General features: G+C 48.4%; 3 protein-coding genes across 9 annotated transcripts; all 3 read right to left on the bottom strand.

Moving 5' to 3' along the window:
• Positions 1-29,425: 29,425 nt before the first annotated feature.
• On the bottom strand, positions 29,426-58,692 carry CACTIN (cactin, spliceosome C complex subunit). The gene is made up of 10 exons (XM_060232704.1): positions 58,490-58,692; positions 53,788-54,271; positions 51,973-52,068; positions 47,869-48,014; positions 46,412-46,574; positions 42,131-42,245; positions 39,216-39,408; positions 35,299-35,430; positions 33,202-33,473; positions 29,426-30,354 (listed from the first exon to the last, which is right to left on the bottom strand). Exons 1-10 carry the CDS (start codon positions 58,618-58,620, stop codon positions 29,864-29,866), a joined length of 2,223 nt encoding a protein of 740 aa, XP_060088687.1. The 5' UTR covers positions 58,621-58,692; the 3' UTR covers positions 29,426-29,863.
• A 5,252-nt stretch (positions 58,693-63,944) lies between these two features.
• On the bottom strand, positions 63,945-72,474 carry NDUFA13 (NADH:ubiquinone oxidoreductase subunit A13). The gene is made up of 5 exons (XM_060232703.1): positions 72,255-72,474; positions 68,487-68,565; positions 67,046-67,117; positions 65,874-65,943; positions 63,945-64,154 (listed from the first exon to the last, which is right to left on the bottom strand). The coding sequence occupies exons 1-5, from the start codon at positions 72,352-72,354 to the stop codon at positions 64,035-64,037; spliced, it is 441 nt and encodes a 146-aa protein (XP_060088686.1). The 5' UTR covers positions 72,355-72,474; the 3' UTR covers positions 63,945-64,034.
• A 10,622-nt stretch (positions 72,475-83,096) lies between these two features.
• On the bottom strand, positions 83,097-139,637 carry GATAD2A (GATA zinc finger domain containing 2A). Of its 7 annotated transcripts, none has more exons than XM_060232698.1 (11): positions 139,575-139,637; positions 128,498-128,775; positions 110,116-110,245; positions 108,197-108,328; positions 104,992-105,084; positions 103,482-103,613; positions 98,263-98,451; positions 97,129-97,414; positions 95,116-95,408; positions 90,116-90,299; positions 83,097-85,234 (listed from the first exon to the last, which is right to left on the bottom strand). In XM_060232698.1, the coding sequence occupies exons 2-11, from the start codon at positions 128,764-128,766 to the stop codon at positions 85,101-85,103; spliced, it is 1,842 nt and encodes a 613-aa protein (XP_060088681.1). In that variant the 5' UTR covers positions 128,767-128,775; positions 139,575-139,637; the 3' UTR covers positions 83,097-85,100. The 7 variants fall into 7 exon arrangements, with proteins under 7 accessions (XP_060088681.1, XP_060088682.1, XP_060088678.1 ...); XM_060232699.1 differs by lacking the exon at positions 139,575-139,637 and adding an exon at positions 132,623-132,718; XM_060232695.1 differs by lacking the exon at positions 139,575-139,637 and adding an exon at positions 129,412-129,535.
• Positions 139,638-141,999: the final 2,362 nt, after the last annotated feature.

Raw genomic sequence — 141,999 nt, 5'->3', positions numbered from 1 at the left:
CCAGCTCCTTCAACCTTTCCTCATAGGACTTGGTCTCCAGACCCCTCACCATCTTTGTCACCCTCCTCTGGACCTGTTCCAGCTTCTCTATATCCTTCTTAAAACGTGGTACCCAAAACTGAACACAATACTCCAGGAGAGGTCTTACCAGAGCAGAGTAAAGCAATACCATCACATCACGGGATCTGGACACTATACTTCTGTTGATACAGCCCAAAATTCCATTTGCCTTTTTAGCCACCGCATCACACTGTTGACTCATGTTCAGCATATGAGCCACTAAGACCCCCAGATCCTTTTCGCACATACTACTGCTAAGACAAGTCCCCCCATCCTATAGCCATGCATTAGATTTTTCCTACCTGTCAAGCATGGCTAATTCTGATCAATAACTGATGGGTTTCTGGCCTGACATAAGCAGGCCTGGGTAAGATCATACAGAACCAAATGCTGCTAGTTTATTATCCTGTTAGTTTATTATCCTTTCCTGGCCCCTCTTTGTTTTATGACTGTTAATTACAGGGACCAAGCAATCAGCACCTTCCCATGAATCCTCCCGCGGGAGGAAGCGCCATCTAGGCAATGCAAGGCCGAGTACCTGATAACTCCCTGGGAATGTATGTAGTTTTGATACTTTATGTGTGAATGCTCCCTTGTTTCCCCTCCCCGTAGGAATCCCTTTGAAGTGTATCTTAAAACTTGTGTATCAATGTATTGGTTTCATTCTTCTCAAGCCAAGGCTTGAGCCAAAGTAGCGGTCTATCAATAAACGTAGTCTTTGTATCAACTTCGACTCGTCATTGAATCCGACATTTTGAGAAGAATCCTTTTTGAAGCTTAACCACCCTGGCTACTTTGTAACCGAATGGCTGAAAAGATTCCAGGAGGTGGTGAGCTTCCCGATCTTGAAGACGGGGTGCCCGTACCGTGGCATGTGCTGGACGCCCGGAGAGCAGCAGGCTCACCTCCCCAGATCCAGCAGCTCCTGGTCACACCCTGGCAGTGGCAACTGCGGACCTCCACCACCACGATGGACGAGACACCGGTGCGGAGAGAAGCCATCCTAACCCGACACATGCGCCGGGTAAAGATAGCCAACGCAGGGGCCAGCAACCCGGGACCGATGGAGCCGGAGGAGATTGATACCATCGTGGTCGTTCCTCTACCAGACGGGGATCCCGATCTGGGGGAGAGGGATCCTGAGGCCCCGGCCCCGAAGGAGGAGGATGAGGTGGCCCGCGAGTTCCGTGCGATGGTCCGCAAAGAGGTGGAGGCCGTGGCCAAGGGATTGAGGGACGAGATGCAGGCGATGACCAGTCTTAATCTGGTCCCGAAGTGAAAGATAATGATCTTTTACCTTAACGACATTTATTATTAATTACACCGTCCACTCTGTCTTCAGATGTTATTATAGTCCATAGAAAGCTGGAACCTTGATGAGTTTATGTCACATCAATGACTCCGGAGATTCTTTGTAGACGATGGAATGCAAACTCTCATTGGGGATCCTTCAAAGCCGAAAAAAAAAAAACCCTCCTGGGATCTCATCAGCCAAAGTAAGTCCCCTCGCATTGCTATGCATGTCTTAGACAGATTCCTTGCTGGAAAATGTAGGCAGCAGGCATTCTCTCTCTCTCTCTCTCTCTCTCGGCTTGACTTCGCGAACGAAGATTTAAGAAAGGTGCAGTAGTCCACGTCTGTTGCAGGTTCGCTGGTGGCTGACAAGACCAATGCGGGACAGGCAGGGAAAAGTCCGGCCACAGTGGCTGCAGGGAAAAGTCTGATTTGGGGTTGGTGCTGTAGCAGGCATTAAGGTGCCTATTATGCCCAAAACAAAGATCACAGTCTGCTCCTCTTAAGAGAAACAGGTCAGCTCATCATGCTCCAACTCCAAAAGCCATCTGACATTCATATCTTGTGACTCTCAAACATCTGATGTTTATTCTATGTGGTTCTTATGTGAATTAAGTCTGGCCACCCCTGCTCAAAACTTTCTGCATGGTTAGCTGTGCTCCGAGCAAACCAGCAGTGCACCTCCCAAACCAGCATTGAACCCACATCCTGAATTTCATTCTTGCAAACCTCAGCTGGGGAGCTTTCCTGTCCTTCCCTGAAAGAACACACTTCCTCTCCCCCTCCCACCTTCTCATTTTGATGCTGAACATCTGCCTGAGTGGAAAGTTCTGTGGAGGATTTGAAAGTTCATGTGTTGTTGGGTAGCATTTTGGTTGCTCTGAGTAAAAGGTTATTTGATGATTGTTTCTTTGGGGAATTTTTCTGTGACCCCACAGGTCTACCTACAGTCTTTGCTGGAACACTTAACTTTCCGGAGTTCTGGCCCAACAGCATGTGGGTCAGTTTTCATTCCACCTAAGGCAGATGCACCAATATGTTTTCTTATTTGTTGAGGATAAGGGTTGCCAATCCCCAGGTGGGTAGCAGGGGAGCCCCTAAGGGTTCTGTGACTAAACCAGCCTCCAATATGCTCAACAAATTTTCATTAAAGTTTATAACAGAAACATAAACAAACACTTAGAGCAATAAATTGTACATAAGATGAAATCATACAATATGCATGGTCCTTAGAAAGGACAAAATAGGTGAAGTACAACAATATGCACAGTCTTTCTTGGGACCAGTACTCCTTCAAATGGTTACAACCAAGAACTGGCAAGATAAAGTCTTCTTCACGAATCGCTGGAGCACCACAGTATAAACATCACTTACATTGCATTTGAAGGATTGAGTTCCATTGTCAATTTTGTAAAAAAATTTTTTGCATTAAACCTGTGGAAGCTTCTGAGAAACGGAGGCAGAGAGGCGCCGCCTTCGTAGCTGTCTGCTACTGTTGGCTTTTTTTCTACAGCAGTTTGATTCGTGAAGAAGACTCTATCTTGCCAGTTCTTGGTTGTAACCATTTGAAGGAGTACTGGTCCCAAGAAAGACTGTGCATATTGTTGTACTTCACCTATTTTGTCCTTTCTAAGGACCATGCATATTGTATGATTTCATCTTATGTACAATTTATTGCTCTAAGTGTTTGTTTATGTTTCTGTTATAAACTTTAATGAAAATTTGTTGAGCATATTGGAGGCTGGTTTAGTCACAGAACCCTTAGGGGCTCCCCTGCTAGTCATTTATCTGTGATTCTCTATTGTTATTGGGTTGCTTAATCCCCAGGTGGGGGCAGGGGATCCCCCAGTTTGGAGGCCCTCCCCCCACTTCAGGGTCATCAGAAAGTGGGGGAGGGTGATGTCTGCTGGACACTCCATTATTTATTTATTTATTTAGTGGACTTATATCCCGCCCTTCCCACCGAAGTGTCTCATTATTCCCAATGGAGATCAATTTCCCTAGGGCAGGGGTGTCAAACATGCGGCCCAGGGGCCAAATCAGGCCCCTGAAGGGCTCCTATCAGGCCCCCAAGCAACTGACTGTCATCTGCTTCCTTCTCCCTCTCCCTTGCTTCCTTCTGCATCACAGCTTGCTTCGCAAGGCTTGCTCAAAATCACACAGGAGTCACAGAGCAAAACCTCTTTTTTCCCATTACCTGAGACTCCTTCCCTTGGGGAGGAAGAGATGGGGAGGCAGAGCTTGCTTTGCCAGGCTCTCTCAATCACACAGCACAGCTACTGAGCCAAGCCACTCTTCCTTCTATTGGCAGTGGCTCCTTCCCCACCTGCTTCCCTGGGGAAGGAAGGAAAGAGCCAGAGCTTCCTTTGCCGAGTTCCCCAGATTCCATGGGACAAATACAAAGAAAGCACCTTTATTTATTTTGTATTTATATTTATTTATTTTTCGTATTTATATCCCACCCTCCCCGCCGAAGCAGGCTCACCAACAAGTGCTAATGTTTTAAATGTGTGTTATATTAAGGTTTTTTTTGTAAAAAAAAAATCTTTAATTGTGTTTGTGTCCTTTATATAGTTTATACCTCTGCTACGTAATCTAAAATAGGAACACACACGGCCCATCCCAACAAGGTCTCATTTATGTCAGATCTGGCCCTCAAAACAAATGAGTTTGACACCCTTCCCTAGGGTATAATAGAGAATTAATCCACTGGTATCTGGGGCTTGGGGGGCTGTGTTTTGAGATAGAGGCACCAAATTTTTAGCATAGCATCCAGTGACACTCCCCAAAATACCCCCCAAATTTCAAAGAGATTGGACCAGGGGGTCCAATTCTATGAGCCCCAAAAGAAGGTGCCCCTATCCTTCATTATTTATTTTCAATGGAGGGAAGGCCTCTCAAAAGGTGTACGGTCTCTTTAAATATGATAGTCAGAACTCCCTCTGGAGTTCAATTCTGCTTGTCACAACCTTGCTCCTCGCTCCATCCCAATGTCTCCTGGCTCCACCCCCAGTGTCCCCAGATCTTTCTTTAATTGGACCTGGCAACGCTACTTTGCTGAGGCATTAACTCTCTAGATTTCTGGCCCGACAGCATGCGGGTCAGTTTTTATTCCACCTAAGGCAAACCACCCCGTAAAAACTCTGCTGTGAAAACGTTGTGAAAGCAACGTCACCTCAGAGTTGGAAATGACTGGTGCTTGCACAGACTACCTCCCCCCCCCCTTTTTTTAAGGCAGATGCGCCAATATGTTTTCTTCTTTGTTGAGGATGTTTTTTATTTATTTTTTTATTTTCCTATTTCTTTTCAGGCATGTTTGCAGTGTTTGAACATTATTGGCCTAAAGCAGCTCCGCCCCCCTCCGGGAATGTGGTGCCGAGGGTGCCAGGGTGTCTGCCAACACCTTTTCTGGTGCCCACCATTTGTTTTTAGGAAATGGGCAGAGCCAGCTAGGGCTTTTGCCCAGCAAAGCTTTTGATGAACTACTGGAGATTTGATTATCTGTGCAGATTCCCCCCTCCCCCACCAACAGTGCCGGATTAAACCCTGTGAGGCCCCTAGGCAGTTGAAATCTCATGGGCCGCCTTGCAAATTATTTCTGAGTCAGAGTGCCCACCTTGCCACCCACAGCCCCCACTGCAGCCTGCAGGCATCTTCTTCAAAGTCCCTTTGACAAAGCTGCAGGGGAGAGGCAAATTTGGCGACGAGGCCACCAGCAGCCACACCAGGCAAGTCGGGCAAAGAGCGGCTCAGTTGCTGGCTGTGCCTGCAGGGGGGAAACCTGCGGGGAAAGCTGGCCTGGAGCCCCTAAAGGCAGGGGGGTCCATAGGCCAGTGCCTACTTGCCTAATTGTTAATCCAGCCCTGCCCCCCAACCCAGTATTGCTTTGGCAGCAGCTGCCCCACAGCACAAAGACCTGGAGAGCCAGTTTGGTGTAGTGGTTAAGTGTGCGGACTCTTATCTGGGAGAACCGGGTTTGATTCCCCACTCCTCCACTTGCACCTGCTAGCATGGCCTTGGGTCAGCCATAGCTCTGGCAGAGGTTGTCCTTGAAAGGGCAGCTGCTGTGAGAGCCCTCTCAGCCCCACCCACCTCACAGGGTGTTTGTTGTGGGGGAGGAAGGTAAAGGAGATTGTGAGCTGCTCTGAGACTCTTCGGAGTAGAGGGCGGAATATAAATCCAATATCTTCTTCTTCTTCTTCTTCTGCTCTGTTTTACTGAAGTTCCTTCCTTCCTTATAAGGTATTGTGGAGGCATTCAAAATGACTGACAATACCTTATATCACCAAACTGCAATACAGATTCTGTTGCCAGCCTCCAGGTGGCACCTGGAGATCTCCCACTATTACCTTCAGTCACACAGAGCAGCTCCTCATGCTACAGTGGCAGCTGCTGCCAATGCAACACTTTTAAAAGTCTGCTCAGCCAATCGAATCTCCAATAGTCAGTCAGAAACCTTGCTGGGGAAAAGCCCTGCCTGGTCCATCAACTTCCTACAAATAATCGGTGGGCACCAGAAAAGGTGTCAGCTGGCACCTTGGTGCCCATAGTAACCTACGGGCACAATGTTGGGGACCAGTGCTCCTTCTAAGCTGAGTTCGTGTGAGCTAGCTCACAGTTTTTTAGGCTCTGTCTCATACATGTTTGTTTTAGCTCAGGAAAAATGGCCTCAGACCACACCACTTTATGCAGTCGCTCACAGCTTTAATAAAAGCCCCGTGGCGCAGAGTGTTAAAGCTGCAGTCCTAAGCTCTGCTTACAGCCTGAGTTTGATCTCCGTTGGAAGCTGGGTTTTCAGGTAACCAGCTCGAGGTTGACTCAGCCTTCCATCCTTCCGAGGTCGGTAAAAGGAGGACCCAGCTTGCTGGGGGGAAAGTGTAGATGACTGGGGAAGACAATGGCAACCCCCCCACCCCCGTAAAAAGTCTTCCGTGAAAACGTTGTGAAAGCAACTTCACCCCAGAGTCGGAAACGACTGGTGCTTGCACTGGGGACCTTTTCTTTCCTTTCCTTTCACAGCTTTAATGCCAGTAGCTCACAAAGTTGAATTTTTGCTCACAAGACTCTACAGCCTAGAGGGAGTATTGCTGAGGGATAATTGGTCTCTTGCACTCTGGAGATAAATTGTAATTCTGAGAGATTTCCAGGCACCATTTGGAAGTTGGCGACCCTACAATGTGCCCAGGAAACAAGATGATGGCAGCCCCACAGGGTACCAAGCTAAGAGGCTGCTAAGTTAATTGGGCGCTCATCCAGGCCTTCAAGTCTTCACTTTCCCTGCCCTGGGGGCCACTTTGTCAACTCAAAGGCACATTTGAAGTGAGTAGAAGCCGGCTAGACTTAAGGGAACTCATTTGGAAGTGCTGCTACCTCCTTAATCCCTCTCCCCTGCTGGGAATGGCTAGGAAACTTGATTCCAGAAACTCCATTATTTAATTCCGCATGGTTCCATCTCTTAAGGAGCCAACATGTTGTTGATTGCCTCTTTGGCGTGATCACCTCGCTTTCCAGCCTCACGCAAAGAAGCTGGCAGAGCCGTCCATGCTAGCAAGGGCAGTGCTGTTGCCGGGGCTGTTGCCCAGGTTCTCAGCAGGGAATTCAGCTGCTGAAGAATCCTCAGGTCCTTCTAACTAGTGGTGCGGTGGCTCAAGAACGAAGATCTGGGAAATCCAGGTTCAAATTCTCCACTTATGCCGTGGAAGTTCACTGGGTGACCTTGGACCAGTCACACTGTCCAGCCTAACCTACCTCATAGGATGGTTGTGTCAAGCGTGCTTATTTCTGTGACATAATGGGTTCTTAGACACAGAGCAGATCTCCCGCTCTTTACTGCTCCCCCTTTCTTTATGACCATGGGGCAAGTAATAAATCCATCTGGCCCAAGGATGTTTATGCTACAGCCTGGCTGGTACCACTTTCAAGTCGCCTCTTCCACAGGTTCACACAGACAGTCCTTATCTTCTGCTAGAGAAGTGTGAGAATGGGAGATGTTTTTAGTAGCCTAAATTCCTTAGTAAGAAAAGAGATAGTGTTTAGCAACCTTTGAACCCGTGACTCAAGTATGCATCTGTACTGTAACCTTTGAAGATATCCTATATAGCAACTGTGTAACTCTGTATACCCCATTACTCCCAAGGCTTGTGTCCTCGGTACAGCTTGTGAGTCTCTTTAATAAAACAGCTTTGATTTAAGACAAAAGACTGCTTATTGAGAAATATCGACGCTCGACAGGTTGTGAAGATAAAGTGGAGGAGAGGACAATGATGTAAGCTGCTTTGGATTCCCATTGGCAAGAAAGGCGGGATAGAAGTCTAGTAAATAAACAAACTTCCTTTTTAAAAAAATAAAAAGGCAAGTTGCTAGTTCTCATGACTGCAATGAAGGTCCATCAAGGACCCTAAGTAAGAGCTCTCCTATACTGATGCTGGAGTCTTGTAAGGGGAACATCAGACATGTTATTTGGCCCTGAAAAATAACCTTTCCACAAGGCAGGAACCCATTTGCATATTAGGCCACACTCCTGATGTCACCATTGTTTCACGCAGGACTTTTTGTAGAAAAATTAGGCCACACCCCCTGAAACCAAGCCATTACTCCCAAGGCTTGTGTCCTCGGTACAGCTTTAATAAAACAGCTTTGATTTAAAACAAAAAACTTCTTATTGAGAAATATCGACGCTTGACATTTTGGGAGTAATCTTACTTGGGGATATAACCGAACTGGAAACGTTTTACCCAAATGGCGGAGAGAGCTCCATAGAATGGAGAAGCCCCCGAAAACCCAGAACGACCATTTGGCGTGGAACAAAGACCCAACACAGCCCCAAGACAACCTCCGTGGCACATACTTGACACCAGGAGGCCGGCAGGGCGAGGGTCTCCGCTGCACATACAGCAACTGTTCATAACCCTGACGGATTGGGACCGTAGGAGGTCCACTAGCTTAATGAACGAAGCACCCGCTCGGAGAGAGGTGATCTTGGCATTGCCCCCCCTTACGCTCAAGGATGGGAGACGACAGCGACCAGGGCGCCTCGGAAGCGAGCGGGGGAGATGGTCGGGAAGAACAATGCCCTGATCCGCTCCCAGATGAGGAGAAGGAGGAAGAAGAGCAGAACCCTGACCAACCCTCCAAACGATGCGGTTTGAAATGGCAGAGATGGCCAAGGGGCTAAGAGAAGAAATGCGAGCCAACAATGCATTCATGGCCCAAGAGGTGAGGAAGTATCTTGACCAAGTACTGCAGCCACCGGCACCAAGAGGGGGGCAACCACCACAACTCACCCCCCCACTGCCGCCCCAGCTGCCCCAACAACCTCAGCTGCTGTTGCAGCCACTGCCGCGGGATTACGGGCGAGGCCGGGAGCTGGATGCCACCTTCGATGGAGATCCAGAAGAAATTGAGTATTTTTCAATACAAGCCAACAGCTTTATGTTCTACTGGGGGCACACATTCCCAGATGAAATGAGCAGAGTGGACTACTTGGGCTCGAAAACTGAAGGGGGTTGCCAAGAGATGGTACGTAAGCCTGTATGAGACTAGGAGCTCCGAACTAGACACGGTAGTGGCATTCCTACGAGCCCTACTGATGCAGTATGAAGACCCGTTGCAAGAGACATGAGCTCTGACCACCCCGAGGGACCTACAACGGGCCCAAAGCCGTATGAGAGTACGCCGCCGAGTTCTGAGCTAGTGCGAACAAAGTATAAGGGTGGAACGAGCAAATGAAGATTGAGCAGATCCAGAGGGGCCTGAATGCCAGCGTACTGGATTGAGCACTCCAACAGGCTTGCCCTACCACGCTGGTAGGGTGGGTGCAACTGGCGGGTGAGGTGGAAACCAATATGAAGAGAGTGGCTCTTCAGCACTCTCTTCATATTGGTAAGGGGGGACGTGAGTCTTGGCCAGGGACGAAAGCAGAAGAGCGGAAAGCAAGCCAGTCTGGGGGAGCAACTAAACCAGCCACCCCTAGATGCTGCTTTCGGTGCAGTGACCCAAACCATATGGTGGCCAACTGCCCCGAACGGCCTCGAGGCCCCCCCTCACTCAGAAGACCAGCGCACCCAAGGCAAAAAACGTGGAGGGGAGAGTGAAAGACACAGCCAAAGGCAGCTCAGCGTCTGCAACCCCACGGGAGGAGGAAATCATCATTGCTGATGAGCTGGGAGAAGATGCCTGGGAAGACGAGCCGGCGGGAAACGAGGGCGACCTGCACTGAGAGGCGTCAAGCAGCAGGTCGTGGAGTTAACGGCACCGCTGAGGGTGAGAATTATGGGAACCTTGTTTTTCATGCCACTGACTTTATTAAACTCTACCCTCAAACGTTTTATACATGCCCAGGCACTACTAGATTCTGAGTGCACCGGAGACATAATCACACCCAAATTAGTGGAAGCCCTCGGACTCTCTACGAGTCCTCTCTCTCACCCTATACAATTTGAGCAAATGGATGGGACAGTGATGAAGGGGGAACCGTGTACAGAGCAAACGCAAGGGGTACCAATGGGGATAGAGGACCACTGGGATACAGAAATTTTTGTTGTAGCCCCCTCTTCATCATTTGACATTGTCCTGGGAGTTGGATGGTTGGCCATACATGAACCCAACATAAAATGGGGGGACCAAATCATAGACTTTAGAGATGGGAGATGTGAGTCTCACCAATGGAATGAGGAGTGGGGTCCGGAACCACCCCCACTAAATGAAAAACTATGCCTCACTATAGAAGAGGTGAAATCGATCTCACATGAGTACAGGGATTTAAAACAAGTGTTTAGTGAAGAAGAAGCGAATGAGCTTCCACCCCACCGAGATAAGGACTCTGCTATAGAATTGATTCCAGGGCAAAGCCTCCCTCTTGTGAAACTACTCCACGGGATGGGCTGAAAAAGCGGAACTCCGCAAGTTCCACCAAAATACAAGTGGATTGGGAACCCCTGAGGACATGTAGACAGCTCCAATCATTCCTTGGATTTGCAAATTTTTATCGTAATTTTATACAGGGATTTGCACACACCATGCTCCCCTTGACAGACCTTCTTAAAACAAGGGGGAAGGGTCCAGAGACCAAAAGGCCAGGAGCAAAATTAAATTGGACAGAGAACTGTCAGGAAGCTTTTAATAAATTGAATAGATTGCTCACCAGTGAACCCATTTTAATTCACCCCAATGAATTAAAACCTTTTGTGGTTCAATGTGACGCCAATGATGTCGCTGTGGGGGCCATTCTCATGCAACCAGATGAGGGAGGGGTCCTTAAAACCATGCACTTACATCTCTAAGAAATTCTCTCCAGATCAGAGGAATTGGTCAGTGTGGGACAAAGAAGCATTTGTTGTAATGTTTGCCCTGAAAACATGGCACTCTTGGCTAGAAGGAGCGAGGGTTCCTTTTGAAATATGGACAGATCATAAAAATCTGGAAGCTCTGATGGGCCACAGAAAATTGACTGAGAAACAGATCCAGTGGGCAGGATTCTTTGCAAAATTTGATTTTAAACTGAAACATATCCCGGGATCTAAGAATTTTCTAGCCGATGCATTATCCAGATTCCCTCAGCATAACAGCCAAAGGGAGGAAGTGATAGACTCACTCATCTCTCCCAGCCAGTTAGGGGGAGTGGTAACTACCCGCTACCAAGCAAAGTGCGAAAAACTGGAAGAGAAGTGTGGGAGAGAAAGACTAATTGCTGAAGTGGAAAAGGAAGCAGATGCAATACCCGAAGGGGTAAAGAAAGGAGAGGGGGGTTTCTGGTACAAAGACAGTAAGCTCTACATGCCCGAGAGCCTCCAAAAAGAGGTGCTCCAAATGTGTCATGACAGCAAGCTATTGGGGCACTTTGGGTATGTAAAAATCCTGCATCTAGTGAATAGACAATGTTGGTGGCCTTTTATGAAAAAAGACATTTCCAATTATGTGGCTTCTTGTCCAATATGCTTGATGGCTAAGAGAAGTGGGGGGGGGGGGGGAAGCCCCCAGGATTATTACAGCCACTGGAAATGGCTACCAGACCGTGGTCGATAGTATCATTGGATTTCATTGTGGAACTTCCCCCTTCTCAGGGAAAGACCGTAATTCTTGTAGTAGTGGACACTTTTTCTAAACAAGCCCACTTCATTCCTTGCTCTCAAATACCCATGGCCTAAAGACTAGCGCAACTATTATTCCAACACGTGGTGAAACTACACTCATTCCCGAATAAGCTAATTAGTGACAGAGGTGTCCAGTTCGTTGCCAACATCTGGTGGGAGTTTTGTAAACTAACTGGGATTGAGCAGGGCTTGAGTTCTGCATACCATTCCCAAACGGACAGCCAGACGGAACAGGTAAATGTGCTGCTGGAGCAATACTTAAGATGCTTTGTGAACTATCAGCAATCCAACTGGGCAGAATTGCTCCCATTTGCCGAATATGGATATAATAATAGCATACACAGCTCCACCAAGTCCTCCCCATTTTTGGTAGTGAATGGGTATGAAGGGAAACCTTTTCCGCTTCTCCCGGGGGGAATGATGCCTGCAATACCTTCAACTTTTTAGCAATGGTGGGAAAAGTTGGGGAAGGCTTGGAACAACATCCAGGAAAATCTGAAATTGGCTAAAAAGAACTGTAAAAAACATTACGATAAGCACGATTCTCCTGCTTGGGATCTTAAAGTGGGAGATACAGTGTTCCTCTCTACCAAGAACTTGCCTTTACCACAAACTTCTAAAAAACTGGCATACAAGTTTTTGGGACCATTCCGTATTAAATGAGTAATCAATAAAGTGACTGTAGAACTTGAATTACCCAAACTGTTTAGTAAGATACATCCAATCTTTCATTGCAGTTTACTTTGGAGGGATCCTGGAGCCACGTCTTGGCATCCCCGACCCCAAGCTCCCGAACCTATACCAGTGGGAGATCAGAATCACCATGAAAGAGATCTCAGATGCAAAACTGAAGCGGGGTGTATTGTATTTTCTAATTAGATGGAAACATTTCTCAACAGCACACGATGAGTGGGTAATTAGCTCCAATGTGAGAGTGCCAGCGCTGATTGAACAATTCTATGCTAAATATCCTTCAAAACTCCAGAGAGGGGCTTAGGGGGGACAGTATGTCAAGTGTGCTTATTTCTGTGACATAATGGGTTCTTAGACACAGAGCAGATCTCCTGCTCTTTACTGCTCCCCCTTTCTTTACGACCATGAGGCAAGTAATAATCCATCTGGCCCAAGGATGTTTATGCTACAGCCTGGCTGGTACCACTTTCAAGTCGCCTCTCCCACAGGTTCACACAGACAGTCCTTATCTTCTGCTAGAGAAGTGTGAGAATGGGAGATTTTTTAGTAGCCTAAATTCCTTAGTAAGAAAAGAGATAGTGTTTAGCAACCTTTGAACCCGTGACTCAAGTATGTATCTGTAATGTAACCTTTGAAGATATCTTATCTGGGAGAACCGGGTTTGATTCCCTACTCCTCCACTTGCACCTGCTGGAATGGCCTTGGGTCAGCCATAGCTCTGGCAGAAGTTGTCCTTGAAAGGGCAGCTGCTGTGAGAGCCCTCTCCAGCCCCACCCACCTCACAGGGTGTCTGTTGTGGGGGAGGAAGGTAAAGGAGATTGTGAGCCGCTCTGAGACTCTTCGGAGTGGAGGGCGGGATATAAATCCAATATCTTCTTCATCTTCATCCTATATAGCAACTGTGTAACTGTATACCCCATTACTTCCAAGGCTTGTGTCCTTGGTACAGCTTGTGAGTTTCTTTAATAAAACAGCTTTGATTTAAAACCAAAGACTGCTTATTGAGAAATATCAACGCTTGACAGGTTGTGAAGATAAAGTGGAGGAGAGGACATTGATGTAAGCTGCTTTGGATTCCCATTGGCAAGAAAGGCGGGATAGAAGTCTAGTAAATAAACAAACTTCCTTTTTAAAAAAATAAAAAGGCAAGTTGCTAGTTCTCATGACTGCAATGAAGGTCCATCAAGGACCCTAAGTAAGAGCTCTCCTATACTGATGCTGGAGTCTTGTAAGGGGAACATCAGACATGTTATTTGGCCCTGAAAAATAACCTTTCCACAAGGCAGGAACCCATTTGCATATTAGGCCACACTCCTGATGTCACCATTGTTTCACGCAGGACTTTTTGTAGAAAAATTAGGCCACACCCCCTGAAACCAAGCCATTACTCCCAAGGCTTGTGTCCTCGGTACAGCTTTAATAAAACAGCTTTGATTTAAAACAAAAAACTTCTTATTGAGAAATATCGACGCTTGACATTTTGGGAGTAATCTTACTTGGGGATATAACCGAACTGGAAACGTTTTACCCAAATGGCGGAGAGAGCTCCATAGAATGGAGAAGCCCCCGAAAACCCAGAACGACCATTTGGCGTGGAACAAAGACCCAACACAGCCCCAAGACAACCTCCGTGGCACATACTTGACACCAGGAGGCCGGCAGGGCGAGGGTCTCCGCTGCACATACAGCAACTGTTCATAACCCTGACGGATTGGGACCGTAGGAGGTCCACTAGCTTAATGAACGAAGCACCCGCTCGGAGAGAGGTGATCTTGGCATTGCCCCCCCTTACGCTCAAGGATGGGAGACGACAGCGACCAGGGCGCCTCGGAAGCGAGCGGGGGAGATGGTCGGGAAGAACAATGCCCTGATCCGCTCCCAGATGAGGAGAAGGAGGAAGAAGAGCAGAACCCTGACCAACCCTCCAAACGATGCGGTTTGAAATGGCAGAGATGGCCAAGGGGCTAAGAGAAGAAATGCGAGCCAACAATGCATTCATGGCCCAAGAGGTGAGGAAGTATCTTGACCAAGTACTGCAGCCACCGGCACCAAGAGGGGGGCAACCACCACAACTCACCCCCCCACTGCCGCCCCAGCTGCCCCAACAACCTCAGCTGCTGTTGCAGCCACTGCCGCGGGATTACGGGCGAGGCCGGGAGCTGGATGCCACCTTCGATGGAGATCCAGAAGAAATTGAGTATTTTTCAATACAAGCCAACAGCTTTATGTTCTACTGGGGGCACACATTCCCAGATGAAATGAGCAGAGTGGACTACTTGGGCTCGAAAACTGAAGGGGGTTGCCAAGAGATGGTACGTAAGCCTGTATGAGACTAGGAGCTCCGAACTAGACACGGTAGTGGCATTCCTACGAGCCCTACTGATGCAGTATGAAGACCCGTTGCAAGAGACATGAGCTCTGACCACCCCGAGGGACCTACAACGGGCCCAAAGCCGTATGAGAGTACGCCGCCGAGTTCTGAGCTAGTGCGAACAAAGTATAAGGGTGGAACGAGCAAATGAAGATTGAGCAGATCCAGAGGGGCCTGAATGCCAGCGTACTGGATTGAGCACTCCAACAGGCTTGCCCTACCACGCTGGTAGGGTGGGTGCAACTGGCGGGTGAGGTGGAAACCAATATGAAGAGAGTGGCTCTTCAGCACTCTCTTCATATTGGTAAGGGGGGACGTGAGTCTTGGCCAGGGACGAAAGCAGAAGAGCGGAAAGCAAGCCAGTCTGGGGGAGCAACTAAACCAGCCACCCCTAGATGCTGCTTTCGGTGCAGTGACCCAAACCATATGGTGGCCAACTGCCCCGAACGGCCTCGAGGCCCCCCCTCACTCAGAAGACCAGCGCACCCAAGGCAAAAAACGTGGAGGGGAGAGTGAAAGACACAGCCAAAGGCAGCTCAGCGTCTGCAACCCCACGGGAGGAGGAAATCATCATTGCTGATGAGCTGGGAGAAGATGCCTGGGAAGACGAGCCGGCGGGAAACGAGGGCGACCTGCACTGAGAGGCGTCAAGCAGCAGGTCGTGGAGTTAACGGCACCGCTGAGGGTGAGAATTATGGGAACCTTGTTTTTCATGCCACTGACTTTATTAAACTCTACCCTCAAACGTTTTATACATGCCCAGGCACTACTAGATTCTGAGTGCACCGGAGACATAATCACACCCAAATTAGTGGAAGCCCTCGGACTCTCTACGAGTCCTCTCTCTCACCCTATACAATTTGAGCAAATGGATGGGACAGTGATGAAGGGGGAACCGTGTACAGAGCAAACGCAAGGGGTACCAATGGGGATAGAGGACCACTGGGATACAGAAATTTTTGTTGTAGCCCCCTCTTCATCATTTGACATTGTCCTGGGAGTTGGATGGTTGGCCATACATGAACCCAACATAAAATGGGGGGACCAAATCATAGACTTTAGAGATGGGAGATGTGAGTCTCACCAATGGAATGAGGAGTGGGGTCCGGAACCACCCCCACTAAATGAAAAACTATGCCTCACTATAGAAGAGGTGAAATCGATCTCACATGAGTACAGGGATTTAAAACAAGTGTTTAGTGAAGAAGAAGCGAATGAGCTTCCACCCCACCGAGATAAGGACTCTGCTATAGAATTGATTCCAGGGCAAAGCCTCCCTCTTGTGAAACTACTCCACGGGATGGGCTGAAAAAGCGGAACTCCGCAAGTTCCACCAAAATACAAGTGGATTGGGAACCCCTGAGGACATGTAGACAGCTCCAATCATTCCTTGGATTTGCAAATTTTTATCGTAATTTTATACAGGGATTTGCACACACCATGCTCCCCTTGACAGACCTTCTTAAAACAAGGGGGAAGGGTCCAGAGACCAAAAGGCCAGGAGCAAAATTAAATTGGACAGAGAACTGTCAGGAAGCTTTTAATAAATTGAATAGATTGCTCACCAGTGAACCCATTTTAATTCACCCCAATGAATTAAAACCTTTTGTGGTTCAATGTGACGCCAATGATGTCGCTGTGGGGGCCATTCTCATGCAACCAGATGAGGGAGGGGTCCTTAAAACCATGCACTTACATCTCTAAGAAATTCTCTCCAGATCAGAGGAATTGGTCAGTGTGGGACAAAGAAGCATTTGTTGTAATGTTTGCCCTGAAAACATGGCACTCTTGGCTAGAAGGAGCGAGGGTTCCTTTTGAAATATGGACAGATCATAAAAATCTGGAAGCTCTGATGGGCCACAGAAAATTGACTGAGAAACAGATCCAGTGGGCAGGATTCTTTGCAAAATTTGATTTTAAACTGAAACATATCCCGGGATCTAAGAATTTTCTAGCCGATGCATTATCCAGATTCCCTCAGCATAACAGCCAAAGGGAGGAAGTGATAGACTCACTCATCTCTCCCAGCCAGTTAGGGGGAGTGGTAACTACCCGCTACCAAGCAAAGTGCGAAAAACTGGAAGAGAAGTGTGGGAGAGAAAGACTAATTGCTGAAGTGGAAAAGGAAGCAGATGCAATACCCGAAGGGGTAAAGAAAGGAGAGGGGGGTTTCTGGTACAAAGACAGTAAGCTCTACATGCCCGAGAGCCTCCAAAAAGAGGTGCTCCAAATGTGTCATGACAGCAAGCTATTGGGGCACTTTGGGTATGTAAAAATCCTGCATCTAGTGAATAGACAATGTTGGTGGCCTTTTATGAAAAAAGACATTTCCAATTATGTGGCTTCTTGTCCAATATGCTTGATGGCTAAGAGAAGTGGGGGGGGGGGGGAAGCCCCCAGGATTATTACAGCCACTGGAAATGGCTACCAGACCGTGGTCGATAGTATCATTGGATTTCATTGTGGAACTTCCCCCTTCTCAGGGAAAGACCGTAATTCTTGTAGTAGTGGACACTTTTTCTAAACAAGCCCACTTCATTCCTTGCTCTCAAATACCCATGGCCTAAAGACTAGCGCAACTATTATTCCAACACGTGGTGAAACTACACTCATTCCGAATAAGCTAATTAGTGACAGAGGTGTCCAGTTCGTTGCCAACATCTGGTGGGAGTTTTGTAAACTAACTGGGATTGAGCAGGGCTTGAGTTCTGCATACCATTCCCAAACGGACAGCCAGACGGAACAGGTAAATGTGCTGCTGGAGCAATACTTAAGATGCTTTGTGAACTATCAGCAATCCAACTGGGCAGAATTGCTCCCATTTGCCGAATATGGATATAATAATAGCATACACAGCTCCACCAAGTCCTCCCCATTTTTGGTAGTGAATGGGTATGAAGGGAAACCTTTTCCGCTTCTCCCGGGGGGAATGATGCCTGCAATACCTTCAACTTTTTAGCAATGGTGGGAAAAGTTGGGGAAGGCTTGGAACAACATCCAGGAAAATCTGAAATTGGCTAAAAAGAACTGTAAAAAACATTACGATAAGCACGATTCTCCTGCTTGGGATCTTAAAGTGGGAGATACAGTGTTCCTCTCTACCAAGAACTTGCCTTTACCACAAACTTCTAAAAAACTGGCATACAAGTTTTTGGGACCATTCCGTATTAAATGAGTAATCAATAAAGTGACTGTAGAACTTGAATTACCCAAACTGTTTAGTAAGATACATCCAATCTTTCATTGCAGTTTACTTTGGAGGGATCCTGGAGCCACGTCTTGGCATCCCCGACCCCAAGCTCCCGAACCTATACCAGTGGGAGATCAGAATCACCATGAAAGAGATCTCAGATGCAAAACTGAAGCGGGGTGTATTGTATTTTCTAATTAGATGGAAACATTTCTCAACAGCACACGATGAGTGGGTAATTAGCTCCAATGTGAGAGTGCCAGCGCTGATTGAACAATTCTATGCTAAATATCCTTCAAAACTCCAGAGAGGGGCTTAGGGGGGACAGTATGTCAAGTGTGCTTATTTCTGTGACATAATGGGTTCTTAGACACAGAGCAGATCTCCTGCTCTTTACTGCTCCCCCTTTCTTTACGACCATGAGGCAAGTAATAATCCATCTGGCCCAAGGATGTTTATGCTACAGCCTGGCTGGTACCACTTTCAAGTCGCCTCTCCCACAGGTTCACACAGACAGTCCTTATCTTCTGCTAGAGAAGTGTGAGAATGGGAGATTTTTTAGTAGCCTAAATTCCTTAGTAAGAAAAGAGATAGTGTTTAGCAACCTTTGAACCCGTGACTCAAGTATGTATCTGTAATGTAACCTTTGAAGATATCTTATCTGGGAGAACCGGGTTTGATTCCCTACTCCTCCACTTGCACCTGCTGGAATGGCCTTGGGTCAGCCATAGCTCTGGCAGAAGTTGTCCTTGAAAGGGCAGCTGCTGTGAGAGCCCTCTCCAGCCCCACCCACCTCACAGGGTGTCTGTTGTGGGGGAGGAAGGTAAAGGAGATTGTGAGCCGCTCTGAGACTCTTCGGAGTGGAGGGCGGGATATAAATCCAATATCTTCTTCATCTTCATCCTATATAGCAACTGTGTAACTGTATACCCCATTACTTCCAAGGCTTGTGTCCTTGGTACAGCTTGTGAGTTTCTTTAATAAAACAGCTTTGATTTAAAACCAAAGACTGCTTATTGAGAAATATCAACGCTTGACAGGTTGTGAAGATAAAGTGGAGGAGAGGACATTGATGTAAGCTGCTTTGGATTCCCATTGGCAAGAAAGGCGGGATAGAAGTCTAGTAAATAAACAAACTTCCTTTTTAAAAAAATAAAAAGGCAAGTTGCTAGTTCTCATGACTGCAATGAAGGTCCATCAAGGACCCTAAGTAAGAGCTCTCCTATACTGATGCTGGAGTCTTGTAAGGGGAACATCAGACATGTTATTTGGCCCTGAAAAATAACCTTTCCACAAGGCAGGAACCCATTTGCATATTAGGCCACACTCCTGATGTCACCATTGTTTCACGCAGGACTTTTTGTAGAAAAATTAGGCCACACCCCCTGAAACCAAGCCATTACTCCCAAGGCTTGTGTCCTCGGTACAGCTTTAATAAAACAGCTTTGATTTAAAACAAAAAACTTCTTATTGAGAAATATCGACGCTTGACATTTTGGGAGTAATCTTACTTGGGGATATAACCGAACTGGAAACGTTTTACCCAAATGGCGGAGAGAGCTCCATAGAATGGAGAAGCCCCCGAAAACCCAGAACGACCATTTGGCGTGGAACAAAGACCCAACACAGCCCCAAGACAACCTCCGTGGCACATACTTGACACCAGGAGGCCGGCAGGGCGAGGGTCTCCGCTGCACATACAGCAACTGTTCATAACCCTGACGGATTGGGACCGTAGGAGGTCCACTAGCTTAATGAACGAAGCACCCGCTCGGAGAGAGGTGATCTTGGCATTGCCCCCCCTTACGCTCAAGGATGGGAGACGACAGCGACCAGGGCGCCTCGGAAGCGAGCGGGGGAGATGGTCGGGAAGAACAATGCCCTGATCCGCTCCCAGATGAGGAGAAGGAGGAAGAAGAGCAGAACCCTGACCAACCCTCCAAACGATGCGGTTTGAAATGGCAGAGATGGCCAAGGGGCTAAGAGAAGAAATGCGAGCCAACAATGCATTCATGGCCCAAGAGGTGAGGAAGTATCTTGACCAAGTACTGCAGCCACCGGCACCAAGAGGGGGGCAACCACCACAACTCACCCCCCCACTGCCGCCCCAGCTGCCCCAACAACCTCAGCTGCTGTTGCAGCCACTGCCGCGGGATTACGGGCGAGGCCGGGAGCTGGATGCCACCTTCGATGGAGATCCAGAAGAAATTGAGTATTTTTCAATACAAGCCAACAGCTTTATGTTCTACTGGGGGCACACATTCCCAGATGAAATGAGCAGAGTGGACTACTTGGGCTCGAAAACTGAAGGGGGTTGCCAAGAGATGGTACGTAAGCCTGTATGAGACTAGGAGCTCCGAACTAGACACGGTAGTGGCATTCCTACGAGCCCTACTGATGCAGTATGAAGACCCGTTGCAAGAGACATGAGCTCTGACCACCCCGAGGGACCTACAACGGGCCCAAAGCCGTATGAGAGTACGCCGCCGAGTTCTGAGCTAGTGCGAACAAAGTATAAGGGTGGAACGAGCAAATGAAGATTGAGCAGATCCAGAGGGGCCTGAATGCCAGCGTACTGGATTGAGCACTCCAACAGGCTTGCCCTACCACGCTGGTAGGGTGGGTGCAACTGGCGGGTGAGGTGGAAACCAATATGAAGAGAGTGGCTCTTCAGCACTCTCTTCATATTGGTAAGGGGGGACGTGAGTCTTGGCCAGGGACGAAAGCAGAAGAGCGGAAAGCAAGCCAGTCTGGGGGAGCAACTAAACCAGCCACCCCTAGATGCTGCTTTCGGTGCAGTGACCCAAACCATATGGTGGCCAACTGCCCCGAACGGCCTCGAGGCCCCCCCTCACTCAGAAGACCAGCGCACCCAAGGCAAAAAACGTGGAGGGGAGAGTGAAAGACACAGCCAAAGGCAGCTCAGCGTCTGCAACCCCACGGGAGGAGGAAATCATCATTGCTGATGAGCTGGGAGAAGATGCCTGGGAAGACGAGCCGGCGGGAAACGAGGGCGACCTGCACTGAGAGGCGTCAAGCAGCAGGTCGTGGAGTTAACGGCACCGCTGAGGGTGAGAATTATGGGAACCTTGTTTTTCATGCCACTGACTTTATTAAACTCTACCCTCAAACGTTTTATACATGCCCAGGCACTACTAGATTCTGAGTGCACCGGAGACATAATCACACCCAAATTAGTGGAAGCCCTCGGACTCTCTACGAGTCCTCTCTCTCACCCTATACAATTTGAGCAAATGGATGGGACAGTGATGAAGGGGGAACCGTGTACAGAGCAAACGCAAGGGGTACCAATGGGGATAGAGGACCACTGGGATACAGAAATTTTTGTTGTAGCCCCCTCTTCATCATTTGACATTGTCCTGGGAGTTGGATGGTTGGCCATACATGAACCCAACATAAAATGGGGGGACCAAATCATAGACTTTAGAGATGGGAGATGTGAGTCTCACCAATGGAATGAGGAGTGGGGTCCGGAACCACCCCCACTAAATGAAAAACTATGCCTCACTATAGAAGAGGTGAAATCGATCTCACATGAGTACAGGGATTTAAAACAAGTGTTTAGTGAAGAAGAAGCGAATGAGCTTCCACCCCACCGAGATAAGGACTCTGCTATAGAATTGATTCCAGGGCAAAGCCTCCCTCTTGTGAAACTACTCCACGGGATGGGCTGAAAAAGCGGAACTCCGCAAGTTCCACCAAAATACAAGTGGATTGGGAACCCCTGAGGACATGTAGACAGCTCCAATCATTCCTTGGATTTGCAAATTTTTATCGTAATTTTATACAGGGATTTGCACACACCATGCTCCCCTTGACAGACCTTCTTAAAACAAGGGGGAAGGGTCCAGAGACCAAAAGGCCAGGAGCAAAATTAAATTGGACAGAGAACTGTCAGGAAGCTTTTAATAAATTGAATAGATTGCTCACCAGTGAACCCATTTTAATTCACCCCAATGAATTAAAACCTTTTGTGGTTCAATGTGACGCCAATGATGTCGCTGTGGGGGCCATTCTCATGCAACCAGATGAGGGAGGGGTCCTTAAAACCATGCACTTACATCTCTAAGAAATTCTCTCCAGATCAGAGGAATTGGTCAGTGTGGGACAAAGAAGCATTTGTTGTAATGTTTGCCCTGAAAACATGGCACTCTTGGCTAGAAGGAGCGAGGGTTCCTTTTGAAATATGGACAGATCATAAAAATCTGGAAGCTCTGATGGGCCACAGAAAATTGACTGAGAAACAGATCCAGTGGGCAGGATTCTTTGCAAAATTTGATTTTAAACTGAAACATATCCCGGGATCTAAGAATTTTCTAGCCGATGCATTATCCAGATTCCCTCAGCATAACAGCCAAAGGGAGGAAGTGATAGACTCACTCATCTCTCCCAGCCAGTTAGGGGGAGTGGTAACTACCCGCTACCAAGCAAAGTGCGAAAAACTGGAAGAGAAGTGTGGGAGAGAAAGACTAATTGCTGAAGTGGAAAAGGAAGCAGATGCAATACCCGAAGGGGTAAAGAAAGGAGAGGGGGGTTTCTGGTACAAAGACAGTAAGCTCTACATGCCCGAGAGCCTCCAAAAAGAGGTGCTCCAAATGTGTCATGACAGCAAGCTATTGGGGCACTTTGGGTATGTAAAAATCCTGCATCTAGTGAATAGACAATGTTGGTGGCCTTTTATGAAAAAAGACATTTCCAATTATGTGGCTTCTTGTCCAATATGCTTGATGGCTAAGAGAAGTGGGGGGGGGGGGGGGAAGCCCCCAGGATTATTACAGCCACTGGAAATGGCTACCAGACCGTGGTCGATAGTATCATTGGATTTCATTGTGGAACTTCCCCCTTCTCAGGGAAAGACCGTAATTCTTGTAGTAGTGGACACTTTTTCTAAACAAGCCCACTTCATTCCTTGCTCTCAAATACCCATGGCCTAAAGACTAGCGCAACTATTATTCCAACACGTGGTGAAACTACACTCATTCCCGAATAAGCTAATTAGTGACAGAGGTGTCCAGTTCGTTGCCAACATCTGGTGGGAGTTTTGTAAACTAACTGGGATTGAGCAGGGCTTGAGTTCTGCATACCATTCCCAAACGGACAGCCAGACGGAACAGGTAAATGTGCTGCTGGAGCAATACTTAAGATGCTTTGTGAACTATCAGCAATCCAACTGGGCAGAATTGCTCCCATTTGCCGAATATGGATATAATAATAGCATACACAGCTCCACCAAGTCCTCCCCATTTTTGGTAGTGAATGGGTATGAAGGGAAACCTTTTCCGCTTCTCCCGGGGGGAATGATGCCTGCAATACCTTCAACTTTTTAGCAATGGTGGGAAAAGTTGGGGAAGGCTTGGAACAACATCCAGGAAAATCTGAAATTGGCTAAAAAGAACTGTAAAAAAATTACGATAAGCACGATTCTCCTGCTTGGGATTTTAAAGTGGGAGATACAGTGTTCCTCTCTACCAAGAACTTGCCTTTACCACAAACTTCTAAAAAACTGGCATACAAGTTTTTGGGACCATTCCGTATTAAATGAGTAATCAATAAAGTGACTGTAGAACTTGAATTACCCAAACTGTTTAGTAAGATACATCCAATCTTTCATTGCAGTTTACTTTGGAGGGATCCTGGAGCCACGTCTTGGCATCCCTGACCCCAAGCTCCCGAACCTATACCAGTGGGAGATCAGAATCACCATGAAAGAGATCTCAGATGCAAAACTGAAGCGGGGTGTATTGTATTTTCTAATTAGATGGAAACATTTCTCAACAGCACACGATGAGTGGGTAATTAGCTCCAATGTGAGAGTGCCAGCGCTGATTGAACAATTCTATGCTAAATATCCTTCAAAACTCCAGAGAGGGGCTTAGGGGGGACAGTATGTCAAGTGTGCTTATTTCTGTGACATAATGGGTTCTTAGACACAGAGCAGATCTCCTGCTCTTTACTGCTCCCCCTTTCTTTACGACCATGAGGCAAGTAATAATCCATCTGGCCCAAGGATGTTTATGCTACAGCCTGGCTGGTACCACTTTCAAGTCGCCTCTCCCACAGGTTCACACAGACAGTCCTTATCTTCTGCTAGAGAAGTGTGAGAATGGGAGATTTTTTAGTAGCCTAAATTCCTTAGTAAGAAAAGAGATAGTGTTTAGCAACCTTTGAACCCGTGACTCAAGTATGTATCTGTAATGTAACCTTTGAAGATATCTTATCTGGGAGAACCGGGTTTGATTCCCTACTCCTCCACTTGCACCTGCTGGAATGGCCTTGGGTCAGCCATAGCTCTGGCAGAAGTTGTCCTTGAAAGGGCAGCTGCTGTGAGAGCCCTCTCCAGCCCCACCCACCTCACAGGGTGTCTGTTGTGGGGGAGGAAGGTAAAGGAGATTGTGAGCCGCTCTGAGACTCTTCGGAGTGGAGGGCGGGATATAAATCCAATATCTTCTTCATCTTCATCCTATATAGCAACTGTGTAACTGTATACCCCATTACTTCCAAGGCTTGTGTCCTTGGTACAGCTTGTGAGTTTCTTTAATAAAACAGCTTTGATTTAAAACCAAAGACTGCTTATTGAGAAATATCAACGCTTGACAGGTTGTGAAGATAAAGTGGAGGAGAGGACATTGATGTAAGCTGCTTTGGATTCCCATTGGCAAGAAAGGCGGGATAGAAGTCTAGTAAATAAACAAACTTCCTTTTTAAAAAAATAAAAAGGCAAGTTGCTAGTTCTCATGACTGCAATGAAGGTCCATCAAGGACACTAAGTAAGAGCTCTCCTATACTGATGCTGGAGTCTTGTAAGGGGAACATCAGACAAGTTATTTGGCCCTGAAAAATAACCTTTCCACAAGGCAGGAACCCATTTGCATATTAGGCCACACTCCTGATGTCACCATTGTTTCATGCAGGACATTTTGTAGAAAAATTAGGCCACACGTCCTGAAACCAAGCCAGCCAGAACTGCATTCCTGCTCAAATAAAAGCCCTGCCTGTTCCCCAGTCCATATTGGGTCTCTACCTGGCTGGTTATAATTCCAGGAATACTCCAGCCACCACCTGAAGACTTGCAGCAGAGAGAACCACAGGAAGGCCAGGAGGAAACAGAAGTTAGACCAAGCCCACATTCCTAATAAAGAAATATACTTATTCTTGTTTCATTGATTAGTAATTCCACAACGATTCATTCAAAGGGTAAGTATAAATCATTTCTAGTGCAATTGGTTCCAATGCAATGTGGTACAATAACCCGGTTCAATAAAAGTGTTTGTGCAACGTCTCTGTTATCTTCAATAGTGTCTCAAACAACCTCCAATTCAGGATTCCATATTTGGCACCGTTCATTGAAGATAACAGAGGCATTGCTCAAGCACTTTATTGAACCGGGTTGTTGCACCACATTGCACTGGAATCAGTTGTATGAAAATGATTTATACTTACCTTGGAATGAATGGTTGTGGAATTACTAATCACCGAAATAAGAATTATTAGTAATTTGGCCACGGTCTATTTCTGTTTTCTACCACCTGGAGACTGGCAACTCTGTACAGAAGCACAGCAGGAGGAAGAGAAACACACACACACACAAAGCATTCAGAATACAGCCAAACTTTCCCACAAGCAACAGATAACAGAAACTTCAGCTAAACCTTTGTTTGAGATGCTGATAGCATCCAGGCAGGATTGTATGCATATGTCTGCAATTCCGGCTGGGGGGAGGGAGGAGAGTACAGCCAGGAAGAATTCTGGAGCCAGAATGTTTTTTTTGTGAAAATGGAAGAGCGAGTGAACTCACAGCTTTTATGACAGCACAAAACCAGTGCTAAAAAAGTTAGGGCAGAAGCCAACGGAAAATAGCCCAGTCCAGAACTCCCAGTTCCAGAGCTGGACAGTTTGGGAAGCACACAAGTGGAAGCCTTTTCCTGTTGCTCTTCTCAGGTATATTTCCTCTGCACATGGAGGTTCTACCTAAGCGGGTGAACTTCCTGCCCTTTAGCTGTTTCTCTCATCAGAGTTCTGTTGGATCAGACCCAAGGCCTACTTGCTGTAGCAGCCTGTCTCTGGAAAGCCCACAAGCAAGGGCAAAGAGGCCATCGATTACCCCAGTTGTTGCCTCTCAGAAACTAGATACTGCCTCTGAACACGGGGCGGTGGAAAGTGCTGTTGAAATCCCAACCTGCTTATGGCAACTCTATTGTGTTTTCAAGGCAAAACATTCAGAAATGGTTTGCCATTGCCCTGACTATGTGTAGTGACCCTGGACTTCCTGTCGTTTGCCATCCAAGTAACAAGCGGGTATAAATCATTTGTGGTGCAACTGATTCCAATGCAATGTGGTGCAATAACCCAGTTCAATAAAGCGCTTGTGCAATATCTTCAATGACGTCTCAAACCACCTTCAATTCAAGCTTCCATAATTGGCAGCGGGAGCCACATGCGGCTCTTTCACACATATTGTGTGGCTCTCCAAGCCCCCACCTCCCCCATCAGCTGGTTCAGAGAAGGCGTTTCTCTCTTCAAATCACTTCTCCAAGTCAAGTCAGGGGATGGCTTGGAGAATACATTTAAAGTTGCTTTATTTCCACCTCTCCCTCCCCCTTCTGTCCCCACATCTATTTGCATTCCTTCCTTCCTCCCTCCCTCCCTGTCCTGTGGCTCTCCAACATCTGATGTTTATTCTACGTGGTTCTTGCATTAAGCAAGCTTGGCCACCCCTCTGGGCCATGCAGCTTCCATTTAACCTTCCTGGCTACTAGATGTCAACAGACTGGTCTTTCATTAATTTTAGTCCTCTTTTAGAGCTACTGTCCATCAACACCTACTGTGGCAGTGAGTTTTACAAATGAGTTACATGACTTCTTTCTCTCCGCCACCCTTTTGACTTCATCGGGTGACTCCACGATTTAGCTGTTGGGAGATAAGGCAAATGTTCTCGCCATACCAGGCATAATTGCATTGGTCAGGAGAGATAAGGCTGCCGTTTCATTGGGAGACAGAAAACAGGCCTGAAGACAAAGGATGGGAATAGCCCTGCAATCCATCCTGCCTGAAGTGGGAATAAAATTCCTTGGAAGTCTCTAACCTTGGAGCAGGGCTAATGCAATCGACAAAAGTCTCCTGCTTAGCAGCCTGAATTTTTCCTCCAGGTCCACACTACATTTCCCCCACATTGTTGGTGCCAACCTATATGCGGGTTCACAACCCATCTATGTGCCTAAAGATGATGATGATGTTGGATTTATATCCCAACCTCCATTCTGAATCTCAGAGTCTCTGAGCAGTTCACAATCTCCTTTACCTCCCCCCCGCCCCCCATCACAACAGACACCCTGTGAGGAAGGTGGGGCTGAGAGAGCTTTCACAGAAGCTGCCTTTTCAAGAACAGCTCTGTGAGAGCTATGGCTGACCCAAGGCCATTCCAGCAGCTGCAAGTGGAGGAGTGGGGAATCAAACCGGGTTCTTCCAGATAAGAGTCCGCACACTTAACCGCTACACCAGCTACCATAAGCCCTCCTCTCTCCCTGCCGATAGTTCCTTGATGCAAAAGGATCCCCACTCACCAACTGTGGAAGTGGACCCCTCTGAGGGAACGCTCCCCATTTCTTCAGCACAGCGCCCTGTTTCCCCTTGACCCTCATGCTCCCTGACCACAGCGGGGCTGCCATTCTTGGAGTGGGACTCATTTAACAAGTCCCCGAGAGTCTTCTCCATGGGCCTAACTGACCGTCTCTGCTTCTCCAGGTCAGCCATCTCAAGGCTGTGAACGTGTTCCCTGAGAACCAGGAGTTCCTTGCATTCTGTCCAGCTGGCAGATATTATGTTACATCCCCCTCCACTTGCTGGCATTCTGCCTTCATGATTGCTCTTTTTTGGTGTGCTCTGATCTCACAATATGCCTCGTACCTCTGCATTCAGAGCTCCTTCTTTGTAACCCCTCTTCCACAAGGCTGTGGCCCAGTCCATATTGGGCTCCTACCTGGCTGGTTCTAGGAGATCTCCATCTACCACTTGGAGACAGAGCCAGTTTGGTGTAATGGTTAAGTGTGTGGACTCTTATATGGGAGAACCAGGTTTAATTCCCCGCTCCTCTGCGTGCACCCGCTGGAGTGACCTTGGGTCAGTCATAACTCTCTCATTGCTGTTCCTCTTAAGAGCAGTTTCTGTCAGAGCTCTTTCAGTCCCACCTATCTCACAGGGTGTCTGTTGTGGGGAGGGGAAGGGAGAGGAGTAGTGAAGGGTGCGCTATAAATCCGGTCTCTTCTTCTTCTTTTAAAATCCCGTTTTAAATAAATTACCTATTTATGTAGCTCTGTTTGAGGAAAGCTTGCTTACCCTTTTTAGAGATTTAGAGGGTTGCAAAGTCAGACTAGATGACGCAACTGAACAACAACATTCTCCTGGCTCCTCACCCTGCTGCTAAACTTGCATATGCTAAACTTGCCTGTTTATTCCCCCGTTCCACACACTTCGTCACTGGAGCTAGGCCTGCTATCTCACAGAGTTCCCACAAGATAGAGATCTGAGTCCTTACATCTCAGTCAGAAGGCAGGGGTTTCCAATTTCCAGGTGTTTTTTTTTGGTTATACAAGATTCCTTTCCATGTTTCTTTCTGTTGCTTACACAGTCTCCAGGTGGTGGATGGAGATCTCCTGGAACCAATCAGGCAGAAGCCCAATATAGACTGGGCCACAGTCATGTGAAAGGAGGGTTACAAAGAAGGAGCTTTGGCTGCAAAGGTACAAGGCACATTGTGAGATCAGAGCCCTGATCTGAGCTAGATCAGAACACAGGAGAAATGATGAAGGGCAGTCTGTTGGTGCATTCACACTGCACTAAAGAAAGTGTTTAACATCTGGATTTTTACTGTGTAAGAATAGCAAAAATCGGGATGTAAAACACATTATTTAGTGAAGTGTGAACACACCATATGTCTGGTTATGCAAGAGAGTAAGGGGGGATAATCCAAATCACAAGGATTTACAAGTAATCCACGTACTGAAAAGGGATTGATTGTTGACAAATTATTGACTAATTGAAGAAACGTCTACCCTGCCTGTCTGCACAAGCCAACTTCTGCCAAAGCAGTCTACAGCATTTAAAGCCAGGGTTTAAAAAAAAAAAAAAAATTAAAAAGCAGGTTTAAAAACTGCACAATGCACACCACACACAAAACACACCTTACAGAATCCATCAATTCATGGATTTTGTTTACAGAGCAATTTCATGAGAACACAACGGAACGGGGAGCTGCTGTTGCTGGACTGGATGGACCACTGGCCTGATCCGGCAGAGTTCTACTTATGTTCTTATCAGGGAAGGCCTTGGCCTCTCTGCCCTGTTGGCCCTCCAGAGGAACTGGTCGGCCACTGTGTGAGACAGGATGCTGGACAAGGGTAGCCAATGCCAGCCTCCAGGTGGGGCCCGGAGATCTCCTGCTTTTACAACTGATCTCCAGCTGACAGAGACCAATTCCCTTGGAGAAAATGGCTGCTCTGAAAGGTGGAGTCTATGGCATTGTACCATGCTGAAGTCCCTCCCCTCCCAAAACCCCACCCTTTCCTAGCTCCACCACCAAAGTCTCCACATATTTTCCAACCCAGAGCTGGCAACCCTAAATAGTTCAAACCACAGGGCTCTTCATATGTTCTTAGCCCCAGATTTTGCCAATATCAGCCTTCTCTAACGGCAACAGAGAAACCAAACAACATCGATAAACTGCTTTTATTTCAACTAGATGATGTCTCGAAGAACAGTCCACCCCATTAACACAAACTTGGGAAATCTTACAAACCCCTTTTTAAAAAAAATCGAGATCTGGCGCCACCAAGAGAGCTGACAAAAGAGGAACAGCCCCAAAGGAGGAGAATCTAGGCGAGGGAGGAGCACCCTCTAGTGTCCACGGAAGGCATGGCATCCCCACCGAGGCTGAACGGTTCATCAAGGCGCAGCCTTTACAGGCGAGCTGCCCAGTAGATGTGGGGACAGCAGAAAAGCAATGCGTTCCCATTGCCTCCTGCATCCCGTTGGCATTCTCAGTGGCCCTCACTTCGCTTCGATTCCACGCATCCCTCAACTGGTATCGGCGCCACCTTGCCGACGGGGCATCGCCCACTCAGGAAAGAAGGAATGTCACGACTCCCCTCTTCACCGCCGGTACCGGTAACGCTTGAAGTGGAACCACAGCTGGAAGATGCCGTTGGCGAACTGGCAGCGGAAGCCGTGGCGGTGGGAATACTCCCACTCCCGGTTGACGATCTTGAAAGCGATGTCCTCGTAGGGGGGGCCGGCGTGGAAGCGCAGGGTGGCAAAGTCCTTGTTGTCTGGGCAGGCCTCCAGGAAGTACTCGGGGGTGGAGCGCTTGTCAATGAGGTCCGGGTAGAAGATGTTGAACTTGTAGCCCTGCACGATCTTGGGCGGGGGGTTGTCGAAGTCGTAGTGGGTTTGGTTGTACTTGTTCCACTCGAAACCCGTGTGGACTCGGTTGAAGAAGCGGGGCTTGCGGGGGCGGTACTTGTCGGCCCACAGGTAGGCCTTCCCCGTCAGCGGCATCTCCACGCTGAACTGCGCCTCGTCTGCCCCCATCCCCTCCTTGGCCCGGCGGAAGAAGATGTCCTCTGCACTCTCGCTCGCATCGCCTGGAGGGGAGAGGACAAAGAGATCAGAGTACAGAAGAGTTAGGCTGGATCGGACCAGTCCGGTGGAATGGTTAAGTGTGCGGAATTCTAATCTGGGAGAACCGGGTTTGATTCCCAGCTCCTCCAGCTAGGTGACCTTGGGTCAGTCACAATTCTCTCTCCCAGCTGTTCTCTCAAAAGCAGTTCTTGAACGCACTCTCTCAACCTGATCTACCTCATAGGGTGTCTGTTGTGGGGACTGAAAGGAAAGGAGATTGTAAGCCACTCTGAGACTCCAAGTGAAGGGTGGGGTATAAATCCAATCTCTTCTTCTTCCATCTAGTCCAGCCTCCTGTCTCACACAGAGGCCAACCAGTTCCTCTGGAGGGCCAGCAACAGGGCAGAGAGGCCGAGGCCTTCATAAGAACATCAGAAGAGCCCTGCTGGATCAAATCAGGGGTCCATCTAGTCCAGCATCCTGTCTTGCACAGAGCCGAGTGCAGCTTCTTACAAATCCTAAAAAGGTAAAGGTAGTTCCCTGTGCAAGCACCAGTTGTTTCCGACTCTGGGGTGACATCGAATCACGATGTTTTTACAGCAGGCTTTTTATGGGGTGGGTTGCCATTGCCTTCCCCAGTCATCTACACCTTACCCCCAGCAATCTGGGCACTCCTTTTACCAACCTCAGAAGGATGGACGACTGAGTCAACCTTGAGCCGGCTTCCGCCAGGATCGAACTCAGGTCGTGAGCAGAAAGCTTGGACTGCAGTAATGCAGCTTTACCACTCTGCGCCACGGGGCTCCTACACATCCTAGCTTCTGTTTATGTTTTAAACCCCCAATTTTTAGCCCCCATGGCTGCAACAGAAAGAGATTTGAGAGGCAAAGCCAGTGGGAGCAGTGTATTTCCCCATCTTCCAGCAAGCTCAGTGTGGTGTGTGCAGCCCTCCCTTCCTTTACAACCATCCTGCAAAGCAGGTTTGGCTGAGATGGAGTGAAGGGTTTGATGTCACTCAAGCACGTTCCATACAGACAAAAGGCAGCATGGTATCGCCTGATTTCACCAGAGTTTGAAATCTGGGAGAGCCGGTTTGTCTGCAGTGTCTATGTGGCATCCCCCTTTTCCATGATCAGCAAACATAAGGATCTCTGCCAGGTGACTGCGGGGAACGAAAAAGGAAGATGGGGGGGGGGGACTTTGCCTGTTTCTATGAAGGTGACTGACAAGCAGGTTTGGTACCAGACTGGGACACATTCCCATGACAAAACAGGGAATCTGTTCCTGCTCCTCCTTTCTTGGTCCAGTCTGGCTCCCTCCTTAGCCACAGGTCACTAAACTGCTTCCCATGCCAATACAAGAAGGCCTCCTTGATTTGACAAGATTTAGGCGGTGCCCGGTGTTATCCTGAAAGCGTAAGCGCCCCCAGTTTGGGTGGAAGACCACCTCTGCCGTAATTCCCACCCCCCACGCCCAATTTCCAGCCACAGACTGACTGTCCCAAGTTCAGAGAGGAGATGGAGAGATTGCTCAAGGATACAGGGATGGAACTGTGGCATCAAGGATGTCTAACAGAGCCATTTATCCACAGCTGGGAGTCCACTGCCCCCAGAGGCTGGAACAGAATATTGTGTTCTGAGTCGGCTGATGACTTCCCAGCCAGCCTGAAGATTGTTTAGTAAGACAGTTGGGGGGGGGGGGGGGAGGTGAGCATTACCAGACAGCTGAAATGAAGAAGATGAGGCTGACATGGGGTGACTGCAGAAAGTGGTGATTAAAACGTGGAATTCACTGCCACAGGAGGTGGTGGCAGCTACAGGCATAGACAGCTTCAAGAGGGGATTGGATAAACATATGAGCAGAGGCCCATCAGTGGCTATTAGCCATAGTGTATTGTTGGAACTCTCTGTCTGGGGCAGTGAGGGTCTATATTCTTGGTGCTTGGGGGGGCACAGTGGGAGGGCTTCTAGTGTCCTGGCCCCACTGGTGGACCTCCTGATGGCACCTAGTTTTTTTGGCCACTGTGTGACACAGCGTGTTGGACTGGATGGGCCATTGGCCTGATCCAACATGGCTTCTCTGATGTTCTTATGTGACACAGAGTGTTGGACTGGGTGCGCCATTGGCCTGATCCAACAGGGTTTCTCTTATGTTCTTCTATGACACAGAGTGTTGGACTGGGTGGGCCATTGGCCTGATCCAACAGGGTTTCTCTTATGTTCTTCTATGACACAGAGTGTTGGACTGGGTGGGCCATTGGCCTGATCCAACAGGGCTTCTCTTATGTTCTTCTGTAACACAGAGTGTTGGACTCGATGGGCCATTGGCCTGATCCAACGTGGCTTCTCTTATGTTCTTCTGTGACACAGAGTGTTGGACTGGGTGGGCCACTGGCCTGATCCAACAGGGCTTCTCTTATGTGGTGACAGCTTCAAGAGGGGACTGGATAAACGTATGGAGCGGAGGTCCATCCATGACTACAAGGTCTAAGATGGAACACTCTGTCTGGGGCAGTGATGTTCTGTATGCTTGGTGCTTGGGGGAACATCAGTAGGGAGGCAACAGTGGGTGGGTTTTGGGAGTTCTGGCCCCATTGGTGGACCGCCTGATGGCACCTGGGTCTGAGCCACTGTGTGACACGGAGTGTCACACCAGGTGAGCCCCTGGCCTGATCCAACACAGCTTGTCTTATTTTCTCAAATTCAATGAAGCCCATTTAACTGGGTAGATCGTACATTCCATTCCTGTTGTATTTGAGACCGTGAGCTCCTTGGGGCAGGGACTCGCCCTTGGGTCACTGCACTGCAAATGTGTCACCAAGATCAGAGTCCTCCCCCAACCTCGGATGAAGCTATGCAGCGGCCCCCTACCTGTGACCTGCAGCTGCTGGCGGGAAAGCAGGAGGCGCTGGAGGTCCTCGTCGGCTTCCACCACGTGGGCATCGAAGGGCAGCTCGTGGGACGTCAGCAGCCGGGGGCTGTACTTGCCGGAGTCATAGTCGTCCAAGCTCTGCTGGATGAGGTCTTCCTCAATCAGGACGGCCTCCCCTTCCCCCTCTGCTTTGGTTTCCCCCTCAGCCTCGCCTCCGGTCTCGGCAGAGGAGGAGCCAGCCTGCGGTGGAGCACTCTCCTCTGCCTCCAGCCTGCAACAACAACAATTCAGAATAACTATCACATGGCCTCGTGTGTAGCATAGCCAGGAGATCCTAAGAGTGTCTGGCAAACAAAAGTTCTAGCTCTTTTAGAGTTATGCACCACTAGGTGGTGAGCTAGACTTGTTTTTGGGGCAAGAGACATTTCAGAGGTGGTTTGCAGTTGCCTGCCTCTACGTCATACCCCTGGTTTCCCTTCCATGTACTGGCCAACCCTGTTTAGCGTCTGAAATCTGGCTGACCTGCAAAAAAAGGAGAGGCAGATGCTGTAGCCTCTAAAGGACCCTGAATTAGTATCGTTTCTCCCCACCCTCCCCTGCTTCCCATGACCCCAGGGTGGAAGAAATCATTCCCCCTTCCTCAAATTTATCCTCACACCAACCCTGGAAGGCAGGCCCATCCAGGGAGAGATGGCAATCAGCCACAGCTCTGTGGCCAATCAGAGGACTTGAACCTGTGACTTCTCGGTATAACGGGAGGGACCGTGGCTCAGTGGCAGAGCATATCTATCTATCTATCTATCTATCTATCTATCTATCTATCTATCTATCTATCTATCTATCTATCTATCTATCTATCTATCTATCTATCTATCTATCTATCTATCTATCTATCTATCTATCTATCTATCTGCAATGCTGTCACCAGGAATATAATTCCAAACACTTCGTTTAATGTTCCCAACTGAATTGTGCCTGAGCTCTATGCAGGGGTATCGAACTAATTTGCTACGAGGGCCGGAACTGACATAAATGAGACCGTGCTGCGCCGGGCCGTGTGCGTCATCAGATGTAATGCCAGGTAGCAGAGATATAAACTTTATAAAGGACAAAGACAAACACAAAGATTTTTTTAAAGAATTTAAAATAAAACATGTTTAAAACATTAGCCCTTGTCGGTCTTAAAGGTGCTCTCTTTGCATCTCTCCCCATGCAATCCAGGCTCATTCAGTTGCACAGCAGAGCTACTGAGTCAAGCCTCTCTACCTTCTTTTGGCCGGGGCTCCTCCCCCTCCTGGTCCCAGGAAGGAAGGAAGGAAGGAAGGAAGGAAGGAAGGAAGGAAGGAAGGAAGGAAGGAAGGAAGGAAGGATCGATCCAGGGCTTCCTTTGCCCAGTTCCCTAGATCCCATGGGAGAGATACAAAGAAAGCACCTTTAAGACCAGAGAGTGCTAATGTTTTAAACATGTTCTAAGGTGTTTTTTTTTTTAAAATCTTTGTTGTTTCCTTTATAAAGTTTACATCTCTGCTACCTAATCTTCAATAGGTTCACACATGGCCTGCCCCAACAATGTCAGATCTGGCCATCATAGCAAATGAGTTTGACACCCCTGCTCTAAAGCATTCTACTTTTCTTCCTTGGAATCTTAATGCCTTTCACAGCACTATATGGGATTCTAATCAGAAGACTGCTTCTCAGACTCTGTAGACTGCTGACTGACCGCAACTGACTATTAACTGCTGTCCCTCTGCTGAGAGTTCACTGCTTTCTCTCTATCCACACAAAAGTCTTAGCTCCACCCACACCTTCTCAGTCACCAACCAATCACCTCACTCACTCATTCCCCCCCCCCTTTCTCTACTGCAACTTACCAACAATTAAAGGAACACACATGTATAAATCCAAATCATTACGCGTACTATTAGGCTTGAATATAATCTTGAACCCTGACAATTTAAGGTTGGCTCTGCCTGCTGCAGCAGCCATTTTTACGACAGTGCCCCACGACCCTCTGGATTCCAAAGGTGTCTGCAGGCTCAGAAAGGTTGGGGACACCCCTCCCCCGCACGCTCTAACCACTGCCCTGCACTCCCTACCTGCTGCCGCTGGCAACCGGAGAGGATGGCTCCTTTTTGATGATGGGGAAGAGGGGTTCGCTCTCCACCCCTTGCTCCTGTTTCAGCTTGTACAGCTTCTGGCGCAGGACGTCCTGGTGTCGCTCCCTCAGCCTGTGTCCCGTGGGAGAGAAAGGGGAGTGCGTTGGGACAGGCTGCCACAGCGGTGCTCCTGCAGCCGAGCTCTTCAACAGGGTCAGGCCTCCTCACGTGAACTGCTCTACCCAATCACCGCTAAGCTGGCTGCCACCTCTGAGGACAAGGGCTGGGGGGGGGGGGGGCCAAGCTCAAAGGCCCACCACTTTTTGGGCCCCTCCCAATTAAACCACTTGTTTATTTTTAGAGTGTGACAGGGTACCAGTGAGCTGATCTCAGAACATAAGAGCAGCCCTGCTGGATCAGACCAGTGGTCCAGCTAGTCCTGCATCCTGTCTCACATGGTGGCCAACCAGTTCCTCTGGAGGGCCAACAGGAGGGTATATAAGAGACTGAGGCCTTCCCCTAGTGTTGCCTCCTGGCTCTGGGATTCGGCGGATCTGTGCCTCTGAATGTGGAGATTCCCCTCAGTCACCACAGCTAATAGCCATTAATAGACTATGCTCAGGAGAAGAGCGACAAGGATGATCAGGGGCCTGGAGACCAAGCTGAAGGACTTGGAGATGTTCAGTCTGGAGAAAAGCAGGGAGGGCGACATGATGGCTCTCTCTAAGGATTTGAAGAGCTGTCACTCAGAGGACAGCAGGGAGCTGTTCCTGTGGGCAGCAGAGGAGAGGACTCACAATAATAGGTTTAAATTAAGGGCAAGAAGGTACCAGCTGGATAGAAGGAAAACCTTTTACGGTAGGAGTTGTTCAGCAGTGGAATCAGCTCCCGAGGGAGGTGGGGAGTCTCGAAGCAGCGGCTGGACAAACACTGGCCAGGGCTGCTCTTGCATTCGGCTGGGGGTGGGACTAGATGGCCTGCATGGCTCCTTCCAACTCTATTGTAAGAAAAGACTGGATTTATAGCTTACCCTTCACTTGGGAGTCTCAGAGCGGCTTACTATCTCCTTTCCTTTCCTCTCACACAACAGACACCCTGTGAGGGGGGTGGGCTGAGAGAGCTCTGAGAAAACTGCTCTTGAAAGGACAGCTCAGAGAGAGCTTGTGACTGGCCCAAGGTTACCCAGCTGGCTGCACGTGGAGGAGGAGTGGGGAATCAAACCTGGTTCTCCCAGATTAGAGTCTGTGCTCTTAACTACTACACCTAACTGGCTCAAGTTTACACTGTCTCCGGAGGAGTCTCCGTTCAGGGCACATCCTAATGGGATTTTGCCACAGAAAGTGGTGGCGGCCAGTGTTCCCTCTAAGCTGAGTTAGTGTGAGCTAGCTCACAGATTTTTTAGCCTCCGGCTCCCACATTTTTCTCAGCTCAGGAAAAAATGGCCCCAGAGCACACTAATTGATGCACAAGCTCACAACTTTAATGCCAGCAGCTCACAACTTTAATCCCAAGAGCTCACAATGCAGAATTTTTGCTCACAAGGATCTGCAGCTTAGAGGGAACACTGGTGGCGACTACAAGCAGTGACGGTTTCAAGAGGGGACTGGATGAACTGATGGAGGAGCAGAGGCCCATCCGCAGCTCTTAGCCACGAGGTATAGAGGGAACTCTCTGTCTGGGGCAGTGATGCTCTGCCAGTTTGGTGTAGTGGTTAAGTGTGCGGACTCTTATCTGGGAGAACCGGGTTTGATTCCCAACTCCTCCACTTGCACCTGCCAGCATGGCCTTGGGTCAGCCATAGCTCTGGCAGAGGTTGTCCTTGAAAGGGCAGCTGCTGTGAGAGCCCTCTCCAGCCCCACCCACCTCACAGGGTGTCTGTTGTGAGGGAGGAAGGTAAAGGAGATTGTGAGCCGCTCTGAGACTCTTCGGAGTGGAGGGCAGGATATAAATCCAATATCTTCATCTTCTTCTGTATTCTTGGTGCTTTGGGGAGGGGGGGGCAACAGTGGGAGGGCTTCTGGAGTTCTGGCCTCACTGGGTTTCAGAAGCTGGAAAAAGACCTAAACGGAAACACAGGAAACCAAAGCTATTCTGTAATGACAATCACTGCATGAATAACAATAGCTACAATTCAATAAATTACTTTTAAACCAACAATGACTATATATATTTGTCAATATGTTACTATTATTATACATGATATTATTATTATACTATTTCATTTCATTTCATTTTATTTGATTTATATCCCGCCCTACCCCACCGAAGCGGGCTCAGAGCGGCTTACAACACAGAGATTCTAACAATAAAATTCAAATTTTAAAAACAATTTATATAATTAAGAGATTAAAACATTAAAATACATTAAAAATTACTACCCCAGTCAGCATATACAACATGCACAAGTTATCTTTCAAGATTCAAAAATCCTCAAAAAACTCCACATTCCTTCCATTTGTCAATTTTATAAAAATATTCTCAATATTGGCCCCAGAAATATTGTCCATTCTGTGGAATAAATTGCCCTGACAGATCACCGGTCAGTTCTCCATTTTGGATGTCTCCTTTGTCTAGGGTTCAATTTTGATATTATCTCAAGATTAATAAGAAAATCCACATAGGATGCTTATGTGGAATGGAAACCCTACTGCTTTTTACTGGTCTCAACAAATTACCTGCAGGTGTATTGTTCAGACCAGTAAAAAGCAGTAGGGTTTTCATTCCATTGAGGGTGGTAAAGACCAGCTTAACAGAGGAAGAGCAATGGTGCTCCATGTAATGCAAAGTGGGTTTGTGAATAATTGAAGTGAGTGTATGTTTTTATGCGGATGCGTATTTTACATTTCCGTTCTGTGGTTTTTGTAATATTTTGTAATAGACAGCATAGTCATTAACAATAGAATTTCTAGTTATACTCCACACTGATGGCAAGGAACAGCACCACAGGCAACCGATGTGGATTTTCTTATTAATCTTGAGGAGATAATATAAAAATTGGTCCCGACACAAAGGAGACATCCAAAATGGAGAACTGACCGGCAATCGGTTGGGGCAATTTACACCACAGAATGGACAATATTTCTGGTGCCAATATAGAGAATATTTTTTTTAAATTGTCAAACGGAAGGACTGTGTGGAGTTTTTGAGGATTTTTGAATCTTGTAAGAAACCTTGTATATGTTGACTGGGGTAGCATAATAATAATAATAACATCATGTATAACAACAATATACGGACAAACAAATACATTTAGTCACTGTTGGCTTAAAAGTAATTTATTGAATTGCAGTTATTGCTGTCCACATGGTGATTGTCATTACAGCTCACTGGGTTTCAGCCTGATGGCCCCTGGGTTTAGCCACCCTGTGACCCAGAGTGTTGGACTGGATGGGCCACTGGCCTGATCCAATATGGCTTCTCTTATGTTCTTCTGTCTGGGGCAGTGAAGCTCTGTATTCTTGGTGCTTGGGGAGCAACAGTGAGAGGGCTCCTAGAGTTATGGCCTCACTGGTGGACCTCCTGATGGCCCTTGGGTTTCAACCACTGTGTTGGATTGGATGGGCCATTGGCCTGATCCAGCATGGCTTCTCTTATGTTCTTATGTCTGGGGCAGTGAAGCTCTGTATTCTTGGTGCTTGGGGAGCAAGAGTGAGAAGGCTTCTAGAGTTATGGCCTCACTGGTAGACCTCCTGATGGCCCTTGGGTTTCAACCACTGTGTGACACTGTGTTGGATTGGATGGGCCATTGGCCTGATCCAACATGGCTTCTCTTATGACTGCAGCATCCTGGCAGCAGGACCTCTTGGATGTGAGGTGGGCCAGTACTCACCTCCTGCACGAAACAGGCCTGCTCGATTTCAGGGAAGGATGCTCCTCTTTGGTTACCCGAGGAACCCCCGTTAGGGTCACCCACTCACCTGGCCCGAGCCATGTAGGCTTTAAGCTGCTGCAGAAGGCTCTCCCAATAGCCGATGTCGAGGTTCGGCCCCCCGGCGCGGATCTTGCCCTCGATCCCTTGGTAGATCACCTGCAGCTGGTTGTAGGTCTTCCCCTTGAAAACCGACTGCACGTCCGAACTGACTGAAGCATTCACCCCTTCACGACGCTCACCTGTGGGACGCGGACCAAGAGGTAAGGATGCACAGAAGAAACCATAACGGCCTCTTCCTACAAGTTGATCTTAAACTAGCAACCATGAGGCCAGAGAATAAGACTAAGGCCATACCAAGGAGATAAAAAATAAAGCCAAGCTTGCCCTGACCTGGATAGCCCAGGCAAGCCCGATCTCATCAGAGAGACCTTCTTGGAATACCAGCAGTTGGGAGAACAGGGGCAGGCTTTATTCAGCCTTCTCTCTGAATATCCTCCGGGCCCCCACGAGGGGTCAGTCACCAGAGGTTACTGTGACTTTCACACGCACACATAAAATACACTACTACCACAACTACACAACAACAACAACGTCAAGGCCAATGGTGCAAAATCGGGTTAAAAATATATTTTGTGACTTAGTTAAATTAAAAAAAAAACCCCTCCCTATGTGTTTTGCCAATAGGCTTCATCAGGGGAACCTGTCCATCTTAAAGTCTTCTATTCTTTTTGAAGAATTACTGCAAGACGAACAGATTCCCCGGATGAAGCCGGTTGGTAAAACCTGTAGGGATTAAAAAAACAACAACTGAGTAACAAAATGCATTTTTAACCCAATTTTGCACCAGCGGCCTTGGATTTTAAAAAAAAATCTCCTGCAACTGGTGCGGCTCTTTATCTCCTTGTGAAGCCCAAGCTAGGCCTGCAGCATGAGCTCAACCGCCCATCCCCCCTCCCTCAGGTACAGACGGTAATGAGGGCTGAGCAACATCAGCCTTTGCGACTGGCAGGCAGGAAAAAAGCCATTGGACTGACCAAGCCTGGAAAGGGGAGAGGATAGGGTGGAAGTTCAGCAGCAGGGCATTTCCCGTCTAGCCAGAAGGCCCCTGGTTCGCTCCCTTGCATGCCCAGTGAAAGGATTTCAGGAAGCAGGCTTGGGGGAAAGACCTGTCTCCAATGTTCCCTCTAAGCTGTGGAGTCTTGTGAGCAAAAATTCTACTTTGTGAGCTACTGGAATTCAAGTTGTGAACAAGTGATCTGGCTACTGCATACATTAGTTTGCTCTGGGGCCATCCTTCCTGCTCTAAGACAAAAATGTGTGAGCTGGAGGCTAAAAAACCGAGCTAGCTCACACTAACTCAGCTTAGAGGAAATACTGCCTGTCTCTGAGTCCTCCGGAGAGACAGTGCCGAGCTCAACAGATCGATGGTCTGATTCTCCGTGAGGATACTTTTTATGTTTCAAGGGGACGGAGGAACGACGCAAGGCCACAATCCACTCCCAACTTCTTATCCAGGGTCAAGTCATCAGTCACTTTACGTCCACCTCTGGCCCACCCACATAAAGCTGCTGCAGACTGAACCAGACCATTAGTCCACTGAGGTCAGTATTGTCTACTCAGACTGGCAGCAGCTCTCAGGGGTCACCATCACTCTCCAGTTCTGACAAGTTTATTATTATTATTATTTATTACATTTGATGACTCGCCCTATCCCGGCTAGCGCCAGGCTCAAGGCAATGTACAACATTAAAAAATACATATATAAAAAATCAGTTACATTAAAAAATTACAAACCCTTATTACCTTTTGCTGTTTTCCCACCCAACGTATACGATCCAGAACTGTTGTTCTTTCAATTTCTTAATTTCACTATCTTGCCACTGGATTCTAACTTCATACTATTTTGCTTGCTTAACCACTACTCACAAGCTATATGCAACACTGCACACTGTACCCCATTTCATTGTCTGATGAAGTGTGCTTTTAGCACATGAGAGCTTACATTCTCAGTAAAACTTCACTGGTCTTAAAGAAGAACCGTAGATTTATACCCCATCCTTCTCTCTGAATCAGAGTCTCAAAAATGGCTTACAATCTCCTTTTCCTTCCTCCCCCACAACAGACACCCTGTGAGGTAGGTGGGGCTGAGAGAGCTCTCCCAGAAGCTGCCCATTCAAGGACAGAGTCTCGCTCACAATCTCCTTTCTCTTCCTCCCCCACAACAGACAACCTGTGAGGCGGGTGGGGCTGAAAAAGCTCTCCCCTAAGCTGCTTTTCAAGGACAACTCTGCGAGAGCTATAGCTAACCCAGCAGGTGCAAGTGGAAGAGTGGAGAATCAAACCTGGTTCTCCCAGATAAGAGTCCACACACTTAACCACTACACCAAACTGGTGCTACTGGACTCCAACTTTGTTCTGTCATCTACAATCTGACCCTTATTGGAGATGCAGGGGATGGAACCTGGGACCTTCTGCATGCCAAGCAGATGCTCCACTACTCAGCCACTTCCCCAGCCCGTCACGTAGAATCATGCTGGCCAGCATGTCTCTGTTCTCTGGATGCCAGAAACCCTTCTCAGTCATTCTTCCACTTTCTGATGTTCTAGAGGAGATTCCTAGAAGACCCTAATTCAGTGACATGGGGGCCCAAATCCTTATGGGAGGTTTTAAGTCGGGAGGGGCCGTGGCTCAGTGGTAGAGCCTCTGCCTGGCATACAGAAGGTCCCAGCTTCAATCCCCAGCATCTCCAGTTAAAAGAAACAGGCAGTAGGCAATGTGAAAGACTGGGATTGTGGAGAGCTGCTGCCCATCTGAGTACACAATACTTACCTTGATGGACCAAGGGTCTGATTCGTTATAAGGCAGTTTCATCATGTGTTCAAATATGGCAATGGTGAAATGGAGTAACACTCCGAATCCACACAGCCCAACTCCTCTTAGCTCGCCAGTAACCCCACAAACCTGGCCCTTTTCCAGAAGCCTCCAGTTTCCGCAACTTGGAGATCTCATCTTCGGTTATGACAGTCATGTCCCTCCAGAAGTCCACATTCTTCCCTTGTTCCAGTTCCATGTAAACCTGAGGACAAGGAAGAGTAGGTCACACATTGTAAACGTTTGATGCTAAAAGCACTCCTGAATTGTGCTACAGGAAGAAGAAGAAGAAGATATTGGATTTATATCCCGTCCTCCACTCCAAAGAGTCTCAGAGTGGCTCACAATCTCCTTTCCCTTCCTCCCTCACAACAGACACCCTGTGAAGTGGGTGGGGCTGGAGAGGGCTCTCACAGCAGCTGCCCTTTCAAGGACAACCTCTGCCAGAGCTATGGCTGACCCAAGGCCATGCCAGCAGCTGCAAGTGGAGGAGTGGGGAATCAAACCCGGTTCTCCCAGATAAAAGTCCACACGCTTAACCACGGGGACCGAGCGAGGTGCTCCTTTCGTTGTGAGGGAGCACGATGTTAGGTGTATAATGAAGGCAGTAAATTCTAGAAAGGCTGCAGGTCCCGATAATATCCCTGGTTGTGTGGTAAAGGAATGTGCAGGGCAGTTAGCCGGGGTGTGGACTGAGATTTTCAATCATTCCTTGTCACAATCCATTGTTCCCACTTGTTTGAAGGCTTCCCTTATTGTCCCAATACCAAAGAGGACGCCAGCAAAGGTTTTAAATGACTATAGGCCAGTGGCCTTGACTTCTGTGATAATGAAGTGTTTTGAACAATTAGTTCGAAAATATATTATTTCCTGCCTTCCTGTTATTTTTGATGAATATCAGTTTGCTTACAGGAAAAATAGATCTACTGAGGATGCTGTTAATACTGTTCTTTATACTGCTTTATCGCATTTGGATAAAAAGGGGACGTATGTTAGAATGTTGTTTGCAGATTTTAGTTCTGCTTTTAATACAATATCACCCCATAGATTGTTGTTTAAGCTTAAAGATTTGAAGCTGTTGGACTCTATATGTGAGTGGATTTTGAATTTTTTGTCAGGTCGTTCACAAAGGGTTATATTTCCTCCGTGAAGATCTTAAATACTGGCACCCCTCAGGGATGTGTCTTGAGTCCACTTCTTTTCACTATTTACACGTCTGATTGTGTTTCTAGCAGTCTGAGTAACAAAATCATTAAGTATGCAGATGATACAACGTTGGTAGGGCTCATCTCTGAGGATGATGAGTCTGCGTACAGGAGGGAAGTTCAACAGCTGTCCCTTTGGTGTAAAGTAAATAATCTTATTTTAAATATTGTCCCGCCAAGCCCGGGCGAGGACTACGCAAGGGGGACCCCCCAGCGCCTGCCAGCCGCTCCCGGCCCCCGCCCCGAGAGCCTCCCACGCCTTCCCAAGCCCCCGCGGCGGCCCCCCCCCTCACCTGGGCTGACGGAGTGCCAACAGCCGCCCGAACGGCGCCTCTCAGCCGCCGCGCCCGTCTCCGGGTCCGAGGAGCCCGGCCAGAGGGAGGCGTCGAGAAGCAGGAGGGAGAGGCTGAGCCCAGCGCTGGGCGAGGAGGAGGAGAGCCGCCTGACCCGTGGTGGCGAGAGACGCCACACCCCAGCACGCTGCAGAAGTCCGAGACGCCCGAGGCACGCCCAGGCAGCCCAGCCCCGGCGCGCCTCTCCCGGGCGTCTGGGGCTTTGAAGGGGGGGAGGAGCCAGAGAGGGGCAGAACCCAGGAGGGGGGAGGACTCAGGCGGGGGGATAAAGGGAGGGAAGGAGGAGGTCGGGGAGGAAGCTGGCAAGTGCACAGTGGGGCTGCCTCCTGAGAGAGAGAAAGGAGTCTGTGCACAGCCAGAGGGGAACGGGGGGCCTGAGGTGAAGTAACCTGGCTCCCACCCCCTGTTTCTGAGACCTCCGGGGAATGCCCCAGAGTGCCCGGGAGGGGCGACGGCGGCGCCGGGAGACCGGGGGAGGTACCCAGAGCCCGACTATAAATAAGACGAAGGAAATTATAGTGGATTACAGGAAGAGTAGTTTGGACACCCAGCCCTTGTTTATTGATGGTGTTATGGTAGAACAGGTGACAGAATGGAAGTTTCTGGGAATTACCATGAAACAGGATCTAACATGGGGGGCAAATACTTTAGCTCTAGAGAAAAAGGCCCAGCAACGACTATACTACTTAAGACTCTTAAGATCACTACAACTGTCAGGGAGTCTGCTGGTTGCCTTTTATCGTAGTTCCATTGAGAGCATTTTATCTTATTGCCTCTGCGCGTGGTTTGGGAGCTGCACGGAAGCAGAGAGAAGGGTGCTCCAAAGAGTGACAAGAAGAGCACAAAAGATTTGTGGATGTTCTCTCCCCTCATTGGTGGATCTGTATAATATGGCATGTAAAAGGAAGATACAAATGATCCTAAGGGACCATACACATCTGGGCCATTTGCTTTTTGAGATCTTACCGTCAGGTAGACGATATAGAGTGTTGAAGGCTAGGACAAACAGATTTAAGGACAGTTTTTATCCAAGTGCTGTGGTTAGGTTAAATGCAGGGTTATGAAGGATTATCTGTTTTAGATGTATTTAATGGTTTAAATGGTTTAAATGGTTTTATGAATGTTTAATGGTTTTATGAATGTTTATTTAATGGTTTTAATGGTTTTATGAATGTTTATCCGTTTTAGATGTATTTAAATGGTTTTAATGGTTTAATGGTTTTAGATGTATTTAAATGGTTTATGAATATGTGTGTTTGATGTGTTGGTATGTTTGTGGAAGAGCACCTCATTTCGTTGCTCTCTTTTTGTTGAGAACAATGACAATAAATTCATCTATCTATCTATCTATCTATCACTACACCAAACAGGCAGGCTTTACAACAGGCGTGGCCAAAGTCACTTAACGCAAGAGCCAGATACTTGAGAGCCACAAGACATGAATGTTAGATGTTAGGGGGAGGGAAGGAGGGAGGGAAAGAAAGAAAGAAAGCAACTTTAACTCTAAATGCATTCTCTAAGTGGCTAGTTGGCTTGGAGAAGTGATTTAAAGAGATAAATGCCAAGAGTCACTCCATCTTTGTTCCTCTTGCCATATATGTATTCATATTGCTTATTGTTACTATTTTACAATGCTGATGCTTGTGCGTGCTATGCTAGCCGACTGCTTTGATGCATCCCCGCTGCTTATCTAGAGGGAGGGTGGCATGTCTGGGAACTCATGTGTTACTATGCAACGAAGGTGAAATGAGCTGGTGGAGATATAGCCGAAGGGGTAGATAACAGAAGCGGGTGTGATGATAGACTAGGAGGGAACCTGCGCAAAACCCCCGCTTCTGCTTGGTGCGCTTGACTTGAATCGTAACGGCCAGACCAAAGGGTTATAAGTGCAAGGAACTGGCAGGAGAGCCAGTTCTGACAATGCCTGTATCTGCCTATGATGCTGGAATAAAGATCTTGAACTATACTTGCCTTTTCCTTGCCTCTGGGTCTGACAATGAATGCCTTCTGTAAGCTGACTGGGGCAGCGGGGGCGTCGAGAGCCACACAAAAATGTGTGAAAGAGCCCCATGTGGCTTGGGAGCCACAGTTTGGCCACCCCAGCTTTACACAAGTCCAACCCACATTTCATACACAAGATCTGTATTCCACCTTTTACAAAAATCTTCCTGGTATCTTCAGTTTTCTTTGTTTTTCAATCACCCTGTACAGCCAAACCAAATACAAAATCACTTAAAAAGAGGTGGTCAAAACCCAATCAAATCAAAGAAGCAACGTTTTAAAAATCATTTACAAAACCCTGAAGCAAAAACACAAAGGGAGAGCGGCCAGCACAATCTACAATGAGCCTGGGATAAGGCAGCCAAATCAGACATGGAAAGGCAGCACAGAGGAGTATTAAGAGTTTGGATCAGGGAGACTTGGATTCGGATTCCCGTTCAGCTATAGAACTCGCCTGGTGACTGGATCCAGTTGCGTCCTTACAGCCTAGCCTACTTTGCAGGGCTGTTGTGAGGACTAATATGGAGGATGAAGGGAACCAAGCTTGGCAAGTCCAAGCAGCTTGGAGGAAGAAGAGAAAAACCGTGATGGACTAGGCGGGAGACTGACAGCTACAACGCACCACCCCCCCCCCGAGCTAATAGAATCTCCATGTTAAAGGGCAGCACAGTAGAAGCTAGTGATAAGGTGGAGGACACAGGCCTTGCTTTCGAAGAGGTTTGGCTGGGTGCTCTCCGAGAAGAGTATGCTGTAACTCTGCTCCAATGAGTGCTTCAGCAGCAGGAGCAAAACGGCCCCACCTGCCTGCTTACCTGGATGTCTTCCAACAAGTCTTCCATGTCGGAGACCGTGAGGCCATTCAGGAAGGTGTACGGCTCGTGCATCTCCACCGCCAGGTCGTCATCCTCGGCACTGATGTATTTAGCCAGGAGGTCGATGGGCTTAGCCCGGCCGTCCCGGATCCGGATTTTGGAGCTGCCGGAAAACACAGAGAGGGAAAAGGATTCACATTTACGAAGAAGGGAAGAAAATGACAGAGTCAAATGGTCCCTCTAGGTTTGCAAGAACCATTTCGCCTGTGTAAATGCTGGAACTGATTTCCTTATAATGCTATGAAGTCTTAGTTCCAGAGACATAATCATGTGATCAAAGAAGACGACATTCGAAACACACGAAGATAAGAAACCTAGGAAGCATGTTACCATGTTACCGAATCTATACATGTGGATAAGCAACAGAAAAACAACTTTTAATTCATTCTTCTAAGCCCACGTTTAATTCAAGGACTGCTGTTATTGTTGGTCAAGTATACTGCAAATCTTGCATGCTGGACCCAGAAGTAATTGCTGTTTAAACCTGGCAAACTTTGCATGTTTACCTTAGAAGTAATTGTTGTTAAAAAGTTGATTGCGGTGCTTTCCCTTTAAATGCCACGAACGTAAATACTCAATATACTGCAGAATGCAGTCAAGCACTGATAATAGTGTTTATGCAGAGTGTGTAATTCTTCTATTAAGCTGCGATATACTAGTTGTAATTATGGTTAGCACAGTATATTTTTTCTCACAGCCTCCTCACATTTTGCTCAACCTTGGCTGCTTCCCTTGTTTAGTTGCCAAGCTTTTAGGGGTTGCCAGGTCTGATCGTCCTGGTGGCAAGGAGTGGGAGGAAGCCATCCGGAAGTGTGGGAGGCAGAGCCCATCACATGCAAGTGACATCATCACACCGGGGACATGGAACGCTGGCGCTCTAGCACTTCGCCAAAATTCTATAGTTACCATAGAGTTTTTGGCCAAAATGTTAGAATGTCAATTAGCGATGTCTCTGGCATGATGACTTGACTTCCGTGTGACATCACTGGGCCGACTGTATTGATGCACAACGATTTGCACCTTTGGGGGTGGGGCTTCCCCCACCAGCCAGCCAGCAGCAGATCGAAACCCCAAAGATTGGGGATCCCCTGACCAGACTGGGTATCTGGCAATCCTAGCGCGAGTCCAGAGTGCTTCGAGATGATCGGACTGAGAACTTTATGCAAATGGCAAAGGGACCGATCTTTTTCTCCTCTGTTTTGATGGCTGCTGATAGAAGCCCACATGCGAATGTGTGCAAAGGTGAGGCGGCAGCAATAACGTTGTGGACTAGTAACTTGCTTTGAGCACACTGCCAAGCCTCCCTCTTCAAACATCCACCTTCGAGTCCCTGAAAGCCAAGACCACCTTTTGCCGCCAGCCAGGCAAAGCATCTTTCCTCTCTGCCCCTGCCTTACCGCAACTTGGCCTGCTGCAGGTGGAAGTTGTCTTCTTGCTCCTCCCACGTCTTGAAGTGCTCCGCCTCCTTCTCCCGCTGCAGCATCTCCAGTTCCTGCTCCCTCATGGCTTTCTCCCGCTCCCGCTCCAAGCGCAGCTGCTTCACCTGAGAAGAGGAGGGGGGGGCAGAGTGGCTTCAAGTCTGCAGGTTCTCACCTGACTCCACGTAACAGCCCAAGTGGTGGAGCGGTCAAGAGTGTCAGACCCATGAAGCTCCCTGGAGAATCTCATCATTCTCTTGCACCTTAGCCTACCTCACAGGGTTATTGTGGGGTCAAAATGGGAGGCAGGGAGAACCACGTAAAGTGCTCTGAGTTTTCTGGAGGAAAACTTTTTTCTAATGATGAGAAGAAGGAAGAAGAGGAAGAGATGGGATTTATACCCTGCCCTTCACTCGGAGTCTCAGAGCAGTTTACAATCTCCTTCCCCTCCCCGTAACAGACAGCCTGCAAGACGGAGTCTCAGAGCAGCCTACAATCTCCTTTATTTTCTTCCCCCACAACAGACACCCTGTGAGGTAGGTGGGGCTGAGAGAGCTCTCCCAGAAGCTGCCCTTTCAAGGACAGCTCTGCAAGAGCTATGGCTGACCCAAGGCCATTCCAGTAACTGCAAGTGGAGGAGTGGGGAATTAAACTCGGTTCTCCTCAATAAGAGTCCGCGCACTTAACCACGACACCAAACTAGAGGAACATCATGCTCAACGGGCAGTTTACTGTTCCTGCTCAGGGAACAGATAATGCACACAGTCAGAATGCTGGACTAGGGAGACTGGGGTTCAGGTCCATGAAGCTGGAAACTGGCCCAAAGGCATTCCCTCCCAACCCGACTGATGCTGACCTAAGAGCAATCTGAAGATTCCAGTTCAAAAACCTTTATTAGGCATTTATTACAAGTGACAAAAGCCAGTAAGAGGACATTAAAAAGGTAAAGGTAGTTCCCTGTGCAAGAACCAATCGTTTTTGACTCCAGGGTGGCATTGCTTTCACAACGTTTTCACGGCAGACTTTTTACGGGGTGGTTTGCCATTGCCTTTCCCAGTCATCTACACTTTCCCCCAGAAAGCTGGGTGCTCATTTTACTGACCTCGGAAGGATGGAAGGCTGAGTCGACCTGGAGCCGGCTACCTGAACCAGCTTCTGCTGGGATTGAACTCAGTATAGACTTTTTTAGAGGAGGAAAAAAAAGGAAATTCTCCATTGTTATTGGCAATCAATTCTCAGAGTCTCATGACAGCTAGGAGATATCTAGCTACTCGGTTAGTGATACGAGGGTTCCGATCAGATGAAAAGATACATAAAACTAGCTGCTCATCAGAATGGCCTTTAAATTGATGTAAAAGAGGTCTAATTGAATTCTTCAACTGAGTGTAAAAAATAGAGTGAAACAAAACATGAGATAAAGGAGCTCTTGTTCTACCCAGGCAGAGTCTCTCCTAATGTGGAGTTCTCAAAAATCTGCCATACAGAACTGCTAAAGGCAGAGCATTGAACCTGGTGAGAGTCAGTTTGGTGTAGTGGTTAAGTGTACTGACTCTTATCTGGGAGAACCGGGTTTGATTCCCCACTCCTCCACTTGCAGCTGCTGGAATGGCCTTGGGTCAACCACAGCTCTTGCAGGAGCTGTCCTTGAAAGGGCAGCTTCTGGGAGAGCTCTCAGCCTCACCTATCTCACAGGGTGTCTATTGTGGGGGAGGAAGGTAAAGGAGATTGTAAGCCACTGAAACTCTTAAGATTCGGAGTGGAGGGTGGGGTATAAATTCAATTATCTTCTTTAGCGGATTTGCAGGGATCTGAGGTGCAAGAAACAAGCTGCTGGAGTCCCACAATCAGGCACTACATCATACACAAGTGGGGAAAATGCCCTACTAGCTGATGACTACAGAGTTTCTCTCTCAGTATCCAGCAATCTCTGGCGCAACACATTTAAAGCTCGTCGTTTCTCCAGCATGAAAAGCGATTTAAGTGAGACACTGACCGAATTGGTTTTCTGTAAAACTGTGCACAGCCAATGGCTTTTAAAAGAGTCAGACAACCTAATGTGTACAAAACAGGGTATTCCGATGTGAAGTGGAGGTGCAGCCAGAACTTCAAGGTCTGAAGCCAGGCTCCTGTTTCTAAGAGACTCAATTCTTTCTTTAAACAAATGGCCATGTATTCTGCACAAGTTGCGTCACCCAAAATGCGATGCAAGAAAGAAGCCTGGATCTTCTCAACAACCTGAAGAAACGTGCCAACCCAAATTAAGGATCCTGTCCAATAGCTGAGCTATGGGTTTGGCATTTAATATGCAAATGCCTGCAGACAGGGCTTTTTTGTAGCAGGAACTCCTTTGCATTTTAGGCTACACCCCTGATGTAGCCAATCCTCCAAGAGCTTACGGTGCTATCAAAGATTTCAGGTTTTCACAGCTGGTAACATCATTAGGGTTTGTAGAATCTTTCGGGATCAAGTGCCGTGTTCTACTGGAGAAAGTTTTCCTTCCAGACGTTTCGTTCTCGGCTGCGGAGAACATCCTCAGTGGCGTTGCAGCCGGAGCAGGCGCTCTGACCTTCTTGGATGCTGTGCACTGAGTGCGGCCAGGGCTGCTGGAGAGCTGCTATTACAGTGCTCTTCTTACAGGGCCTAATGTAAACTCCAGGAGGATTGGCTACATCAGGGGCATGGGGCCTAATATGCAAAGGAGTTCTTGCTACAAAAAAAGGCCTGCCTTCAGGGACCTATCGGCCTGTTCAGGTTTTAACAGCCCTGACCAGATGGGCCAGGCTAGCCTGATCTCGTCAGATCTCAGAAGCTAAGCAGGGTCAGCCCTGGTTTGAACTCGGAACAGAAAACTACCAAGGAAGTCCAGGGCTGCTACGCAGAGGCTGGCAGTGGCAAACCACCTCTGAACATCTCTTGCCTTGAAAACCGTAGGGGGTCAACCATATGCCAGCCAAGACCTGACAGCTCTTTCCACCTTCACCGCACATTTTAATACCATGAACATGAACATATGAAGCTGCCTTATACTGAATCAGACCCCTAGTCCATCAAAGTCAGTATTGTCTTCTCAGACTGGCAGCGGCTCTCCAGGGTCTCAAGCTGAGGTTTTTCACACCTATTTGCCTGGACCCTTTTTTGGAGATGCCGGGGATTGAACCTGGGACCTTCTGCTTCCCAAGCAGATGCTCTACCACTGAGCCACTGTCCCTCACCTGACTGGAGCGGCTCTCCAGGGTCTCAAGCTGAGGTTTTTCATGCCTACTTGCCTGGACCCTTTTTTGGAGATGCCAGGGATTGAACCTGGAACCTTCTGCTTCCCAAGCAGATGCTGTACCACTGAGCCACCGTCCCTCACCTGACTGAAGCGGCTCTCCAGGGTCTCAAGCTGAGGCTTTTCACACCTATTTGCTTGGACCCTTTTTTGGAGATGCCGGGGATTGAACCTGGGACCTTCTGCTTCCCAAGCAGATGCTGTACCACTGAGCCACCATCCCTCACCTGACTGGAGTGGCTCTCCAGGGTCTCAAGCTGAGGTTTTCCACACCTATTTGCCTGGACCCTTTTTTGGAGATGCCAGAGATTGAACCTGGGACCTTCTGCTTCCCAAGCAGATGCTCTACCTCTGAGCCACCATCCCTCCCCCTACCATGGGAGAACACACCGTCCCTACCATGGAGAACACACAGCCCAGGATTTAAATGCTGAATTCCGAACTGATTCCAAACATGCCATTTTGTAAACCTGAAGCGGCCACAAACGTGCTTGGAATGCTGGCCTCAGAAGCCCTCCTCCCTAGCCTAGGAGGACAGGCAGTGGCTGAAGGACAGGCAGTGGAGGACAGTGGCAGTGGAGGACAGGCAGTGGCTGAAGTTCTTTGGGCATGAGGGAAAAGCATTCTGGTTATTTGGGTGTGAGGGAAAGGCACTCTGCGCAAGCCCAAAGATGCTCCCTTTTTCTGCATTCCACACATGGGATTGAAAATGTCCCTCAGGCTTAAGCAAATCCCTGGAAGGAAGCAGATTTCTGCTGTGTTGCATCGTATGGGGCATAACAGAGCCTCCTCCTCCTCCTTGCAGCTCCCACCTTCTGCAACTCCAGGCGGTTCTCCTCTTGAATCCGTTTGTTTCTGTCCTTCAATTCCTTCTCCTCCAGGTGGCTGATCCCCTTCTTTTCCAGAGCCTAGAAGCAACAGAAAAAAAAAATAATCACACTGAGGTCAGGAGTCGGGAAAGCCCCGTGGAAGCTGCATCACACAAAAACTGGTCTGCTTTAGCCCCAACCTGGATAGCTCAGGCAAGTCTAATCTCGTCAGATCTTGGAAGCTAAGCAGGGTTGACTCTGGCAACTGCTTGGATGGGAGACCTCCTTGGAATACCAGCAGTCGGGAGGGCAGGGGCAGGCTTTATTTGGCCACCTCTCTGAATATCCTCCATACCCCCAGTAAGGGTCAGTCACCAGAAGTCGCCATGACTTCCAGGTGCAGACACACACACACACACAAATACAAAAAGACACCCTCCCCCAGAATTGGTCTGCTTTGACTGACAGCAGAGCAGACAGAAGACTTTCCCCGACACCTCTGCCAGAGCTCTTTGAATTGGGGGCAGGTGGAAAAGAGAGAAATTGGTTTTAATGGTCTTTAAGATGTGTATATTTTTAATCTTTTAGCCACCTTAGTGGCCCTGATGAGGACTGAAATGCAGGGTATATGTTTTATAAATAAAACTTTAATTTATTTTTTAAAAATAGCAGGGAGTGAACTAGTGATCTTGAGCATGAGTTCCGCTAGAGAGCTGTGGACTCTTCTCCATAAGAAACTGCCTTCTACAGAGCTGGAGCCTCAGTCCATCCAATTCGGCATTCCCTCCTTGAAGTCTCCAAGGTCTCAGGTAAAGAATGGTCTTTCCCCCAATACAGAACTTGTAAAAGGAGATCTGTAAGTGGAGATGCCAGAGCCTGAATTTAGCTGATTCTGCACACAAAAGTGGATCTCTATGATCTAACAAAAAAAGCCAAAGAGCATAGTAATATTGACTTACTTTAAAAAAATAGAAACCTGATTTATACCTGATTTACATCTTATTACATATACTAACCCACCCTCCACTGTATTTTAATGTATTCCTTTATTTCTAATGGCAAACTAATATGATATTATAACCTCTTGAGTAACTATGCCCTCTATTTAAACCCAAAACTAACAGAGCCAGAAGGTTACCCAGATTTACGGCGCACCTGACCTACGGCGTCAGTCTGCTTTTTATCACCCTCCAATGTTTTTTCAGCCCAGCTAACAACATTAACGAACAAACAGAGGCTCCAATCGGTGATTGTTTTAATCTGCTAAAAACATTCCCATGATTCTACGTACCAACTCCCTGCCCGCTTATATTAAGAACAGCTGCTTGCCATTCCCGTTTTGTCTGATGAAGTCTGCTTAGCGCATACGAAAGCTTACATTCTGAATAAAACTCAGTTGGTCTTAAAGGTGCTCCTTGTGTACTGCTTTGATTTATACCAAGCTAGACTACTGGTCCATCCAGATCCAGGTGGGCAGCCATATTGATCTGAAGCGACAGAACAAAGCTGGAGTCTCGTAGCACCTTTAAGACCAACAAGGTTTAATTCTGGGCATAAACGTGCACGTGAAAGTTTATACCCAGAATTAAACTTTATGAGCCTTAAAGATGCCACGAGGCTTAAATTTTGTCCTATTGATTCAACTAGCTTGGCATTGTCCCTCTAGGGTCTTAACCAATCTTTCCTAGCATCTGCTATTGGATCCTTTTGGAGCCGGTGCCAGGGACTGAATCTGGGACCTCACACGTTCAAAGGATCAAGACATCAGCAATTCCCTTGAGAGGGCCTCAAAACTGCCAATTCTGGCTTGGGACTCACCTTGCTCCAGATGAAAGCGCCCAGCAAATTGTTGTCCCCAAAGGGGTTGTCCGTATTGGTGTAGCCCATATACTCCTCCCCCCAGCCCATCTTCTCTCGCTTCTTCCTTTCCTTGGCCTCCTTCTTGGCCAAGCGCCTGGCCCTCTTCTCTTCGGGAGTCTCCAAAGCCTTCATCAGTTCCTTTTGGTTCCTCTTCTCTTCCTTCAGATGCAGCTGCTCCTGGAGGCTAAGCTGCTCACCCAGGTCTTCCTGGGAGTTCTGTGAGCGTGAAGGAGAAGGTGATGACACAGAGGACACCGAAGACCTGGAATTGGAACGCTTCCTGCTTCGCTTGCCCCTCCTCTCGCTGCTGCATCTCCGGTGTCCCACAGAGGAATCCGAACTTGGGGAGCGATCCCGGGAAGAGTGTTTCTTGTGCTTCCTGCGGTGACTGTCTCCACTTTTTTCTTTCTTCTTTTTCCATTTTTCACTCTCCTCCGCTAAACTGAGAGGGGGGAAAGCGTTAAAGTCCCAGAGTTCAGCCCAAGAAAACTGTCACAATTGCACCTAAAATGACACTCAAAAACAGCAGCTTTCGAAAAGGATGATAAAACACAAATCTATAAAGTAAAGGAGTAACAAAGCCTTCACGACTTTTTGTGGCAATGAATTTCAGGCATAATCGATTTGTGGAGCCACCTGCCACAGGTTGCAATAACGGCTGCAAATTCAGATCTTGGTCAGCCTTTCTCCTCAACAGAGGCCCAAAATGGCGTATATCATCTCCCCCATTTTACAATCATAACAACCCTTTAGACTGTTTGTTTCCAAGGCAGACCGTCTAGCTATCACACCATCACAGAAACACAGAGAAGCGATCCAGCCACGTTTCTTGACCATGATGGTGTAATGGAACCTCATAGACTTCTGAATACCAGTTGATGAAAGTCAACATCAGGGCTTGGAAACTGAAGCATCAAAAGACTCCACATATACTCAACTTCAGCCTTTATTATAACTAAATATGCTTCCAGAAAACAACCCCATCTTGTAAATCAGGTGCGGGGGACTTAGGAATGCCAGCCTCTAGGTGCGACTTGGGGATCCCCCAGAGTTACGGCTATTTCCAGACTACAGAGGTCAGTTCCCCTGGAGAAATGGATGCTTTGGAAGGTGGACTCTAAGGCATTGTACCCTACTGATTTCCCTGTCCTTCCCAGCCTTCAGCTCAAAATCTCCAGGAGTTTCCCAACCTGAATCTAGCAATCCTACCTCCTCATTTCGCTCACCGTAGCCCGGGGGGGGGGGGGGAGGCAGCCTGGAAACCCCAGGGGGGCTCAAGCCACAAGAGGAGGGTTCCTGGAAAAATGTAACCCGAAGAAGAAAGAAAATCAGGAGGTGTTCTGAGCCCCTGCTGCTCAGCAATAGGTTCCAGGATCTCCCCAAAGTAACTGATTTTGTACCATTGGAACGAGGACTACTTCCCCAGCCTTCGGAAAGCTTGAACAAAGTTTCTCAGGATCCTGTGGATAAGAAGCCTGGAGCTTCTGCTTCCCAATATAGGAAGAGGAAGGTGGTGGTGATTGGAGGAGGTATATACTTGTGAGCAAATATGTGAATCGCAGCATGGCTGCTCAGTTGAGAGTCTCTGGGTAAAAATAAAAGGAGTAAGAAACAACAGTGATATTATTGTGGGGGTCTGCTATAGACCACCAAGTCAAGCAGAGGACTTGGATGAAATACTTCTACAGCAGACTGAAAAGTTCTCCAAGAGAAGGGATACAGTGATCATGGGAGATTTCAATTACCTGGACATCTGTTGGAAGTCCAACTCTGCTAAAAATGAAAAGTCAAACAGATTCCTGACTTGTCTTGCTGACAACTTCCTTTTCCAGAAAGTGAAGAAGGAAACAAGGGTATCTGCTATCTTGGATTTGATTCTCACCAACAAGGAAGAATTGATTGAAGAAGTGGAAATAGTGGGCACCCTGGGCAGTAGTAACTATGCGATTTTGGAATTTACAGTCTTAGGGAAGGGAAAAGCTATACGTAGTCAGACTTATAGGTTGGACTTCAAAAAGGCAAACTTTGATAAACTTAGAACTATGCTGGGTAAAATCCCATGGTCAGAAATACTTAGGAGGAAGGGGGTTCAGGAGGGGTGGGAGTTCCTTAAAAGCGAAATACTGAAAGTGCAATCACAGATGATTCCTATGCGAAGAAAAAATGTAAAAAGTCTAAAGAAGCCGAAGTTGCTCCATAAACAGCTCTCTAAAGACTTGAGAAATAAAAAAGACTCCTTTAGGAATTGGAAGGAGGGCCTTATAACCAAGAATGAATATAAACAAATCACCAATGCTTGTAGAGAAAAAGTTAGGAAAGCTAAAGCTCAGTATGAGCTTAGGCTGGCCAAAGATGCTAAAAACAACAAAAAAGGGTTCTTTTCTTATGTTCAGGGTAAGAAAAAGAGCAAGGACATGGTAGGCCCATTGAAAGGGCAAGAAAGTGAAATTGTAACAGGTAATGAAGAGAGGGCAGAACTGCTCAATTTCTACTTTTCCTCAGTCTTCTCTTCTGAGGAACATGGCAAAAACAGAACATATAAGGAGGGTATGAAGTTCCAACCTAGGATCAGCGTTGGGGTAGTACATAAACACCTAGTTTCTTTAAATGAAACTAAATCCTCTGGGCCAGATGAATTGCATCCAAGGGTTCTAAAAGAGCTTGCGGATGTAATTTCTGAGCCTTTGGATATTATTTTTGAGAATTCTTGGAGAACAGGAGAGGTGCTGGAAGATTGGAGACGGGCAAATGTTGTTTCCATCTTCAAGAAGGAGAAGAAGGAGAATCCAGGTAACTACCAACCCGTCAGCTTGACGTCTATACCTGGAAAAGTTTTAGAACAAATCATCAATCGGTCCTGGAACATTTAGAAAGAATAGATGTGATTACTAAGAGCCAGCATGGTTTTCTCAAGAACAAGTCATGTCAGACTAACCTGATCTCTTTTTTTGAGAAAGTAACTACCTTGCTGGATCAGGGGAATGCTGTAGACATCGTGTATCTTGATTTCAGTAAGGCTTTTGATAAGGCTCCACATACTATCCTTGTTGACAAGTTGCTAAAATGTGGTTTGGATCCTGTTACCATTAGATGGATCTGTAACTGGTTGACAGATCACATCCAAAGAGTGCTTGCGAATGGTTCCTCATCCTCTTGGAGAGGAGTGACAAGTGGAGTGCCTCAGGGATCTGTCCTGGGATTTGTTTTGTTCAACATCTTTATCAATAATTTGGATGAAGGATTAGAGGGAATGCTTATTACATTTGCAGATGATACTAAATTGGGAGGGGTTGCAAACACAGAAGAAGACAGAAACAGGATACAGGATGACCTTGACAAGCTGGAAAACTGGGCTAAAACCAATAAAATTAATTTTAATAGGGATAAATGTAAAGTTCTGCATTTATGTAGGAAAAATCTAATGCATGGTTATAGAATGAAGGAGACTTGTCTTAGCAGTAGTATGTGCGAAAAGGATCTAGGGGTCTTAGTGCATCAGACGCTGAACATGAGTAAACAGTGTGATGCGGTGGCTAAAAAGGCAAATGCAATTTTGGACTGTATCAACAGAAGTATAGTGTCCAGATCATGTGATGTGATGGTATGGCTTTACTCTGCTCTGGTAAAACCTCACCTGGAATATTGTATTCAGTTTTGGGCACCACATTTTAAGAAGGATATAGACAAGCTGGAATGGGTCCAGAGGAGGGCGACAAAGATGGTGAAGAGTATGGAGACCAAGTCCTATGAGGAAAGGCTGAAGGAACTGGGGATGTTTAGCCTGGAAGCAGATGAGAGGTGATACAATCACCATCTTCAAGTACTTGAAGGGTTGTCATATATAGGATGGTGTGGAATTGTTTTCTGTGGCCCCAGAAGGTAGCACCAGAACCAATGGGTTGAAATTAAATCAAAAGAGTTTCCGGCTCAACATTAGGAAGAACTTCCTGACTGTTAGAGCGATTCCTCAGTGGAACAGGCTTTCTTGGGAGATGGTGGGCTCTCCTTCCTTGAAGGTTTTTAAACAGAGGCTAGATGGCCGTCTGACAGCAATGAAGACCCTGTGAATTTAGGGGGAGGTATTTGTGAGTTTCCTGCATTATGCAGGGGGTTGGACTAGATCACCCTAGAGGTCCCTTCCCCTACATGAGGGACCGTACAATGTTCTGGGGATCACTACCCTCCCCCAACAACCCAGCATGGAAAACACATCGTTGAGTCTGATCCACCAATAACCCCCACTTATAACAAAGCAACTATAAAGGGAGAAACTGGGGTGGGAGGGGGTACTAGTAGATCCTCTCTATCCCAGAATATCTCTATGTCCCCCACGTAGATAGAGCCAAATGGGCAGCCGTGTTGGTCTGAAGCAGTAGAACAAAGTAGGAGTCAAGTCCCCTTTAAGACCAACAGTCTTATTCAGAATGTAAGCTTTTGTGGACTCCAAGCACATTTCATCAGACGAAAAATCAGGTACAGTGAGCAGAGCTACATACAGCTGGTAGACAATTGTTTAGAACGAAAAATAGTACAAATTTAAGATCCAATGCCAGAATAGTAAAATAAAAAATAGCACTTGACTCCTACTTTGTTCTATGACCCCAGGTCTCTATAACCCCAACTAAAGCCCCCCTCCCTTCATACCGCCGCTTCTCCGCACCTGCCTTCCCGCTCTCGCCTTCTCCTCCGTCGTCTTTCGCTGTCCTCGGATCCAGACAGTCTCCGGCTCCTGCGCCGCCGAGACCGAGACCTTGATCTGGACCAAGACCGGGACCGAGACCTGGATCCCATGGCCGCTCTAGGCCTACCGCCTTTCCCGTCGCTTCCTGTTTTCCTGTGGGGACCTTTCTTCCTCGCGTCGCGAAATACAGGTGGCTACCTTAAGGCCTGATCAACGGGACGCTTCGAATACTTGTTTGCCAGCTCTTCGAGGGGCTGGTTTTACCGCCCTTCTAAATGTCATGTTCAAAATCTGATATTTAGACTCTCGCGCTGAAGGGGGGAAATGCGAATTTTCAAGGCAGCTTATGAGGCAACTATATGGGGGCTTTCCCTCTGGAAGGCCTGTGTCGCGTAGTGACAGAAACGACAGTATGGCTCATTTTTAAAGTGCATAATGTGGATTTAGATGTCTTTATTGAACTTGCTGTACATTTTTCAGGATAGTATGTAAAAATTATGAAGATCAATGCCTTGAATCACAGTAGCATTGTGGAGCGCTATCTAAGGGAAAGCATGTGATATAAGAGATTTATAAAATTATGCGGGTGGAGGGGGGAGAGTAAAAGCTGTATCTGCACAGATCCTCAGGGATCTTCTACTTTTCTTTACAGATCAATCCCTCCCTGAGGTTACCAACTCTGTTTGGAGTTCCTAGAGATTTTGGGGGGAGTAGCCTGGGGAGTAGGGTTGCCAGGTCCAATTCAAGAAATATGTGGGGACTTTGGGGGTGGAGCCAGGAGATATTTGGGGTGGAGCCAGGTGAATGGTTGTGACAAACATGACTGAACTCCAAAGGGAGTTCTGGCCATCACATTTAAAGAGACCACACACCTTTTAAATGCCTTCCCTCCATTGAATATAATGAAGGATAGGGGCACTTTCTTTGGGAGCTCATAGAATTGGACCCCCTGGTCTATTCTTTTTGAAACTTGGGGGGCGTTTTGAGAAGAAGAACCAGATGCTATGCTGAACATTTGGTGCCTCTACCTAAAAAACCCAGCTCCCCCAGAACCTCAGATACCACGGATCAATTTTCCATTATCCCCTATGGGAATCGGTCTCCAGCAGATATTTCCCTCCCCTTCTGATGACCTTGAAGTGGTGGTGGGGGGAAGGCCTCCAAACCAGGGGATCCCCAGCCCCCAACTAGGGATTGGTAGCCCTATTCACATGGCAGTGGCATCTCCAGGGTTGGACAAGGGGATGCTGTCATGCCTAGTTGGGCCCTGAGACCCTTCCCAAATGAAGGATTGATGTCGAGGAGAAATTGTATCTGCTGCCTCTCTGCAGCCTTCTTGAGGCGGCTCTCCCAGTCAAAACAATCCAGTTTCTGTCAGTGTTAACATGAGCCCCAAAACATCATGGAGCAGAACAAAATAGTATATTTTCAAAAGCCCTCCCAGCAGATGCGGACCCACCAAAAGACTAGACCCCTCCCGTCCAGAAAAATGTTTTGTGCCAAAGGACGGATCCCCTGCTGGAAAAGCCCTGTATTTACACCACAGCCAATTTTTATGGCTTTATAAAACGATTGATACTTTTCATGTTGCTTTAGAAATGATTTTACTGTGCTCTTGGTTACTGTGTGAGAACATAACATAAGAAAAGCCCTGCTGGATCAGACCGACAGTCCATCCAGTCCAGCATCCCATCTCCCACAGTGGCCAACCAGTTTCTCTAGTAGGGTTGCCAAGTCCAATTCAACAAATATCTGGGGACTTTGGGGGTGGAGCCAGGAGACATTGGGAGTGGAACCAGCAGCAAGGTTGTGACATGCATAATTGAGCTCCAAATGGAGTGCTGGACATCACATTTAAAGAGACAGCACACCTTTTAAATGCCTTCCCTCCATTGGGCTCATAGAATTGGACCCCCTGGTCCAATCTTTTTGAAACTGGGAGGGTATTTTGGGGGAGAGGCACTAGATGCTATGCTGAAAATTTGGTGCCTCTACCTCAAAAAACAGCCCTCCACAGAGCCCCAGATACCCGCAGATCAATTCTCTATTATACCCTATGGGAATCAGTCTCCATAGGGAATGATAGGGTGCCCAGCAGACATTTCCCTTCCCCTGCTTTCTGATGACCCTGAAGCGGGGGGAGGGCCTTCAAACCGGGTGATCCCCCACCCCCACCTGTGGATTTGCAACCCTACTGGAAAGCCAGCAACAGGGCATAGAGGCCAAGGCCTTCCCCTGAGGTTGCCTCCTGGCTTAGTACTTCTGAATGTGGAGGTTCCCTTCAGTCACCATGGCGGACATCCTCCATGAATCTGTCGAATCCCACTTTGAAAGCTGTGGCCTTCCTGTGGCTATCCTCTGGCGACAAATTTTCATTTTAATCACCCTCTCTATAAAGTAGTATTTCCTTTTGTCTGTCATGAACCTACTGCCTTCATTGGACGCCCACAAGGTCTAGTCTTTGAGGAGAGGGAGAAAAACTCATCTTGGTCAGTTCTTTCCATCCCGTGCATCATTTTATAAACTATCATATCACCATTGTAAATCATCTCTTTTCTAAACTGAAAAGTCCCAGGGGATCACTCATTCTCACAGGGACCTGGGAACCCCTAGTCATACGGTCCAGTCAACATCCTAGCATGAGGCTGGCCAAACTGCGGCTCAGGAGCCACATATGGCTCTTTCATACATATTGTATGGCTCTCGAAGCCCCCACCACCCTGTCAGTTACCTTGGAGAAGGCATTTCTCGTTAAATCACTTCTCCAAGCCAAGCCAGCTGGCAGGTTGGAGAATGCATTTAAAGTTGCTTTCTTTTCACCTCTCCTTCCTTCCCCTTTCCCTCCCTGTGGCTCTCAAACATCATGTTTTGTGGCTCTCAAAACGCCTGATGTTTATTCTACGTGGCTCTTACGTTAAGCAAGTTTGGCCACCCCTGTCCCAGCTGCAGCATTCTACACCAACTGAAGTTTCTGAATGCTTCTCAAAGACAGCCTTATGCTGAACGCACTGAAGTAACAGCACCTCGATGTAATCAGGGCACGCACCGCAGTGGCCAGATCTTTCCTGCCCAGGGAAATCAGTTGAAGTTGGTTCAAGGCATTCTGGGCCACAGCTGCCAGTCACTTATCTGGCAGAAGTAGGCTTCCCAATCCCCAGGTCCCAGCGGGGGAAGCCCCGCCCCCACAGCCATTATGCACCTCCATGAACGATTCCCATAGGGAATGATGGGGAATTGATCCACGGCTTTCGGGAGCTCTGGAGGGGATGTATTTTGAGGTAGAGGCACCAAGTTTTCAGTATAGCATCTAGTGCCTCTCCCCAAAATACCCCCCAAGTTTCAAAAGGATTGGACCAGGGGGTCCAATTCTATGAGCCTCAAAAGAAGGTGCCCCTATCCTTCATTATTTCCTATGGAAGGAAGGCATTTTAAAAGGCGTGCTGTCCCTTTAAATGCGATGGCCAGAACTCCCTTGGAGTTCAATTATGCTTGTCACACCCTTGCTCCTGGCTCCGCCCCAATGTCTCCTGGCTCCACCCCCAAAGTCCCCAGATATTTCTTGAATTGGACTTGGCAACCCTAGGCAGAAGCACTGGGACATCCTCAGCGTACAGACCTGCTCCTTCCAGGGGAGTGTGACATCATCTAGAACAGGGGATGCCTTAAATCCTGGATCAGATCTACTGCTCACCAGCAGGCCTTCCATCTTATTGGTATCAAGAGACAGTTGATTAGCTCTTCACACGAAATCTGCCTCCAGGCACCAGTTCATTTTTCTATAGCCTCCCTGGAATTAGCCAGAAGCACAAGATGGAGTGGCAATCTGCATAATCCAGCCCACATCTCCTGAGGGCCTCACCCAGGTTTCACATGGATGCTAGAGCAGAAGGGATATGAAATGGGGGCTTTCAACGACAAAGAGATACAGGCCCCTCCCTTTCATAGGGGGGAATACCTCTACAGAGCTTTTTGTAGCAGGAACTCCTTTGCATATTAGGCCGCACACCCCTCATGTAGCCAATCCTCCTGGAACTTACAGTGGGTCCTGTACTAAGAGCCCTGTAAGCTCTTGGAGGATTGGCTACATCACAGGGGAGTGTGGCTTAATACACAAAGGAGTTCCTGTTACAAAAAAGCCCCTGACCAGAACTAATTAATGTCAGCACAGGGCTTTGGCTTCCAAAGGCACCCTGGAAAACCAGGAAGATAAAGGCAGTGACAGGGAAAGCTGAGGGAAATTGGAATTGCTTCAGGGGTCGAGAAGGTGTAACCGGGGCTTTTTGGGTAGCAGGCACTCCTTTGCATATTAGGCCACACACCCCGATGTAGCCAATCCTCCTGGAGCCCTGTAAGCTCTTGGAGGATTGGCTACATCAGGGATCTGTGGCCTAATATGCAAAGGAGTGCCTGCTACAAAAAAAGCCGTGCTCTTCTAAGATGGCACTCGACCTCAGGAACAGTAATCAACAATCCTGCCTCAAGTATGCTGGCTGATTAACTGAGGCACCTTTTGAACCTAATGTTCAAAATTGCCAGTAAATTCTAAGAGGTTTTTGGATACAGGATAGGCACAGTACTGGCCTGCTTGAAATCACACACTAAAGTGGCTTTGAGCTAAATTGCTGTCGAAAGAATGACTTGCTTGAAATTAAAAATGTACAATCAATTATAAAGAGTATAAGAGCACTGGCCATCTCAAGAACAGCTTGCCTTTAATATATTGTAGAGAGCTATAGGCCAGCAAACTCCAGAAGGCTGGTGCATCTCGTTAAATGAATGATTTTGGACTAGCTCAAGCTCCTATATAAAAATATATATACACTTAAGTGTCATTGAGTGAATGAGAGAGAAGATGTTGCAAAAGAACATTTACATTTGGTTGGCACTAGAGGCTGTTAACCTTGGAAGACATATAGAAAGGATTACTCCCGAGAAAGTCTATTGATCAAATGAGCCTACATCCGGGTGCTCCTAGGACTTTTTTTGTAATATGAGAATGTTAGAATTGGACCGCTGTTACACTATGAAGTATTAAAATAGGACTTTTTTTTTTGTAATATGGGAATGTTAGAGTTGGACCTGTTACAACATGAAGTAGTAAAATATATGAAGGTTTTTAAATGGTTTTATTCAGCTCTGTTGGCCAACATATCACAGTAGCTTGTTTAACTTTAATTGCTTGTCTCATTAACTGGGATCCCTTTTTTGTTTATTATACTGATTAACGGAGGAGGCACCTTTCGAACCCAGTGCTTTAAACGGAATTGTCTAATTCACCGCTTGACAAGAAATCACAGCCTAAATAAAACACACTTTTTTTGGAGTTCAGCTGGAGGAATAGGGTTGGACCATCCCTCTGAGACATCTTCCTGCTGTTCTCAGCTCCTTCTTCACCCAGGGAGAGGGTTACAGGAATGTAAGGGACACAGCGAGATTGTTTCCACCGAAATTTATTAACAAAGATTGTATTTTTGGAAGGCTGAGAGAGGGGGGGGGGTGCTGCTCTCACAGAGCCCTTCCCTGCTCATGTATAAAACTGACAACCGAATTTGGCGTTGTCCAGCTCGCTGTAGGGGCGCAAATAGTACAGCTGATCATTGGTGGGGGGTACCCAGCGCGTGGTGTTGTAGCAAGACTCACCCACCTGCAAGGGGGGAGAAAAAAGTGTTATGGCTGATGGACTGTTTCAGTTTATTTCAATTTATATCCCGCCCTTCCCACGGAAGTGGCTCAGGGCGGCTTACAACACATAAGAACTAACATAGGTTTTGGATTTAAAATACAGCAAATTACACCGTTAAAACAGTAAAATGGTAAAACATATAAAACAAGCGATGTATCAGCATACTACACTGCAATCTTCTATAGAGTTTCCAATGCCAGTTAGTTATAGGCCAGCCGGAAAAGGGCTGTCTTACAGGCCCTGCGGAACTGGCCAAGGTCCCGCAGGGCCCTCACCTCCTCCGGCAGCTGGTTCCACCAGCAAGGGGCCGTTACCGAGAAGGCCCTGTCCCTGGTGGATTTCAGACAGACCACTTTTGGCCCGGGGATATCAAGCAGATTTTGAGAGCCCGATCTCAGCACTCTCTGGGGATCACGTGGGGAGAGACGGTCCCTAAGGTAGGCAGGTCCTAGGCCATATAGGGCTTTAAAGGTAATAACCAGCACCTTCTTGGGAGCCCTAATAACAGCCGGGCAGCGGCATTCTGCACTAACTGCAACTTCTGGGTTCGGCACAGGGGCAGCCCCATGTAGAGGGCATTACAGTAATCCAACCTCGAGGTGACCGTTGCATGAATCACCGTTGCTAGATCGTCATGCTCCAGGAAAGGAGCCAACTGCCTCGCCCGCCTAAGATGGAAGAATGCGGACTTAGCAAGCAGAGGCTAACCTGACAGGTAACCGACCTGGGAAGTATCTCAGATCCCAGCTGAGGCCGCCAGGGCCTGAGGAATGCGGTTGCTGCCTTGTTTCATTTTATTCCTGCTTGAATGATAGCTGCAATGCCAGCTCTCGTCACAGGCAATAGGGGCGCAAAAGAGCAAATCAGAAGCTCCCTTCTCCAGGCCTGAAGCAATTAAATGTTCATGTTGTTTAACTGTAATTTTATCTATCTGTATAGCTAAACTTGAATTGTGTTGTTAGCCGCCCTGAGCCTGCCCCGGCGGGGAGGGCAGGATATAAATAAAATTTTGTTGTTGTTTGTTGTTGTTGCTTCCCTTGACTTGGTTACTTAAAAACATTCTTATGCAGTAAAAACAATGAGGCAAAACTTAGATTTTTGCTCCCTGTTGGTCTTGCCCTCCTCCCCTGGAGATCTCCGTCACACCATGCACAATCCCTTCTTTCTGCTACTTAAAACCTATGGAGGAAACAAGTTACTTCAGGTGAATCCAACTTGGCATGTGCCGAGGGTTTTTAAAAAGTGGGTGGGGCCAGGTGGGACTTGTCTCCAGCAGGAGTTGTGATTGGCCGGTGTGACTGGCGATCTGATTGGCTATGTACATTAAAACAACATTCTTTCGGCAGTGGCTACCCCCCCAGTGCTGGCTTTATTCTCTCTCTCTCATGTTTCTTTCCCATCTTTTCCCCAGCACTTGGGCTTTCTGCATACGTACGTGTACAGTTCCATCCCCATGGCAGCCATTTTGTGGTTGCGCCCACCCACCTTGTGTCAGAATTCCAAAAATTGCACGCAGGCTCAAAAATGTTGGGGACCCGCCCCCCGGGGCTATGTCCTGCGGAATCATCCTAGTGGGTGTGTGGCTTGCAGAGAGAAGCCGGGGAGGCGGGGCTACAGAGTAAGTGGGATGCTTTCTCGGTTCCCGCATTCTCATTTATGAAAGCATTCCAGCGTCCGCACCGTCCATCCTGGAACATCCTTCATGATCTTGGCCTCCTCTTCAAAGTTCTCCCTTAACAAGCGCAGTATCCTACACAGAAGGATGGAAAGAAGACGACGATGACAACATTGGATCTGTATCCCATCCACCACTCTGAATCTCAGAGCGGCTCACAATCTCCTTTTCCTTCCTCCCCCACAACAGACACCCTGTGAGGTGGCTGGGGCTGAGAGACCTCTTCCCGAAGCTGCCCTTTTACGGACAGCTCTGTGAGAGCTATGGCTGATCCAAGGCCATTCCAGCAGCTGCAAGTGGAGGAGCGAGGAATCAAACTCGGTTCTCCCAGATAAGAGTCTGCGCACTTAACCACTACACCAAACTGGCTCCCAGGAAGGGGTTCAGGTAAAGAAATCAAGACTCAAGAGAGAGGTCAACCACGCCAAATAGTGAACCCCCAGAGCTGTGCTCTCGACCACCTACTCCCTCCCTTCCCCTGACTACTGTGAGAGCCAGCTAGCAACTACTATTCTGAGAATGGGCATTCCTTCCCTGCCTCGCATCCCGGAGTTTTGCTGGAGGCTCCCAAAAAGCCCAGAGCTTTTTTTGTAGCAGGAACTCCTTTGCATATTAGGCCACAGACCCCTGATGTAGCCAATCCTCCAAGAGCTTACAGGGCTCTTCAAACAGGGCCTACTGTAAGCTCCAAGAGGACTGGCTACATCAGGGGGGTGTGGCCTAATCTGCAAAGGAGTTCCTGCTACAAAAAAAAAAAAAAGCCCTGCAGCTGAGAGATACCTGAGCAGTCTCAGGATTTGAGCTGCAGCATGAGAAACTACCTTGGGCCGGGGGTGGATGATTCAGAGGTGCCCTGCTTGGTAGGAGAGGAAGACCAGCCTTCTGCTGAAAGGGCGGGGGCTATAAGGAAGGGAAAGAAAGGGCCGCTTAGCAGGGGTGGAATTCTAGCAGGAGCTCCTTTGCATATTAGGCCACACACCTCTGATGTAGCCAGTCCTCCTGGAGCTTATAGTAGGCCCTGTATGAAGAGCTCTGTAAGCTCTTGGAGGATTGGCTACATCAGGGGTGTGTGGCCTAATATGCAAAGGAGCTCCTGCTAGAATTCCACCCCTGGTGCTTAGGACCATGCTGGGGAGCAGACCCCCTCCCCAGCTGGGAGCCGGTTGTCGGCACCTACCTCCGGTCGTTCTCAGCCATCAGAAGAGGCATCAGCGCGATCCGGGTTTCCAAATCCTCAATAGCCAGGCGCCTGGGGGAGGAGAGGAAATGTTTCAGACAAGGCCTGAGGTGAAACAGCATGAGATGGTGGTCCTTCAGAAAAGAAGAAGACCGTAAATTTATACCCCACCCTTCTCTCTGAGTCTCAGAGTGGTCTACAATCTCCTTTGCCTTCCTCCTCACAATAGACACCCTGTGAGGCAGGTGAGGCTCTCCCAGAAGCTGCCCTTTCAAGGACTGAGTCTCAGAACAGCCTACAATGTCCTTTGCCTTCCTCCCCCAACAACAGACACCCTGTGAGGCAGGTGGGGCTGAGAGAGCTCTCCCAGAAGCTGCCCTTTCAAGGACAGAGTCTCAGAGAGGCATACTATGTCCTTTGCCTTCCTCCCCCAACAACAGACATCCTGTGAGGCAGGTGGGGCTGAGACAGCTCTCCCAGAAGCTGCCCTTTCAAGGACAACTCTGTGAGAGCTATGGCTAACCCAAGGCCATTCCAGTAGCTGCAAGTGGGGAAGTGCGGAATCAAACCCAGTGGCACAATAGAGTCAGGTTCGCATTTGCTCTCTTCTAAAGCTCTCTGGGGCCGGACTCGGATGGCCCAGGCTAGCCCACTGTCAACAGATATTGTGTTAGGAAGGGGAAGCAAGGAAGTCTGGGGTCATGACACAGAGGCAGGCAATGACAAACTGCCTCTGTTAGTCTCTTGCCTTGAAAACCCCAGGGGTGTCATTCCTAGATATATTTTCTCCCTTCCCCGTTTTTGGTATTGTGTGTATTTGCATGTGTGTACCTGCCAGGGTCGGCCCTGCTTAGCTGCCGAGATCTAATGAGCTTGGGCTTGCCTGGGCTATCCAGTTCGGGGCCGTAGATATATTTTCTTGGTCTTCCTTGCAACAATGGGCAGGGGAGGGGCCCAGTTAATATTCCCTGCAAGCTCTTCCTTTGCCAAGCTGCAGCTCAGGACCTGTATTTTGGCTAGTGGAGATCGCCTAGAACCCCACCCCACCTGTCACTTGTACCATGGGTTGGGTTAGGGAACACACGTGCATCCTCTCTCTCTCTCTCTCGAGAGCCAGTTTGGTGTAGTGGTTAAGTGTGCAGACTCTTATCTGGGAGAGCCGGGTTTGATTCCCCACTCCTCCAATTGCACCTGCTGGCATGGCCTTGGGTCAGCCATAGCTCTGGCGGAGGTTGTCCTTGAAAGGGCAGCTGCTGTGAGAGCCCTCTCAGCCCCACCCACCTCACAGGGTGTCTGTTGTGGGGGAGGGAGATAAAGGAGATTGTGAGCCGCTCTGAGACTCTTGAGTGGAGGGCGGGATATAAATCCAATGTCGTCTTCTTCCTGTTTATAGACTAAAGGGAAAAGACAGGCTGGGGGAGACCAAACTCTCTCAACTTACTTCCTTTCTCGGTTCCATCTGACCATTTTATAATAGCCGTATATCATAATCCCAATTCCAATGGAGAACATGCTGTAGCCTAGGCAGAACAAAAGAAAAATAAAGACACAGAGAGGTTAGATTGGGTAGCAGCAGCCATTGTTTTCCTATTTATTTCTGACAGCTTTTATCAGTCCTTCCGTCCAAGGAGCTCAGGGTGGTGTACGTGTCTCCTTTCCTTCAGTTTGCTTTCACAACAACCCCGTAAAATAAGCTACACTGAGAAACTGCAACTGGCCCAAAGTTCACCAAGCAAGCTTCACATCATTGCAGGGATTCGAACCTGGGTCTCACAGATCCTTTCCCAACATTTTATTACACACTTACACTAAAATAGCAAACAGGCTCTCAGAGGTTACTAGCTGGCATGATGAAGTGTGCTATCGATAGCTGCTAGCCACAGTAACCTGGTCACGCCTCCTTTTGAGGCCTCTTAATGGCTTTATGCTTTTTGTGCTGCTCAGGATAGCCTACGCAGGCACCCCATTTTACTGAGAGAGACTGACAGGGCCAAGGTCATCTAGCTAGCTTCATGGATGAGCGGGGATTTGAATCCAAGTCCGGCTCACTCCTCACCAAAGTGCACTAGGCTCTCTTTCAACTGAGGCATGTGTAAATTATATGCACAGTCAGCATTCCTTTAGAGTCTCTGCTGACACCATGTTTGGTACTGCAAAGGATTCCGGGTGCTTGCTTCTCATTTCTGGGTGTTTGCATCTCACACACGGGCTCTTTGCTCCTCACTGGTGCAGGATATGCCCACACCTCTTCAGGTTTTTCTTGCTCATTCTCTTTTCTGTAATAAATCTGATTTTCTCTTATAATGCCCCCCGCCCGCGATTCTACTTGGCAGGTGCCTCAGTCCCCCCATCCCCTTCTAGCCCTTTTCTGCTTTTTAAATCCTCCATTGGTGCAGGAATTCTGTACAATGTTATCTTTTTTTATGATCTACAAAGGAAGGCGACCAAAAGTTTCTTCCCCCTCAGCCTATTTTTAAAATATCCCTTTCCATTTATCCACCCTCCTCCCAAATCTTTTATGTTATCTTGCTAATGTTTTCACTTATATTGAACTAGATGTCATAGAAACATAGAGCTGGAAGGGACCTCCAGGGTCATCTAGTCCAACCCCCTGCACAATGCAGGAAACTCACAAGTACCTCCCCCTCAATTCACAGGATCTTCATTGCTGTCAGATGGCCATCTAGCCTCTGTTGGAAAACCTCCATGGAAGGAGAGCCCACCACCTCCCGAAGTCCTGCCCACCTTCCTTGATTCTCTTTATTCACCTTTCTTCTTCTGCAGTTATGAAACCAACCTTGCTCTGGAACTTTCCCCATTTCTTTTAAGTAATTATATAACAAGGTGTCTCTTCACTTTACTGTCCAAATCTTCTATATTCTATATATAGTCTATAAATCTTTTATATATAATCTTCTATATTGCTATCTCTGTTTCCCTCTTCCTTTGAAAACAAACTTCCAAATATCTTTACCTATTTTCCTTCATTTCTTTGCAGACTTTTATGTCAGTTTCTCCAATTTGCCTAGAAACTGAACATCAACACTGAGTCCATCCAAACTACTGGCGTTTAAATGCCTCCATTCCCCCCCCCCCAAGTAGTTACATGAATATAATTTACAAAACACTGTGAATTTGGTTTGTTTTCAACAAATTTCTAATGTAGATTGTCTAAACTTAGGCATTCTTTTTGTCCTACAAAAGCAGCAGTCAACAACACCCATAATATTTTGCTTGTTCTCTTCCCCATAGTCTCTTCCCCAGCATCTTGGGGTTCTATTCTCTTCCCTCCCCACATAATCCCGTTTTTCGGCCTGCAAACCTCCTTTTCTGATGCTAATCAGAGGATACCTGTTTTTCTAGTCAACTGCCACCATCTGTCCCCTCAGCAGATGACTCTCCCCACAACCAAACCATTAGGTCTGGTTCCTATAGATCAGGGGTGGCCAAACTGTGGCACGGGAGTCCCATGTGGCTCCTTCACACATATTGTGTGGCTCTCGAAGCCCCAGCCAGAGAAGGCATTTGTCTCTTTAAATCACTTCTCCAAGCCAAACCAGCAAGTAAAGTTAGTTGCTTTTTTTCCACCTCCCACCTCTGATTTTCCTTCCTTCCTGTTCAGAGCCCAAAGAAGAAAAGTCTCTCACGCAGAACCAAGAGTGCTGACCAGAAAATACATAGAACTATAGCCTGTAGCATAAGGTTCTGAATATATCTGCAGCTTGACAAAGACTTCAAAAGAAACACACTTGTTAACCTAGGCAGCATGTTGCTCTGCTCTACCTGAAGAGCTGTTGCTGCCACCTTGAAGTTTTTCTGTACCTCCATGAGAGACTTTCCTTCTTTGGGCTCTGAACACCTCTACAATATTAGGGTTTGTAGAATCTTTCGGGCTCAAGTGCTGTGTTCTACTGGAGAAAGTGTTCCTTCCAGACGTTTCGTTCTCAGCTGCGGAGAACATCCTCAGTGGCGTTGCAGCCGGAGCAGGCGCTCTGACCACTGAGGATGTTCTCCGCAGCTGAGAACGAAACGTCTGGAAGGAAAACTTTCTCCAGTAGAACATGGCACTTGAGCCCGAAAGATTCTACAAACCCTAATGATGTTACCAGCCGTGAAAACCTGAAATCTTTGATAACCTCTACAATAATTTGGAAGACAATTTCACTTTATGTCTTGAGTCCATAGGACCAACCCAAGCGTTCTGGATCATTTTTGTCTTCTGTGAAGTTTGAAGGACTGAGCCTTTATTTGGAGTGTATGTGGCTGATCTTCCTCAATCTCCTTTTGTCCTCAAGTAGGAGATTGAGGAAGAATCGTACTGCTACAGCACCAACCCCAAATCAGACTTTTCCCTGCAGCCACTGTGGCCGGACCTGCCTGTCCCGCATTGGTCTTGTCAGCCACCAGCGAGCCTGCAGCAGACGTGGACTACTGCACATTTCTTAAATCTTCGTTCGCGAAGTCAAGCCGAGAGAGAGATGTGGCTGATATAACTTCTTTCCTGCAAAGTGGTTGCTAATGTGTATAAATGAAATTAATACAACAGATTTAAAAACATAATAATATTGAGACATAATGTGTGAATGTGTGTGTACCCAGCTTGCTGTGGGGAAAGTGCAGATGACTGGGGAAGGCACTGGCAAACCACCTACTAGGTGGGGAGGAGGAGGGGGAACTGTCAGAAAGGTTCGGGAGCTGCGCTCCTGTGAGCTCCTGCTGAATTCTTGGTGTATATACATGCAGTGTTTCTGTGTGTTGCTTGAACATATGAAGCTGCCTTATACTGAATCAGACCCTTGGTCCATCAAAGTCAGTATTGTCTTCTCAGACTGGCAGTGGCTCTCCAGGGTCTCAAGCGGAGGTTTTTCACACCTATTTGCCTGGACTTTTTTTGGAGATGCCAGGGATTGAACCTGGGACCTTCTGCTTCCCAAGCAGATGCTCTACCACTGAGCCACCGTCCTCCCCTTCTATCTCCACTGTAGTTTCTATGCATTGTTCACCCACTTGAGGACTGGCGACCCCAAGCAGCTCCAGCCCCGTCACCTCGGGGGCGGGGCGAGTCTCTGATTGACAGCCTCCCTCCCTCTTGGCTCCCCCCTCTCAAGACCTGGAGGCTGAGCATCTCCTTCGGGCCAGTGGGAAGATGGGAACGTTTAGCCGCTCTCTCTCCTCCCACACCCGGGGGTAGGGCCCAGCCACGCCTCACCTGACAGCCCCCGCCGGGGCATGTGCCGCTTGTAGTCGATGGGGCCGTAGCCGCCCGGAGGCGGCATGTCCTGCTTCACCTTCCCGACAGCCGACGCCATCCTTGAAGCGGGCTGGCGGCTCGGCCTCCTGGGCTTCACCGCGCCTTCCCGATGACGTCACGCACCTCCCGCACCCGTCTCACCCCTATGACGTTAACACTTACCTCAATTAAAGAACTAAAAGCGCAGTTGTTTTCCTCCAATGGTGGTGCGGAGGAGGAAGCGGCCGCGGCAGTAGCTGGTACCGTAAATATAGGAAAAGACGGAGCTCTACTTTATAAACCCCGACTTCCTTAAAAATGGTTCAGGGGTGGGCAAACTTGCTTATCGAAAGAGCCACATGGAATAAACGTCGGATGTTTAAGAGCCGCAAAACATAAACATCAGATGTCTAAGACTTAGTCACAAGGGAGGGAGGGAAAGATGAGGTGGAAAGAAAGCAACTTTAACTGCGTTCACCAAGCTGCTGGCTGGCTTGGATAAGTGATTTAAAGCAACAAACGCCTTCTCCAAGATGGCTGATAGGGCGGTAGGGGCTTCGAGAGCCACATAATAAGTGTGAAAAAGCCACATATGGCTCCTGAGCCACAATTTGGCCACCCCAGGTTCTGTGTCTGATTCTATTTGATATCGCTCCTTGAATTAAATAGTTTACCCAGTGATTCTGACTTTCCTAAAATCGTTCTGTGCTCACTTTTCCAGTGAAATTTGTTTTTCTGTAGTTTGTCACCTTGTTTGATTGTTGGCATAGTTGGAAAGGCTATATAAGCAGAGTGCATTTTCCTGTAATATAAAGGATTTTTTTCCCAAAAAACCCAACAAACTTCATAGCGCATTGTGCATTTCTCCCTAAATATGGGCTTTGAAAGATTGTGACAGCAAAGTGCTGAGCATGTGCAGAGCGCCTATCTCTTTAAAATATTCCCAGTTTTGACTTTTGAAGTACCTGCAAACTAAAGTCTCCTTTCCAAGGGAGCATAGAGTTTCCACCTTCCACTGGAAGATTTTCTTGAATACCTTTAATCCAAAATGCATCTTATAGACAGCAGCAAAAATAAAAAATAATTTTTTGTGTGCGCCAATACTTTTTCTAGCCCCCTTTTCCAGCAGCAGGCCAGAAGGATGAAATTATGGCTGAAAGTACTTAAGACGCAATCCTAAAACGTTTGATCTATATTCTACTTCACTTCAACGTGTTCTGCATTGTATTTTTTGTGCTGGGGAGTCAAACTGAAAAGAAAATCTGTGTTACAACAGGCACCCATTGCTACAGAACTTGCAAGAAGAGAGGATGCCAGCTGGAATCAGCCTTATGGTTGCCAAGTCCAATTCAAGAAATATCTGGGGACTTTGGGGGTGAAGCCAGGAGACTTCGGGGGTGGAACCAGAAGCAAGGTTGTGATAAGCAGAACTGAACTCCAAAGGGCGTTCTGGCACATGTAAAGAGACAGCACACCACAGGAAATAATGAAGGATGGGGCGCTCTCTTTTGAGGTTCATAGAATTGAACCCCCTGGTCCAATCCTTTTGAAATATGGAGGGTGTTTTGAGGAGAGGAATTGGGTGCTCTGCTGCAAAAGTGGTGCCTCTACCTCAAAAAGTAGTCCCCCCCCCCCAGAGCTCCAGATACCAGTCAATCAATTTTCCATTGTACCCTATGGGAATCAGTCTCCAGCAGACATCCCGCCCCCATCCCACCGCTTTCTGATGACCCTGAAGCAGGTGAAAGGCCTCCAAACTGAGCGATCCCCAACTCCCACCTGGGGACTGGCAAACCTAATCAGCCTGCTGGGAACTTGGAGCCACCCAAAATCTTCAGAGGGGAGAGACATTTTAATCAATCGATTTGCTTCACGTGAAGAAGCTGCTTGACCCCAAGAGCTCAGGACAGGCCGAGGAAACCATTTTTATTTTATTCCCTGTGCAGCTGAGGTTTCCCTGACTTGGCTTAGAACCCAGAAACACAACCAAGCCTGGAGCTGGATAAGGGAGGGGGGTATGCAAAAGATGGCTCAGGAGATTAGCCTATACTGAACCTAAAAATGCCTAAACTATGAACCAGATTGCAGGCTAATACTTTAAGATTTCATGAATGAGTGCATAGAATAGTCCTGGGGGGTGGGAGAAGATGTGAAGTTACTTCAACCATTCTATGTAAAAGACAGTTGTTCGGGTGGGCATTATTACAAAGGGAATAGGCCAATAACATAATAGCTTGTGAAGGAACTTCTGTAAAGATAATGACCACAGTTCATGCCATTATGTATGGTATAAATACTGAGGTCAGGAACTCAAAACCTTCTCACTATCCCCGGGCCTAAAGAAGTCAGTCTTAAGTCAACTAGAGACAGGGCCTTTTCCATAATGGCCCCTACATGGTGGAACCAGCTGCCGGAGGAGGTGAGGGCCCTGCGGGACCTTATTCAGTTCCGCAGGGCCTGTAAGACAACCCTCTTCCGGCTAGCCTACATTTAACTGGTAAGCAAATGTAGCTTACTAGACTCCTGTTAATTATATTGTATAAGATTTGATGTTAAAGTTTTAAGGTTTTTAAGGTTTTAAATGTTCTGACTTTTTAAACTGCTTATATATGTAAATGTTAATTTAAATTCTGTTTTATCATCTGTTGTGAGCCGCCCTGAGCCATCTTTGTGGGAAGGGCGGGATACAAATCATAGAATAAATAAATAAATAAGAACACCAAAAGAGCCCTGCTGGGTCATCAAGTCTTGGAAATTAGTTCTTGGACCATCTAGTCCAGCATCCTGTCTCACACAGTGGCCAACCAGTTCCTCTGGAGGGCCAACAACAGGGCAGAGAGGCCTTCCTTGATAAGGACTTAATAAGAGCCCTGCTAGATCAGACCAGTGGTCCATCTACTTCAGAATCGTCTCTCATACAGAGGCCAACCAGTTCCTATGGATGGTCAACAACAGAGCATAGAGGCCCTCTCAGATTTGGAGCTTAGTGCCTCTGGATACGGAGGTTCCCTTCAGTCACCACAGCTAGTAGCTGTCAAGCTCGACTGATTCTGACCTAAGAGTGATGGGTTCCTGGCCTGTCACAAGCAGGCCTGGGTAAAATCATAATGAACCAAATGCTGCTAGTTTATTACCCTTCCCTGGCCCCTCTCTGATTTATGGCTGGTAATTACTGAGAGCAAAGCAATCAGCACCTTCCCGTGAATCCTCTTGCGGGAGGAAGTACCATCTGGTTGACACACGGCCGAATGTCTGATAAACACCCTGGGAATGTATCTTTGTGGCCATGTGTGAATGCTCCCCTGCTTCCCCTCCCCGTAGGAATCTCTTTGAAGTGTACCTTAAAACTTATGTATCAATGTATTGGTTTCATTCTTCTCAAGCCAAGGCTTGGGCCAGAGTAACGGTCTATCAATAAAAGTAGTCTTTGCAGCAACTTTGACTCGTCATTGAATCCGTCTACTTGACATTTTGAGAAGAATCCTTCTGAAGCTTAACCGCCCGGGCTACTTTGTAACCGAATGGTTGAAAAGGTTCCAGGTGGTGGTGAGCTTCCCGATGTTGAGGACGGGCCAACCGTGCCGTGGCACGTCCTGGATGCCTGCAGAGTAGTGGGCTCCCCTCCTCAGATCCAACAGCTCTTGATCACCTCGCGGCAGTGGCAGCCACGAACCTCCACTACCACGATGGATGAGGCGCCGGCCAGAAGGGAAGCCATCCTAACGCGACACATGCAGCGGGTGAGGATGGCCAACGCGGAGGTCGCTAACCCATGACCAATGGAGATAGACACCATTGTGGTCGTCCCAGTGCCTGATGAATGCCCCGACACAGAGGAGAGGGATCCGGAGGCACCGGCCCTGAAGGAGGACGACGAGGTGGCCCGCGAGTTCCGAGCGATGGTCCGCACGGAAGTTGAGACCGCGGTCAAGGGTCTGAGAGATGAAATGCAGACTATGACCACCAGGATGGCGGGAGAGATCACCCGGGAGATCTCTCGGTCCTTGGGACTGCCAGAACCCTGGAGGGTCCAACCACCTCCACCGGCCTGCCCGCGACCCCGGCCGCACCACCCCCAGCGGGACTGGCACCCAGACCGCCGGCTCCCCCAGTACCGAGGGATGGGGCCGGGAGCTGGACGCCACCTTCGATGGGGACCCAGAAGAGCTGGAGTACTTCATGATGCAGACGAACAGCTACGTGCACTACTGGGGGAACACATTCCCTGATGAGTTCAGTCGGGTGGACTACCTGGGATCGAAACTGAAGGGGGCTGCCAAAAGGTGGTATGTCAGCCTGTACAAAGCCATGAGCCCGGAACTGGACTATGTGGCTACGTTCCTCCAGGCTCTGTTGGCCCAGTACGAAGACCCCCTCCAGGAAACTTGGGCATTGGCGGCCCTGAGGGACACGCAACAGGGATCGAAGTTGATTCAGGAGTACGTCGCGGAATTTCAGGCCAACGCCGCGAAGGTGAGAGGGTGGAGTGAACTGATGAAAATCGAGCGCTTCATCAGGGGCCTGAACGCGGGCATGTTGGATCAGGCCCTCACCCAGGCCAGACACACTACGCTGGTGGGCTGGATCCAGCTAGTGGGTGAGGTGGAAACCAATATGAAGTGCGTGGCCATGCAGCGCCAGCAGCAGACCAGAAAAGGGAGCTGAGACCCAAAGGCGACGCCCAAAGTGGAGGTGAAGAAACCTGCGGGAGGAGGCGGCGGCGGCGAGAAAGCGGTGGGGCCCCGCAAGGGTTTTCGGTGTGGAGATCCGGGTCACTTGGCTAGTAGCTGCCCCAACCCCCCACGGGCACTGCCGAGTGCACCCAAACCAAGCACCCCTACCCCGAAGAAGACACCGGGCCGCCCTAAGGATGCGGCGAAGAGCAGCGTAGCGGCCGTTGGGGGTTGGAGGAAGACGCCTTCCTAGCGGACGAGCTGAGCGAGCTGGTGTGGATGAACGAGCCGTTGGGAAACGGGGACGACCTGCTCTGAAGGGTGCCAACCAGCAGGTTGCGGAGGAACCGGCACCGCTTAGGGTGAGAGTAACGGGGTCGTTATATTTGTGCCAGTGAAACTGTTGAACCCTAAACTTAAAAGATTTATGCAAGTGAGGGCCCTAGTGGACTCAGGTTGCAATTGGGAATTGATCACCCTGAAACTGGTGGAGGCCCTGGGACTGACCACCACGGCCCTCCCCTGTCCTATACAATTTGAACAGATGGACGGGTCAGTGATGTGGGGAGAGCCCTGCGTACTAGAAACCCATTTCCTACCGGTGGGGATTGAAGGGCACTGGGACCAAGAGTCATTCGTGATCGCCCCCTCCTGCTCCTATCCTGTGGTTCTGGAAGTAGGGTGGCTGGCCAGACACGAACCTAGCATATGGTGGGGGGACCAAACCATAAAGTTTGTGGACCCACTATGCGAAACCCACGTATGGAACTTAGACTGGGGGCCTCAACCCCCGCCATCAAAGGAGAAGGTCTGTTTGACGATGGAGGAGGTCCCCGTGGTCCCGAGAGCATATTGGGACCTGATGGGGGTGTTTAGTGAATAGGGCGCAGATGAACTGCCCCCTCACAGGGACACTGACTAGACCAGAAATTAAAACGGGATTTCATTAGGCCAGCGACACCCCCCCACGCCACTCGTGTTGTTTAGGAAAAAGGACGGCTCGCTTAGGCTTTGCGCAGACTTTCGCGGGATCAACGCGATTTCAACCTCTAATGCCTACCCCATCCCCCTCATCAAAGACTTGTTAAGCACGGTGTCTGAAGGGAAGATTTTCACTAAACTGGACTTGAGGGATGCGTACTTCAGAGTGCGCATAAAAGAGGGGATGAATGGAAGACGGCTTTTAACACACCCATGGGACAATTTGAGTACCTGGTGATGCCTTTTGGACTACAGGGCGCACTGGGGGTGTTCATGAACTTTATTAATGATGTGTTGAGGAAATGTTTGTTCAAGGGTGGTGGTGGTGTACCTGGATGACATCATTATTTACTCGCAGGATTAAAAGTCCCACGTGAAATTGGTGCGGGAGGAATTAAGCACCCTGTTGAGACACAAATTGTATGCTAAACTGTCAAAATGCGAGTTCCATAAGACTGAACTGAACTACCTTGGGTTCCTGGTGTCCGCGAAGGGGTTGGCAATGGACCCGGCCAAAGTGCAGGCAGTATTGGATTGGGCTCCCCCGAGGACATGGAGACAGCTCCAATCTTTCCTCGGGTTCGCAAATTTCTATAGAAACTTCATAGCGGGGTTCGCCCAGATCATGCTCCCTCTCACAGAGTTGTTAAAAACGAAGGGGAAGGGGTCTGAAGCCAAGTGGCTGGGGGCCCGCCTAATTTGGACACCAAGATGCCACGAAGCGTTTGACAAACTGAAACGGTTGTTCACAAGTGAGCTGGTCCTGAGCCACCCCAATGAGCTGCGGCCCTTCATTGTGCAATGCGGCGCCTCTGATGTGGCCGTAGGAGCCATTCTTATGCAGAAAGACGAGGAGGGGAGGTTGAGCCCGTGTGCCTATATTACTAAAAAGTTCTCCGCAGAACAAAGAAACTGGTTGGTGTGTGACAAAGAGGTCTTTGCTGTCACATTTGCTTTGAAAACCTGGCGGTTGTGGTTGGAGGGGGCCAAAGTCCCGTTTGAGATTTGGACGGGCCACAAAAACCTCGAAGCCCTTACTGGCAAGAGGAAATTGAGTGAGAAACAGATCAGATGGGCGGGGTTCTTCTCCAAGTTTGACTTTGCGCTAAAGCACATCCCCCGCACAAAAAATTTCTTGGCTGATGCACTATCTCGCCTGCCTCAGCACAATAGTCAACGGGAGGAAGTAATAGACTCCCTAATTCCCCCCTCGCAGGTAGCCACAGTCGTAACCACTCGGTCCCAAACAAAACGCAAGCTGGAAGGGTGGGGGACTGAAAAGATGGCGGTGGAGACAGAAAAGGAAGGGGACGACTGGCCAGGGAAAATTCAGAAAAAAGAAGATGGGTTGTGGTATAAGGGGGAGAAGCTCTATGTCCCAAAGAACATGAGGGCGGAAATATTGCAGCTTTGCCATTCAAACAAACTGGCAGGGCACTTTGGATACGTAAAGATGCTCCACTTAATTAGTCGGCAGTTCTGGTGGCCTTCCCTAAAAAAGGATGTGTCAGAATTTGTTTCTTCCTGTCCCATCTTGTATCATGGCAAAAAGGAGAGGGGGAAAACCTCTTGGGCTGCTCAAACGGATAGAAACATCTACTCGACCCTGGTCAGTAGTCTCAATGGACTTCATTGTAGAACTGCCACCCTCTCATGGCAAGACAGTAATATTGGTGGTAGTGGACATGTTCTCTAAGCAAGCCCACTTCATTCCATGTGCTCAACTCCCCACGGCTAAAAAATTAGCCTATTTGTTTTTCAACCACATGGTCAAACTCCACTCGTTCCTGGACAAAGTAATTAGCGACCAGGGCCCGCAGTTCGTTGTCAACTTCTGGCGGGAGTTTTGCAAACTAGTGGGGATGGAGCAAGGTTTGAGTTCCGCCTATCACCCCCAGACTGACAGACGGAACGCGTGAACGCCCTATTAGAACAATACCTGAGGTGCTACATAAATCACCAGCAGCTGACCTACTCCCCTTTGCTGAGTATGGCTATAATAACAGTGTGCACAGCTCCACCAAAGCCTCCCCTTTCCAAACTGTAAGTGGGTATGAGGGTAAACCGATCCCCCTTCTACCAAGGGGAGATCCAGCCAAAGAACCAGCTCCTTTGAACAATGGTGGGGCACGCTGAGTAAGTGCTGGAAGGAAATACAAGAGAATTTGGAGGCTGCCAAGGAGATGTACAAGAAACAGTATGATAAGTCCCACATACCAGCCTGGGACTTCAAGGTGGGGCATTCGGTATTTGTTTCAACAAAAAATCTGCCTTTGAATCAACCCTCAAAGAAACTGGCATACCGATAACTGGGGCGCTTTAAGATCAAGCGGGTGATAAACAAGGTCACTGTAGAACTGGAACTGCCAAAAAAGTTTAGTAAAGTACACCCTGTCTTTCATTGCAGTCTTCTCCGAAGGGACCCCGGTGCTTCCCCCTGGCACCCTCGACCGACAGCTCCTCAACCTATCCAGATTGGGAATCAGAGTCATCATTTGGTCCAGGAGATCCTGGACTCCAAAGTCAAACACGGGACACTTTCCTTCTAGTGAAAATGAATGAGTAGCAAAAAAAGATGTATTAGCTCCTGATTTAATTAATAAGTTTCACAGAAAGTTCCCTCAGAGACCGAGGCGGTCAGCTTGAGGGGGGCAGTATGTTAAGCTCGACTGATTCTGATCAATGACTGATGGGTTCCTGGCCTGTCATAAGCAGGCCTGGGTAAAATCATAATGAACCAAATGCTGCTAGTTTATTACCCTTCCCTGGCCCCTCTCTGCTTTATGGCTGGTAATTACTGAGAGCAAAGCAATCAGCACCTTCCCATGAATCCTCTTGCGGGAGGAAGTACCATCTGGTTGACACACGGCCGAATGTCTGATAAACACCCTGGGAATGTATCTTTGTGGCCATGTGTGAATGCTCCCCTGCTTCCCCTCCCCGTAGGAATCTCTTTGAAGTGTACCTTAAAACTTACGTATCAATGTATTGGTTTCATTCTTCTCAAGCCAAGGCTTGAGCCAGAGTAACGGTCTATCAATAAACGTAGTCTTTGTAGCAACTTGGCCTCGTCATTGAATCTGTCTACTTGACATGATTTGATATGACTGATCTTTTATGAATCTATCTAATCTTTTTTTTAAGCTGTTTATTCCCGGGGCCATCGTTACATCTTTGGGCAGTGAATTTTAATCTCTGTCAAGTAGTATTTCTTTTTGTCCATCCTGAACCTACTGCCCAACAGTGCCCTTGTTCTAGTATTTTGTGGGAGGGCAGAAAAGTTCCTTGCTTCTGGGGTCTATTATTCAACCCCCCCTGGGAGAATTCTGAACTCTTTAAGATTTGACAAACTTTCTAATATTTTTCTCCATGCACACAAAAGGGAAAAGGACCAAAATCTACTAAGCAGACAGATGGAAATCTTCCTCATGCCACGGTGGCCACATTGGAGAAAGTCATTTAAAAAGTATGATGGGAGTCAGGTTTTATTATGACAATTCTAATTCAAGAAACATTTTAAGGTAGATGCTGAGCTGATCTAATTTAGTCCACCTTCCAGTAATGTCAGGGGCGTGTGGCAGATGCAAATGAGTTGTGCTAATGAGCTCTGGCACCTCTTTTTCTAAGAAATGGCTAGTTAATACGGAGCTGCTGAAAGGATAAAATGGAGAAGGATGTAAGCTGCTTTGGTTCTCCGTTGAGGTGAGAGGCAGGTTGCACATAAAACAAAGCAGGCAGTGCAGAAAGGACCAGCAGGTGGGTCTACTCTGTGCTAGAAACAGGTAAGTGGGTGAAAAGTTCATGCAGTTAAACTGCTTTCCTTTTAAAGCAAAAAACTCCCGCAAGTTTCCAGTCCTCGATGGCACCAAGACAGGGCATAAGCAGTACTAGCTGCATTCATGTTTCCATCTTTTGACTCTTGCTTTAAAAAAGGGGTCAGGAAGAACCCCACCTGCTTTTTAATTTCTTGTTCTCCTCATAAGTTTTCCCCTGCCCTGCCCTAGACCATTTCTCTCAGGATGGAAGACGAGGGAGAAGAACGTGCAAGAGCCCAGCACACTAGTAAGCTAGACTCACCCAAGTCATTGGCAACCCATACTAAAGGAAGATTATGCAAGAGCTCAATGCACGGCACTGCATCTTGGGTTTTGTGATTTTTTTTTAAAGAATCAAAAGGAGACTGGGAGCTGCAGGAGCAGCAGGCTCAACTGCCTGATGATCAGAAGGTGTTTGCATTTTTGAAACTTGGTTTGCTGAAGCTCAGCAAATGAGGGGCCGCCTGCAGCTCCAGCTTCTGACAGGATTAGACCGGGGTGTGTGTGTGTCCCTCAACCTTTTTTGGCCTGCAGGCACCAATGGAATTTAGAGAGGCAAACAGAGAGCAGCAGCAGCCAAACTCACAAATGGCTGCTGCAGGTAGAGCCACATGTAAAATCCCCTTTGCGGATGTGGGAAAAGCTTTTTATTTGAAGGGGGAGGGAGTCGATAATCAGTGTCCCCTCTAAACTGAGTTAGTGTGAGCTAGCTCACAGGCTTTTTTGCCCCCGGCTCACATGTTTTTGCCTTAGCTCAGGAAAAATGGCCCACGAGTAAACTAACTGATGCAGTAGTTCACAACTTGAATGCCAGTAGCTCACAAGACCCCACAGCCTAGAGGGAGCATAGTCGATAACGATGCCTGCCTTACAGTGGCTCTGCCCACTTTCTGAAGAGCTTGGTGGGGACCTAGAGACATATTGGAGGGCGTCATGGGGCCCACAGACTGTAGATAGGTGCTATCTCCTCAAATTGGGTGCCTCTTCTTCCTTTAACCTGGGAGCTGCTCTCCAATCCCTGCCTTTCATCACTTTGTCCTCTCACGGCTTTGCTTGGAGGCACATGTCTCTATACAGGTCTCTCTCGTGGGCATCATGTTGGGAAACCCTGTATTAGACCCAAAGGAAGTAACATTTTAGCAGAGGGGTGTTTTTTTTGGGTGTGTGTGTGGGGTGTTTGCCAGAGAAGGAATTTCCTTTTGGAAACACTGGCTTCTCTCCCTCCGATTCCTTCTTTCAGTTCCTTCCACCACTGGTGAGATAAATGCACAACTCTTCCATTCATCTGTTCAAATCAAAACCTGCCAAGTTGAAGATTCACGCAAACAGAAAAGGGGTGTGTGAAAATGCAATTAGAAGGAGCTTTTTTATTACAATGCAATAGTCATAAATCTGAAGAGGGACCTTTCGCCCCTGTACAGCCACAGTTGTTTTTGTTTTTTTTTTAAATTAAGTATCTAACTTGCAGCTAACAAAATACCAGACCCACCCAGGACCCCCTCCCCCCCAAAAAATGGTTCAACTGCAGTGTTAACCCCCCCTCCTGCCCCCTTCCTCTTTATATATATATAGATATATATATATATTTATATAATTTTTGCAATGCACCTTCTATGTCAGCATTAAAAATCTGTTGCCGACATGTTATTACAAATCATAATTGAAAGGTCCATATTCTCCACCACTAGAAAACAAAACCTGCCCCCCCCCAAAAAAAGAGGAGGGGTGAAAACGTCAATCTGAAGCTTCTGCATTAATAGCTGGAATTCATTTTTTCCAGGGGGGGGGGAGGGGAGGAGAGGGCAGAATGGATTTAAAGCCAAAGTTAGACAAGGTGCTACAGGGAACTCTGTCCCCCGCCCTCTCCCCTCCTTCCAAAAGAGGGTGGTGGAACATTCAGAACGAATTGAAATTCTCACGTCAGAGGCGGCCCGCTTATCCGACATCGCTGTGTTTGGGGGCTGGTGACTTAGAATGGTACTAACGGGAAGAGGATTCTTATTCATCTTCCCTGCTCCTCACCCACCACTCGCCTGTAGCAGCAGCAATGGAGACAAGCAGAATTCTGTCTCACATTTAATTCTGTTTTATTTTTTAATACCACCCCCCCAAACCCCCCCCCCCTTCTTACTCCTCTGGTCCCTTCTGCTCAACAAACCTAAATTGCACACTGCTCAAAGACAGCCAAAAGGGGGGTGAGATTACAAAGGTGTCACCGAGGAAGACCCCCCCCCCCCAAAAAAAATTATTCTGTAAAAATTATTCCTGTTTTCTTTGACCTCTTCTACAGGTGAGAGCTCTTAACCACATGCCTCTCCCCCCGCCCCCAACACACTGACTGTTTTCAGAAGGAGATTTCAAGACATTCTTTGGGTTTTAACTGTCCAGTAATTCTTGGGGCTGAGATGGTTGAGTGTCCAAGGCAAGATGTCCAGACGTGGGATTGTGGTTTTACAAAAGAGCCAACCCTGTGTTCGCTTGCCCTGTCTCTTCCAACAGTGGCTAGATCCATCACGCACTGCTTCATAATTTATGGTCAGATGGGGAGGGGTGGTGGTGGAATCAAATCCTGCCATTAACCCCATGGCCTCCCTGGGAATCACATACGGCGTCGTCAGGGAGGGACGAAGAGGGGCGCCGATCCCCTCCCCCCCCCCGACGTTTCCGATTTTGTCCGCTATTGCTGGGTTCCAGTTCTGTTTTCCGCAGGCGAGAAGAAGTATACCCTTGATCGCTACTGACCGTCGTACGATCAACTGAACCGCCCCCCCCCCCCAAACAAACAAACGAAAACTAAACCTGAATGACTACAAATGTAAGGCGGGGAAGGGAACCAGAAGCAGCTGAGAGCACACGACTTTGTGCAGTCCTCCTCTCTCTGTGCTAGTGCTGATTGAAAGGGGGAGGGGGGAAACAAAAACAAAAAAAAAGTCAGCTCCCAAAACTAAAAAAAAAGAAATACATAAGAAAAAATAAAGAAGAATCACCGAGATTGCTCTCCCCTCTCCAAGCCAGCCTTTGCTGCAAGAATTTGGTAGCCTTGTATCATTGCTGTTGCCCCCCCACCAAAAAAAAAAAAAGAAAAGCATTCCTTCCACCCTGTGGAATGTGAGGCAGCCTTTGGCAGGGCCAACCAAAGAAAAAATTAAGCCTCCCCTGCGATGCCCCCCCATGGGGCAAATCCAGCTAGGCTCAAAAAGCAGATTTTTCCACTGCATGGTAAAATGGGGGTGTGGGGGGAGGCAGAGAAAGGCAGCAAATTCAAATGGGAGAGGAAGGGGGGTGGGGTGAGGAATCAACACCCCCCCCCCGAAAAAAAAATCGAAGTCTCCCACTAGAAGGCGGAGGCTCCAGCGTTATTTCCAGGTGGCCGACTGCGGGATGGATCGCGGTGGGATCATATCCAAAAGGTACTCGCGCTGGCGGTCCACAGCCGAAGAGGTCGTTTTGTGCACGGTGAGGCTTGGGTTCACGAAATTGAGCGCCCCGCCTGAAAAGGAGAGGACGGGACAAACGGGTGAGGCTTCGCTGGCACAGTTGAAGGGCGAGAGATACTGAAAAGAGCTATCAATGACATTAAAGATTAAAAAGAACCCCCCCCAACTTCTCTAATTATTCTGTCACCCTGGCCTGGACGGCCCAGGCTAGCCTGATCTCATCAGATCTTGGAAGCAAAACCCTGGAATGTACTTGGATGGGAACAGGCTTTTTGGGTAGCAGGAACTCCTTTGCATATTTGGCCACATACCCCGGTGTAGTCAATCCTCCAAGAGCTTACAGGGCTCTTCGTACAGGGCCTACTGTAAGCTCCAGGAAGATTGCCTACATCTGGGGTGTGTGGCCCAATATGCAAAGGAGCTCCTGCTAGAATTCCACCCCTGATATTAGGCCACACAACCCTGATGTAGCCAATCCTCCAAGAGATTACAGGGCACTTAGAACAGGGCCTACTGTAAGCTCCAGGAAGATTGGCTACGTCAGGGGTGTGTGGCCTAATATGCAAAGGAGTTCCTGCTGCCAAAAGAGCCCTGGAAAGAAGTCCACGGTCTCTACATACAGGCAGGCAATGGGGATTATTAGGAAGGGGACTGAAAATAAATCAGCCAGTTATCATAATGCCCCTGAATAAATCTCTTGTGTGGCCTTATTTGAAACACTGGGTCCAGTTCTAATCCTTGCCCCTCGAAAAAAATGAAGGGGGTGGAACACTTTTTCCCTTTGAAGAAAGGTTAAAAGACGTTCGGGCTCTTCAGCTTGGAGAAATGATGACAGAGGGGCGACATGATAAGAGGTTTAACAAAATTATGCATGGGATAGAAAATGTAGAGAAGGAAGTCCTTTTCTCCTTTTTTCACAATACAAGAACATGGGGATACTCAATTTAATTAATGACCAGCAGGCTTAGAACAGGTAAAAGGAAGTCCTTCTTCACCAAAATAGTAATTCACAGCCACAGGAAGTGGTGGCAGCTACAAGCATAGACGGCTTCGAGAGGGGCTTGGAGGTCCATCAGTGGCTATTAGCTGCAACAAACAGATGGAATGGCCTTGTCGGGGGCAATGATGTATTCTCGGTGCTTGGGGTAGGGGGACAGTGGGAGGGGCTTCTGGAGTTCTGTCCCCACTGGTGGACCTCCTGATGGCGCCTGGTTTGGGCCTCTGTGTGACACAGAGTGCTGGACTCAATGGGCCACTGACCTGATCCAACGCACATTCTTAACCACCTCTGAACGTCTCTTACCTTGAAAACCCTATGGGGTCACCATAAGTTAGCTGCAACTCGCTGGCACTTTCCACCCCTGGCTCTATCACTATAGTATTTTAACATTATAGTTTTATAGCAACGATCTTTAGTGGTGTCATGAGGCCTATAGGTTCCAGAGAAGCCTGCCTAGGAGTTACTACAGAAAGTCTACATTTCCCAGGATCCCTTCTGTCCCTCTGACTGGGTGGAACCTGGGGGGAAAAACATAAAAGGACTAAACAGACAGGGTCGCTGTTCCCCCTAAGCTGAGCTAGTGTGAGCTAGCTCACAGATTTTCAGCCTGCAACTCACACATTTTCTCTTCGCTCAGAAAGCACACTAATTGATGCAGCAGCTCACAGCTTTAACGCCAGTAGCTCACAAAGTTGAATTTTCGCTCACAAGACTCCGCAGTTTAGAGGGAACACTGGACAGGGTAGGTTCTTTCCTGAAGCGGCTGCAAGCAGGGAGGTTCTCTCTCTGGAAGTGTGAGCTGGAGGCAGGCTGTAGTCTAGAGAGCTCGTAGCTGGGAAGAGATCCCTCACTCAAGGGAGGTGGCAAGTTTTGGTATTAGGGCAGGGACTGTCTAGTTGGGAGCACATACAGCCGGGGCTGCGCGGACTGCACTGGCTGCCGGTGGTGTACCGAGTTCGTTACAAGGTGCTGGTTATTACCTTTAAAGCCCTATATGGCCGAGGACCTGTCTACTTGAGGGACTGTCTTTCCCCGTATGAACCCCAGAGAGCGCTGAGGTCAGCTGGAAAGAACCAGCTGAATATCCCTGGGCCAAAGGAGGCCAGATTGAAGTCCACCCGGGATCGGGCCTTCTCCATAGCGGCCCCCCTACTGTGGAACCAACTCCCGGAGGAGGTAAGGGCCCTGCGATGCTTCGACCAATTCCGCAGGGCCTGTAAGACCCACCTCTTTAAAATAGCCTTCACTTAATACCGAGCCAAGAAAGTCCTGCTGGATATGTTCTACGTTTTAGTCACTGGATTTTATGGAAGATCTTAACTATAGCACCATAATCTTAATTCTAATGTAATTTTAATGATTTTAAGGATGATTTTATAACTGGAATTGTATATGAATCTATAACTGGAATTTATAACTGAAATTATTGTATATGGTTTTATTGTACACTGTGTTTACATGTTGGGAGCCGCCCTGAGCCTGCTTGCGGGGAGGGCGGGATACAAATAAAAAGTTATTATTATTATTATAGTTAAACATGTCAGGACTTTGTTTGTTTGCACCAACCTTTACTATTTGCATATTTATCATTGCACTAAACCTTTATTATCCACTTTTTCTTTTAGAACTCTAATAATAAACTCCTTCTGCTGTTATGCTGCCTGGGTCCTCACGTCTCCTTGGTCATGGTTAAGAGGATTCACTAATAAGGAAGATGGAGGGGTGGTTGGGTGCTCTGGGCCCTCCCACGTTGACCCTGACCAGAGTCATGGCAGCCTGTAGAAGATCCTCCTAGGCCCCTGCTGTGTGACAAGCGGCCTTAACCTGGACAGCTCAGACTAACTCAATCTTGTCAAGTCTCAGAAGCTAAGCAGGGCCGGCCCTGGTCAGCACTTGGATGGGAGACCAAGGAAGTCCGAGGGTCGCTACGCAGAGGCAAACCAGCTCTGAATGTCTCCTGCCTTGAAAACTCTATGGGATGCCGTAAGTCAGCGGCGATCAGACAGTCCTTTCAGCCTCCAAATATTATTCTCTTGCGGGTGGTACCCCCGCAGACAGAAGCCATCGGATTCTCAGTGGCCGAGGCCTCTGGAGGTTAGGATCGACAGAGGCAACTCCTTCCTCTGCAACCTGGCCTAGATGGACTCTTGCGAAGAGGCAGCATGCCTCAGATTCTCAGCAATGTTCCCTCTAAGCTGCAGAGTCTTGCGAGCAAAAATTCTGCTTTGTGATACATTGGTATTAAAGTATATGGGCTATTGGCACCGAAGCTGCGAGCTACGGCATAAATTATTGCGCTCTGGGGTCATTTTTCCCTGAGTTAAAACAAAAATGTGCGAGCTGGAGGTTAAAAATCTGCGAGCGAGCTCACGCGAACTCAGCTTAGAGGGATCCCTGATTCTCAGGTGTTAAGGGATAACAGCTGCTGGCTACAGGGACCTGGGCCTATGGGCCCTGAAAGCCCTGCTGCAAACAGGACAGACCTTTTGTCGTTCCTGTTAAAAAAAAAAAAAATGGCTCTGTGCAGTTAACGTAACAGCTCACCTCTGTGACTGAAGCATCCCAAGTTCTTCACATATGCTCTGGATACTCTCAGCTGCACCCCAGCCCTGCCAAGTCGGCCAGTATTGTCCCCATAAGGCAGGCCTGTGGTTCAGTTTCAGCTGCTACACTGTGAGAGAGCGTGCGGACCAGGACTTCTTTTTGTAGCAAGAACTCATTTGCATACTAAGCCACACACCCCTGATGTAGCCCATTCTCCAAGAGCTTACAGGGCTTACTGTAAGCTCCAGGAGGACTGGCCACAGCAGGGATGTGTGGCCCAGTACGCAAAGAAGTTCCGGCTACACCACAAAGGCAAAAGTCATGTACAGTGTTACTGGTACCAGAAGGCCACAGCAGCAGCCAAGTTCCGCAGAACAAAAGATTAAACTATGGAGGCTAATTTACTATAGAAATTAAGAGTAACAGGCTTAGCAGAGTCCACGTCTACACTTGAAACACTTGTAATGGGCTGCGACAGTTACAGTCGCTCCTACGGATGGGAAAAGGTACTTAATGGCTGGATATAGGCTGTGATCACACACACTAAATAATGCACTTTCAGTGCACTTTCCAACTGGATTTTACTGCGTGAACTGACAAAATGCAATTGGAAAGCGCATTGAAAGCAGATAGAAAGTGCATTATTTAGTGCATGCGATCGCAGCCTCAGTCTCGTTCGGGGTTGTTCTGGCCAACCACCCTCTTTTCTAGGTCTTGACATCCAAGGATAACCTTCATAAAACTACTGTGCACAATGTCTTAAGTACTGAAATTTCTGAACGAATGTTGTACGCTACATACTAGATTCTTATGTGTTTTAAAGGGTTTTACGTTTGGGTTGGAAGTTAAATAAATAAGAGGTGTTTTGAAACAACTCACTCTCTCTCTCTCTGGATGCAATTGGGAAAGCAGTCTCTCTCCCTCTCCAATGAACGAGGAATGGGAGGTTCATGCACTCCTCATTTTGCTGACACCGGGTCCTCTGATGCTATACTATTAAGCATTCAAACAACAAGCTGTCTTTTTTTTGGGGTGGGGGGGGAGAATGGGTGGAGAAACCACTGCCACCTCCCTGCCCAGGATTCTCTGAGGTCCAAATCTATGCTTCAGACACCCGTAATGGGCTGCAATCGCACACACTGAATAATGCACTGTGTGAAATGGCAAAATGCAGGTGGAAAGTGCACTGAACGTGGATTGAAAGTACAGTATTTAGTGTGTGCGATCACAGCCACGGACACACCGCAAGGAGGGAGGACAGAGCAAGGGAGAGAGGAAACACCAAAGAGAAGCACCCTTTTCACCCAGAAGTTGGTTTTTTAAACAAAAAAGTTGCTGGCCGAACAAGGGAGCGCGGCCAACGGCGACGAGAGAAGCGCGAGCCATCTACCTGCATTGGCGGGAGTCTTCTTCCAAGTGCAAGCACCGCCTTTCCCGATGGGCCTCGGAGCATGCTTACCTTGCCTGCCACCAAGTACGGCCACGCCAGATGCGTTCTGCAACTTGGGCGACGGGCTAAATGCATGCAAGACTCCACGGGGGGTGCTGGTGGTTCGGGGCAGCTGACTGGAGGTCTGCGGAGCAAGCAGGGAGAGAAAGGTGGCGTCAGTCCTGGTCAGGGATTCTGCTTCGGCTGCAGTCTGCATCACGGGCCTTTGCCTGTTCTCTTTTACTTACAACACCCCTTTGCATTTATACAGCGCTTGCTGCGATCAACAGCTCTTCCCAGACATTAGGCATGCAACTAATTAGTGACACTAGTCACATAACTAACTGAAGAGAAACAGGCTTGGTCTCTTCTCTTTTGCTTTCAGAACCCCACTTTGCATTTATACAGCGCTTGCTGTGATCAACAGCTAATAATAATAATAGTAATAAATTTTATTTATATCCCGCCCTCCCCACCTAGGCAGGCTCAGGGCGGCTAACAACATATTCAAATAAAAATTATACAGTAATTTTAAAATCAGCATTATCTTAAAAACCATTCCAATTTACTTAATTTAACAATAACAATGGTGTTCCTGGCGCTATTCTGTCTGTTTGCATAATGCGAAGATCACTGAACAGAGTCACTTTGGAAGGTCCATCAATTCGGCCATCCTTAGTCAGCAGTCTGCGAAGGCCAGCCTAAAAATGTCTTCCCAGACATTAGGCATGCAACTAATTAGTGACACTAGTCACATAACTAACCGAAGAGAAACAGGCTTGGTCTCTTCTCTTTTGCTTTCAGAACCCCGCTTTGCATTTATACAGCGCTTGCAGTGATCAACGGCTCTTCCCAGACATTAGATACACAACTAACTAGTGACACTAGTTACATAACTGAAAAGAAACAGCCTTGCTCTCTTCTCTTTTGCTTCCAGCACCCCTTTGCATTTATACAGCGCTTGCTGTGATCAAAAGCTCTTCCCAGACATTAGGCATGCAACTAACTAGTGACACTAGTTACATAACTGAAAAGAAACAGCCTTGGTCTCTTCTCTTTTGCTTCCAGCACCCCTTTGCATTTATACAGCGCTTGCAGTGATCAACGGCTCTTCCCAGACATTAGATACACAACTAACTAGTGACACTAGTTACATAACTGAAAAGAAACAGTCTTGGTCTCTTCTCTTTTGCTTCCAACACCCCTTTGCATTTATACAGCGCTTGCAGCGATCGACAGCTCTTCTGAGTCACTTAACACGCAACTAATTAGCGACACTAGTGTCACATAGGATAGATTCAGTTGGGTAGCTGTGCTGGGTTTCAAGCAGCAGAACAAAGTTTGAGTCCAGTGGCACCTTAGAGACCAACAAAGTTTTGTTGACGGTATAAGCTTTTGTATGCAAGCACACTTCCTCAGATACAGACTCTGTATCTGAGGAAGTATGCTTGCACACAAATGCTTATACCTTGAATAAAAATTGCTGGCCTTAAAGGTGCCACTGGACACAAATTATGTTCTACAAGACGCATAACTAACTGAAGAGAACCAGCCTAGGTCTGTTCTCTAGCTTCCAGCACTCCCTTGCATTTATACAGCGCTTGCAGGGATCAACAACTTTCCCCAGACAGTCACACATATATGAACATATGAAGCTGCCTTATACTGAATCAGACCCTTGGTCCATCAAAGTCAGTATTGTCTTCTCAGACTGGCAGCGGCTCTCCAGGGTCCCAAGCTGAGGTTTTTCACACCTATTTGCCTGGACCCTTTTTTGGAGATGCCGGGGATTGAACCTGGGACCTTCTGCTTCCCAAGCAGATGCTCTACCACTGAGCCACCATCCCTCACCTGACTGGAGCGGCTCTCCAGGGTCTCAGGCTGAGGTTTTCCACACCTATTTGCCTGGAGCCTTTTTTGGAGATGCCGGGGATGGAACCTGGGACCTTCTGCTTCCCAAGCAGATGCTCTACCACTGAGCCACCATCCCTCACCTGACTGGAGCGGCTCTCCAGGGTCTCAGGCTGAGGTTTTCCACACCTATTTGCCTGGACCCTTTTTTGGAGATGTCCCTCCCACACAACGCAAACTCCTCAGAATTCCTCTGGAATTCAGACTGGGGAGCCTGTCAACTTGTCACCGGACAACGTGCTTTTTCCTCTGTCTGACTGCAATATAAAAGTTACATTCTTGGGTTTGCTAAGATTATTAACTGAATTATTTTAAAAGAGTGAGTTTTGTTGTTACATTTTGTTTAGAAAGTTTACAGGCTGCACCTTCCCGCCCCCCCCCAGCACAGAGCAGCTTCAGGCAGTTTGAAGTACAAACACATGCAACGCACCCCCACTGCTTAAATGACCGACCACCCACCAGGGCATAAAGAGCACAAAAGCATAGAACAATTTAGCAAAGAACATAAAAAACAGCAGCCGTCCAACTGCCTTCAGGCCAGAGGTTAGCAGGCAAAACTTTTTTTTTCAAAGACTGGGCAGTCTTTGAAACCCTTCAAGTTCAAAGCCTGGCTCTGGCAGAAATGTTTCCGCTAGAAAATTTGGTAAATAGAGGATACCCAGTTAGAATATGGCAAAAAATACACAATCCGAGAAGCACTATTGTGATAAAGTTCACACTATAAAGACAGTGTCACGTAAATTTCCAAAAGTCCCAGTACACTAAATACACTATTCGGTCCAAATTCTTGTGCTTGTAATCTTCAATGACGTAGAAATGAGCCAAGGAGAATCAATAATTCATGCAAGAGGCTGGTTTTGGCCACGCCTTCCTCAGTCACGACTCTCACGCAATAAGTTGCATTTAACTCCTCCAATTTCGAGTACGATCATTCATTAGTTGGGACCGAGTCTGACTCCGTTTATGGGCAATGCCTCCTTCTAAATGCACAAGCTGGTTCCGTCCCTCCGTAAATGGAGTCAGACCGGGTCCCAACTAATGAATGATCGTACTCGAAATTGGAGGAGTTTAAACGCAACTTATTGTGTGAGAGTCGTGACTGAGGAAGGCGTGGCCGAAACCAGTCTCTGGCATGAATTATTTCTTCTTCTTGGGTTATTTCTAAGTCACTGAAGATTACAAGCACAAGAATTTGGACTGAATAGTATATTTAGTGTACTGGGACTTTTGGAAGAATTTTGAAAATTTATGTGATATTGTGTCTTTATAGTGTGAATTTTATCACAATGGAGTTTGTTATGTGCTATTCGTATTGTGTATTTTTTTTGGCACCCAGAAGATGGCAAGGCAGGCACCAGGGGAAACCTCAAAGGAGAGAGGCGTTTCCCAACGGTTTTTTAATGGTCTGTAATTGGCTACTATCAGAATCCATCTTCCCCCGCCCCTGGAGAAGCAGTAGAGAAAAAGAAGAAGATATTGGATTTATATCCCGCCCTCCACTCCGAAGAGTCTCAGAGCGGCTCACAATCTCCTTTCCCTTCCTCCCCCACAACAGACACCCTGTGAGGTAGATGAAGATATTGGATTTATATCCCGCCCTCCACTCTGAAGAGTCTCAGAGCGGCTCACAACCTCCTTTCCCTTCCTCCCCCACAACAGACACCCTGTGAGGTAGATGAAGATATTGGATTTATATCCTGCCCTCCACTCCAAAGAGTCTCAGAGCGGCTCACAATCTCCTTTCCCTTCCTCCCCCACAACAGACACCCTGTGAGGTAGATGAAGATATTGGATTTATATCCCGCCCTCCACTCCGAAGAGTCTCAGAGCAGCTCACAATCTCCTTTCCCTTCCTCCCCCACAACGGACACCCTGTGAGGTAGATGAAGATATTGGATTTATATCCCGCCCTCCACTCTGAAGAGTCTCAGAGCGGCTCACAACCTCCTTTCCCTTCCTCCCCCACAACAGACACCCTGTGAGGTAGATGAAGATATTGGATTTATATCCTGCCCTCCACTCCAAAGAGTCTCAGAGCGGCTCACAATCTCCTTTCCCTTCCTCCCCCACAACAGACACCCTGTGAGGTAGATGAAGATATTGGATTTATATCCCGCCCTCCACTCCAAAGAGTCTCAGAGCGGCTCACAATCTCCTTTCCCTTCCTCCCCCACAACGGACACCCTGTGAGGTAGATGAAGATATTGGATTTATATCCCGCCCTCCACTCTGAAGAGTCTCAGAGCGGCTCACAACCTCATTTCCCTTCCTCCCCCACAACAGACACCCTGTGAGGTAGATGAAGATATTGGATTTATATCCTGCCCTCCACTCCAAAGAGTCTCAGAGCGGCTCACAATCTCCTTTCCCTTCCTCCCCCACAACAGACACCCTGTGAGGTAGATGAAGATATTGGATTTATATCCTGCCCTCCACTCCGAAGAGTCTCAGAGCAGCTCACAATCTCCTTTACCTTCCTCCCCCACAACAGACACCCTGTGAGGTGGGTGGGGCTGGAGAGGGCTCTCACAGCGGCTGCCCTTTCAAGGACAACCTCTGCCAGAGCTCTGGCTGACCCAAGGCCATTCCAGCAGGTGCAAGTGGAGGAGTGGGGAATCAAACCCGGTTCTCCCAGATAAGAGTACGCACACTTAACCACTACACCAAACTGGCTCTCCATGAGAAATGCCCACCAACCGCATCAAGAATTTGACATAAGAGAAGGCTGTGATCTGCAGGCAGCGTAGCATCCGGTGCCTCTCCTCAAAACGCCCTCCAAGTTTCAACAAGATTGGACCAGGGGGTCCAATTCCATGACTCCCCAACAGAAGGTGCCCCTATCCATCATTATTTCCAACGGAGAGGAGGCATTTAAAAGGCACGCAGTCCCTTTCAATGTGACGGCCAGAACTCCCTTTGGAGTTCAATTACGCTCGTCACAACCTTGCTCCTGGCTCCACCCCTGAAGTCCTGAGCTATTTCTTGAAATGTACCTGGCAACTCTATACGAGGCCAAGAGGCGCTGGCCCAGATGGCTCCCTGGCCCTTACCTGCTTGAGGGCATGATGCTGCTGGGCGAGCTGATCCGACTTGGTCTGGCCGGGGGAGGCGGCCTGCTGCAGTATCCGCTGCTCGATCTCCTGCTCCTGCTGCAGGGCCTTGACAAAGGCGGCCTTCAGGCGGTTGGTGTGCTCAGCCTTCAGGGCCTTCTTCTGGTTGGAGGACATGCAGGTCTCGCACATGATCAGCCCCCGCTTCTCTTCCCGCCAGCGGCAGGTGAAGTCCGTCTTGCACTGGACGCAGGTGTAGGGCTCTTGGGAGGAGGGAACCACCGACACTTTGCCTGGAGGGGGAAGGGAGAAGGGGGAGAGTCAGCCCTGGCTGCTGTGAAGGAGGCAACCGACTGTTTGTGTGTTCGGGAAAAAGAGGATCACAGGACTTTCTTTACAGCAGGAACTCCTTTGCCTATTAGGCCACACCCCACTGATGCAGCCGATCCTCCAAGAGCTTACAGTAGGCTCTGTACTAAGCCCTGTAAGCTCTTGGAGGATTGGCTACATCCGGTGTGTGTGGCCTAATATGCAAAGGAGTTCCTGCTACAAAAAAAGCCCTGGGGACACCTAAGAACTAACAGAGCTAAATTCCAATAGCGCCTTAGAGCTGGAAGTGACCTCTAAGGCCATCTAGTCCAGGGGTGTCAAACATGTAGCCCAGGGGAAGGGGACGAATCAGGCCCCCAGAGGGCTCCTATCAGGCCTCCTAGCAATTGGTTGTCATCTGCTTCCTTCTCCCTCTCTCTTGCTTCCTTCTGTAGAATAGTTTGCTTTGCAAGGCTTGCTCAATCGCACAGGAGCTACAGGGCAAAGCCTCTATTTTCTCTGTGGGCTGAGGTTCCTCCCCCCAGTCTTCTGGGGAAGGAAGGAAAGAGCCAGAGCTTCCTTTGGCCAGTTCCCTCGATCCCATGGGAGAAATATAAAGAAAGCACCTGTAAGACCAATGAGTGCTAACGTTTTAAGCATTTTTTAAGTTGCTAATGTTTGCTAATGTTTAAGTGCTAATGTTTTAAGCATGTTTACATATGAACATATGAAGCTGCCTTATACTGAATCAGACCTTTGGTCCATCAAAGTCAGTATTGTCTTCTCAGACTGGCAGCGGCTCTCCAGGGTCTCAAGCTGAGGTTTTTCACACCTATTTGCCTGGACCCTTTTTTGGAGATGCCAGGGATTGAACCTGGGACCTTCTGCTTCCCAAGCAGATGCTGTACCACTGAGCCACCGTCCCTCCCCTTTAAGTTGTTTTTTTCTGTATCTTTTATAAAGTTTGTATCTCTGCTACCTAATCTTAAAGAGGTACCTACATGGCCTTGCTTGACCCAACAAGCTCTCACTTATGTCAGATCTGGCCCTCATAACAAATGAGTTTGACACCCCTGATCTAGTCCAACCCCCCTGCACAATGCAGGAAACTCATAAGTACCTCCCCCTCCCCCCGGGTGACCCCTGCTGAATGCCCAGGAGATGGCAAAAAACCTCCAGGATCCCTGGCCAAACTGGCCTGGAGAAAATTGCTTCTTGACTCCAAAGTGATGATGGGCATTTCCCTGGGGTGTCAGAAAGGGCCACGAGAACCTAAGCTCTGATGCAAATCTTCCTGCCCTCCCTCTCATGATCCCTGCTGGCATCCCTGAAGCCTGAAAGACGGCAAGCAGGAGGGGAAGGAGCCTTCAATACCTCCAGAATGGGATTCTAGGATTCCCACCCATGCCTGCCAAAGCTAAATTTGATGATCCACAAAGCAGGGCCTTTTTTTTGTAGCAGGAACTCCTTTGCATATTAGGCCACACCCCACTGATGTAGCCAATCCTCCAAGAGCTTACAAGGCTCTTATTACAGGGCCTACTGTAAGCTCCGGGAGAATTGGCTACATCTGGGGTGTGTGGCCCAATAATCAAAGGAGTTCCTGCTACAACAAAAGCTCTGACTTGCGCTTACCCCAGAATCCAGTTTTTTCTGAATCCCACCTGGTAAAAGCCTCTGGCAGCTCAAGGCCACCCCTCTGACCTTGACTTTCGAGGAGGTTCTGCACCACCTCCTCCAGTCCAACCAGGTAGATGAACTCGTTGTTGGCTGCACTGGGCAGGAAGTTCATTTCGGGGGCTGGCGGTTTGGGAGGGGGGATCTCCAGGAGGGTCTTCTCCAGCTGCTTCCGGAGGGCCAGCTTGGCGGCTGCTTGCCGGCTGGCGGGGGAGTCGTTGGAGTTGACGATGGAAGCCACGCTGGCCGTGGTGGCTGCAGCGTTCGCCTGGGCCGACGTCACTGCTGTGCCTTTGAGAGAAGTCGGAGAGGCCTTGGCGGGGAGGAGGAAAAAAGAGTTCAGGCTTCCAGTCTGGCAGAAATGGACTTCCACTGACCCAGTTGTCGGGAAGCGGTTGCTATGGGAGCAGGGCCCAAAGTTCCAATCCACTTCCCCCACCCTCCCAGTTAAAGCTTGGGGCACAACTCATTCCTGAAGCAAGGGGCTGTGTTCAGAACTAAACAACAATGAAAGATCCTCAGAGATGCTGACCCTTTATGTTTGTGTAGCAGGCTGATCAGGACATCTGGAGCAGAGGAACAGCTCATATAGAGAGGCAACAGACAGCCTCTTCTGTTGCTACTTGAGCCAGAAGAAACTTGATCATACTCTTGTGCCCCCTCTAAGATGAGTTCATGTGAAGTAGTGCGGTTTTTTTAGCCTCTGGCTCACACATTTTTGTCTTAGCTCAGCCTGCTCAGGAAGGATGGTCCCGGAGCAAACTAATTGGTGCAGGAGCTCACAACATTAATGCCAGTAGCTCACAATGTAGAATTTTTGCTCAACTGCTTCTTCCAAACCATTGCCAAATGCAATGAGGCAAGTCCAAGTGGTGACTCATGCAGAGGCACAACTTGTGCAGCCTCCTCAGAGGACAGATATTGCATCTGTGCAAGTAACTGGCTGCTCCGGTTAAGCCCAAGGCAGAGAGATGGCAGAACGATCCCTTCCTGGTAAAATAAAAGGTCCCAGCAGGAACTCGTGCAGAGATGCAACTATGTCGAGACCAGAGAAAAATCACCGCAGACCAACTTTTGCAGGGCGAGTTCTGTAACTACTGCACTGTGGAGCGAACTCTATGGCATAGCCGTTCTCATTAGCTGCAGACTTCTCGAACTCACCTGTGGGATGTTGACCAACAGGCTCGCATTGGGGACATTGGCGACACGGATCAGGCCTTGCTGGATGATCCGCTGGCCCTGTATCTGCACACTGGGGACGGAGGCCCGGGGAGCCAGGAGCAGCGGAGGGGGCCCTGAGGTGGAGTGTTGGCGAATGTTGTGGATTTGCTGAGGAGACACAGAAATGGGCTGATACAGATGGAGCCACAGAAGGGACGGACAGACATCCGGGGGCAGGGGGTGAATGCAAGGGCCAAGTAATGAGGAAGAGGGACAACATGATGGGAACAACACGGAAGAGACAGGAGGAGAACGACACCATTAACATGACTTGAATAACACAGCAGCACGCAACACCCCCTCCCCCCAAAAAACTGCGGCTTTGCTATAACAGTGAGTAACAGTATTTCCACGGGGGGGGGGGGGGGGAGACTGCACTTTCCCCCACCCCCAGTCTTAGGCCGTGATGTAGTTTAGCACCAAGGTTAACCCCTAACCAAGTTTAGCTGGGAACCACAGCTTAAAAACGCTGATGTAAGCAGAGCTTTTTTTGTAGCAGGAACTCCTTTGCCTGTTAGGCCACACACCCCTGCTGTAGCCAGTCCTCCTGGAGCTTCCAGTAGGCCCTGTACAAAGAGCCCTGTAAGGAATTCTAGCAGGACCTCCTTTGCCTATTAGGCCACACCCCCCTGCTGTAGCCAGTCCTCCTGGAGCTTACAGTAGGCCCTGTACAAAGAGCCCTGTAAGCTCCAGGAGGATTGGCTACAGCAGGGGTGGGTGGCCTAATAGGCAAAGGAGTTCCTGCTACAAAAAAAAAAAGCCCTGGGTATAAGAAAGTAACCAGGGTTAGTTATCACAGTTCCGCAAGAGTTAACCCGGATCTTTTACCCTAGTACTTGCAAAACTCTGGTTCCCAGCCAAAAAATGGTTAGAGTGAACCCTGGTGCAGGGGAGGGAGGGAGAACATTTGGATTGATAAGAGGGAAGGTATGAGAGTTTCTAGGAGGGGAGTTCTATTAAAGGGACTGAGAAAAGTCTGGTTCCGCCCCAAGCCAACGAAGAAGCCCTTTTCCCCCTCTGAAAAACACATTAGTAGCAATAGTTGCTCGGTGGAAAGATAAATCTCCACCCGTCTTATCAATAGGGCATGACAAACTATGGGACCAATTTATAGTGGGGGAAATAGCTGATGATTTGGTGCACCTGCGGTCAGAAGACTATCAATCCCCTTTCGTTAAGAGCTGGTTCCTGATACTTTGGCAGACCAGGAAATAATTCCATCGAATCCTTCTTATCGCAGCGTAATGTTTTTCTAGTAAGATTTGAGTAGCCAGTGTATCCAGGCTAGTTTGGTGCAGTGGTTAAGTGTGCAGACTCTTATCTGGGAGAACCGGGTTTGATTCCCCACTCCTCCACTTGCACCTGCTGGAATGGCCTTGGGTCAGCCATAGCTCTGGCAGAGGTTGCCCTTGAAAGGGCAGCTGCTGTGAGAGCCCTCTCCAGCCCCACCCACCTCACAGGGTGTTTGTTGTGGGGGAGGAAGGTAAAGGAGATTGTGAGCCGCTCTGAGACTCTTCGGAGTGGAGGGCGGGATATAAATCCAATATCTTCATCTACCTCACAGGGTGTCTGTTGTGGGGGAGGAAGGGAAAGGAGATTGTGAGCCGCTCTGAGACTCTTTGGAGTGGAGGGCAGGATATAAATCCAATATCTTCATCTACCTCACAGGGTGTCTGTTGTGGGGGAGGAAGGGAAAGGAGATTGTGAGCCGCTCTGAGACTCTTCGGAGTGGAGGGCGGGATATAAATCCAGTATCTTCATCTACCTCACAGGGTGTCTGTTGTGGGGGAGGAAGGTAAAGGAGATTGTGACCCGCTCTGAGACTCTTCGGAGTGGAGGGCGGGATATAAATCCAATATCTTCATCTACCTCACAGGGTGTCTGTTGTGGGGGAGGAAGGTAAAGGAGATTGTGACCCGCTCTGAGACTCTTCGGAGTGGAGGGCGGGATATAAATCCAATATCTTCTTCTTTACTTATGCCAAGAAATTATAACGATTGCTGAATCTCAAATGCAAGAAACTCCCTGTAGCGTAGATTGGTTTTTGCTGAAACTTCTCACCAACTGCTTTGTTTGTTTATTGCATTTTGCAGGGCTTTTTTTGTAGCGGGAACTCCTTTGCATATTAGGCCACAAGTCTCTGCTGTAGCCAATCCTCCTGGAACTTACAGTAATAATTCCCTCCTGGGAATTATTCGGAAGGGAACTGAAAACCAATCAGGTATCCTCATAATGCCCCTGTATAAATCAAGGTGCGGCCTCGTTTGGAATACTGTGTACAATTCTGATCACTGCGTCTCAAAAAAGGTATTATAGCATTGGAAAAAGTGCAGAAAAGGGCAACTAGAATGATTAAAGGGTTGGAACACTTTCCCTATGAAGAAAGGTTAAAGCGCTTGCTGCTCTTTAGCTTGGATAAACGTCGACTGAGGAGTGACATGACAGAGGTTTACAAGATTATGCATGGGATAGAGAAGATAGAGAAAGAAGTACTTTTCTCCCTTTCTCAAAATATGAGAACTCGTGGGCATTCAATTGCTGAGCAGTGGGGTCAGAACTGATAAAAGGAGGTCCTTCTGCATCCAAAGGGTGATTAACACGTGGAATTCACTGCCACAGGAGGTGGCAGCGGCTACAAGCATAGACAGCTTCAAGAGGGGATTGGATAAACATATGGAGCAGAGGTCCATCAGTGGCTGTTAGCTACAGTGTATTGTTGGAACTCTCTATTTGGGGCAGTGATGTTCTGTATTCTTGGAGGGAGCACAGTGGAAGGGCTTGGACCCACTGACGGACCTCCCGATGGCACCTGGTTTCTTTTTTTTTGCCACTGTGTGACACAGAGTGTTGGACTGGATGGGCCATTGGCCTGATCCAACAGGGCTTCTCTTATGTTCTTATGTGACACAGAGTATTGGACTGGAGGAGCCATTGGCCTGATCCAACATGGCTTCTCTTATGTGACACAGAGTGTTGGACTGGATGGGCCACTGGCCTGATCCAACAGGGCGTCTCTTATGTTCTTATGCGACACAGAGTGTTGGACTGGGTGGGCCACTGGCCTGATCCAACATGGCTTCTCTTCTGTTCTTATGTGACACAGAGTGTTGGACTGGATGGGCCATCGGCCTGATCCAACATGGCTTCTCTTATGTTCTTATGCGACACAGAGTGTTGGACTGGGTGGGCCACTGGCCTGATCCAACATGGCTTCTCTTCTGTTCTTATGTGACACAGAGTGTTGGACTGGATGGGCCACTGGCCTGATCCAACAGGGCGTCTCTTATGTTCTTATGCGACACAGAGTGTTGGACTGGGTGGGCCACTGGCCTGATCCAACATGGCTTCTCTTATGTTCTTCTGTGACTCAGAGTGTTGGACTGGATGGGCGATTGGCCTGATTCAACAGGGCTTCTCTTCTGTTCTTATGTGACACAGAGTGTTGGACTGGATGGGCCATTGGCCTGATCCAACATGGCTTCTCTTATGTTCTTATGTGACACAGAGTGTTGGACTGGATGGGCCATTGGCCTGATCCAACATGGCTTCTCTTATGTTCTTATGTGACACAGAGTGTTGGACTGGATGGGCCACTGGCCTGATCCAACATGGCTTCTCTTATGTTCTTATGTGACACAGAGTGTTGGACTGGATGGGCCACTGGCCTGATCCAACATGGCTTCTCTTATGTTCTTATGTGACACAGAGTGTTGGACTGGATGGGCCACTGGCCTGATCCAACATGGCTTCTCTTATGTTCTTATGTGACACAGTGTTGGACTGGATGGGCCATTGGCCTGATCCAACATGGCTTCTCTTATGTTCTTATGTGACACAGAGTGTTGGACTGGATGGGCCATTGGCCTGATCCAACATGGCTTCTCTTATGTTCTTATGTGACACAGAGTGTTGGACTGGATGGGCCATTGGCCTGATCCAACAGGGCTTCTCTTATGTTCTTATGTGACACAGAGTATTGGACTGGATGGGCCACTGGCCTGATCCAACAGGGCTTCTCTTATGTTCTTATGTGACACAGAGTATTGGACTGGAGGAGCCATTGGCCTGATCCAACATGGCTTCTCTTATGTGACACAGAGTGTTGGACTGGATGGGCCACTGGCCTGATCCAACAGGGCGTCTCTTATGTTCTTATGCGACACAGAGTGTTGGACTGGGTGGGCCACTGGCCTGATCCAACATGGCTTCTCTTCTGTTCTTATGTGACACAGAGTGTTGGACTGGATGGGCCATCGGCCTGATCCAACATGGCTTCTCTTATGTTCTTATGCGACACAGAGTGTTGGACTGGGTGGGCCACTGGCCTGATCCAACATGGCTTCTCTTATGTTCTTATGTGACACAGAGTGTTGGACTGGATGGGCCACTGGCCTGATCCAACAGGGCGTCTCTTATGTTCTTATGCGACACAGAGTGTTGGACTGGGTGGGCCACTGGCCTGATCCAACATGGCTTCTCTTCTGTTCTTATGTGACACAGAGTGTTGGACTGGATGGGCCATCGGCCTGATCCAACATGGCTTCTCTTCTGTTCTTATGTGACACAGAGTGTTGGACTGGATGGGCCATCGGCCTGATCCAACAGGGCTTCTCTTATGTTCTTATGCGACACAGAGTGTTGGACTGGGTGGGCCACTGGCCTGATCCAACATGGCTTCTCTTATGTTCTTATGTGACACAGAGTGTTGGACTGGGTGGGCCACTGGCCTGATCCAACAGGGCTTCTCTTATGTTCTTATGTGACACAGTGTGTTGAACTGGATGGGCCATTGGCCTGATCCAACAGGGCTTCTCTTATGTTCTTATGTGACACAGAGTGTTGGACTGGAGGGGCCACTGGCCTGATCCAACATGGCTTCTCTTAAGCCCTGTAAGCTCTTGGAGGATTGGCTACATGGGGGGGGGGGGTGGCCTAATATGCTAAGGAGAGCCTGCTATAAAAAAGCCCTTGGTACTTTGTTAAATTTCAATAAGGAGTCCATTAAACGCCCCCACCCTTCTACAGAGATATAGTAGCCCCTGCAGTGTGGCAAGGAGCAAGCTCACTCTCCCGCCCACCCTGGTTTCTTAGCCAACCAAGACTTGGGGGAGGGGTGGGGGAGGAGACAGAGCACGGTGGTAGAACAGAAAACAACTCACCTGTGCCCCTCGGACAAGAGGGGGCATGACTATTTGTGTGTTCTGCTGAGAACTCAGCTTCGAGGAGGCTTGCTGCCCACCACGGATCAATGGGGGAGGAATAACAGTCCCAGGAATACGGGAAGAAGAATTCTGCATTAGAGTAGGGGAGGAAGTGGAGAGAAGAAAACCCGTTTCACTTTGTGAACAGCAGAAAGACATTTTTTTTAAAAAACCCTCCAATTCTAACAGAAGGCAGAATCGGCAAGCCGAAAGTATTACGGAAGAGTCATATGCGGACCAGTCGCTCCTGACCTGCCTGCCAGGATGTTCGCAGAGGAGGGGTACAGCAGTTCTGGCCTTCTCCTAACCTGCCTTCAGCACAAAGGGCCGTTCCACCAAGTCTCAGCATTGTGTGCAGCTGAGCAAACTGCAGAAGAATCAGTCACCCTTGGAAAGGATTGCCTTGTTGCCACTCTGCATGAGTCACTGATCTAAGGTTCTTCCACATAAAACTATGATTTGTGCAGAGTCACAACAGATGGAAGAGTGGAACATGCTGCATCTTTCTTTGAGGAGGGGGAAACGCACTCTTCCCCCCAAAAAAGCTCTAGAAGACTGGGTGGGGGGGAATTGATGTTGACTTTGGCAGCCGGTCAGCTCCAGTTCCCTACAGATGCTGGGCCTAGGAACTCGGAGAACCAGAAAGGGCCATAAGGCCATCTAGTCCAATCCCCAGCTCAATGCAGGTTCAGTTTAGAGGATCCCTGTCAGGTGTTCATCCAGCTGCTGCTTAAAGACTGCCAGTGAGGGGGAGCTCACGATCTCTTTAGGCAGTTGACTCCACTGCTGAACCACTCTTACTGTAAATTCTTCCCCTCCCCAATATCCATCTAGTACCTTTCCACCCATAATTTAGACCCTTTATTGCAAGTCCTCTTCTCTGCTGCCAACAGGAACAGCTCCCTGCCCTTCTCTAAGTGACAGCCCTTTAGAAACTTAAAGAGAGCAACTCAAGAAGTCTTCCAGTTCACAGAAGAAGACCGTAGATTTATACCCCGCCCTTCTCTCTGAACCAGTCAAAGAGCAGCTTACGATCTCCTTTATCTTCTTCCCCCACAACAGACACCCTGTGAGGTGGGTGGGACTGTGAGGGCACTCACAGCAGCTGCCCTTTCAAGGACACCCTCTGCCAGAGCTAGGACTGACCCAAGGCCATTCCAGCAGGTGCAAGTGGAGGAGTGGGGAATCAAACCCAGTTCTCCCAGATAGGAGTCAGCATGCTTAACCACTTCACCAAAAGAGGACCTGGGCTGCCTTGCTGAGTGGATTGCTCACACAAACGGTTTTCTTTAAGAGGAAGCAGAACTGGCTTTCGCTGTCACTTTTAGGGGAGCGTGGTGCATTTCTTTCTTTGCAGAAAACCAGAGGCAACTGCATCCCCTTGCCCTGTAAAAGCACACTGCTTTATCTCCAGCAATCTAGTACATCCAGAGCAGATTGAGAGACCCCCCCCACCCTGTATACTGACCTGAAGAAGGGATGACTTGTTGGAAGTGAGGCTCTGTGTTCCCCGCACCAACGGTGGAGGGGTTGCCACGGTATTTCCTGAGGAGCCAGTTGGCTATAAAAGAGCGGGATGGGGGACAACAGACGCATTAATCCAAGAAAGCTGGTTTTGGTTTTTTTGGTTTTAAAAAGAAGAGTCTATCAGCAGCTCAGATGTCGTTATGCAGAGATAGGTAATGGCAAACCACTTCTGTTGGTCTTGTGTCTTGAAAATCCACTGGGGTCGCCGTGAGTCAGCTCAGACTTGATGACGCTTTCCACCAACACTAATATGCATCTTATGAAGAATTCAGCAAACTACTGGAGGGGTTGGGGATGATGATGACGATATTGGATTTATATCCCGCCCTCCACTCCGAAGAGTCTCAGAGCGGCTCACAATCTCCTTTATCTTCCTCCCCCACAACAGACACCCTGTGAGGTGGGTGGGGCTGGAGAGGGCTCTCACAGCAGCTGCCCTTTCAAGGACAACCTCTGCCAGAGCTATGGCTGACCCAAGGCCATGCTAGCAGGTGCAAGTGGAGGAGTGGGGAATCAAACCCGGTTCTCCCAGATAAGAATCCGCAAACTTAACCACTACACCAAACTAGCTCTCCATAAGTCAGAAGTCTGTAAGAAGAGCCCTGTGGGGTCAGACCAGTGATCCATCTAGGCCAGCATCCTGTCTCCCACAGTGGCCTCTGGAGGACCAGCAACAGAGGCCTAGTGTTGTCTCCCGGCTCTGGAATTCAGAGGATTAGTACTTCTGAATGTGGAAGTTCCCCTCAGTCACCATGGCTAGTAGTCACTTATGGACTTATCTTCCATGAATCTATTTAACTCCTTTTAAAGCTGTTTGTTCCCGTGGCCATCATGGAATCCGGCGGAGAATTACACATTTTAACCACTGCCAGTTATATACCGGGTCCGTTACAAAGTGCTGGTCATTACCTTTAAAGCCCTATATGGTCGAGGACCTGTCTACCTTAGGGACCGTCTCTCCCCATATGAACCCCAGAGAGCACTGAGGTCAGCCGGGAAAAACCTGTTGACTATTCCCGGACCGAGAGAGGTGAAGTTGTAATGTACCCGCAATCGGGCCTTCTCCTCTATAGCTCCGAGCCTATGGAACCAACTTCCAGAGGAAATGCGGGCCCTGCGGGACCTTGAACAGTTCCGCAGGGCCTGCAAGACCTTCCTCTTCCGACTGGCTTTCGCTGATGAAAATGGAAATTGCTAAGGAAACCGCCATCATAAAAGCAAACATAAAGTAAACATAGCATTAGCACTTTATTAATTTAATTTAATTAATTTAATTTTAAAACTTAAGCAGATTTTTAATTAAATGTTCATGTTGTTTAACTGTAATTTTATCTATCTGTATAGCTAAACTTGAATTGTGTTGTTAGCCGCCCTGAGCCTGCCCCGGCGGGGAGGGCGGGATATAAATAAAATTTTGTTGTTGTTGTTGTTTCTCGGGTGTGAAATAGTCTTTCCTTTTCTTCTGCCAATCAGCTCCGTTGGATGCCCTCAAGTGCTTGTATTTTGGGAGAAAGGTTTTCTTTGTCAGCTCCCTACACCCCATGCATCATTTTATAAATCTCCATTACAGGGGTGGCCAAACTGCGGCTTGGGAGCCACATGTGGCTCTTTCACACATACTGTGTGGCTCTCAAACCCCCCACTGTCCCATGCGCCGACCTGGAAACAGCATTTCTCTCTTTAAATCACTTTTCCAAGTCAAGCCAGCTGGTGGCCTGGAGAATGCATTCATAGTTAAAGTTGCTTTCTTTCAACCTCCCCTCTGCCTGTTTATCATATCTGCACCTTAATCATCTCTCTTCTAAAATGAAAAGTCCCAGACTCTTCAGCTTTTCCTCACAGGGAAGTTGCTCCAACCCCCTTGTCATCTTGGTTTCCCTCCTCTGTACGTTTTCCAGTTCTGCAATGGCTTTGGAGAAATCAGCATGGATTAATGATTACTAAATAGCCTCCGGCCATGCAGGGTCTATCTACCTCCAAGTACCCAATATTGGGAACATGTAGAGAACATTCTACACTTTGTCTATGGCCTTTCTGGAAACAGGATGCTGGACAGACAGACCTTTGGTTTCATCCAGATCAGCTGTTCATTAACACCTGTGAGCTGTAAGCGCTGGATGAAACCTCCATGTTCGGAAGCGGTTTACCTCTGAAATAGTCGAGAGCAAGGAGGCTATCAGCAAAAGGGTGCTCTTTAAAGTAAAATAAAGTTGTATTCTACTTTTCCAAGCACAGAAGAACCAGTTTTGAAGCTTTAAAGCAGGGGTGTCAAACATGTGGCCTGCAGGTCAAACTGGCCCCCTAAAGGCTTCAATCAGGCCCGCGGGGCTCTCTTCTCCCCCCTCCTGTCCTCACCCTGTAAAGCTCCGATGCTGACATTCCCATATCCTTCTGCCTTCTCTTTGCAGAGGTTAAAGCAGGAGCAATGTGGCAAAGAAAATGTGGAACGGATTTCCCATTACAGCCCATTGACAGAGCAGACCGGAATGAGAAGTCCACTACACGTTTTCCTTGCAACTTTGTTTCAATTGAGAGGTTTAACTTCCCAGCTTTCCTATGGCCAGCTGAAGCTTCCTGCAGTTGTGGCTTGCAAATCAAGCCGCCATGCTCTGAATCAGCTTTGTCTCTTCTCAGTGCAGTGAGAACTAGTGCCTAGTCAGTACTATAACCTGGGAACCCACAGCCAAAGGGGGATATTACACAGAAGAACCATTGCTAATACAAGTAGACCTTGGGGGAGGGGGGGGGGAAGCTTGCAATGCCCTGCCATTTCATGTTTTCCCAGGCTGAGAGCATTTTTTTTTGTTTTCTGCTGTGTGATCCTTGTGCTTTTCCTTGATGTTTTATTTTTAGAATTGCATTGTAAAATCCCACTATCGCCCTACCTTTCCATTTTAAACAAATTACTGCAAGGGTTTTAAGCATGTTTATGTTTTAAGTTAAAAATAATATTTTAAATTGTGTTTGCCTGCGTCCTTTATAAAGTCTATATCTCCTCTATCTGGCATTACATTTTAGGACATACATGGCTTGGTCCCACAAAGTCCCATTTCTGTCAGACCTGGCCCTCAGTTTGACACCCCTGCTTTAAAGTGAAATGGCTTTCTGAAAAACAGGAAAAACACGAAGGAGGTCCAGCCGGGTACCTTCTGAGCCGTCACCTCCTTCTGTATCTGACTCTGTCGGAGCTTTTTCAACAGCACCAGTTTTGCCTCTTCTAACCGCAGCTCTTCCTTCAGCTGCTTGATCATTCGCTCTCGCTCTTCAGGGCTGCTTTTCTGCAGGACCGGAGGGGAGGAGGGAAGGCGGCAAAAGGTGGAGTGGAAGAGAAGAAGAAGAAAGAGTTATTGTTTTTCTTTTCAGTTCAGGGCAGCGAGGGAGAACGGGGAGAGAATGAAGTGTGGATGTCGGGAGGGAAGGACAGAGCCAGACTCTAGGTCCACCGGAACCTGAAAGGCCAAAAAGATTTTCCAGGATATGCGCTTTTGAGAGTCAACGCTTCCTTCGTGGAGATATAGAACTGGAAGGGATCCCCAGGGGTCATCTAGTCCAACCCCGTGTCATGCAGGAAAATTCACAGCTACTCTCCTCCCCTCCCCCAGTGACTTCTGCTCTATGCCTGGAGGAAAGCACAAAGTTCCAGGATCTCTGGGTCAGTCTAGTCTGGAGGAAAATTTCTTCGGGATGCCAAAGTCAGGGGTTATCCTGTTATCCTCTGAAATCCACCCCAAAAGGCGTAGAGGTTTTCTCCCTAATACACTTCCACGCACAAGGTTTGAGTCCAGTATCACCTTAAACACTAGCCAGATTTCCCAGGGGATAGGTTTTCGAGAGTAAAAACTCTTTTTGTCAGATACAAGCAGGAAAGAAGATCCTGAAATCCCTTCTATCCAGAGCTTTTCTTTTTTTCTTTGGGGGGGGGAAGGGGGGTAGCAGGAATTCCTTTGCAAATTAGGCCACACCCCTCTTATGTAGCCAATCCTCCAACAGCTTACAGGGCTCTTCTTATAGGGCCTACTGCAACCTCCAGGGGGACTGGCTACATCAGAAGTGGGTGGCCTAATGTGCAAAGGAATTTCTGCTACAGAAAAAGCCCTGCTTCTATCCACCATCCATATCAGTGATCTCTATTTCTACTTGTATCTGATGAAACAAACTTCACCTCTTGAAAGCTTATTTCCTGGACAATGTGGTTGGTCTTTACTGGACTCAAATCTCCCTTTACTATTGCAGATCAATGCTATTACCCACCAGAAAGTGAATAAGAGACACAATATCTCTGCCTTTGGGGGTGGGTTTCAAGAGATCACACACGGCGAGGAGGAAAAAGCAGAGTCATTTCCAGGAGAAGACTTCCCAAGGCTGTGTGAAGGTGGGTATACACAGGGCTTTTTTTTGTGTGTGGCAAGAACTCCTTCGCATATCAGGCCACACACCTCTGATGTAGCCAATCCCCCTGGGGCCTACAGTAGGCCCTGTAAGAAGAACCCTGTAAGCTCTTGGAGGATTGGCTACATAAAAGGGGTGTGGTCTAATATGCAAAGGAGTCCTTGCCACAAAAAAAGCTCTGGGTATACATCTTTTAAAGTAAGCGGGAAGACTCCATGCAGCTGAGGAATGCAGAGATGGAGAATGAAGGGCAGAGGAGACTCCGCGAAGGGAAGGGATCGTTTAGCAGGCAAGGTCCAAAGATTGTGGACAGGGTTCAGCATGGGAGGGGTCACAAAGGGGTTGAGCAGCCGGAGGGACAAGTGGTGTGCAGCATGGGGCTTCTTGGACTGCAGTGTCACACAGAGAGTTCAGGAAGGATTCAGGAGGAGCACAGCACGAGCCGAAAGTTTCACAGGGAGTGCAGGGCGGATGCTTTTGTTGTTCCAGACAGGGAAAACCGCAATGTGAAACTCCGTGACAGACTGAACACGGGTGAGCAAAGGAAGGGAGGAACGGTATGGGGTCGATAGACGCCACTGAACATTTACTTTCTCCCAAATATTCCACGGAAGGAGAAATGGGTGGTTCAGCGCCCCCACCCCACCCCATCCCGGAAGCCAGCGTCTCAACTCACCATCAACACCTCCGCGCTGGTCTCTTTGATCACTAGTTTCGTCAACCCGTTCATTCTGGGACTCGAAGGCTCGTTGTCCGAGAGGACTATTACATCTGGTGACGGCACTCTTCGCTCTCGCTTGGCGTCGCTGTGGGCAACCCGGGAGAGAAAGAACATCAGGGAGGCATCCACGGATGCTTCATTTTGAGCCATAGCATTCCCCTCCCTGCTTCTGCAAGGGTGTGGAGCCGGGCCCTTGGGAAGTAGTACCTTCACTCAACCAAACCAAGGAATTGTCCAGAAAAGCAATCTGCATGCAGTTTCTCAATGTCCACGCTGCATCCAGGTTTCCCTTGGCAGAGAGTTCTGATTACTTGGATGCAACCATCTGCATCTGGAATTTTTAGCACAGAAGACAGAGCCAGGCTTCTTTGTAAAGCCTTTCAAGGCAGGGAAGCCACTGAAAATCTCCAAATCAAATTCCTGAAGATTCACATAGCACATACAAAGCAAGAAGACAGTAGTTCCCCAAAGAGTCAGGTTGGTGGTTTTCCCTAGCCTAGGAGTGGTCAAACTGTGGCTCGAGAGCCACGTGTGGCTCTTTCACACATATTGTGTGGCTCTCAAAGCCCCCACCCCATCAGCCGGCTTGGAGAAGGCATTTGTCTCTTTAAAGCCAAGCTACCCAGAGGCTTGGAAAAGGCATCTAAAGTTAAAAGTTGCTTTCTTTCTACCTATCCCTCCCGCCATCCTAAAACATCCAATACTCACATCTTGCTGCTCTCACGTTAACCAAGTTTGGTCACCCCTGCCCTAGCCCTTTTAAGCCGGGCATCACATCACACAACCTTTATTGGCATAACAGCACAAATCCAAATGATTTCCAATAGAATCTATGGACAAAAGGAACATCTCCCTCCTAGAAGCATAGTAAAGGCATTTTAAGAACATAAGAACATAAGAGAAGCCATGTTAGATCAGGCCAATGGCCCATCCAGTCCAACATTCTGTGTCACACAGCGGCCAATATATATATACACAGCGGTATATATATATACACACACACACACACTGTGGCTAATAGCCACTGATGGACCTCTGCTCCATATTTTTATCTAACCCTTTCTTGAAGGTGGCTATGCTTGTGGACGCCACCACCTCCTGTGGCAGTGAATTCCACATGTTAATCACCCTTTGGGTGAAGAAGTACTTCCTTTAATCCATTTTGCTACAGATTCAATGATTTCGCATTTATTTGAAGCTAAAAGTAAGATCTTAGGATCTTCAGATCGACCCTCTAAAGGTTGCAGAAAAAGCTTTAACACCCCCCCCCCAAAAGATCATCATAACTTTTACAATGCAAGAAAACATGACCATTATCTTCAATCTCATCCCACCTGGTGTGGAGAGCCAGTTTGGTGAAGTAGTTAAGTGAGCGGACTCTTATCTGGGAGAACCGGGTTTGATTCCCCACTCCTCCACTTGCACCTGCTGGAATGGCCTTGGGTCAGCCATAGCTCTTATAGGAGTTGTCCTTGAAAGGGCAGCTGCTGTGAGAGCCCTCTCCAGCCCCACCCACCTCACAGGGTGTCTGTTGTGGGGGAGGAAGGTGAAGAAGATTGTGAGCCGCTCTGAGACTCTTCGGAGTGGAGGGCGGGATATAAATCCAGTATCATCTTCTTCTAGACACAACCTGTCTGACTATGGAATTTTCTTAAATCTCCCATATAGCACCATAGATGGGAGGACATTAAAACAGCCAGCATAAACGCCCTTGCGGAGTCGAGGATCACATGGAACAGATAGATATTCAGGCAGGATAAGGCCAGAGGGAAGCACCCAACGTGCTGGTGAACATCAGGCAGAGGCAAGGCTTCTCAAATTCTTGTAACTCAATACTGATAAAGTCTTTGCACGACCGAGGTCAACACCTGGCTCTCCGAAAGCAAGACCAAATCACTGATGTCAAATCCAATTACTTATTCTTCAGTTTTGAGCCCATTGTGGGGGATTAAATCAGGGACCTTCTGCGTGCAAAATCTCAAGTATGCTGCTGATAGCGTTCTGCCAAAGGAGGCCTCTTACGCATTCACAAGGGCAGCAGAAAACTGTGAGCCGATTTGCACAACGCTGTAAGGCACAGGCCTGTGGGCTGCGTGCAGCCAGGAAGACCCGCACTGTGCAGCCCAGATCTCTGTGGAGATCAGATCACTTGCTCTCCCCCCTGGAGTTGGCATTCTGGTCCACCCTTCCCCCACCCCCCACGGAATCCTCTTATCCAGGAATGCTGAACTCATTTGTTAAGAGGACCCGATCCAACATAATGAGATCTTGTTGGACCGGGCCATGTATGACAGCCCTTCAAGCACTTGAAGACGGTGATCATATCACAGACAACCACACCTCTGAGCCAGAGGGACAATCCCACAAAGGAGGACTGTGGCCTTCATGCTTGCAGACAGCTGGCCATGGGCAGCAAACCTTTAGTCCAATTCAGCAAGATGGTTATTAGAACCAGGGTTTTTTTTTTTGGCAACAGGAATTCCTTTGCATATTAGGCCACACACCCCTGATGTAGCCAATCCTCTAAGGGCTCTTAGTACAAGGCTTACTGTAAGGTCTGGGAGGACTGGCTACCTCAGGGGGTGTGGCCTAACATGCAAAGAAGTTGCTGCAAAAAAAAAAAAAGCCGATCAGAACTCTAGTGGTATGAAGCAAGAGACCAGAGGATATTGCCGCAGGGGGCTTGGATGGATGTAATGGCTTAGAGGTGGTATGCTGGTGGAGGGAGACACCCCCCCCCCCCCCACACACACACCAGAACCAAACCAACAGCCTGTATGTGAGTTCCACACTCTGAGAGTAGAAGAATGAATGGATACACATCTGTAATCCTTCAAGGTGCCTCTAGAGGGCACACCAACATAAAGTAGTTTTGGAAGTTTGAGATAGAAAACCAAAACAGAAGAAGGAGGGGGAAAAAACCCCAGCCTTAAGAAGCTACAAAGTTAGGCCCCCAAAGGTTGGGAGAGAGAGAGAGAGAGAAAAACTTTAATAAGTTAAACCAAAATATATTTATTGCAAAGTGCACTAAAACTATACTTTAGAAACACTGGCACAATAATCCCCCTTGAAGTGGTGAATATTTGAACTAAGCAGCCCTGAATCTATATAACCTGAGTATCTTAAAAAAAAATTTAAGCACACACATCCAAGGAATGCAGGTTTAACAGTTCTTTTTGAACACAGCTATCATAACTCTTGGAGCGGGCATATATTTGTTGGTACTCTTAAAAAAAATTCTCTAACACCCAACCTTTGGGGACCCATGTTTGAAGATCAGCCAGCTGGGAGGAAAAGGGATCCCATTATTAAACCTGAATAGAGCTGGTGTCACTGGGGGTTTGGGGAGGGGGGGAGTATTTGTGAATTTCCTGCACTGTGCAGGGGAGGGTTGGACTAGATGACCCTGGAGGTCTCTTCCAACTCTATGATCCTAACTGCGCCAGGCTGATGGGTAAATGAGGGGATGGGGAAGGATGGAAGCATGCCATGCAGGACTTAAACCAAGACACTGTCTGTGTCCCGAGTACTCTTCCCAAAGCACTGGGGTCAGAGAAACTTTTTTAAAAAGTGAACTATCTTCTTTCAAAATCCCTGTCCAAAAACGCTGAGCTCACTGCAGAACAAAACATCCCTCCAAGCTCACCGTTTTGGCAACCTAATCCAACAAACACAACAGCAATTCAGGGATACTGGCTTTTATGGACCACATTTCGGTGGGGGTTTCCCAGTGATGTCCCCCCCCCCCCAACCTCAAACAGGCAGGATTTTGCTCCAGTCATGTACAAAGACCTCGACTCCCGGCCTTTGGAAAGCAAACACTGGCTCTGAAAGAGTTTTACATCTGTGCTGGGAAGTTTTACATCCGTGCAGCCATCTCAAAAAGTTTGGGGAGGCCTCCTAGCTCCATTGAAAGCAAACAACATCCGTGCGGTAGAACAAAATGGGAGTCCAGTGGCACCTTTAAAATCAACAAAGTTTTGTTCATTTATTGTTGGTCTTAAAAAGGTGCCACTGGACTCCAAGTTTGTTCTATTGCTTCAGACCAACACAGCTGCCCACCTGGATACATCTGCACCCCCCCACCCCCGCAATTCTAAGCAGGGCTCGGTGGCGATTCATTGCCTGGAACTAGTAGCTGGGGCTTTCTCTGGCACCCAGCTTTGCTGCAGAAGGCATTATGCTGCCTTGGTTCTCTTGAACATATGAAGCTGCCTTATACTGAATCAGACCTTTGGTCCATCAAAGTCAGTATTGTCTTCTCAGACTGGCAGCGGCTCTCCAGGGTTTCAAGCTGAGGTTTTTCATGCCTATTTGCCTGGGCCCTTTTTTGGAGATGCCAGGGATTGAACCTGGGACCTTCTGCTTCCCAAGCAGATGCTCTACCACTGAGCCACCGTCCCTCCCCTTGGCAAAGCTTTGTTTCCTATCTAGCACACACTGAACAACACCTTCAACAGTGGCGTGTGAGGAGGACTAATGTGTTTCCAGCCTTGGATCTGACTGGGCAAATTCAGACCGATCATCTCTGTGTTTCCAAACATGACACCACAAGCAACATGCCAAGTTTGCAAAGCAGATGAGACATCCGAGGCCGCGATCAAGCCTCAGAAGTCCTCGAGCGGTGGTGGGTTCTCCTTCCTTGGAGGTTTTTAAACAGAGGCTAGATGGCCATCTGACAGCAATGAAGACCCTGTGAATTGAGGGGGAGGTCTTTGTGAGTTTCCTGCATTGTGCAGGGGTTGGACTAGATGACCCTAGAGGTCCCCTCCAACTCTATGATTCTATGATTCTAAGTGCCAGTAGGTTGCCCCAAAAGTCCCCAAGGGCTGGCCCATCTCACTGTCCCCGCCCCCTGTCACTCAGAGGGGAGCACAACACCCCTTGTGTGCTTCCCTTTCCTCCCCGTCACCAGAAGATCCCCTATGAGCTTCCTGGATGCTAACGAGGCCACCCCGGGAGTCATGTGACTGGGGCACTGGGGGGGGGGCCTCGCTGGTCACGTGACCCTTTTAACCATTCCTTCCCACGTCCTGGGAAAAGCCATGGCAACCAGGCAGTTGGAACTGGTTTCGTGACACCCAGCTTTCATTTTGTGAAGTGAGCGAGGCGGAGGAGGAGACAGGTAGCGGAAGGAGAAAATGGAGTGGACCAGAGAAGTTTGAAAAGAAAGGGGGGGGGGGAGAGAAAGAGAGAGGCGGGCAAGGCAGTAATGGGCGGCCAGAGGAAATGTGAGCACGCAAAACTTTCCTCCACCAGCTGCGGCATCTTATGCTGAGAACTAGAAAAAGGAAATCTGGAGGGGGGGAAATCCCCAAAACTTCATATTCAAAACACACGCACAGAGGTTTCCCCAGGGTGCCTTCAACACCAACACTTTTCAGATGCGCTTCGTGGGTGTGCAATACAGTACAACTTGGCCCAATGAGTGTTTAACTGTAAGGAGGCTGTTGTGATTTTCCAGTAGGGCCTACTCTTAAGTCAACCATTACTTAGGACTGCAGGGGGGGTTTTTTTTGGGGGGGGGGAGGGCAGGGGCGATTTAAAATAATGGATGCGCTCATAGTTACAGGAATGCCAGGAAGGAAGCGGCAGGCATTTGCAAAAGAAAACAGGGAAAAGCCATGAAGTGAAGGAGAGAGGAGGGCAGGTCTCAAGTTTCTGACTCCTTTGACGCATTTTATAAGGAGTACCCCATGGATTGCTTCAGGGCAGGGGTGGCCAAACCGCAGCTCGGGAGCCACACGTGGCTCTTTCACACACATTGTGTGGCTCTCAAAGTCCCCACTGCCTGTTGGCTGGCTTGGAGAAGACATTTAAAATTAAAGATGCTTTCATTCCACCTCTCCCTCCTTCCTCCCTGCTTTCAAACACCATGTCCACGTCTGCGGCTCTCAAGCACCTGACACTTATTCTATGTGGCTCTTACATTAAAGCAAGTCTGGCCACCCCTGCCTCAAAGGCTGTGGAATAGGGCGGGGAAGGGAGACTCATGAGTCATGGCAGTCATTTTTACATTACATTTTTACATCACATAGTAGTAGTATCAGTTGATAGTATGAGAGAGTGGTTGGAGCATATAAACACAGGAAGCTGCCTTATACCAAACCAGACCCTTGGTCCATCACGGTCAGCACTGTCTACTCCAGGAATCGCCTAACTTGCTTAATGTTAACAGCCACATAGAATAAACATCAGATCTTTGAGAGCCGGAAGACATGAATGCCAGATGTTTGAGGGAAGGAAGGAAAAGAGATGGGGGAGGGAGGAACGAGGGAGAGGTGGAAAGAAAACAACTTTAATTTAGCAAGCGGCTAGAATCTGGGAAGTAAAAAAAAAAAAGGCCATCCCCTGTGCAAGCACCAGTCGTTTCTGACTCTGGGGTAACGTTGCTTAGCGTTTTCACGGCATACTTTTTACGGGGTGGTTTGCCATTGCCTTCCCCAGCCATCTACACTTCCCCCCAGCAAGCTGGGTACTCATTTTACCGACCTCGGAAGGATGGAAGGCTGAGTCAACCTTGAGCCAGCTACCTGAACCCAGCTTCTGTCAGGATCGAACTCAGGTTGTGAGCAGAGCTTAGGACTGCAGTTTTACCACTCTGAGCCATAGGGCTTTTTTTTTCCCTTCTGGAAAACCTGCGTTTAAATCCCAATGGAAGCTCTCTGGGTGACTTTGGGCCAGTCCTATGCTCTCTGCCTCACCTGGGTTGTTGTGAGATGAAGGGGAGGAGAGGAAAGCAACATAGGCTGCCCCAAGCACCTGGGACAAAAAAAAACAGGTTGAAATATTACGAGGAGACCATGAGATTTAAGAGCAGCGACTTGGCTTTTGAACCTCCTGGGTTCAAGTCAACTTGATGGGAGTTCAGTTCACATCGGATAAAAGCAGTGAGCTTTTCAGACACAAAGCAAAAAGCTAGCATCCCCCCCCCCCCACAGAGTCACGGACACAAACACTCAGTGGCGCAGGCCCTCCTAGCTTTCTCGCGCAGCGATTTCTGCAAACTGCAGCAGCATGCAAAGAAATGGAACACTTTCATTTCATGACCGTATGTCCAATGGATATAGAAATGTAACATCAGGACAACGCACCAGCGGGCCAGAACCATCACAAACCAGCATCCCATTTTACGGCAGCTGTCCCATGCAGCCCAGGAAGGCCTACAAGCAAAGGCTCAAAGGTTGAAATCCTCCCACTGTTGACCCCTGGTATTCTGAGGTACACCTTCTCTGTATAGGGAGGCTTCATTTGGCCAGCGTGGCTAAAGACCACAGACAGTCGTGTTCAGGGGTAGCGCCAAGCTTGTTTAATGTAAGAGCCACCTAGAATAAATGTCAGATGTTTGAGAGCCACAAAGGAGGGAGGGAGACAAACAGGGACGGAGGAGAGGAGGAGAAGTGCAGAAAAAGCAACTTTAAAAACATTCTTCAAACCACCGGCTTGGAGAAGTGATTTAAAAAGACAAATGTCTTCTCCAAGCCAGCCAACAGGGCAGAGGGGGCTTTGAGAGCTACACAATAAGTGTTGAAAAACCACACGTGGCTCCCGAGTTGCAATTTGGCCACACCTGGTCTTGTCCTTCATGAATTTGTCTAATTCCCCTTAGCCGCATATCGCTAGTGGTCCCTGCTACATCTAGCGGCAGGGAGTTCCACAAGTTGTGCAGCATGACAAAGAACTTCTGGAGAATTTCCCTTTGGCGTTGTCTTTGTCAGCCACCCAGTTGAATATCGAGAGCTTGCATTATCACTCCAGCCTGGAAAGAGAATGTGTACATGACCAGAAGTCATCTACCTCTCACTGCCAGAGGCTGAGGACAAGCAATAAGGGAGAGGCCATTGTTGAAGAAGAGACTGGATTTATACCCCGCCCTTCACTTGGAGTCTCAGAGCATCTTACAATCCCCTTCCCTTCCTCTCCCCACAGCAGACACCCTGTGAAGCAGATGGGGCTGAGAGAGCTCTGGAAGAACTGCTTGAAAGAACAGCTCTGAGAGAACCATGGCTGACCCAAGGTCACCAAGCTGGCTGTATGTGGAGGAAGCGGGGGGAATCAAATCTGGTTCCCCCAGATTAGAGTCCACGTTCTTAGCCACTACATCAAACTGGCTCTACTTGTGAGGAGGGAACAGATTACTAGTGTGGAGGGGAAGCAGAACTCTGGAACAGATCTAGCTCTGAGCCGACCCACCAAGGCAATTCTAGCAACAGATAAATAGGAATAGATAATGGAGCTTCCATTTGCAGGAGCAGCGTGCTGGTGACCATCCACTGAGGAGAAACATCCTGCTTTTGCATATCGGGGCAACTTAACTGACCAAAAGGAGCCCTGTGGCCCAGAGTGGTACGCTGCAGTACTGCAGTCTAAGCTCTGCTCATGAGCTGAGTTCAAACATGGAGAGCCAGTTTGGTGTAGTGGTTAAGTGTGCGGACTCTTACCTGGGAGAGCCGGGTTTGATTCCCCACTCCTCCACTTGCACCTGCTAGCATGGCCTTGGGTCAGCCATAGCTCTGGTAGGAGTTGTCCTTAAACGGGCAGCTGCTGTGAGAGCCCTCTCCAGCCCCACCCACCTCACAGGGTGTCTGTTGTGGGGGAGGAAGGTAAAGGAAATTGTGAGTCGCTCTGAGACTCTTCGGAGTGGAGGGCGGGATATAAATCCAGTATCTTCATCTACCTCACAGGGTGTCTGTTGTGGGGGAGGAAGGTAAAGGAGATTGTGAGTCGCTCTGAGACTCTTCGGAGTGGAGGGCGGGATATAAATCCAGTATCTTCTATCTTCTAATCCCAGCAGAAGCTGGGTTCAGGTAGGCAGCTCCAGGTTGACTCAGCCTTCCGTCCTTCCGAGGTCGGTAAAATGAGTCCCCAGCTTGCTGGGCAGAAAGTGTAGATGACTGGGGAAGGCAATGGCAAACCACCCTGTAACAAAAAGTTTGCCAAGAAAATGTGATGTGACATCACCCCTTGGGTTGGTAATGACCTGGTGCTTGCGCAGGGGACTACCTTTACCTTTTTAACTGGCCAAGACCACTGTGAAAAGGTTAGTTGGCAGGCGGGCATCCCTCATCCTTGCCTCATTTTATCTGAAACATGGGGCCAAATGGGGCCTACCTGACAAGGCTGTTGCCGCGAGGCTTACCACATGCCTGGAAGGGAACGGAACCCCCCTCCATGGTAGTTAAGTTCCGTCACAACCAACGTTCCCTCTACGCCGTGGAGTCTTGCGAACTTCATGAGCGACGGGCATTAAAGCTTGTGAACTACTGCATCAATTCGTTTGCTCTGGGGCCATTTCTCCTAAGCCCAAAAGATGTTTGAGCCAGAGGGTAGAAAACTGTGAGCTAGCTCATGCTACCTCAGCATAGAGGGAACACGGGTCACCACCAGTAGCCAGTTACACCCACGCCCCAAATTTCCTAATTTTGCAATTTGTAAACGTGTTAAGAAAATAATGCAGAACCGATCGCAGCGCTCGTCAGTGTTCCCTCCAAGCTGAGTTAGTGTGAGCCAGCCCACAGTTTTGTAGCCTCCAGGTCGCACATTTTTGTCTTAGCTCAGGAAAAATGGACCCAAACTAGTCGATGCAGTAGCTCACAACTTTATAATGCCATCAGCTCGCAAAGAAGAATGTTTGCTCACAAGACTCCACAGTTTAGAGAGAGTATTGCTGTTGGGAGGGTCACAGAAAGGGAAGCCCCCCTGCTACTGTTATTAAAGCATTCCTCTCCCGCTGTTCCTTGGGGTTCAAATGACCGTTGTATCTGCAGAACTGTCTCTCCCGCTATGTCCCCCCAGAGAACTCTGCGTTTTTCTTCAGATCAACATCTGCTGGTGATCCTCGAATGTCCGCTTAGCCCCAACTGCTTAGCTCCCACATGTCCGCTTGGCCCCCAGTGGAACAGTCTCCCAATGGCGCTCAGGGACCTGAGGGACATGCATCCATTTCACAGGGCCTGTAAAACAAAGCTGCTCCACCAGGCCTTTGGACAGCACACAGATCGCCCTCACCCTATCCATCTGTTCGCCTACTCTACCCCACCGTATGAGGCCATCTGACAGCAATGAAGGTCCTGTGAATTGAGGGGGAGGTATCTGTGAGTTTCCTACATTGTGCAGGGGGTTGGACTAGATGACCCTGGAGGCACCTTCCAACTCTACGATTCTATGAGGTAGAGGTGTTTTTATCTATTGACCAGTGGGAAAATCGCTAAGAGCAACTTTAATTATGCTGTCACCATCTTGCAATTTTTGCATCAAACAAAACTTTAACTGTTTATAGTATTATGTTTTAATCTTTGAAACTGCAAACCTGTGTGTTGTGAGCCACCCTGGGCCTGCTTGTGGGACAGGGCAGCATATAAATAAGGCGGCGTACAAATAATGGATGAAGAAGATATTGGATTTATATCCCACCCTCCACTCCGAAGAGTCTCAGAGCGGCTCACAATCTCCTTTCCCTTCCTCCCCCACAACAGACACCCTGTGAGGTAGATGAAGATATTGGATTTATATCCCGCCCTCCACTCCGAAGAGTCTCAGAGCGGCTCACAATCTCCTTTACCTTCCTCCCCCACAACAGACACCCTGTGAGGTAGATGAAGATATTGGATTTATATCCCGCCCTCCACTCCGAAGAGTCTCAGAGCGGCTCACAATCTCCTTTCCCTTCCTCCCCCACAACAGACACCCTGTGAGGTAGATGAAGATATTGGATTTATATCCCGCCCTCCACTCCGAAGAGTCTCAGAGAGGCTCACAATCTCCTTTCCCTTCCTCCTCCACAACAGACACCCTGTGAGGTGGCTGGGGCTGGAGAGGGCTCTCACAGCAGCTGCCCTTTCAAGGACAACCTCTGCCAGAGCTATGGCTGACCCAAGGCCATGCCAGCAGGTGCAAGTAGAGGAGTGGGGAATCAAACCCGGTTCTCCCAGATAAGAGTCCGCACACTTCACCACTACACCAAACTGAACCAATTTGGAGTCCCGTGGCACCTTTTAGACCAACAAAGTTTTATTCAGAATACAAGCTTTCGTGCACATGCACACTTCCTCAGACAATGGAATGGAGTACAGCGAGCAGTGTTACAGATACCCGGTGAGCAGTGGTTAAGCATGCAAAATAGTACCAAGTTAGAATCTATGACAAAATAGTGCAATTCACTGTAGCCCATTCCATTGCCTGGTGAAGTGTGCATGCGCACAAAAACTTAACATTCAGAATAAAACTTTGTTGGTCTTAAAGGTTCCCCTAGACTCCTGCTTTGTTCTGTTGCTTCAAACCAACACGGCTGCCTATCTGGATCTAGTAACGGATGGAACATTTTCATATAAAACTAAAAAGTGTTTGTGTGTGTAAAGCACCAGCCATCAAGTTGCAGCTCATTTCCAGCAACCCCAGCAAGGGGCTTTCAAGCCAAGTGAGGAGCAGCGGTGGTTTCCCATTGCCTTCCTCAGCAGAGTCTTCCTTAGTGGTCTCCCTTCCTAGCACCGACCCCCTCCTCATCTTCCGAGATCTGATGAGGCTGGGCTGTATCGTGCTGCCTTCAAAACCCCAGATCACCTCCTCCCAAGAGGGTCCCCACTGATGGAGCTTTTTCTATTATGCCGGAGCCACGGTAGCTGGACTGTGGTTGATGCCAGACGGGACACCCTGAGTGGTGGGGCAGCCAAACCGCAGCTTGAGAGCCACATGTAGCTCTTTCACACATCTTGCGTGGCTCTCAAAGCCCCCGCTGCCTTGTCAGCCAGCTTGGAGAAGGCATTTAGAGTTGCCTTCCTGCCTTCCTTCTGGCTCTCCATCATCTGACGTTCATTCTATGTGGCTCTTCCGTTAAGCGGGTTTGGCAGCCCCCGGGTGAGAGAGCCAACGGCTGGCTGCCTGGCAAATACAGCTAGCGCTCAAGGATAACTGAGAATTTTGTCCAGCCACCCACTCTGGCTATTCAGATTTCAATAAGCATCGCTCAACTGGAGAGCCAGTTTAGTGTAGTGGTTAAGTGTGCGGACTCTTATCTGGGAGAACCGGGTTTGATTCCCCACTCCTCCACTTGCACCTGCTGGAATGGCCTTGGGTCAGCCATAGCTCTGGCAGAGGTTGTCCTCGAAAGGGCAGCTGCTGTGAGAGCCCTCTCCAGCCCCACCCACCTCACAGAGTGTCTGTTATGGGGGAGGAAGGGAAAGGAGATTGTGAGATGCTCTGAGACTCTTCAGAGTGGAGGGCGGGATATAAATCCAATATCTTCATCTACCTCACAGGGTGTCTGTTATGGGGGAGGAAGGTAAAGGAGATTGTGAGCCGCTCTGAGACTCTTTGGAGTGGAGGGCGGGATATAAATCCAATATCTTCATCTACCTCACAGGGTGTCTGTTGTGGGGGAGGAGGGTAAAGGAGATTGTGAGCCACTCTGAGACTCTTCGGAGTGGAGGGCGGGATATAAATCCAATATCATCTTCTTCTTCTTCATGCATTTCCCAAAGCATAAGGACTAGAAACATATTTTTTGAACAAAGCCTCAAGATTGTCTGCCCAGCCACTGTGTTTTGAGACTCCTGTGGAGTTAAGGCAGTGGGGCAGCATTTGGAGGCAAGTTTTACACATTTGAAGACAAATGCATAAGGGCTTAATTTAGAACTGGCGGCATCGTAAGACAGGAACATCCCCCTAAAGTTCTCAGCACAAATGGTGAAAGTAACAAGCACAGTTTTTGGGAACACATATCTGAAAATCCCTCCTGGATTGAAACCGAAAAGGTCCAGCAGCCTCCCATTCACCACCAAGCCCAAAGAGATGCCCCAGAAAGCCCACAAAGAGGTACAACACTGCCGCTAGATGTGGAGGTTTCATTTTGCCATTACAGCTAGTAGCCACCAATGATCCTAATCCAGCGCGACCTTCTCTAATTCCCTTGGCCAAGCTGAAGGCCCATTCCTACGTCCTGTGGGGGTGAGTTCCATCAGTTAATTATGAGCTGCAAGAAAAAAGGACTTCCTTTTCGCCCGTCCTGAATTTACTACCTTCTCAGTGGGCAGCAGTGGCCCTGATCTTGTCAGAGACTGGAAGCTATGCAGGGTCAGCACCTGGATGACGGGCCAGCAAGAAACGATGGGAGCTACTAGGCAGAGGAAGGCAATGGCAAAACCACCTCTGCACATCTCTTGCCTTGCAAACCCCACGTGATGGCACGACGCGAGGGTCTCCATGGGGCGGATGCCACTCGGGGACACACTTTTTGCCTTTCGTCAGTGGGTACCCCTGAGTTCCAATGTTTCAGAAAAGGGAGGAAAAATGCTATAGCAGGGCGGCCAAACTGTGGCTCAGGAGCCACACGTGGCTCTTTCACACATATTGTGTGGCTCTCGAAGCCCCCACCGGCTTGGAGAAGGCATTTCTCTCTTTAAATCACTTCTCCAAGTCAAGCCAGCGGCTTCCTGTCTTGCAGCTCTCAAACATCTGATGTTTATTCCACGTGGATCTTACGTTAAGCAGGTTTTGACCACCCCTGTTCTATAGCCATTTTCCCCACACTATGGAGTTTTAAAAATGTGTGTGTGCTTGGGGGGCGGCATGGGGGAGCCTGGCTTTTTGGAACTAAACCCCCCAAACTCTGCTCCCTGCAGGAAAGGTGCACCGACCCTTGATAACTTTGGCCATCGTTTCCTGACCCCCCCCCACCTTATGACGTTTGCTTTTGCAGTGGGGAGACTCAAGAGGGGGTACGTCCCACTTTGCCTTCGCAAGAGCAATAAGATGCTGGCTTTTCTGCACTCCGCCTTGACCAGGTGCATACGAAATCAAGTTATGTGCCCAAGCAAGCCAATGAAATAAAAGTTCTCTCTCTGTGTGCCATCCATTGCCCAAAACCAGAGGAACGTCCTACACAGGCTAAAATTGTGTGTCAAATGCAGTAGCTGCAGGGCGGGGCGAGGAACGTAGAGTTTCACCGGCAGAACTTGCCCTCCCGGCACAGCAGGTTCTTATTTTCAATTCTGAGGACTTCTTTGAAAAATCAGCACAGCCTAGTGATTTAAGGGACCGGAAAAGCCAAGGATGAGGACGTGTCGGACACCTGTGAGGACCTTAAAAGATCCTGGGAAGCTAGGAACACTTGTCACACTTCATACTGGGGACCGGCATCATGCAAGCTCCCTTGTCCTGGGAGCTAAAATCACCATGAAGCTCACAATGCTGCTCTGAGCTTACCGGTCACAGGATACTATCGACGCTCGGAGCAAGGGACCTGGCGCAGTGGCAGAGTTGCTCCACACTTCGCATGTGGAATGTACTGGGTGGGGGTGGGGAGGTTCAGTCCCTGGCACCTCCAGATAAAAGGACTGCAGGTACCACAAGGGGGTCCAACATGTTGCCCGGGAGCCAAATCAGGCTCCTGGAGGACTCCTATCAGGCCCCTGTGCAACTGGCTGCCATCTGCTTCCTTCTCCCTCACTCTTGCTTCCTTTTGCGTAACAGCTTGCTTTGCAAGGCTTGCTCAACTGCATAGGAGCTACAGAGCAAAACCTCTATTTTCTCTATTGGCTGAGGCTCCTCCCTCGGGGAGGAAGAGCTTGCATTGCCAGGCTTTCTCAATCACACAGTAGAGTAGAACCAAACCTCTCTTCCTTTGATTGGCTGGGGCTCCCTCCCTCCTGGTCCCCAAGGAAGGAAGGAAAGAGTCAGAGCTTCCTTTGCCCAGTCCCCCTGGATCCCATGGGAGAGATACAAAGAAAGCACCTTTAAGACCAACGAGTGCTAATGTTTTAAGCATGTTTTATTTTAAGGTTGTTGTTTAAGGATGTAGTTTATCTCTCTGCTACCTGGCATTATATTTTATGACACAAGGTCTCATTTATGTCAGATCTGGCCCTCATAACAAATGAGTTCGACACCCCCGATTAGCAGGTCCAAGGAGAGGCCTTTTCTCTGTCTGAGACCCTGAAAAGCAACTGAAGTGTAGAAGCTGTGAGCCGAATCAATCGAGGGTCTGCCTTCTACTGAGCGCGGTTCACAGGCTCTAACAGGATCATCTGCCCGTCCCCAAAGGCACTTTGTAAAATTTTGTCAGAACCCCGACAGCGATTTCTCAGCAGATGCTCATCACTCCACTTCCTTCTTAATATTTGCAAGTGAGAGGGAAAGGAAGATAAACTCTCGCCAGTGACAAAAAATATCAGAATCTGCACACTCATTTTGGCATGCTCTCAGCTTCAGCTTGGGCGTTATTTCAAGATGGGGAGGGGATCTGTCCTTTTAAGAACAAGAATTTTCCTAGGAAACCCCCCTTGGACCAGTCAACTCCTTGCAGCCTACCTTACCCAATAGCAGAAGCACTGTGAGAATAAAAGAGAACACCACTCGGGTCTGTTGTCCTGAGCCCCAGGGAAGAAGCACTTGAAGCAAGGTTTTTTTTTTTTAGTAGCAGGAACTCCATTGCATATTAAGCCACACTCCCCTGATGTAGCCAATCTTCCTGGAGCTATCAAAGATATCAGGTTTTCACGGCTGGTAACATCATTAGGGTTTGTAGAATCTTTCGGGATCAAGTGCCCTGTTCTACTGGAGAAAGTTTTCCTTCTAGACGTTTCGTTCTCAGCTGCGGAGAACATCCTCAGTGGCGTTGCAGCCGGAGCAGGCGCTCAGACCGTCTTGGCTGCTGTGCATTGAGTGGGACCACTCAATGCACAGCAGTGTGGGACCACTCAATGCACAGCAGCCAGGAAGGTCTGAGCGCCTGCTCCGGCTGCAACGGCACTGAGGATATTCTCCGCAGCTGAGAACGAAACGTCTGGAAGGAAAACTTTCTCCAGTAGAACACGGCACTTGATCCCGAAAGATTCTACAAACCCTTCCTGGAGCTGACAGTAGGTCCTGGAAGCTCTTGAAGGATGGGCTACATCAGGGGCGCGTGGCCCAATTTGCAAAGGAGTTCCTGCTATAAAAAAAAGGTCCTGACCTGAAGCATTATCCTATTTCTCAATGAGTTTCAGCCATCCGGGCAGAAAGGCTGGTAAAACCTGTGTATGACAAAGCTGACCCGTGTCTTGACCCAGACAGCCCAGGCTACCATGCTCTTGTCAGATCTCAGAAGCGAAGCACGGCCAGCCCCGGTCAGCACTAGGATGGGAGGCCGCCGAGGAAGTTCAGGGTCGCTAAGCAGAGGCAGATGCCGGCGAACGAAGTTCTGTTTCAGGTTCAAACCCAAGTACGATTTTACCTTACACCAGGTGTGGCAAAACTTGCTCGCTGCAAGAGCTGCGTAGAATAAACATCAGATGTTTAAGAGCCGCAAGACACGAATGAAGGGCTGGCGCGAGACTGTCTGGCACCCCGGCAAGGCTAACTTCTGGTCCCCCCCCGCCCCGATAATGTCACCGAGTCACTTCAGAGGCACCCAATTTGTCACCCCCCTGAAGACCGGTACCCTAGGCGATCGCCAAGTTTGCCTAGTGACAGTGCCGGCTCTGCATGAATGTCAGATGCTTGAGAGCAGGAAGGCAGGCAAATAAACGGGGGAGGTGGAAACGAAGCAACTTTAAATGAATTCTCCAAGCTGCCGGCAGGCTTGGAGAAGTGATTGAAAGAGAGAAATGCCTTCTCCGAGCCAGCTGACGGGACAGCGAGGGCTTCGAGAGCCACATGTGCCTTCCCAAGCCACTGTTCGGCCACCCCTGCCTTATACTGATTCCGAGGTCTTGAGTTTGGCTCGTCCTAGGAGCCTTGGCCTGAGAAAAGCCTTTTCTGAAAGTAATCTAATACCTGAAGTTAACCGGAGGAGCTGCACAGCCGCAGAGCAACAGCCCTGGTGACTCGCAGCGGATGAACTTAAAGGGACGACCCCCTTTTTTGCCTTAGCTTATAGGCTCTTTGGGTGCTTGTAGAACATGGCCATGAAAAGGGGATGGAATCACAGGGTGCTCCATAGTTAGGGGAAGCTACTTTGGGGAAGGTGTGTGCCAGAATAGAGAGGACCGCCCCCCCCCCACCAAGCAGGCAAACTAGGTGACTACCTAGGGCACTGCCTTCTGGGGTACTGAACTGGCCACCCTCCCATAGGGTGGGCCAGTATGATGTAGTGGTTAAGTGTGCGGACTCTTATCTGGGAGAACCGGGTTTGATTCCCCACTCCTCCGCTTGCACCTGCTGAGATGGCCTTGGGTCAGCCATAGCTCTGGCAGAGGTTGTCCTTGAAAGGGCAGCTGCTGTGGGAGCCCTCTCCAGCCCCACCCACCTCACAGGGTGTCTGTTGTGGGGGAGGAAGGGAAAGGAGATTGTGAGCCGCTCTGAGACTCTTCGGAGTGGAGGGCGGGATATAAATCCAATATCTTCATCTACCTCACAGGGTGTCTGCTGTGGGGGAGGAAGGTAAAGGAGATTGTGAGCCGCTCTGAGACTCTTCGGAGTGGAGGGCGGGATATAAATCCAATATCTTCTTCTTCTTCGTATGACTTGGTGATGGTATCAGTGTGTGTGTGTGTGTGGGGGGCAGAAGATAGCCTTGCCTAGGGTGCCAGACAGTCTAGGGCGGGTCCTGCCCCGAGACAAACCCACACGGTTTAGGACAACTGCAGACTGAAAACTTTCCACCCCTTGTGAGGAAGTTTGATTCAGGCTGGCCAAAGCTTACTCCTCTATTCCTGTTCAACCCAAAAGTGGATATGGTAGCAGCGCCTAAGATGAAAACCTTAGGCCCCACGGACACAGGCTGGGATTAGTTCCCAGAAATCAGGAATGCTACAGGATCCCTGGAGCCATGCCGGCGTGCTTTCCCTTGCATAACACCTGAAAGAGGCGCAGTAGACCGTCTCAATGAATCAGGCCCTCCAAGGCCGACTTTGGAAGGCAAAAGAAAGGCCAAGGTCTGCTGAGTACAAAACCAGACCTGACAGCACCCAGCCTGATGCGTCTGGAAAGTTTGCAAAAATAACTACCAGAACTTTTTTGTAGCAGGAACTCCTATGAATATTAGGCCACACACCCCTGAAGTAGCCGATCCTCCTGTAGCTTACTGTAGGCCGTGTACTAAGAGCTCTGTAAACTCTTGGAGGACTGGCTACATCAGGGGTGTGTTCCCTAATATGCAAAGGAGTTCTTGCTACAAAAAAGCCCTGGTGACAACCCTTTTCTAAGGTAGACTGCCTCTGATCATGGCAGTTCCACCAAGCCACTAGCAAAACCAGCCTCTCTGTAGGTCTCGGCCTCTAAACTGCAGTCTTTGCACCTGTGAACGCCAGGGTAATCCTGTACCACGCAAAACAGCCCTGCTCTGGGATTCCTCTAAATCTAAACGCCGCTTCAATCCAGAATTGCAGAATCAAGAGTCACCACTGTTTCGACAGCCACCTACCTTTTTGGGGTGCTCATGTCCACTGGCTCGTCCCCCGTCTGCACCTCCACTTTGATGGTGGCTTTCATCTCCCCTCCTTTTAATAATCCCGGGACCCTCCCGGAGGTGGGGTCAGTCTTTATCTTAAGGTCCCCGCCTTCGGCATTGGCCTCCGGGCCCCCCAAAAGGCCTTTGTCCAGCTTCATCTTTTTACTGTCGACGTCGTTCTGGTTGATCTCGCGTTCCAGTGCTCGCTTCTGGCTCCGTGTCCGGCAGGCTTCCTCCGTCATTATGGTGTTCTGGGAAGAACGCGGGAGAGAGAAGAAACAGGTGGGTGATTTGGGCTGCCACCTAGCCACAGGGCAAGCATTTGTTTTTACGGGCCGGTTTCCAGAGATGACCAACACTCATATGCAACAGAAGCCCTTTGGCTCCACATTTCCACTGGCGCTCAAAGCGGGCAAGTTAAACCCACTCCAGCATAGGGCTAAAACTTGCTGAAAGAGTTGCCTCACTGGAAAGGGCCTTGGAAATCCCCACCCACTCCATGCAAGCATGGGAATCTGCTTTTTGGGGATTTTGGGGCAGGGTTTTTCCAAGCCACCTGCCCCCATAGGTTCTGGACAGACTGCTGGACTCAAAAAGGCAAGGAAGGGATTGCATGGCCACCACGTGCGGTCTCCTGCCGGCCTTTACCATTGGCTGCTAAACAGACTGACGATGCCACGGAAACCAAAGTGCTCGAGTCGGTACTTTCTGAATTTAACAAGGTCCCTCAAACTTGCTGTCAGAGGGACTTGAGCTCCTCTAGGAATCAACATGGGGTGCTTTCAGGGAAGGGGGCCTTTTCCAAAGTTAGTTTGGGGGGGCTTTTCCCCCCTTCTCCCCCGGCCCTTTGGCTGCTTCTCCCCCCCCCAAGCCTGTTCCACTGTTACCTGCAAGACAGACACACATATCTGATGCAAAAGAGCTGAGTCAGTTTGTGATCTCATGACATCACTGGGTCCACACATGACCTTTCCCAGGATTCAGTCGGAGAGACAAAGCACTTTCCAGAAAACCGGTCTGAACTGGTTACAGACAACAAGCTAAGTGTTGTTAACCCCTCGCGGGGAGACACCACCGTTGCAGCGGCGACAGCATCTGCCTGCCTGCCGAGACGCAGCCGGCATTCCAGCACAGGCAGCCCAGAGCATCTCCCCCCCCCACCCCAAGGCTCTTTTAAAGGGGCAGTGCGCACAACAGCGGGATAGTTGCCGCTCCGGTGCCAAAGTAGTCTTGGGAAAAAAACCCAGATGGCAGCAAGTAAAACTTGGGGGGGGGGGGGGAGGGAGCAAAGGGCGGAGACAAGGAAGATCAAACTCAGAGATGGGAAGGGAAAAGTTGGCCAAAGTGCTTCCAAAATCTCTCCACTTTTGTTCTTGCTTTGGGGAGGGGTGGCAATGGATGGATTTTTCCAAGATGCCTCAGCCCGCAAGAGAAGGAGAGAGAGGGGCACAGAAAAGCTGTTCCATCCGTGCTCTGAAAGGCCCTCCCCTTTCAGAGACCTGGAGGAAACCAGCATCCCTTGCAAAGCAAAGGGATCCAGCCGCTTGTGGGACTGCTCACTGCATTTGAGGAAGGGAGCTGCAAACTGTGCATTGGGAGATGGAAAAGAGAAAAGCAGAACTATTCTCGCAACTTTGAGAACTAGAAATGAAAAAGGCAGAGGTGGCCAAAACGTGACTCTTGAAGCCCCCACTGCCCCACCGGCCATTTGGAGAAGGCGTTTCTCTCTTTAAATCACCTCCCCAAGCCAGATAGTTGCTTGAAGAGTGCTTGAAGTGGCTTTCTTTCCACCTCTACCTCCCCCCATCTATTTGCCTTCCTTCCTTCCAGCTCTCAAACACCTGATGTTCATATCCTGTAGCTCTCAAGCACTTGATGTATATTCTATGAGGCTCTTGCATTAAGCAAGTTTGGCCACCTCTGGTGTAAGAGAAGCATGGGTGTCCACTCTTCTGACATTAGCCTGGTCAGAGAGATTGGAGCGGGGGTGGGGAGGCTGCCTGGCCACAGAAGTCCCACTAGAGATGATGCCTCTACTACTGATCATGGGGATGTGGGGGGGGGGGAGAGAAAAGAAACCCTCAAGCTGAATATGGAGGGGGCCGTCCTGGCCTGCCATAAGCCTTCAACAGCCTCTCAGGTGAAGGCAGCAGTGACTCATGACTGGCACCTGGGAAATGCCACGCTGCAGTTTATCTGTCCTGTGGGCAGTGTATCCCACTTAAGAGCCAAGAGAGACCCTTTTCGCCACCAGAGGCTAGGAGAACTTTCTCGGATGCAGCTTCAGGAAAAGAGCACTGGGACAAACTAACTTCTGAACTAGCTTCCCAGCTTCTAGAAGGAATCCACATTGGCAGCTCAGTTTGTGCAGAACCTTTGCACGACCACTGGCTCGTTTCCCAGGAGGCAAAGGGCTCTGACTGCCCCCCCAAGCCAAGGAGCAACAGTCTCACCTGCCTTGTATCTTGGCTCACCTGGCACTGGGAGCCACAAGACAGGGCCCTCTGCTGCCACTGGGGAGGAAAGGGGTTCAAGAGCCCTTTGGGATCGGGGGCTGTACAGTTGGTCACACAAGAAGCCGCTTGAAGCCAAACTCCATTTGCTATCCAGACACGTAGCCCAGACCTTGATGCGAGGGGCATGCTGCGTGAATACACACAGAGCTGACGCACTCATGATACTACAGTGGAAGGCGCTGTTGATGGCACCGGCACTCTCCCCCACCAAAAAAAGCCATGTGTTCACATCAAAGAGAACTAGCATGGAGTTCATGGCTAGAGCATCAGACTAGGATCTGGGTAAAGCCCGGTTCAAAACCTCACTCCGCCACAGACGTTTGCTGGGTGACCTTGGCCAGTCACGCACTCTCAGCCTAACCTATCTTGCGGGGTTGTTGCGAGGATAAAACATGAGAGGAGAATGCCGCTTTGGGTCCCCACTGGAGAAAAAGGCAGGATATAAACGAAGCATATAAATAAATGTGCTGGCTTGCATGCTGACACCCGACCCTGTATTTGCCATCTTTTGAAAAACTAACTCAGTTGTTTCTGCCAGCCTTTTACTCATCTGCGGGACAGTGAGGAAAAGATTACAAGAAGTTGCTGAATCTAGACATCTATCTGTGCGCTGATTTCCACAGCAGCCAACTAGATTGTCCATGAGAGGTGGGGGGAGACATGGTGCCTGAAGTTTCCCTATGCCGTTATCCCCCACCCCCACCCCCAGCATTTAGATCAGGGATGTCAAACATGGCCCAAGGGCCAGATCAGGCCCCAGGAAGGGTCCTATCAGGTCAGTGAACAAATCCAACGTGGGTTTGCAACTTACAGATACACCTGAACAGCATACTCAAGACTGCTACAGCACAGACATTGTCTCCAGTTTTTGATGCAATAATTCAGAACAAAAGGTGTCAGTTATCAGAGAGTGTTAAATAAATAGAATATTGTAGAAGAGCTAATGTTTTAAGCATGTTTTATTTTAAGTTTAAAAACTTTAATTGTGTTTGTGCCCGCTACCTGGCATTACATTTTATGATACACATGGCCCAGCCTGAAAAGATCTTATTTATGCTTTTTTGTAGCAGGAACTCCTTTGCATATTAGGCCACACTCCTCTGATGAAGCCAATCTTCCAAGAGCCTACAGGGCTCTTAGTACAAGGCCTACTGTAAGCTCCAGGAGGATTGGCTACATCAGTGGGTGTGTGGTCTAATATGCAAAGGAGATTCTGCTACAAAAAAAAACAATTCTGCCCATCGGTTTCATTGTGGGCTCATCTCTACCTTCAAGTTCTCACTGTATGAGAGAAGAAAAGCTCTCAACCTGCTTTATATATGGAAAGAGTTAAAAAATGGGAGAAGCGCCTTTAGAGTTAAGGTAACAAGACCAAAAGTGAAGTATTGTCCACTTTATGCTGTGCCTGTTCACCTGGGGAAGGGATTTACTTCACAAAGGTGAGCAGCTGTTTATGATACTTTAAAAACAACAGTCTTCAAGCCAATAACATGACATCTATTTCCACCCATTAGAGATGGAAGGATTAAAATGGCAATGTTTTTACCTCACTCTTAAAAAAAAAAAAAAGACGATGACAAACCTGGCATAATTCAGGCACTGCCTTTGTCAGCACGGATATCTGTGAAATAATTTTATCACATATTGACTGAACGGCCTCCTTGTGTGGAAGGACGGGCACAGAGGAGGGAACGTGTGGGGGTGGGGGGGTACTATTGTTCACTTTCGCCACTGTAGGGGAAAGCTGTAGAACAAACAAAAATACAGAAATGAGTGTCAGTTTAAGGTACATGGAAGGAATGCAAGTTTCAAGAAGGAACGCATGAAACTGCTTCGCACTGAACCAGACCACTGGTTCAGCAAGGTTAATACTGTCTACTCAGACTGGCAGTGACTCTCCAGGGTCTCAGGTGGTCTTTCCCCCTCACCTGCTGCCCGGTCCTTTTAACTGAAGATGTTTGGAGATTGAACCTGGGACCTTCCACACACCAAACGGACTAAGTAGAGGCTGGCATCATTATTTGTGGTATTCCCCTCCCTCCAGAGATAATATATTTCACAGACACGAAATCAGGAAATCACTATATAAAGTCTGGATAGAGCTTAAAAGTATGATTTACTCTAGAACACCTCTTTGGCTATCTCCAATGGAAGCCTCCGGTCATCCAGATCTATACGACTGGGATGCCAGTTTTAATTATAGAAACTTATTAGATTTGGACTGCAATCTGACACTGGATGAGAACGTTAAATTGGACTGGTGGCTGAAAAACCAAATTTGCCTTCCTTCCTTGAGGCTTTCAAACATCTGACATTAACAGGGGTGTTGAACTCATTTGTGATGAGGGCCAGATCTGATATAAATGAGACCTTGTTGGGCTGCGCCATGTGTGTACCTATTTAAGATTAAGTAGCAGAGATATAAACTTCATAAAGGACACAGACAGACACAATTAAAGATTTTTAAAATAAAAATCCTTAAAATAAAACATGCTTGACACATTGGTGCTCGTTGGCCTTCAAGGTGCTTTCTTTGCATCTCTCCCGTGCAATCCAGGGCACTGGGCAAAGGAAGCTCTGGCTCTTTCCTTTCTTCCCCAGGGGACCAGGAGGGGGAGGAGCCTCAGCTAATAGAAGGGAGAGAGGCTTGGCTCAGTAGCTCTGCTGTGCAACTAAGAGAGCCTGGCAAAGTGAGTTCTCCCTCCCTCCCCCCCCGAAGGGAGGAGCCTCAGCCAATGGAGGAGCCTCAGCCAATGCTCTGTAGCTCCTGTGCGATTGAGCAAGCCTTGCAAAGAAACCTGTGATGCAGAAGGAAGCAAGTGAGAGGGAGAAGGAAGCAGATGACAGCCAGTTGTTTGGGGCCTGATAGGAGCCTTCCGGGGACCTGATTTGGCCCCCGGGCACATGTTTGACACCCCTGCTCTACATGGTCTTATGTTAAGCAAGTTTAGGCACCCCTGCTCTATTCCCTTTGGAGGGGCCAAAAGATCTCTAGAGAAGACATGCAAGGCAGGTGGAAAGCTGGGGAAACTCATATCTTTTATCACAATCAAACCCCTCCTTCCCCAAAAGCTTTCCTGGCATCAGAAATGCTGGTAAAATACTATCACTGTTAACCTCCCCTGTCTGCATTTGTGCACAGAAAATTCCTTATACCCCTTCTGACCTCTTTTGCAATTCCTGATGTATGCTAGGAACAATTAAAGGAGCGGGGGGGGGGCAGGGGGGAGAAGAGAAATCCAAATCTAACAGGCTGGCTTACTGGCAACAGTCAGAGTCCCTTGTATTATTAATTTCAGTCTTTAATAGGTGTTTTAAAACAAACTATTATACACACAGGATGGGGCTTCCAAGCTCAAATCTGTCAATTTTTTTTCTTCAAAAAGTTTTATCATCTGATTAAATTGGCCAACTTCAACACACCCATTGCCAGGTGGGTAGGGGTGGGTGGGGGAGACAGAATGGGGTTGTTACCTAAAGGGAGGGAAAGCAACTTATTTTTTTGGGAAAAGCTTCTCTCCTCCCTTAAAAAAAAAGAAAAAAGACAACACAGACTTGAGGGAGAGGCCTGGCTGGAAGGCTCTGGGCTGCGGCACGCAAAGGGTTAAGCTCTGCCATGTTCATGCCACTCACCGATATGTCCATTAAGGGTGTTACATAACAAAATGGCAGACCTTAACCCTTTCTGCACCACACTCCCCAGCAAGGCTTGCCTGTCAGTCAGTCAGAGCCTCACCGGCAAAATGAATTAAACAGCACTGATCTTTGGGGGTGGGAGAGCGAGAGGGGAAGGTTTAAGAAGGCCTAAACTACTTGCTGCAACCCCCTCCCCCTCACATAGTTTTTAACACTGGCTGTTTAGGGGAGGGGGCTGTTTTTGCCTTTTAAAAATGCAAACTTTTTGTTTTTAAGATTGAAAAACCACAAGTGCAGTCTGGGGAGAAAAAAAAGGGGGGGAGAGCTGGTTTTAGAAACTTGGATTTTTCATTGGTATGGAAATATGAACGGGGGATGAGACACACAAACACACACAGAGAAGGATATTCTGGTGCCCCCCCCCCCCACAGGACCACGTCCTTCAAGGAAGTTCAGAGTTAAGGGGAGGGAGACACAAATCTAATGAAATAAATAAATAACGAGAGTTCCCTGAAAAAATACTCCGTTGTATTGTCGCTTCTACAAGGCAAAGGCTACCGACTGGGAAGTCACTGGGGGCAAGCCCCCCCCCCCTGCTCTGGGCAGCCCTCTCACCCCTGCCCCATGTCCTAGACTCCAGAAGCCAGACACAACTTCTTCTGCTGACAGTTTTACAAGGATCGACGACGACGACACAGACTGAGGTTATTCAGATGTCCCAGGCAATGCGCAGACCTCACCCCAGCGGGTGAAGTTGGCAGTCAAAAGGGTTACAAACCCAGCCTGAGACACCTAAACCAGGTGGGACAGAGAGTGCAGTGAGAACAAAGCGGCCAAAGGGACGGCGCGTTTTTTAAAATGCTGCTTCTCACACCTCCTTGCAAGTAGAAGATTAGCACGTCATGGAAAATGCTAGGTTTTTTTTAAATTGCAGGGAGGGTATTATTATTATTATTATTTTATGTAGGAGGGACATTCAAGAGCGCAATTCGGGTGATTCAAAGTGATAGCTGCCCGTTCTGCCAGGAAAGAGCTTTTCCAACACCTGGCTCATAGCAGCACATGTGGCGTAACGCACAGAACTGCAGTGTCTTTGAGCGAAGCATGGAAGGCAGGAATTCAGTGGGTGCTACTCTCCTTCAGCCTTATAACTGCCTCACCCTTTGCATTTCTGCCCAAGGGACAGCTGTTAAGAACAGAAGACGAACCCTGCTGGATCAGAGCATTGGTCCACCTAGTCCAGCATCCTGTCTCACACAGTGGCCAACCAGCTGGTCTTCAAGCATTAATGACTGACTGAGAGCGGCCAACCAGCTCCTCTAGAGGGTCAACAATAGGGCATGGAGGCCGAGGCCTTCCCCTGAGGTTGCCTCCTGGCTCTGGGATTCGGAGGCTTAGTGCTCAGTCACCATGGCTAGTAGCCACGGACAGATTTATCCTCCATGAATCTAATTCCTTATTAAAGCTGTTTTATTCCTGTGGCCGTCATTACATCCTCTGGCAGTGAATTTCACATTTTAATCACTCTCTGCGTAAAGTAGTCCTTCCTTTTGTCCGTCCTGAAACTACTGCCCAACAGATCCATTGGATGCCCTAGTATTTGGAGAGAGGGAGAAGGAGCTCTCTTTTTCAACTCTCTCCACCCCGTGCAGAATTTTATAAATCTCTCTCATGCCCCACCCCTTAATTGTCTCTTTTCTACACTGAAAAGTCCCAGATCCTTCACTATTTCCTCATAGGGAAGGAGCTCCAACACCGAAAGGATCTTGATTGCCCTCCTCTGTACTTTTCCAAGCTCTGCAACGTCTTTTTGGAGACAGGGTGACCAGTTCCAACCCTTTGCCTATGGGGCTTTCCTTTTTTAACAGGGCTGCAGTTCAGATCTTGAATTCAATGGACACGGAAGCTTTTGCTCCCATGAATTTCACAAATGGGATTTGTCTATCTCTGCGCTGGCTGGAGAAGAAGGGGCTTCTGAGTGTGCTTAAAAGAACTCTCCCACTTGATAAAATGCAGCCACGGACGGGCGGTCTCCAGCCCTCCCTCTATCAGTCAGAGGGAACCTGGGTCAAATGTGTGCAGCTTCCACACTTGAACCTGACCAGAGTATCAAAGGTGGATTCCAGAGTTGACATTGGTCAACTGCTGTGGCCCTTGGCAGCAGAAAAAACTTCCCATCCCTTCTGGTCCCAGTTGTGGACTGGTCTGTTGGCCCTCCATGCTTCAAAGAATTCTGGCGGGGGTGGAAGGTCAGGGGGGAATCCCATTTTATCCTGCCCTCTGCCAAGGTAGGTAAGGCTGGGAGATGGCGCTTGGCCTAAAGCCACCAAGGGAGCTTGGAGAGTACGGTGCAATCATAACCCCCCCACCACATGTGGTCACACAGCAGAACACAAAGCGCTCCCCACTCCTGCCAAAGAGCTGCTCCTTTCAACAAAGGACCATCCTCAGACACTGAGGGTGGAAGCATTTTTTTGGGGGGGGGGGGACACACCCCATTCCATCTCAAGCTCTTTGAATCTGACCTTCTCCGAAACATTTTAAGTTCAACCTGCCCAGACTGCTTTAGGAGCAAGGAGATTAATCATGAAACAGAAGGGGAGGGTTGTGAGCGAAAAGTAGTCCCAGTTTCAATGAATTCAGTTACGTTCTGCTTTGGTTTTTTCCCAACAGAGCAGGCTGTAGAACTGATGAATTAACCAAGCAGCACCGGCTTTCGGTAACACATTCAAAAGCCCAAGGATTGTGAAGGAAGATGCCTCCAATATACCGTAAGAACATTAGAAGAGCCCTGCAGGATCCTATCAGTGGTCCATCTAGTCCAGCATCCTGTCTCACACAGCTGACAACCAGTTCCTCTGGAAGGCCAACAGCAGTGCATAAAAGCTGCAGCCTTCATAAGAATCCACTGGATCAGAACACTGTGGTCCCTTTAGTCCAGTCTCCTGTTTCACACAGTGGCCAACCAGTTCCTCTAGAAGGCCAGCCACAGGGCATAGAGGCTGAAGCCTTCATAAGAACATCAGAAGAGCCCAGCTGGATCAGTCCATCTAGCCCAGCATCCTGTCTCATACAGCTGACAACCAGTGCCTCTGGACGGCCAACAACAAGGTATAGACACTGAAGCCTTTCCCTCATGTTGCCTCCTGGCTCTGGGATTCAGAAGATGCCTGCCTCTGAATGTTGAAGTTCCCTTTAGTTACCATGGCTGATAGCCACTCCCCCATGGATCTATCTTGTGCCCTTTTAAAGCTGTCTGCACCTGTGGCCATCACTATGATACCTAGCAGCAAATTCCACATTTTAATCTCTCACTGCGTCACGAAGGCTTTCCTGAGAGCCAGTTTGGTGTAATTGTTAAGTGCACTGACTCTTATCTGGGAGAACTGGGTTTGATCCCCCACTCCTCCACTTGCAGCTGCTGGAATGGCCTTGGGTCAGCCATAGCACTCGCAGGAGTTGTCCTTGAAAGGCAGCTTCTGGGAGAGCACTCTCAGCCCCACCTATCTCACAAGGTGTTTGTTGTGAGGGAGGAAGGGAAAGGAGATTGTAGGCTGCTCTGAGGCTCTGTCCTTGAAAGGGCAGCTTCTGGGAGAGCTCTCTCAGCCCCACCTATCTCACAAGGCGTTTGTTGCGAGGGAGGAAGGGAAAGGAGATTGTAGGCTGCTCTGAAGCTCTGTCCTTGAAAGGGCAGCTTCTGGGAGAGCTCTCTCAGCCCCACCTATCTCACAAGGTGTTTGTTGCGAGGGAGGAAGGGAAAAGAGATTGTAGGCTGCTCTGAGGCTCTGTTCTTGAAAGGGCAGCTTCTGGGAGAGCTCTCTCAGCCCCACCTATCTCACAAGGTGTTTGTTGTGAGGGAGGAAGGGAAAGGAGATTGTAGGCTGCTCTGAGGCTCTGTCCTTGAAAGGGCAGCTTCTGGGAGAGGGTGCCTGTTGTGAGGGAGCAAGGTAAAGGAGATTGTAAGCCGCTCTGAGACTCTGAGTGGAGGGCGGGGTATAAATCCAATATCATCATTTTCTTTTGTCCATCCTGAATTTACTGCCCATCAGCTTCACTGGATGCCCTTGAGTTCTATTATTCTGGGACAGGGCTTTTCCAAATGGTAACCCACACCAACAACCCCCTTCCCAGTTGGTCTGCACTCCCACGTGTGGCAACGTGAAAACAACCTCTAATCCTGTTCACTGCTGTCCAGAGGGGGTGCACAAGCAGAGTACCATGGTCCATTGCTGACAGTGTTCCCTCTAAGCTGAGCATGAGCTAGCTCACAGGTTTTTAGCCTCCAGCTCACGCATTTTTGTCTTAGCTCAGGAAGGATGACCCCAGAGCACACCGATTTTTGCAGCAGCTCACAACTTTTATAGGAGTAGCCCAACGAGTAGAATTTTTGCTCACAAGACTCTGCAGCTTAGAGGGAACATTGATTGCTTGAAAGGGCAGCCGTCATAAGAATGGAATTTGGAGGTGCTTGGGATTCCTGAGAATGGAAATTCCCCCAAGTTGCCAGAGTCAATATACATTGGAAGCACCTTATTGGCAGCCATTATTTCAGATATCTTTGGGGGGGGCACTAAAAGTTGCAAACTTACTATCCCTCCAATTAAAAAACAACAACAGTGGTGGCATCACCCCCAGCCCCTTCAAAGGAACTGCTTGTCCCCTTGAAAAGAAGCCCTCCTCAATTAGACTAAGGGAATCCATCTTAGCTAACCAGATGCCTCCGGGAAAGCACATGAGCAGACCGTAAAGGAAATTTGCACCCCCAATGAGTCCAGCATTTGGTACTCAGACTGCCTCTGAACATGGAGGTTCCACTGAGCTGCCAAGACTCTCACAGTTCATGTTGCACGTGCCACCAGGCAACTTAAAAAACTCAGCTCTCCACAATGGGTTCCTACCTGTTAGAGACACTCATGAGTTCCAAAGAAGGTCTGCGTCCTCTGAGTTGGCAAGAAACCTGCCAAGAGAACAGAAGATATTCCAGGTCACTTATGTGATTTTTAAAAAGGAAAAAAGTTGCGATGATCACAGTGATTCGGGCGGAAAACAAATAAGGAGACACATTAGATTGGATTATTTACGCAATAATCAGTGAGACACGTTGACTGCAAATAAGAAATGGTCACATTGTTTGTTCCATACGGCATTTAAAACTTTCTTGCCGTACTAATTCAATCTTAGTTATGCCATCGTCTTTTTAAAAGGCCAAAACATTACATGTAGATGTCTCTAAAATTATGGGAATTTTCAAGCCTTCCTGAGTCCATGCTCCGGCAGGGCAGCCGGAAGAGCCAACATGAAACCAGAACCAAATTCCTGCAACTTGGTTTGACGTGCGCAAGAAACATATTGGAAAACTATCTGTAACCAGATTACCTGGGGTCCTGTTACTGCCAAGTTTCCTTTTAAAGTCAATCACAAAACTTCAGAAGAATCGTATGGACAGCTCAACCCCACTGAAGAAACAGAAGGCAGGACCCTAAGAACTAGCCAAACCCCTTTTATAAGTGTGCAGGAGTTTAAAAAAGTGGATTGCATCATCGTATTTGCATGGAGGAAGAAAAGGAAGATGTTTCATTAGGGGGTTCAGACTCTTACAGAGGACAAAGACTGCAGATGGGTCCATTAGAGCCAGCACACCTGGCTAACCATCTTGGGCTATTTGAGAAAATCCCACATTTAGAGATACTTCACTGGGAGGAAGGTACTCTTATGCTGGCACTTGGCTTATGTGGGATAGAAGAGGTAACAAGCCCTCCATACAGTGTGATGCTGGAGTGTGAGATTAGGAACGGGGAGACCTGGGTTCAAAGCCCACTCAGCCAGAGAAGTTCGATGGATGGCCTTAAGTCAGTGACTCGCTCTCAGTCTAACCTACCTTACAGGGTTGCTGTGAGGTAAGTTGGAAGAGAGAACAGTGAGAGCCGCTTGGGATCCCACCACTGCAAGGAAATGTGGGGTATAAATAAATAAATAAAATAGGTAACACAAACTAGTGTGGCTTCAGCCAATTGTTTACTTAGTGGCCAAACTGTGGCTTGGGAGCCACATGTGGCTCTTTCACACATATCGTGTGGCTCTTGAAGTTCCCACCGCTCCCTCAGCCAGCTTGGAGAAGGCATTTCTCTCTTTAAATCACTTCTCCAAGCCAAGGCAGTCAGCAGCTTAGAGAATGCATTTAAAGTTAAAAGTTGCTTTCTTTCTACCTCTCCCGTTCTCTTCCCTCCCCTCATCTATCTGCCTGTCAGCCTGCCTTCCCCACCAGCTCTCAAACACCTGACATTCATGTCTTGTGGCTCTAAAGCATCTGATGTTCATTCTGTGTGGCTCTTACATTAAGCAAGTTTGGCCACCCCGACTTAGTTCATCTTCTTAAAAATTAAGGGCATGGATCTATCATGGGTTTTCTATAAATAGAAAGGTTTCTGTCCCAACCATATAACTTCCTTGCCCCCCACATCCTGCTGCAGCCCCATATACCTCCTTGATCGGGGGGGGGGCATTCTGGGCTGCGGGAGGAGGAAATGAAGGCCAAGAAGTTGCATACGATAGGCAAGAATTTTCCCTCTCTCTGGAAGTGCTGCAATGAATCCATCCAAGACCTCCAAGCCTTGTCTTACGCCGACTACCAAGGTTTCCTTCTGCTCTCTCCATTGGGACCTGCCTGTTGGGCCCGGTAGGGTTGCCAACTCTGGGTTGGGAAATTCTTGGAGACTGGGGAGTTGGTGAATCCTGGGGAGGGTGAGGTTTAGTGAGGGACAGACCTCAACGGGCTAAAATGCCCGAGTCCACCTTTCAAAGCAGCCGCTTTCTCCAGGGAAACTGATCTCCGTTGTCTAGAGATCAGTTCTGGGAGATCTCTAGCTACTACCTGGAGACTGGCAACCCTGATCCTGAGGAAGAATCTGCTCCACTGCTTTTCAGATTCTCTAGGGGGGGAAGGCACTTTATGGTTCCCAATAAACAAAATGCAAGCTGTAACAGAATCTTGTGCCCAGAACTACCCAAAATCCAATCTAGCCCAGTTGGGTCTCCTTTTCAAACACTCAGACTTGAGGCTCTTCTCCATCATGGCCCAAAACATTACCTTCTACCCTGCCCCCTCCTTTAGCATTGAACACCCTGCCTGTCAAGGAGTTCTAGGGGACTTGAAAGCATGCATTCACTGTTGGGTTGCCAGTGGCCACCAGTGCGGGGAGGTGGGGGGTGGGCACAAGAACTCACAATTCAAGAACTCGTGGGCACTCAATGAAATTGGTGAGCAGTTGGGTTAGAATGGATAAAAGGAAGTCCTTCTTCACCCAAAGGGTGATTAACACATGG

This window comes from Heteronotia binoei, chromosome 2, assembly GCF_032191835.1.
Source record: "Heteronotia binoei isolate CCM8104 ecotype False Entrance Well chromosome 2, APGP_CSIRO_Hbin_v1, whole genome shotgun sequence".
Lineage (NCBI taxonomy): Eukaryota > Metazoa > Chordata > Lepidosauria > Squamata > Gekkonidae > Heteronotia > Heteronotia binoei.
The sequence above is the reverse complement of the archived record's forward strand: the minus strand, read 5'-3'. Positions and strand labels throughout refer to the sequence as shown.

What these genes read in the sequence shown, in the direction of transcription:
- GATAD2A (XM_060232695.1), bottom strand. Translation starts at nt 129,489, where the DNA reads ATGTGTGGACCCAGTGATGTCATGAGATCACAAACTGACTCAGCTCTT. An exon ending in CCAGCGCGGAGGTGTTGATG is followed by an intron (nt 108,329 to 110,115) that starts GTGAGTTGAGAC and finishes CCGGTCCTGCAG; the next exon opens with AAAAGCAGCCCTGAAGAGCG. An exon ending in AGCATCATGCCCTCAAGCAG is followed by an intron (nt 90,300 to 95,115) that starts GTAAGGGCCAGG and finishes CTTGCTCCGCAG; the next exon opens with ACCTCCAGTCAGCTGCCCCG.
- NDUFA13 (XM_060232703.1), bottom strand. Translation starts at nt 72,354, where the DNA reads ATGGCGTCGGCTGTCGGGAAGGTGAAGCAGGACATGCCGCCTCCGGGC. An exon ending in GCCCCGGCGGGGGCTGTCAG is followed by an intron (nt 68,566 to 72,254) that starts GTGAGGCGTGGC and finishes TGTTCTGCCTAG; the next exon opens with GCTACAGCATGTTCTCCATT. An exon ending in ATGGCTGAGAACGACCGGAG is followed by an intron (nt 65,944 to 67,045) that starts GTAGGTGCCGAC and finishes CCTTCTGTGTAG; the next exon opens with GATACTGCGCTTGTTAAGGG.
- CACTIN (XM_060232704.1), bottom strand. Translation starts at nt 58,620, where the DNA reads ATGGGATCCAGGTCTCGGTCCCGGTCTTGGTCCAGATCAAGGTCTCGG. An exon ending in AGGCGAGAGCGGGAAGGCAG is followed by an intron (nt 54,272 to 58,489) that starts GTGCGGAGAAGC and finishes CCCCCCTCTCAG; the next exon opens with TTTAGCGGAGGAGAGTGAAA. An exon ending in ACTTGTTGGAAGACATCCAG is followed by an intron (nt 42,246 to 46,411) that starts GTAAGCAGGCAG and finishes CCTTGTCCTCAG; the next exon opens with GTTTACATGGAACTGGAACA.